This window comes from Mauremys reevesii, unplaced genomic scaffold (genome assembly GCF_016161935.1).
Source record: "Mauremys reevesii isolate NIE-2019 unplaced genomic scaffold, ASM1616193v1 Contig14, whole genome shotgun sequence".
Classification (NCBI taxonomy): domain Eukaryota; kingdom Metazoa; phylum Chordata; order Testudines; family Geoemydidae; genus Mauremys; species Mauremys reevesii.
Genome location: NW_024100760.1, coordinates 317,594 through 461,772, shown reverse-complemented (window position 1 = coordinate 461,772; position 144,179 = coordinate 317,594). Strand labels below are relative to the sequence as shown.

Here is a 144,179-nt window from a genome sequence, read left to right as displayed (position 1 = left end):
ATTTAATTTTAGTCAAATTATGTTACCTTCTTGATTCACCATCTCTCATCTTTTTAAAATATAATAATAAACAAAAGTCATCTATATTTTGCTATTCTCAGTTTTTGTATTTTTTGTAACAGGATTTTTAATTTATGTAATTAATACAAATTAGTTTGTTAATTAACTAAGTAATTACACAGTCAAGTAGAGGAGGAGAAAACATCTTCATTAATTCCAGTTAAAAAATTCTACTAGGAACAGAAAAAAACATATTTTTTAGCTCTTTTCACTCCGCAAACTACATATAGTTGATAAACACAGATTCGAACTACAATTCAGGTGAACTCAATCAGAGCTTTTAGAACCCTTAATTACTTCTCACTGTTTTTGAAAACTAACCTGTTTAAATTTAATTTTTATTTTATTTATATTTATACTGAACTAAAATAATATACGTAAATTATAAGATAACCTTCTTACTTAGTAAAACTTAAGCTATTCTTTTTATCATTATAAAATGTTATAAAGTTAATTCTTAAAAAATTAAATTCATTCCTTTTATTCTTTTTAAATTTAACTGTACAAAGGTTAACCCTCGGCAATCCTTGCTGAAAATCCTCAGATAACTAAATTCTTGCTCTCCGCATCCTCTTCTATAAATATTGTGTTAAGCACGAGGAGAGGGGAGGTAAAGCAAACTCTGGCCCACCCCAAACTCTTTGGGGCAGGGGCTGCCATTTGCTCTATGTCTGTCCAGTGCCCAGCACAATGGGGCCCCCACCTGTTCGATGTCTAGGTGCTACCGCAATAGAAATGTTAAATCAGAACAATGCAGAGTGTCTGGAAGAAAGATCCCGTCTACTATTATTTATTTGGGTTTCTGTTATTACTTTCCCTAGTTTTTATTTTCCTATTATTGTATGACTCCGGTCAGGTAACTCACAGGAGAGAATAGCGACTGGGGCTAATCTGTGTGGGGTGCCAGGGCATTTCCCACCACTGGAAGGAAACATGGCCCCTTGGATATCTCACATCTACACAGGGCCAGGGCCTTCAGCATTATGCACTTGGCTGCATTTCACATCTGGGAACATTAATGGTGGCACAAGGGTTACACTGTGGGGTATATAGACAACGTGCAATTCTTAAAATAAGGCAGCAGAGATAACAAGAAATATTTCATCTCTAACCTCTCCACCCTTGCCCAGGTGAAGGCACCTTCTCACCCACTAGATGGGGCTTTGCACCAGTCCCACTGGGAAATTCCATCTTACCTATTGTTTCCGGTCACTCATTAATGCCACCATCTACAAGACAAAAATGATGAGGCCAGGTGTGACTCAGGCTTTCAGTAGAAACGTCACATGGTGAACTGAAATGTAAATCCCAGACCCTGGGGATTCTTGTAACCTTTATGGACCTCTGGGCCCTCTGCTAGTTGGCTCCAGAGATCCTTGGATCACATACACTAAAGTAATGTAATTGTTTCATGCAGTAACTGCTTTCCTGGGAGCTAAATGCTCTCGTGATGTTCTCTTGCAAACACATGGCTGCAGTATTTGACTGAGGGGAACAAACACAGTGTCACAAAACCATGGTTTGTGACAAATCCTTTTTACTTGATATTTAAATTTTATAACTTCCCTACAAGCCAACATGACATTTAACAGACGTGGGTCACAGAAACTGCAAAGTCAAAGGTATCTCTGGGAAGGATGTTTTCCTCTTGGCTGGATGTGTGTCTGTTGGGGGCAGGGTCTGATTGGACAGTCGGACTTGTAGTTCAGTTGCCTCAGGCTGATATTTTCCTCTACAAGCTGGGCTGTGTGGCTGGACTTCATCTCTCATGATGAACTACAGCCCCAGCTCCCATAATGTACTGCCTACCAGAAAGTGGTGCATCATGGGAGAGCCAGAGAGCCTGGGTCAAAGAAGAGAATCATAGAATCTCAGGGTTGGAAGGGACCTGAGGAGGTCATCTAGTCCAACCCCCTGGTCAAAGGCTCCTGTACTACAGCTCCCATGAGGCACTCTTGCACCCTTTTGAATCAATATATTTTTTTTTCAGTTGACATATTTGGTATTTTTATATTTCACTGAAAAGTTGAAATTTCCAAAAGAAAAGTTGGAGAAAAACTAAAACAAATTCATTTTCATTTAAATGTTCCACAGGAAAAAAAAGCCTGTTTTTGAACCAGGTTATGGATTTAATGATCCATTGGTTTAATTTTTATTTAAACATATAAAATTAGCAACCTAGAATCTAAGTGTGGAATAAGCATGACAGGTGGTGATGACAGCACTTCTCAGGAGGTTAAATCTCCCTCTGGGATGTGACACTGCACTGCTCTGGGCATCCAAACACCTTAGCCATTTAGGGGGCTTTTAAACAAATGTTTTCTCTATTTATACTTTGAACCTCACACATCAATAGATAAGACTATCTCCCACATACGTATCTCGGCCTTCAACCTTGGACCTCACAATACAGCCAATGCACGGGCACCAATTGCCCATCAAAGCACAGTCTGTTGGGATTTATTGCTGTGTTGTCACATCCTGATACACATTCACACAGGGTAGGAAGGACTGATCAAACCCAGCTCCCAGTGAAGGCGATGGGACACTTTCCAATGGGAGCTTTCCCCGAGATGTGTCCTTTTCATTAAGGAAGAGAAGTGGTAACTATTTGAATTAGTCCCCTAAGCCATGGCAATGCAGGACTGGATATTATGGGCAAAGGGTGGGACAAAGGAACCTCAGGGACTGAGATGCACAAGAGGGATGGGTTCCCTCAGAGCCCCTGACAGGGTGGAGAGCAGACAGCAAGACAACAGCACTAAGCAGCTCCCCTGGCATTGAGGGCAGCCTGGGGCCCCAGTGAGCTGGTCCCCCTGGGCCATGCTGCAGAGGCGACTGGCTCAGAGCCCCCTCTGCACAGCACGTTGTTCACATGTATGGTGCACACTGAATCCCCAGGCTCTCCCCAGCAGATCGAACGCTGGCCCTGTGCTGGTTGAGACAGTCCCACTCCCTGCAACAGCACGATCCTGTCTGCCACTAAAGGGTTTGCTGACTCCATGGGCCAGTGGCTGCTCTTGGTTCTGTTTCCTCCCAACCTGCTACAAATTAGCAGAGGGTTCTAGGATATTCACTGGGAAGCAAGCAGCAAAGAGACAGGCTCATTAGGGTGATGGGTAGTATAACCCCAGAATTTGACATTACTGAAGTCAGCCATTTTGTGTGTCCAGCCACTGCTAGCTGAAAACCAAATATCACATAGCTCAGAATAATTTTTAGGAGCCCGAGAGGCAAGGCCAAATAGCTTCATATTTGCAGTTTGGCTAATCAGAATGGGAGGGTGGGACAGAGAGTTAATGTACCATGAGACTGGAAGAAAGTAAGTGGATAGTGACCTTGGATTTGGATGCTTCTGACATATAAGTTTATTAGGGGAGGAATGTTTTGTTGATAAGAGATAATGAGCAATTTGCTGAAATTAGGAAAACTAGTGACCCATTAGGGCTTACCAGGAGTTTTGTGAGAGTTAGTTATAAAAGATTAAGTAACAGGAGGAACCAAAAGGGATGCAAATGGCCCAGCTGCTTCTGATGGGGTCAGGAGGGGACAATCCACAGTCACTCCCTACTCTGACGTGCCTCACTGTTCCTTAAGGTGGCTGTGGCCGGATGTCTCCTGAGAAGCTCTCAGCCACCACCTCGGAGCCACACGCTGCTGACTCCAGGGAGGTGGTGAAGTCCAGTCACCATGTGTTTGGAGACCTGGGCTCTGTATCCCTCTGCTGCTCCCTCACAGGGGCACTTGGGGCAGCCAGTCCCACCCTGTACAGCCCCCGGTGACTGGCTTTGAGATGTAGGGCCGACAATGCTATGTTAGAGCTGAGCCCACAGCCCAAGGCTCCAGTGACTTGGAGCTATTCACCCAAAGCTCCTGCCTCCCTGTAGTGAGGCGGCCTGGCTCCCAACCGCACCTGAGAGGGACGAGCCAGAACAGCCTCCTCAGTGGGCGGAGCCACCGCCACCTGTCCCCGCCCCCCAGAAGTCAAGGGGCGGGACAGGAAGTATAAAGGCCCAGGCCCAGCACTCAGTTGGGCCCCGGCCGCTGGAGAGGACAGATGCTGGTGCCCGAGCTCCTGCTGAACCAAGCCTTCCCTGAGCCCGGTACCCAGAGGAGGACTGGCCGAGCCTGCCCCAAGCCCGGTACCCAGAGGAGGACTGGCCGAGCCTGCCCCGAGCCCGGTACCCAGAGGAGGACTGGCCGAGCCTGCCCCGAGCCCGGTACCCAGAGGAGGAGTCGAGCCCACCCTTGAACCCGTCTCCTGAGGAGCCCATGCTGGTGGACCCCCCTGCTGAAGCTCCGACGATACAGGTACCAATGGAGGGGGAGATTGGAAGTGGCCCGGGGATAGCTGACCCCAGTCTGGCTGTAGCTGACACTGAGCCTATGTCAGTGTGTTGCGGCCAGGATCCCCACTGACTGCAGCGGATCCACGCCGCTGCTAGGGTCCCAGGCCGGGACACAGTGGAGTGGGTGAGCCTGTGTCCCCTCTGCCACCCTACTCACGGGTGGCAGTCTCCCCCTCAACCCCAACGCTCAGGCTTAGAAGCCTGGACTTACCTGTTTGCTGCTCAGCCCTGCCTGAGGGTCTGAGCCCTGTATTTGTTGCTGCCCCGCCCTGAGCTAGGGCCTGGGCTTACAAACTGAACTGCTGCTCAGCCCTGCCTGAGGGTCTGAGCCCTGTATTTGTTGCTGCCCCGCCCTGAGCTAGGGCTTGGGCTTACAAACTGAACTGCTGCTCAGTCCTGCCTGAGGGTCTGAGCTCTGTGTTGCTGCCCCGCCCTGAGCTAGGGCTTGGGCTTTATAAACTGAACTGCTGCTCAGCCCTGCCTGAGGGTCTGAGCCCAGAACTACTACCTGTTGCCCCGCCCTGATCTAGCACTGGGGCTTAAAGTACTGTTTGTTTGCTCAGCCCCGTCTGAGGGTCTGAGCCCAGGACTACTACCTGTTGCCACACCCTGATCTAGGGCGTGGACTGTGTGACTGCACTACTACTCAGCCTCCTATAGTGAGGCGGCCTGGTTCCCAGGCGCCCCGAAGTCGAAGAGCGACCCCTCACCTGACAAGGGGACCCGCACATGGACCCTTACACTCCCACAAACCCTCCCCATCACATCCCTCCCCCTTCTAATGCTGGGAACACGCTGAGCCTTGGGGAGCCTGGGCCCAACTGATTCTAGACAAGTCCCAGTGAGAAACAGGCCTCAATTTTCAGTTATCATAGAATATCAGGGGGGCGGAGCTAGGCGGAGGAGGGGGCCTATAAAAGCGGCCGCCCAGCCAGGCAGCGGCACAGCTGATCACAGCGGCCCAGGAGCCGGCCAACAGGGCTGCTAACAGGGGAGTTTGAGTGGGAGTTTACAGGGGAGGCAGAAGGGGGCGGCGCCGTGTCCCCTGAGTTCACCAGGTAGGAACGCCGAGCGAGGCTGAGACAGCAGCAGCCATGAGTCAAGCAGCGGAGGATACAGCGAGGATGGCTTAACGGGAACCACAAGGAATGATAGGAATGGAAGGAGCTTGCAACCAGGGGGGACGGAGGATAGGTTAGAGGACCGCACTCTCCCCAGGCAAAGGCAGGTCTACGTGATTGGGGATTCCATACTGAGAAGGTTGGACAGGCCTGTGACCAGGGCTGATCCAGAGAACAGAAGGGTGTGCTGTCTACCGGGCGCTAAAATACGGGACGTGGACCTGAGGTTGAAAAGGATCCTAAGAGGAGCAGGTAAGAACCCTTTGATCATCCTTCATGTAGGAATGAATGACACGGCTAGATTCTCGCTAGAGAGGATCAAGGGAGACTATGCCAGGTTGAGTAAGATGCTCAAGGAATTTGAGGCTCAGGTGATCTTCAGTGGGATCCTACCTGTCCCTAGGGAAGGGCGCCAAAGGGGTGACAGGATCGTGATGATTAATAGTTGGCTGAGGGAGTGGTGTTACAAGGAGGGCTTTGGGATGTATGGGCACTGGGAGGCTTTTGGGGACAGACAACTGTTCTCACGGGATGGGCTCCACCTAAGTAGGGAAGGAAGTAGACTTCTAGGAGGGAGGCTGGCTCATGTGATTAAAAGAGCTTTAAACTAGACACTGGGGAGAGACGGTTGGGAGAGGTCCAGGTGCTCTCCACGCCAAATTTATACATTGGGAGTGAGAACAACAGGATAACAACAGATATAGCCAGAGGGGGATGGTTAGGTGTAAGGAAGGGGGGGGGAACGGATACTAGATCGACAGGTCATACTGGTAGTACTGTGTCCCTACCAAGTTGGGTGAAAAGGGTGAGAGGAGCCAAACAGCAAAAATTAGGATGTTTGTTCACCAATGCGAGAAGCTTAGGTAACAAAATGGAGGAACTGGAGCTCCTGGTCCGGGAATTGAAACCGGATATCGTAGGAATAACCGAAACATGGTGGAACGGTAGCCATGACTGGAGTACAGGTATGAAAGGGTATGTGCTGTTTAGGAAAGACCGATGCAAAGGTAAAGGTGGGGGAGTAGCATTGTATATCAATAATGAGGTGAAATGTAACGAAATAACTAGCAATGCAATGGATAATACGGAGTCTGTTTGGGCAATGGTCACATTGGAGAAGAAAACTACTAGAACCTCCCCTGGGATAGTGATTGGGATCTAGCCTGGATATGGATAGAGAGCTCTTTAATGTTTTTAAGGAGGTAAATACTAATAGGAACTATTTGATCATGGGGGACTTTAACTTCCCGGATATAGATTGGGAAACAAATGCTAGTAATAATAATAGGGCTCAGTTTTTCTTGACGTGATAGCTGATGAATTCCTTCATCAAGTAGTTGCTGAACCGACGAGGGGGGATGCCATTTTACATCTGATTTTGGTGAGTAATGAGGACCTTGTTGAGGAAATAGTTGTAGGGGACAACCTTGGCTCGAGTGATCATGAGCTAATTCGTTTCAAAATAAATGGGAGGATAATCAAAATTGCATCTGAGACTAAGGTATACAATTTCAAAAGGGCTAACTTTACTAAATTAAGGCGACTAGTTAGGGAAGTGGATTGGACTAACATATTTAGGGATCTAAAGGCAGATGATGCCTTGGGTTACTTCAGGTTGAAGTTGCAGGAGTTGTCAGAGGCATGTATCCCGAGAAAGGGAAAACGGCTCGTAGGTAGCAGTTTTAGACCGAGCTGGATGAGCAAGTGTCTCAGAGGGGTGATTAAGAAAAAACAGAAAGTGTACAAGGAGTGGAAAATGGGAGGGATCAGCAAAGAAACCTACCTTATTGAGGTCAGAGGGTGTAGGGAAGCAGTGAGAAAGGCAAAGAGCTGGGTGGAGATGGACCTAGCGAAGGGGATTAAAACCAATAGCAAAAGGTTTTTTAGCCATATAAATAGGAAGAAAACCAAGAAGGAAGGAGTGGGACCGCTTAAAACTTTAAACGGAGTGGAGATTAGGGATAATCTTGGAATGGCACAATATCTGAACGAATATTTTGCCTCGGTCTTTAATGAGGTTAATGAAGGGCTAAGGAATAGTGATAGAGGGACTGATGGGAATGAAGATATGGGGGTAGACATTACGGTATCTGAGGTAGAAGCCAAACTTGAACAGCTAAACGAAAGTAAATCGGGGGGCCCAGATAATCTACATCGTAGAATATTAAGGGAATTGGTGAGTGAAATTGCAAGCCCGTTAGCGATGATTTTTAATAAATCTCTAAACTCGGGGGTTGTACCGTTTGACTGGAGATTAGCTAATATAGTTCCTATATTCAATAAGGGGAAAAAAAGTGACCCGGGTAACTACAGGCCTGTTAGTTTAACATCTGTAGTATGCAAAGTCATGGAAAAATTTTTAAAGGAGAGAGTGGTTACGGACCTTGAGGCTGATGGCAACTGGGACAAATTTCAGCATGGATTTACGAAAGGTAGATCGTGCCAAACCAACCTGATCTCCTTCTTTGAGAAAGTAACAGATTTTTTAGACAAGGGAAATGCGGTGGATCTAATATATCTTGATTTCAGTAAGGCGTTTGATACGGTACCGCATGAGGAATTACTGGTTAAATTGGAAAAGATGGGGATCGAAATGAAAATCCAGAGGTGGATAAGGAGCTGGTTAAAGTGGAGACTGCAGAGGGTCGTATTGAAGGGGGAACTGTCAGGTTGGAGGGGGGTTACCAGTGGAGTTCCTCAAGGTTCGGTTTTGGGTCCGATTTTATTCAATCTATTTATCGCTGACCTGGGAACCAAGAGTAGGAATGGGCTGATAAAGTTTGCGGATGACACCAAGTTGGGAGGTATTGCAAATTCGGAAAAGGATCGGGATATCCTCCAGGGAGATTTGGATGACCTTATAAACTGGAGTATTAGTAACAGGATGAAATTCAATAGTGAGAAGTGTAAGGTTATGCATTTAGGGATGACTAACAAGAACTTTAGTTATAAGCTGGGGACGCACCAGTTGGAAGTAACGGAGGAGGAGAAGGACCTAGGAGTCCTGGTTGATCGTAGGATGACTATGAGTAGGCAATGTGATGTGGCCGTTAAAAAAGCTAATGCGGTCTTGGGATGCATTAGGCGGGGTATTTCTAGTAGGGATAAGGAGGTGCTAGTCCCGTTATATAAGGCGTTGGTAAGACCTCATTTGGAGTATTGTGTGCAGTTTTGGTCTCCCATGTTTAAGAAGGATGAATTCAAACTGGAACGGGTACAAAGAAGGGCCACTAGAATGATCCGAGGAATGGAAGGCCTGTCGTATGAAAGGAGACTTGAGGAGCTCGGTTTGTTTTCCTTAACCAAAAGAAGGATAAGAGGAGATATGATTGCACTCTTTAAATATATCAGAGGGATAAATACCAGGGAAGGAGAGGAATTATTTCAGCTCAGTGCTAATGTGGACACGAGGACAAACGGATATAAATTGTCAGTCAGGAAATTTAGGCTTGAAATTAGACAAAGGTTTCTAACCATCAGAGGAGTGCAATTCTGGAACAGCCTTCCGAAGGAAACAGTGGGGGCGAAGGACCTCCATGACTTTAAGATTAAGCTAGATAAGTTTATGGAGGAGATAGTATGATAGGATAACGGGCTTAGTCAATAGGTCAATTAAGTGCCACACTGGTAATTAGTACAATGGGTCAATGATAGGATATTGTTAGCCTTTTTCCAGAGGGTATGGCTGGAGAGTCTTGCCCGCATGCTCGGGGTTCAGCTGACCGCCATATTTGGGGTCGGGAAGGAATTTTCCTCCAGGGTAGATTGGCAGTGGCCCTGGAGGTTTTTCGCCTTCCTCCGAAGCATGGGGCAGGGGTCGCTTGCTTAAGGAGTGGGTGGATCGGTTTATGTGGCCTACATCTTGCAGGAGGTCAGACGAGATGATCATAATGGTCCCTTCTGATCTTGAATTCTATGATTCTATGATTCTATGATCAGGGTTGGAAGGGACCTCAAGAGGCTTTATAAAGCCGCGCACAAGCGACCAGGGAGCTTTGCGAACAGGGGCTGCTAACAGGGAGTTTCGCAAGGGAGTTCTCCAGGTGAAGGAGGAGCTAATACAGCATCTGTGGGGTAAGTGACTGTCTGTAGTGTGTGTTTGTTTGTGTTTGGGGGTTACTTGCTGTGTGCTAAGCTTGTGTTTGTCAGTCTGTTTGTTTGGTTGGTTGTTTGAGGGACCGTGTGCTCTGGCTGGCAGTTGGAGGCATGTTTGAAAGCTCGAAGCCTCTGGTAATTGGCTGAGCCTTAATCAGTGGGCGGGGCATTCACTCAGGCCAGGGCTTTATAAAGCCGCGCACAAGCGACCAGGGGCTGCTAACAGGGAGTTTCGCAAGGGAGTTTAGAAGGGGAGTGGGAAGGGAGCGGGAGTCCCTCGCCGGCCATAACCCCTTCCCTGTGGCCCCCCCCCTAAAATCCTAAAACCTATAAACCAAACTACATTCCAAAACTACTTTCCGTAAACTGCCCTTCCACTAACTAGGAGACAATGCAGGCAGAAGCCCAGCAGCAGAGTGGAGGCTATCCAGTTTATTGCACTGACTGTCGCATGTATGATTACCTGCCCTGTGGGCGGGTGGCGTATGTGTGCAGTCGGTGCAAGGAGCTCCTGGCCCTCAGAGACCATGTACGGACTTTGGAGGCCAGGGTGGCGGAACTGGAGGAGCTGAGAGAGGCAGAGAGGTATGCTGATGAGGCTTTCCGGGACACTGTAGAATTGTCCCACCTCCGCTTAGACAGCTCCTGTGATGTTGAGGAGGAAGAAGGGCCCAGGGAAGTAGAGCAGTCAATGGGAGCAGAGGGAAACCTTCCCGTAGTTGGGACCCTCCTTCCAGATGGTGCTGGGGTTGCCTCTCGCACTGAGGTTGCCTCTCTGGGGGAGGGAACTCCAGTTTCTAGGAAAAGGCAGGTGTTAGTAATGGGAGATTTGATTATTAGAAATGTAGATAGCTGGGTCTGTGATGACCGGGAGAACCGTATGGTGACTTGCCTGCCTGGTGCGAAGGTTGCGGATCTCTCGAGGCATCTAGATAGACTTATGTGTAGTGCTGGGGAGGAGCCAGTGGTCGTGGTACATGTAGGTACCAATGACATAGGGAAGGGTAGGAGAGATGTCCTGGAAGCCAAATTTAGGCTGCTAGGGAAGAGACTGAAATCCAGGACCTCTATGGTGGCATTTTCAGAAATGCTCCCAGTTCCACGCGCAGGGCCAGGTAGGAAGGCAGAGCTTCAGAGTCTCAATGCGTGGATGAGACGATGGTGTAGAGAGGAGGGGTTCATGTTCATTAGGAACTGGGGAAACTTCTGGGATGGGAGGGGCCTATACAGGAGAGATGGGCTCCACCTAAACCAAAGTGGAACCAGACTGCTGGCACTAAACATTAAAAAGGTTGTAGAGCAGTTTTTAAACTAGGAGATGGGGGAAAGCCGACTGCTGCAGAGGAGCGTGTGGATCGGACACAGACTTCTCTTAGGGGAGAGTCTGATGATAGAGAATCTCCAGGTTATAGTCAGGAGCAGAGGAATGAGAAGTATAATGTAAGGGCCGTATCAGATGATAAACAGTCACATAAAAAAGAATCTGGCACATCAGAAAAAGGCAGGCTAAAAAACAGGGACAAGTTTTTAAAGTGCTTGTACACAAATGCCAGAAGTCTAAATAATAAGATGGGTGAACTAGAGTGCCTTGTGATAAAGGAGGATATAGATATAATAGGCATCACAGAAACCTGGTGGACTGAGAGCAATCAATGGGACACAACCATTCCGGGGTACAAAATATATCGGAAGGACAGAACAGGCCATGCAGGGGGAGGAGTGGCACTATATGTTAAAGAAAGTGTAGATTCAAATGAAGTAAAAATCTTAAGCGAATCCACAGGTTCCATAGAGTCTCTATGGATAGAAATTTCATGCTCTAGTAAAAATATAACAGTAGGGATCTATTATCGACCACCTGACCAGGACAGTAATAGTGATGATGAAATGCTAAGGGAAATTAGAGAGGCTATCAAAATTAAGAACCCAATAATAGTGGGGGATTTCAATTATCCCCATATTGACTGGGAACATTTCACTTCAGGACGAAATGCAGAGATAAAATTTCTCGATACTTTAAATGACTGCTTCATGGAGCAGCTGGTACGGGAACCCACAAGGGAGAGGCGACTCTAGATTTAATCCTGAGTGGAGCGCAGGAGCTGGTCCAAGAGGTAACTATAGCAGGACCGCTTGGAAATAGTGACCATAATACATTAGCATTCAACATCCCTGTGGTGGGAAGAACATCTCAACTGCCCAACACTGTGGCCTTTAATTTCAAAAGGGGGAACTATACAAAAATGAGGGGGTTAGTTAGACAAAAGTTAAAAGGTACAGTGACTAAAGTGAAATCCTGCAAGTTGTGGGCCCTTTTTAAAGACACCATAATAGAGGCCCAACTTCAATGTATACCCCAAATTAAGAAAAACAGTAAAAGAACTAAAAAAGAGCCACCGTGGCTTAACAACCATGTAAAAGAAGCAGTGAGAGATAAAAAGACTTCCTTTAAAAAGTGGAAGTCAAATCCTAGTGAGGCAAATAGAAAGGAGCACAAACACTGCCAACTTAAATGCAAGAGTGTAATAAGAAAAGCCAAAGAGGAGTTTGAAGAACGGCTAGCCAAAAACTCCAAAGGTAATAACAAAATGTTTTTTAAGTACATCAGAAGCAGGAAGCCTGCTAAACAACCAGTGGGGCCCCTTGATGATCAAAATTCAAAAGGAGCGCTTAAAGATGATAAAGTCATTGCGGAGAAACTAAATGGATTCTTTGCTTCAGTCTTCACGGCTGAGGATGTTAGGGAGATTCCCAAACCTGAGCTGGCTTTTGTAGGTGACAAATCTGAGGAACTGTCACAGACTGAAGTGTCACTAGAGGAGGTTTTGGAATTAATTGATAAACTCAACATTAACAAGTCACCGGGACCAGATGGCATTCACCCAAGAGTTCTGAAAGAACTCAAATGTGAAGTTGCGAACTATTAACTAAGGTTTGTAACCTGTCCTTTAAATCGGCTTCGGTACCCAATGACTGGAAGTTAGCTAATGTAACGCCAATATTTAAAAAGGGCTCTAGGGGTGATCCTGGCAATTACAGACCGGTAAGTCTAACGTCGGTACCGGGCAAATTAGTTGAAACAATAGTAAAGAATAAAATTGTCAGACACATAGAAAAACATAAACTCTTGAGCAATAGTCAACATGGTTTCTGTAAAGGGAAATCATGTCTTACTAATCTATTAGAGTTCTTTGAAGGGGTCAACAAACATGTGGACAAGGGGGATCCGGTGGACATAGTGTACTTAGATTTCCAGAAAGCCTTTGACAAGGTCCCTCACCAAAGGCTCTTATGTAAATTAAGCTGTCATGGGATAAAAGGAAAGGTCCTTTCATGGACTGAGAACTGGTTAAAGGACAGGGAACAAAGGGTAGGAATTAATGGTAAATTCTCAGAATGGAGAGGGGTAACTAGTGGTGTTCCCCAAGGGTCAGTCCTAGGACCAATCCTATTCAATTTATTCATAAATGATCTGGAGAAAGGGGTAAACAGTGAGGTGGCAAAGTTTGCAGATGATACTAAACTACTCAAGATAGTTAAGACCAAAGCAGATTGTGAAGAACTTCAAAAAGATCTCACAAAACTAAGGGATTGGGCAACAAAATGGCAAATGAAATTTAGTGTGGATAAATGTAAAGTAATGCACATTGGAAAAAATAACCCCAACTATACATACAACATGATGGGGGCTAATTTAGCTACAACGAGTCAGGAAAAAGATCTTGGAGTTATCGTGGATAGTTCTCTGAAGATGTCCACTCAGTGTGCAGAGGCGGTCAAAAAAGGAAACAGGATGTTAGGAATCATTAAAAAGGGGATAGAGAATAAGACTGAGAATATATTATTGCCCTTATATAAATCCATGGTACGCCCACATCTCGAATACTGTGTACAGATGTGGTCTCTCACCTCAAAAAGATATTCTAGCACTAGAAAAGGTTCAGAAAAGAGCAACTAAAATGATTAGGGGTTTAGAGAGGGTCCCATATGAGGAAAGATTAAAGAGGCTAGGACTCTTCAGTTTGGAAAAGAGAAGACTAAGGGGGGACATGATAGAGGTATATAAAATCATGAGTGATGTTGAGAAAGTGGATAAGGAAAAGTTATTTACTTATTCCCATAATACAAGAACTAGGGGTCACCAAATGAAATTAATAGGCAGCAGGTTTAAAACAAATAAAAGGAAGTTCTTCTTCACGCAGCGCACAGTCAACTTGTGGAACTCCTTACCTGAGGAGGTTGTGAATGCTAGGACTATAACAATGTTTAAAAGGGGACTGGATAAATTCATGGTGGCTAAGTCCATAAATGGCTATTAGCCAGGATGGGTAAGAATGGTGTCCCTAGCCTCTGTTCGTCAGAGGATGGAGATGGATGGCAGGAGAGAGATCACTTGATCATTGCCTGTTAGGTTCACTCCCTCAGGGGCACCTGGCATTGGCCACTGTCGGTAGACAGATACTGGGCTAGATGGACCTTTGGTCTGACCCGGTACGGCCTTTCTTATGTTCTTATGTAACCCCCTGCTCAAAGCAGGACCAATCCCCAACTAAATCATCCCAGACAGGGCTTTGTCAAGCCTGACCTTAAAAACCTCTAAGGAAGAAGATTCCACCATTTTCCTAGGTAACCCGTTCCAGTTCTTAACCACCCTCCTAGTGAATTTTTTTTTCCTAATATCCAACCTAAACCTTTCCCACTGCAACTTGAGACCATTACTCCTTGTTCTGTCATCTGGTACCACTGAGAACAGTCTAGATCCATCCTCTTTGGAACCCCCTTTCAGGTAGTTGAAAGCTGATATCAAATCCCGCCTCATTCTTCTCTTCTGCAGACTAAACAATCCCAGTTCCCTCAGCCTCTCCTGACAAGTCATGTGCTCCAGCCCCCTAATCATTTTTGTTGCCCTCCGCTGGACTCTCCAATTTTTTCACATCCTTCTTGTAGTGTGGGGCCCAAAACTGGACATAGTACTCCAGATGAGGCCTCACCAATGTCGAATAGAGAGGAATGATCACGTCCCTCAATCTGTTGGCAATGCCCCTACTTATACAGCCCAAAATGCTGTTAGCCTTCTTGGCAACAAGGGCACACTGTTGACCCATATCCAGCTTCTCATCCACTGTAATCCCTAGGTCCTTTTCTGCAGAACTGCTGCCTAGCCATTCGGTCCCTGGTCTGTAGCAGTGCATGGGATTCTTCCGTCCTAAGTGTAGGACTCTGCACTTGTCCTTGTTGAACCTCATCAGGTTTCTTTTGGCCCAAGCCTCTAATTTGTCTAGGTCCCTCTGTATCCTGTCCCTACCCTCCAGCGTATCTACCACTCCTCCCAGTTTAGTGTAATCTGCAAACTTGCTGAGGGTGCCGTCAATGCCATCCTCCAGATCATTAATGAAGATATTGAACAAAACTGGCCCCAGGACCAACCCGTGGGGCACTCCGCTTGATACCAGCTGCCAACTAGACATGGAGCCATTGTTCACTACCCATTGAGCCCAACAATCTAGCCAGCTTTCTATCCACCTTATAATCCATTCATGCAGACCATACTTCTTTAACTTGCCAGCAAGAATACTGTGGGAGACCATATCAAAAGCTTTGCTAAAGTCAAGGAATAACACATCCACTGAGCCAGTTATCTCCTCATAGAAGGCAATTACGTTAATCAGGCATGACTTGCTCTTGGTGAATCCATGCTGACTGTTCCTGATCACTTTCCTCTTCTTAAAGCACTTCAGAATTGATTCAATGAGGACCTCCTCCATGATTTTTCCAGGGACTGAGGTGAGACTGACTGGCCTGTAGTTCCCTGGATCTTCCTTCTTCCCTTTTTTAAAGATGGGCAGTACATTAGCCTTTTTCCAGTCATCCGGGACCTCCTCCGATCACCATGAGTTTTCAAAGATAATGGCCAATGGCTCTGCAATCAGATCTGCCAACTCCTTTAGTACCCTCGGATGCAGCGCATCCGGCCCCATGGACTTGTGCTCTTCCAGCTTTTCTAAATAGTCCTGAACGACTTCTTTCTCCACAAAGGGCTGTTCACTTCCTCCTCATATTGTGCTGCCCCATGCAATAGTCTGAGAGCTGACCTTGTTCGTGAAGACAGAAGCAAAAAAAGCATTGAGTACATTAGCTTTTTCCACATCTTCTGTCACTAGGTTGCCTCCCCTGTTCAGTAAGGGCCCACACTTTCCTTGACTTTCTTCTTGTTGCTAACATGCCTGAAGAAACCCTTCCTGTTACTCTTAACATCTCTTGCTAGCTGCAACTCCAAGTGTGATTTGGCATTCCTGATTTCACTCCTGCATGCCTGAGCAATATTTTTATACTCCTCCCTGGTCATTTATCCAGTCTTCCACTTCTTGTAAGCTTCTTTTTTGTGTTTAAGATCAGCAAGGATTTCACTGTTAAGTCAAGCTCTTCGGCTACCATATTTACCATTCTTTCTGCACATTGGGATGGTTTGTTCCTGCAACCTCAATAAGGATTCTTTAAAATACAGCCAACTCTCCTGGACTCCTTTCCTCCTCATGTTATTCTCCCAGGGGATCCTGCCCATCAGTTCTGAGGGAGTCAAAATCTGCTTTTCTGAAGTCCAGGGTCCATATTCTGCTGCCCTCCTTTCTTCCTTGTGTCTGGATCCTGAACTCGACCATCTCATGGTCACTGCCTCCCAGGTTCCCATCCACTTTTGCTTCCCCTACTAATTTTTCCCAGTTTGTGACAAGCAAGTCAAGAAGAACTCTGCCCCTAGTTGGTTCCTCCAGCACTTGCATCAGGAAATTGTCCCCTACACTTTCCAAAAACTTCCTGGATTGTCTGTGCACCACTGTATTGCTCTCCCAGCCGATATCAGGGTGATTGAAGTCTCCCATGAGAACCAGGGCCTGTGATCTAGTAACTTCTGTTAGTTGGCGGAAGAAAGCCTCATCCACCTCATTCTAGTGGCCTATCGCAGACTCCCACCACAACATCACCCTTGTTGCTCACACTTCTAAACTTAATCCAGAGACTCTCAGGTTTTTCTGCAGTTTCATACTGGAGCTCTGAGCAGTCATATTGCTCTCTTACATACAATACAACTCCCCCACCTTTTCTGCCCTGCCTGTCCTTCCTGAACAGTTTATATCCATCCATGACAGTACTCCAGTCATGTGAGTTATCCCACCAAGTCTCTGTTATTCCAGTCACATCATAGTTCCTTGACTGTGCCAGGACTTCCAGTTCTCCCTGCTTGTTTCCCAGGCTTCTTGCATTTGTGTATAGGCACTTAAGATAACTCACTGATTGTCCCGCTTTTTCCGTCTGAGACAGGATCCTCCCCTCTTGCACTCTCCTGCTCGTCCTTCCTCCCGGTATCTCATTTCCCCACTTACCTCAGGGCTTTGGTCTCCTTCCCTCGGTGAAGCTAGTTTAAAACCATCCTCACTAGGTTAGCGAGCCTGCTTGTGATTAACCACTGGTATAAACCACCCAGGGCAGGGGGGATTCTCCATTGCCTGATAGTGTCAGAGCCAGGCTGGAGGCCTTCCTGGGAGAGGCTTGGATCCCACATGAGCTATTGGCTGAATGTAGGGGTCTGGGGGAGTCTCTGGGCTGTCCAGGAGTCAGACTGGCTGAGCGAACGTCCCTTCTGGCCCTAGAAGCCAACACACAGGGGCTGTTTGTGTCCCAATGTGGGGAGACCCTGGCTGGGATGGGCCCGAAAACACAGGGCAAGTGTCAGAGACACAGGCTGGGAAAGAGTCTGCAGAGGTTCCACTGATATCCCACAGCGTCCCGCCACTGCTGCTCCTGAACCTTGGGCAGATTCCTGCCTACCTCCCACCAGCCCAAACCCCCAGGCAGCCAGGGCAGAATTAGACCCATCTCCCCAATCCTGCAGGGGAAATTCATGGAGCCAGATGCTGCAGGACCAGAGAGTGACCGGCTGCTGCTCAGTGACTCTGCGCACACAGTCCAGCTAGTCCATGCAGCTGCACAGAGAGAGACCCGCAGGACGAGTCAACAGTGCCCTGAGTATCTGCAGTCTCCTGTGCAAACACCACTTTCCCCAACCAACAGTGAGCTCTCCTCAGACCTTACCCGCAAGCTAGCAGCCCAGCGGGACCGAGGTGTATCACATTCTTGGATATGGGAATGAAGAACCTCTCACACTGTGATATTTCTTGCCCAGCTGGTGTCTCTGTGGCTCACTCATTCTCTCTGTCTGACATTCTCTCGGGGAGCCTGTCTCTGGAGCCCAAGAGCCGGGGGTCTGAGCAGTGACAGAGGAGCCCTCAAAGTGCGGGAAAGTGAGCGAGTCCCACCCGGCTCAGACCAAAACCCCCAGGTGTCTCCTGTTGAGCAGGAACCTAGAAAAGATAAAACCATGAGGTGTTTTGTGGACTTCAGCAAAGAATATCCATCCCCCAGTCTGACCCATACTCTACACCCTAAATAAAAGTTACCTACCTTTCATAACTATTGTTTGAGATGTTTTGCACATGTCCATTTCACTCTAGATGTGTGAATGTGTTACCCTGAATTTGAGGTGTGTGTGTACCCCAGAATATAATTAAGCTAATTGCAACCATATTATGGGCATTCAGCCACCATGAATTAATAAAATAAAATGCCACATAGTTAAGGGTCAATTTGAAAGCAGACTTTTAGTGACAAGGTCAAAACTAGCTGGCACTTTCTGCTAATCAGAATGGGAGGAAGGGAAGGAAAGTCAACAACCAAACCTGAAGGAAGTTAACTGGATGGAAAGCCTTGAATGTAGGCGCCTTCGATATAGAAGAATTATTATGATTAAGATTGTTAGGAATGTTTATTGATAAATAGTTTATTGAAAGTTAGGAAAAGTGATGATTTAGTAGGGGTCACTATGACCTATATGTTTTCTAGAAGTTGGTTATAAAAGACTAGCTAATATAGTGTACTTGGGAACAGTCCTCTGAAGCCATCTTAAGAGATTTTTTTTCTGACACCTTTGCTCCCTGATGGGTGAGCAACTGGCCATTGTGAACCTGTTGTTAATTACTCAATAACCATTCCAGATTTTAGATAAATATTTGGGATGTTCTAAACCTATTGCATGGTGTCAAGTATCAGAGGGGTAGCCGTGTTAGTCTGGATCTGTAAAAGCAACAAAGAATCCTGTGGCACCTTATAGACTAACAGACGTTTTGCAGCATGAGCTTTCGTGGGTGAATACCCACTTCTTGCATCCGAAGAAGTGGGTATTCACCCACGAAAGCTCATGCTGCAAAATGTCTGTTAGTCTATAAGGTGCCACAGGATTCTTTGTTGCTTAAACCCATTGCTTATGTCTGTATGTGCTTAAATCTAATAAACTGCAGTTTTAGATGGAGCATGCTTATGCATGTATCTTTTATCAGATGGAATTGCTGTGTTCTGGTTGATTTATTGCTGACACCCCAGGAGTGAAACAGTTAAGTTACCACTGCTGTGGATCCTGATACCCCTGGGCAACACATGCCCCCAGCACAGTCGTCAGAAATTTTTCCCTCAGTGGTACCTGGTGGGGCAGGTCAAGTACCCTCTGCTGCCGCGCGCTCAGAGTGCTGGTATAAAGTGCCCACTTTGTGTCCTACTGAATGAGTCTAATTTATCTGAGTCCATTGATTTTGGGGTCACATCCTGATGACTGTGTTTTTCTCTCCTATTGGCAGCGGAGACCACCCTGGCAGGGAGGGTGGAGGAGAGAATGGGTGTAAAGGAATTCATAATCCTGGGCAGGAACAAAGTATTTGAAATTGGGGGAAGGGACACGGGGAGCTCCCTCAAATTCTTAACTGTATCCATAATGGTGTCATTGAGAGACAGGGGAACTTTTGAAGGCCCTGCAGTGGCTCAGATGTCAACTAGGAGAAGGGAAAAAAATATTCTTCTTAACCTGTGAGGATACGACAAGAAGCAATGGGCTTAAATTGCAGCAAGGGCAGTTTAGGTTGGACATTAGGAAAAACTTCTGGAATAAATTGCCTAGGGAGGTTGTGAAATCTCCATCATTTTTAAGAGCAGGTTAGACAAACACCTGGCAGCAGGGGCGGCTCCAGGCACCAGCACACTAAGCGCATGCCTGGGGTGGCAAGCCATGGGGGGCACTCTTCCGGACGCTGCAGGTTGCCTTTGGCGGCATGCCTGTGGAGGGTCTGTTGGTCCTGCGGCATCGGCGGACCTCCCGCAGGTGGGCCGCTGAATCCGCGGGACTGGAAACCTCCCGCAGGCAAGTTGCCGAAGACAGCCTGCCTGCTGTCCTTGGGATGGCAAAATACCTAGAGCTGCCCCTGCCTGGCAGGGAAGGTCTAGATAATACTTAGTCCTGCCATGACTGCAGAGCAATGGACTAGATGACCTCGAGTTCCCTTCTAATCCTACAAGTCTATGGTTCTTTAACAATTCCTGGTGCACCTTATATTCATTCAGGGGAGGTGTAGCGGGGTGGAGGAGGGCTGTGGAAGGGCAAGACATCTGGGCTGACTGGGAGGAAGCAGGCTCAGCTGGGGCCACACCCCAGTCAGGGCCCAGCTGGCCATATAAAGGCTTGAGCCAGGAGCTCAAGCAGACCGTCTCACTCTGTGTTCAGAGAGAGAAGGGCCTGGCTGCAGGGAGCTTAACCAGGTATCTGGAGTGGAGCAGGGCTGGGGAAAGGCCAAGGGAGCTGGAGCGCTCCGGCTTGGGAATGCCCCAGGCTGCAGGCCTGGTAAGGCCTATTAGGTACTGGGCTGCAGGGGGCAGCCCACGGGTAGCTAGAGGCAGCATGTCCAAACCCCTTTGCCTGTGATGAGTGGCTTATACACTGCAGTCTGCTCCAGTGAATGGGGGCTAGATGAGGACTGGCAGTAGCCAAAACTGAGGTGAAGGGGGGATAGTGGGTGGGGGTTCCCCTGGGTGGGAAGACCACAAGACTGAGGGGTTACTGCCAAGGGGGTAGCACCCCAGAGAAAGGGGCACCTGGGAGGGACACATGGCCAGAGGTAAGGTAGATCACCAGCCTGCAGAAGGTGCTCCTGGCTGAAAAATGAGCTAATTCCCAAGGACGACCAACAGGAGGCGCCATAGGGGTGAGTTCACACCCTTACAGTTGGCAACCCTACCCCAAGACTGCCTCATCGGGGAGGAGGAAGAGGAGGCCAGCACCGGCTGTGGATGCTCTTCCTCACTTTCTGCATTAGCAGGATCCCCCAATTCGGTACCAGGTTCAGTACCAGAGTCCAGAGCAGGTGCCGCTTGATAGGACAGTGCTGCCCTTCTTTCCTAGGCCACCAAATAGGAGTGCCTGGAAACAGGGGGGAAAATCCCATGGGTTCCAAAGGGCCACTGCCCCTAGCGGCAAAAAAAAAAAATGCTGATCGCACCGCTCCACTCTTTGGTGGCAATTCAGCGGTTGGTCCTTCGCTCCAAGAAGAACTGAGGGACCCGCAACCGAATTGCTGCCGAAGACCCGGACGTGCCGCCCCAATAGCAGCCGGAGTTCCACCCCTTGGTATTGGCCGCCCAAGCACCTGCTTCTTTAGCTGGTGCCTGGAGCCGGCCCTGGGTCTATGGAAGGGTGGAAACGCCTGGAGCAGCAGCAAAAGCAGCTCCTCGGATGGGAAGAATAGGACCCGATTTCCAACTTGGAAGAGGATGCGTCTCTGTCCGGTGACCACTGGGGTGTCATTCCCGCCAGTGCTGGAGACTAGTGCAATGATGGAGAGGCTCGCACCCGTGGCAGGCATAGCTAGTTCCCTTTCCTTTTTGACAGTACCAAAGGGCGTGATACCAAATGTTGAAATGACCCAGCGGGCTCACTCTGACTCCCATACTGCCGGCGATACCGGTTCCAACAGCAAGAGAAGATCCCTGGCAGCAGAAACACCTCCGGTGTGGTCAGTATCAAGATAGTCTGGTACTACACGGCGTCGCAGATATAGAAGGCTCATCTAGTATCAGAATTGATGGTGCTTGCCTAAGTGTTGAGGTCAAAGGTGATGACTTGTGCAGTACCCAGGCAGAGGAGTGCTTTGGCACTGGGAATGGTGATCAGTGATGGGACTCTGGTATTGTAGCAGCACTCCTTACCAAATCTGAGGCACTCAGTGTTGAGTCTGACTGGCCTGACTCAGATGCAGGTCTCAGTGCCGCCTTCGTGAGCAGGAACTTGAACCTTACCTCCCAGTTCTTCTTTATGCGAGGCTCAAAGTCCTTGCAGGTATGTCAATGGTCTCCAATATGAGCATCTCCCAGGCACCTCAAACAACCTGAGTGCAGGTTGCTCAGAGGCACAGGAGGCGCAGGGCTTAAAGCTAAATCATGATAACTAACTAATTTACTGAACTTTACTCAAATTATCTTACACTCGCTAAAACTAACTATGCCTTTGTACAGTAACAAGGAAGTCCACTGAGAGAACTTGCAAATGAAACGAGAGTAGATCCAGCCCCCGTTATGGGCAGAAAGAAGGAACTGAAGGGTGTGGGGTTGGCTGGGCACTTTATACTGATTTTTAACAGCTTGCAGCAGCAGAGGGTATTCAAGCTGTCCCCACAGGTCTCACTGAGGGACAAATTTCTGGTGACTGTGCTCGGGGTGAGCACATCACTTGAGTGGAATGTGTATGGGCATCACTTGAAGAAGAATCCCCCTATTCCACCAGCCCTAGGTGGACTAATGCACAAACCTCATGTCACAGTTATGGGGTTAGCCACATACACTGCTGATTTGCCCTTCCCAAAAACGCACTAAAAGGGGGGGGCCCTTGGGGTATAACATGAACACCTAGGCAGGGTGACTGCTCCCATGCAGACAAGGTTGGCTCCTGAAGTCATCTTCCCCAGCTCAACACTAGAAGTCAGGGGCGAGCTCATTCAGCCCGTGTTTACATATAAAAACTGCAGAGGAAAACAAGCTGGGAGTGGTTGCAAGCACTTTGGAGACAGGATTAGAATTCAAAATGAACTTGACAAATTGGAGAAATGGTCTGAAGTCAAACAAGAAGAAATTCAAGAAAGACAAGTGCAAAGTACTTCACCCAGGAAGGGAAAAATCAAATGTACAATTACAAAATGGGGAATAACTAGCAAGGTTGCAGTACTGCTGACAAGCATCTGGGGTTTGCAGTGGATCACAAATTGAATATGAGTCAACTGTGTGCTGCAGTAACAAAAAAGGCTAATGTCATTCTGTGATTTATTATCAGGAGAGTCATACATAAGACATGGGAGGTCATTGTTCCACCCTCCTGGTGGGGTCTGAGCTGGAGTACTTTGTCCAGTTTTGTGTGTCACACTTTCAGAAAGATGTGGACAAATTGAAGAGATTCCAGAGGAGAGAAGCAAAAATGATAAAAGGTTTAGAAAACCTGACCTCACAGATAAGGTTAAAAACACTGGGCGTGTTTAGTCTTGAGCAAAGGGTGATGAGGCATGTTACAGACCCAGAGCCCACCTGTCTCTGCAGGGGATGCTGTCACCACAGGAGTGGGAACCACTGGGGGGAGCAAAGACCCCATCAGCTATTCAGGGCACCTCACAGCAGGGGAGATTCTAGCCCAGCACTGAACACACTCACCTTTCTGTCCCCAGCGCTGAGTCCCAGCAGCCAGGAGATCTGTTCAGCTCCTGATGAGTCCGTGTGTCTGTCTGTCTGTGCTAAATCTACCCATGGCATTTACTCCTCCCTCTCCAGGCTGTCCAGCCACCACCCCTTGGGCAGCTCCCTGCTCAGTGCGGTGCCAGTGGCAATGGCACAGGAAGACAGATGGGGCTGTGAGAGATCTGAGCAGGGCATGCAGGTCTCCCGGCAGACCCCTCCCTGCCCCAGTGCCTCCCTCCTGTGACCTTGGGCTAGTGTGAAATGCAGATCCAGAGTCACATGCACGACACATCCCATCCACAGGGCACTGGCCCTGGGCAGCAGAGAACACCACGGCTCGGACCCAAGGGATTTGTCTTCCCATGGCACCAGCTCTCAGCCCCTTGCAGCTGCAGGATTGTCTCTGGAGCGCCCCACCTCCCATCCACCCACACATGGATGCAGCCTGTGCCTTGTCCTTAAATGTCAGTAGAACCATTAATAGTCAGCCTGGCCAGGCAGGGGACATTTGAGAGGGTACAGCCAGAAGGGACCATTAGATTACCCAGGCTGAGCTCCCATATGACCCAGGCCAGGGAGTTGTGCCCAGCGACCCTGTGTCTGGTACTGCAAGGAGCTGGGATGTGGCTTTTAGTCATGGCCACGGTTCTTGCTGGCTGGCTGAGCAGCAGGGGCAGGGGATGCTGCCATCTAAGGCACCAGAAGGGGGTACCACTGGGATGAGGAACGTGGTGGGCAGATATTGACCTACCCAGAGGCAGCAGCAATTGCCTTGCAAGTTCAGAGCTGGGTCCCATTGCTCTGGCGATTCCCGGGAAAGGGGGATTCACTCCCTGCTACTGCTCCAGGACATTCCCTGAGATTGGGCCTGGAATTGCCCCTGATTCACTCTGTGCCAGCTGGGGGTTTGGGGGCAGGAGGGGCACAAGGATGGGGAGGATGTAAGAGTAAATGTCAGAGAGGTTAGGGACTGGATACAGCTCCTTTGCTGTCAGCTGGTGAGCTCCATGATGCAGTGACTGTCCTTCAATACATGGGCTGTGGGTGCAGACCAAGGTGTTGGACAGGTCCTAGACAGTCCCCAAGGGCCAGTGGTTGCCCCCTCTGAGGGGCTGCCTCTCTCCTGGCTGTACTGCCCCAGCTGTGTCAGCAGGGTGCCCATGCCAGGACCCCTTGTTCTAGGAGAGGACACAGTGCCAGACAACAGGAGCCCAGCCTGGCCAAGCCCTTAGGCTTTTCCTCAACCCAAATTATCCTGGGGAATAAAGCTCTAGGGCCCTGGAGAGCACTGGTCCCCCAGTCTGCAAAGCTGGGCTGGAATCAGAGCCTCCATCTGAGACATGGCACAGACCCACCTGCTGTATACCTTCTGCCCCATCAACAATGCTGGGCACCACCAATGCCCCACTGACAGCTGTGATAAATGAAGGGGGGGTAGCTCCCTTTCAGATTAATAGATTATTAGGTTTGGAAGGGACCTCAGGAGATCATCTAGTCCAACCCCCTGCTCAAAACAGGGCCAATCCCCAAATGGCCCCCTCAAGGATTGAACTCATAACCCTGGGTTTAGTAGACCCATATGCAAACCACTGAGCTCTCCCTACCCCACAGGTAGGGGTGGCTCTAGACCCCAGCGTGCCAAGCAGGCGCGTGGGGTGGCCCTTTCCCATGGGGGCGGCATTTGGCTCCGGTTGAGCTCCCGCAGGGATGCCGGCGGTAGGTCCACCGGAGCCCAGGATGAGTGGACCTGCCGCAGGCATGACTGCGGCGGGTCCCTTCTTCCCGCGGCTCCGGTTGAGCTCCCGCAGTCATGCCTGCGGCAGGTCCGCTCGTCCCGGGCTCCGGTGGATCTGCCGCTGGCATGCCGGCGGGAGCTCAACCGGAGCCGCGGGAAGAGGGGACCCGCCGTGGGACCGGGGAAGGGCGGCGCAGCGCACCGCGCTGCTTGGGGCAGCCTGATTTCTAGAGCCGCCCCTGCCCACAAGCAGCTAATTAGTTAACTACAAAATCCCTATTAGTAGCTGTTCTCTACTTGCTTTACCTGTAAAGGGTTAAAAAAAGCCCATAGGTAAAAGGAAGGGAGTGGGCGCCTGACCAAAAGAGCCAATCAGAAGGCTAGAAATTTTTAAAATTGGGAAAAAACTTCCCTTGCCTGTCTGCTGTTGTTCTCTGGAGAGAGGAGATATGGAGCAGCAATGCTGTAAGAAGCTTTAAGCCAGGTATGAAAAACCATCAGATCATACCTAGAAACTACTCTTTGAAACCCCCCAGATATGTAAGTAGATCAGGAAATGTCTAGGAAGACATGATTAGGTTTATCTTATTTCTTTATGGCTTGTGGACTCCTCTGTGCTAACCCCAAGTGCTTTTGTTTTGCTTTTAACCTTTAAGCTGGACCTCAAGAGAGCTATTTTGATGTTTAATTTTGTAATTTTTTTTAATCTAGCAAAAAACCTAAGTTCCAGATGTATTTCCTTTCTTTTTGTTTTTAATAAAATTTACCTTTTTAAAGAACAGGATTGGATTTTTATGTCCTAAGATGTTTGCACATATGTTGTTTAATTAGCTTGTGCCAGCATGCGGAATCAGCCTTGACAACAGCTCTGACCCATTTCCCTTCCCAGGTGCTCTCCTTGCCTCCAGATGTCCACCCAGCCGGGGGACTCGGTGCTGCTCTAGTGCTTCCAGTTCTCCTGGGTCCTGGCCATTCACATCATCTTCTTTAAGGATGGGGAGGAGGTTTCATTCCAGAGGTGCTTACTTGGGAAACGCACCTAAAACTTTGACCATATGATGTCCTGGGGCAACTCTGGGAATTACTCCTGTGGATACGAGATCAAGGACAGCAACAACCAGGTGACCAGATCCCAACGCAGCCCTGCCCAGCACCTCAGCCTCATTGGTAAGAGGGGGTGGGTGGGTGTAGGTGTGTGTCCCACCTCAGCCCTGCCCATCAACTCGAGAAAGGGGGGTGAATGGACAACAATTAAATATCAAACCTCTCAAAATACAAACACTGAAATTCATCAGTTTTCAAAATCTGAAATGAAAAATTTCTAACATAACATCTTTGTCCAGAATTTGCCACAGGGAACCCTCCACCCTCCATTTTCATCCATCTCAGCTCAGACGGCCCAGCCCAGACAGGTCGGGGACAGGGACATCACAGCAAGGTCTCACTAGAAAGGACCTCAAGATGTCATTAAGTCTAACCACCTATGCTGAGGCAAGATCAAGTAAACCTAGACCATCCCTGACAGGGATTTGTCAAATCTGTTCTTAATAAACTCTGCAGATGGGGATTTCACAATCTCCCTTGGAAGCTGTTCCAGTGATTAACTACCTTTATTGCTAGAAAGTTTTTCCCAACATCTAACCTAAATTTTCCTTGCTGTAGATTAAGCTCATTGCTTCTTGTCCTACCTTCAGTGGACATGAAGAACAATGTATCCCTGTCCTCTTTATGGTTCTGGAGTGGGGCCGTGCTCTGGCTGTGGTTTCTTATGTATTTAATAGAACTGTGAAGTGATTAATTGCACTGTTAAACAATAGAATACCATTTATTTAAATATTTTAGGATATTTTCTACATTTTCAAATATATTGATTTCAATTACAACACAGAATACAAAGTGTACAGTGCTCACCTCATATTTATTTTTATTACATATATTTGCACTGTAAAAAAAAACAAAATAAACAGTATATTTCAATTCACCTAATACAAGTACTGTTGTGCAATTTCTTTAGATGAAAGTTGGACTTATAAATGTAGAATTATGTACAAAAAGTAACTGCATTCGAAAATAAAACTTTAGAACCTACAAGTCCACTCAGTCCTACTTCAGCCAATCACTTAGACAAACAAGTTTGGTTTCAATTTGCAGGAGATAAGGCTGCTCACGTCTTGTTTACAAGGGCACCTGGAAGTGAGAACAGGTGTTCACATGGCACTGTTGTAGCCAGTATCACAAAATATTTATGTGCCAGATGCACTAAGGATTCATATGTCCCTTCATGCTTCAACCACCATTCCGGAATGTATGCGTCCATGCTGATGACAGGTTCTGCTTGTTAATGATCCAAAGCAGAGTGGACCAGCCCATGCTCATTTTCATCATCTGAGTGAGATGCCACCAGCAGAAGGTTGATTTTCTTTTTTGGTGGTTCAGGTTCTGTAGTTTCCGCATCGGAGTGTTGCTCTTTTAAGACATCTGAAAGCATTCTCCACACCTCGCCCCTCTCAGATTTTGGAAGGCACTTCAGATTCTTAAACCTTGGTTCGAGTGCTGTGTCTATCCTTAGAAATCTCACATTGGTACCTTCTTTGCATTTTGTCAAATCTGCTGTGAAAGAGTTCTTAAAACGAACATGTGCTGGGTCATCGTCCCATGAAATATATGGCCCAATGCAGATAATACAGAACAGGAGACATACAATTCTCCCCCAAGGACTTCAGTCACAAATTTAATTAACACATTATTTTTTTAACCAGCATCATCAGCATGTCCTCTGGAATGGTGTCCGACGCATAAAAGGGCATATGAATGTTTAGCATATCTGGCATGTAAATACCTTGCAATGCTGGCTACAAAAGTGCCATGTGAACACCTGTTCTCACTTTCAGGTGACATTGTAAAAAAGAGCAGTCAGCAGTATCTCCTGTAAATGTAAACAAACTTGTTTGTCTTAGCAATTGGCTGAACAAGAAGTAGGACTGAGTTGACTTGTAGGCGCTAAAGTTTTACATTGTTTTGTTTTTGAATGCAGTTATGTAACAAAAAGAAATCTACATTTGTAAGTTACGCTTGCATAATAAAGAGATTGCACTACAGTACTTGTATGAGGTGAATTGAAAAATGCTATTTCTTTTGTTTATCATTTTTACAGTGCAAATATTTGTAATAAAATAATAATATAAAGTGAGCACTGTGCACTTTGTATTCTGTATTGTAATAGAAATCAATATATTTAAAAATGTAGAAAAACATCCAAAAATATTTAATATTTTTCAATTAGTATTCTATTGTTTAACAGTGTGATTAATCATGATTAATTTTTAATAGCAGTTAATTTTTTTGAGTTAATCGCGTGAGTTAAATGTGATTAATCAACAGCCCTACTTTTCATTTAAAAAATGAAAACCTGAAAAATGTGAAAAACCTTTCAGCTGAAAGTTTCCACAGGGCTGTCCCCAGTATTGCAGGACTGTGAGTGTCGTCCTTGGTATGGTGGCCCAAGCAGGCAGAGTGCCTGGAATGATGACAAAAGCATGAGCTCAGTAACAGCAGCACTGGTGTTTATTACTGGGCAAGGGCACAGAGGCAGCTCCCCTCCTGCTGCTGACTCCAAAAACACTTTCACTTTCCCTAGGCAGGAAAGGAAGCCCCCTGCCCCCTGCCCATCCTCTCAGGGTTATATCCCAGGTGGCAGGGGCCGTCGCCTCTGGAACCAGCAATACCTTTTACGAGCTGTCTGTGGACTCCCCACCACAGCCCCCCAATCCAGCCAACAAAGTAGCGCAGTTACAGTACTTTGGTGATTCACACCATCGTTTACAGATTATCATACTTTTAAAGTAGAAAACCTGTTTTAAAACAGGCTTTTCACTTCATGAATACCATAATGATAGATTGCTCTTATTTTTTTAAATTGTAGTAGCGTCTAAAACCCCAATCACGGACCAGGACCCCATTCTGCTAGGTGGTGTACAGATCCAGAATGTAAAGACAATCACCACCCGTGTAGATCAGCAGCAGGATTTGAACCCTTAAGTATCCAGTGCCCAATTCAGGCCCCTTTTAATCTAGACCAGCTAATGAAGAAGGACATATTGATAGCCTTCTCAATGGGCTACAGAAATATTCTCTTCTTTGCAGTCGGATATTTTTGATCAGGAATCATGGCTTCTAATCCCTAGATCTGGGAGAGAAGTGTGGCTTATAGTGATTAGAAGCAGGTTAACCCAAACTGGGTTAGTCACTCTGAAAGGCATTGTGACATATTAGTCGCTCAGAGTGGGGTTTGTTATCTTAGGCCTGGTCTACACTGTGAATTTATCTTGAATTTAGCAGCATTAAACCAAATTAACCCTGCACCCATCCACACAACGAAGCCCTTTATTTCGATATAAAGGGCTCTTAATATTGATATCTGTACTCCCCCCTGACGAGAGGAGTAGCGCTGAAATCAGTATTGCCATTTCGAATTAGGGTTAGTGTGGCCACAATTCGAGGGTATTGGCCTCCGGGAGCTATCATAGAATTATAGACTATCAGGGCTGGAAGGGACCTCAGGAGATCATCTATTCCAACCCCCTGCTCAAAGCAGGACCAATTTCCAACTAAATCATCCATTGTGACCACTCCGGACAGCAATCTGAACTCGGATGCACTGGCCGGGTAGACAGGAAAAGCCCCACGAACCTTTGAATTTCATTTCCTGTGTGCCCAGCATGCAGAGCTGATCAGCACAGGTAACCGTGCAGAGCTCATCAGCACAGGTAACCATAACCATGCAGTCTGAGAAACAAAAAAGAGCACCAGCATGGACTGTATGGGAGGTACTGCATCTGATCACTGTATGGGGAGAGGATTCCGTGCTAGCTGAACTACTTTCCAAAAGACAAAATGCCAAAACATTTTAAAAAATCTCCAAGGGCATGATGGAGAGACGCCACAATAGGGACTCACTACAGTGCTGCGTGAACATTAAGGAGCTCAGACAAGCATACCAGAAAAACAAAGAAGCAAACAGAAGGTCTGGGGCAGAGCCACAGACATGACACTTTTATGCTGAGCTGCATGCAATTCTGAGAGGGGCGCCACCACTACCCTACCTCTGACCATGGATTCTGAGGAGAGGGTAATCTCAGCCATGGCTGAGGATTCTGCGGACGGGGAAGATGAGGAGGAGGACAAGCTTATGGAGAGCACACAGCACGCCGTTCTCGCCAACAGCCAGGATATTTTTCTCAGCCTGACTGAAGTACCCTCCCTACCCTCCCAAGGCAGTATCCCAGACCATGAAGCCTTGGAAGGGATATCTGGTGAGTGTACCTTTGTAAATATAAAACATGGTTTAAAAGCATGTGTTTTTTAATGTTTAATTTGCCCTGAAGACTTGTGATGCATTCACGGCCAGTACAGCTACTGGAAAAGTCTGTTAACGTGTCTGGGGATGGAGCGGAAATCCTCCAGGGACATCTCCATGAAGCTCTCCTGGAGGTAATCCAAAAGCCTTTCCAGAAGGTTTCTGGGCAGTGCAGTCTTATTCCGTCCTACATGGTAGGACACTTGACCATGCCATGCTAATAGCAAGTAATCTGGTATCATTGCGATCATCCCAGAGAACTGGATGGGAGCGGGGGTTAGTTTGGTTTCTGCTGCTGCACGTTAACAGGAAAGCCGCAGCACTCAATGAGCTTTGCTTGGTATGTGGGAAAGGAGAGTACTGGATATATGAAGGCTGCAGAAGCCAAAAGACAATGGCTTACCATGGCCACATGCAAGCTGAATTCGGTTGCCTGGACCTGCGTCTATGATCTCTAACACCAAAGCCGCAGACACTCAATATTAAGATGCAAAATGTGACCTTGTAGTGAAATCACATGTGCTATGTAAGGTGAATAGTGTTGTTCACCATGAAAGAGTATAACCATTGTTCTGTAAAATGTATCTTTTTAAATACTTCTCTCCCTTTTTTCCCCCTCCCTCCCTCCTGCAGCTGCAAATTTTTCAAGACTCCCTCCTGCGTCCCGAAGGCTATCTCAGATAAGGCGGCAGAAAAAATGGACGCGAGACTAAATGTTCTCTGAAATCATGGAATCGACCCGCAATGAAAGAGCTCATCTGAATGAATGGAAGGACATGGTATCAAAGTATAGGAAAGATGTCAGTGAATGTGAGGACAGGAGGGACGCTTGAGATGAGAGGTGGTGGCAGGAAGATCAGAGGTGGCAGCAGGAAGATCAGTGGTGTTGGCAGGAAGATCAGCGGTGGCGGGATGCAACGCTGGGGCTGCTGCATGATCAAACTGACATGCTCCGGTATCTGGTGGAACTTCAGGAATGGCAGCAGGATCACAGAGTGCCGCTACAGCCCCTGTATAACCACTCTCCCACCTCATCATGTTCCATAGCCTCCTCACCAAGATGTGTAAGAACGCGAGCTCCGTGCACCCACCCACTCCACCCCAGTGGACAGCCCAAGCCAAAGGCTGTCACTACTTTGAACTTTTTTAGTGGCCTTTTCCTTCCCTCCTATCCTCCTCCCAAACCCCACCCGGGCTACCTTGTCAGTTCTCTCCCTCTTTTTATAATCAATTAATAAAGAATACATGATTTTTAAATGATAGTGACTTTATTTATTTATTATATATATGGGTTGCATTAGGGGCAGGGGTCGCTTGCTAAGGAGTGGGTGGATCGGATTATGTGGCCTGCATCTTGCAGGAGGTCAGACTAGATGATCATAATGGTCCCTTCTGATCTTGAATTCTATGATTCTATGATTCTATTTCCTTAGAAAGCAAGCTGTGATTGAAGGGGGAGGGTGGGTTGCTTACAGGGAATGAGTCAATCAAGGGGGCGAGTTTTCATCAAGGAGAAACAAACAGAACTTTCGCACCGTATCCTGGCCAGTCATGAAACTGGTTTTCAAAGCTTCTGTGATGCACAGCGCATCCTGGTGTGCTCGTCTAATCACCCTGGTGTCTAGCTGCACGTAATCAGCTGCCAGGCGATTTGCCTCAGCCTCCCACCCCGCCATAGAGGTCTCTCCCTTACTCTAAGGGCTGGTCCACACTAAGAAGCGGGGTAAAACTAGGGTACGCAAATTCAGCTATGTGAATAGCGTAGCTGAATTCGAAGTACCCTAGTTCGAACTACTCACCCGTCCAGACGCCGCGGAATCGAATTCCGCGGCTCCAAGGTCGACTCCGCCACCGCCTTTTGCAGTGGTGGAGTACCGGAGTCAACCTTGGTGCTTCCGGAGTTCGAACTATCGCGTCCAGATTAGACGCGATAGTTCGAACTCTGAGAAGTCGAACTCACCACGTCGACCCGGCTGGTAAGTGTAGACTAGCCCTCACAGAGATTGTGGAGAACACAGCAAGCAGCAACAACAATGGGTATATTGGTTTGGCTGAGGTCTGAGCGAGTCAGTAACATGCGCCAGCGTCCCTTTAAACATCCAAATACACATTCTACCACCATTCTGCACTTGCTCAGCATGTAGTTGAACAACTCCTGACTACTGTCCAGGCTGCCTGTATATGGCTTCAGGCGCCATGGCATTAAGGGGTAGGCTGGGTCCCCAAGAATAACAATAGGCATTTCAACATCCCCAACTGTTATTTTCTGGTCTGGGAAGTAAATCCCTTGCTGCAGCCATTTAAACAGAGTATTGTTCCTGAAGACGCGAGCGTCATGAACCCTTCCCGGCCATCCCACGTTGATGTTGGTGAAACATCCCTTGTGATTCACCAGTGCTTGCAACATCGTTGAAAAGTACCCCTTGCGGTTTACATACTGACTGCCCTGGTGCTCCGGTGCCAAGATAGGGATATGGGTTCCATCTATTGCCCCACCACAGTTTGGGAATCCCATTGCAACAAAGCCATCCACTATCACCTGCACATTTCCCAGAGTCACAACCTTTGGTAGCAGCAGTTCAGTGATTGCTTTGGCTACTTGCATCACAACAGCCCCCACAGTAGATTTGCCCACTCCAAATTGATTCCCGACTGACTGGTAGCTGTCTGGCGTTGCAAGCTTCCACGGGGCTATCACCACTCACTTGTGAACTGTGAGGGCTGCTCTCATCTTTGTATTCTTACGCTTCAGGGCAGGGGAAAGCAAGTCACAAAGTTCCATGGAAGTGCCCTTACTCATGCGAAAGTTTCGCAGCCACTGGGAATTGTCCCACACCTGCAACACTATATGGTCCCACCAGTCTGTGCTTGTTTCCTGGGCCCAAAATTGGCGTTCCATAGCTAGAACCTGCCCCATTAACAGCATGATCTCCAAAGCACCGGGGCCTGCGGTTTGAGAGAATTCTGTGTCCATGTCCTCATCATTCTCGTAGCTGTGTTGCCATAGCCGCATCCTCTTTGCCTGTTTTTTCAGGTCCTGGTTCAGCATAAACTGCGCGATAATGTGCAAGGTGTTTACAATGTTCGTGACTGCTGTCTTGAGCTGAGCGGGCTCCATGCTTGCCGTGGTATGGCGTCTGCACAGGTAACCCAGGAAAAAAGGTGTGAGATGGTTGTCTGCCGTTGCTTTCATGGAGGGAGGGGGAGGATGTACCCAGAACCACCAGCAACAATGTTTTTTGCCCCATCAGGCATTGGGATCTCAATCCAGAATTCCAGTGGGTGGGGGAGACTGCGGGAACTATGGGATAGCTATGGGATAGCTACCCACAGTGCAACACTCCGGAAATTGATGCTAGCCTCGGTACATGGATGCACACCGCTGAATTAATGTGCTTAGTGTGGCCACGTGCTCTTGACTTTATACAATCTCTTTCCAAAAATCGGTTTCTGTAAAATCGGAATAATCCCATAGTGTAGACATACCCTTAGAGATCTCAGTCTCTCTCTTTCTCTATTTTTGCCATGCCACATTTTTTGTCATTATAATAAAATTTGGCAGCTTTAGACTGGCATACAAATCTAAAGTTATAATTTTAATGTACTTTTTAAAAACAAATATGCCATGTGTTGACCTAAAACTTGCACTCTTGGAATTCCTATTACAGGAGACGTGATATATATAGATGTGGACCATATCTCTGACTGGATCTTTCCGCTAGAGGAGTATGTAGAAAAGTGAAACATTTCCCAGGCGGAAAAAAATCACCAACACACCTATTTTTCACCAGTTTATCATAAACTTTCCAGAACTACAAACTGAATAATCAATACACCAAACAGTCCATCACCGGCTAAAGATTATGACCCAGGTTTTGTTTTATTAAAACTCACTTAAAAACACACAATACTCACCATCCTTTCCACTGTCAAAACACAAATGTCTTTAACACAACCCTAGCTCTGGTGTAACTACCACTGCACCTTAATCCAGACAGATTCCAGCCCCCAGTCATGTTTTGCTTCCCTGCCCAATGGTGTCATTTCAATCCACTGACAAGATGTTTTTTTATTCCATTACAGGTTGGAAGAAGGATCTTGGGTCTAACTCCCAGGGCTTGGTGGATTCCTGGGTTCTTTTTCCAGCTGTGCTACTGACTCACAGTGTGAGCTTTGGTAAGTCCCCTCTGGTCTGGGTGCCTCAGAGTCCCCCTCTAAAGCCAAAGCAAATTACATTTGTGTGCTTCATACGGGTGTTAATGACCCACACAAATGTGAAAGCAGACATGAAAATGACAACAAACCCAGTGTGTGCACAGAGCCAGTGTCTGACCCTACAATAACCAAGCAGCATATGCAGTCCCTACACAAGTGTACAGAAGAAGCAGCATTATTCGGGGGTGGGGGGGAATTGTAAAATAGCATTGATGTTGCCAAACACACCCAGGATAAAAACTAACAGAAAAAAAATTGAAAATCCAGAGCACTTACCTTGCTGCTTCTGCCTCTGGTGTCTGGGCCACTGCTCACCAGCATTTCCTGACATCTCGGTATTAAGATCCTATACTCTTGCCCCAGGGAACAGACACAGGGATGGGTCGCAGCCTCGTTTTCTCCAGCAGCATGTGTGTGTCCATCACTGTGACTGCCCCCAATCCCCTCAGTCACATGACACAATATGGGGGGTCCTGACCTAAGGGGGGCATCCAGAAGGATTGCCCCCCCCCCAGTTATGGGTGGCTTAATTTGCTCACTCTCTCATCTGGGGAAACAGAGGGACCCATGGGGGGCAGGGTTCAAACCCACAGACCTGCCCTTATCCCAGCCATGGGGTTTTAAAAAGAAACCAACCCTGGCAAGGGATGACTTTGGGGGTAGAAGGAGTTTCTGCTCTGGGCACAGTTGGAGACACAAAGAATAGAAATACAGGGAGGTCCCCCCCAACAGTGAAGTCACCTCCCCTGCCCCAAAGAACAGCCTCACCCCATATGAAGATTTCTCTCTCACCAGGATGGTAATAAACAATTGGGGATTCTCATTCCAATTCCCTGTTGTTATTAGCAACAACCCAGCATTTCACAAGGAACCCTACAATAACAATCCAGTGCAACTCCAGCCCCAGCAATCACAAGCAACCCTAAACCAACAAGCCAGCAGGAGTGGTCCCCAGAGCTGATAAAAAGACCTTTGATACAAACCAGTATGCATGCAGACCCAACATATGAGTAGCCTCAGTACTTATGGACAGCCCTACAATAACAATCCCACATGGAAAGTGTCTCATTGCTCATAGATGAACCTATAAAAATAAATCAAAATGCAACCCCAGGAGCTATAAATCTTCAAACAAATTACTTTGTGTGCAGTCCTGGCACTCACCATTGACCCTACAGCAACAAACCAATTTGTGTTATCACAGGTAGAGCTGGGTGAAAATTTCTGGATGAAACTCACTGAACAATACAGTTCTGGCCAATACAAAACTATTCATGAATTTAACTTGATTAGTTTTGTCTGGGCAAAGCCTGGGAAACATAGAAAAATAGAAGCCCGGTAAACAAGCAGGGAGAACTGAAAGTCCTGGCACAGTGAAGGAATTATGATGTGATTGGAATAATAGTGACTTTTTGGTATAACTCGCATGACTGGAGTACTGTTATGGATGGATATAAAATGTTCAGGAAGGACAGGCAGGGCAGAAAAGGTGGGGGAGTTGCATTGTATGTAAGAGAGCAGTATGACTGCTCAGAGCTCCGGTATGAAACTGCAGAAAAACCTGAGACTCTCTGGATTAAGTTTAGAAGTGTGAGCAACAAGGGTGATGTTGTGGTGGGAGTCAGGGGGATGAGGTGGATGAGGCTTTCTTCAGCCAGCTAATAGAAATTACTAAATTACAGGCCCTGGTTCTCATAGAGGACTTCACTCACCCCAGTATCTGCTAGGAGAGCAACACAGCGGTGCACAGACAATCCAGGAAGTTTTTGGAAAGGGTAGGGGACAATTTCCTGGTGCAAGTGCTGGAGGAACTAACTAGGGGCAGAGATCTTCTTGACCTGCTGCTCACAAACAGGGAAGAATTAGTAGGAGAAGCAAAAGTGGATGGGAACCTGGGAGGCAGTGACCATGAGATGGTCGAGTTCAGGAGCCTGACAAAAGGAAGAAAGGAGAGCAGCAGAATACAGACACTGGACTTCAGAAAAGCAGACTTTGACTCCCTCAGGGAATGGATGGGCAGGATCTCCTCAGAGAATAACATGAGGGGGAAAGAAGCAGCAAAGAATCCTGTTTCACCTTATAGACTAAGAGACGCTTTGCAGCATGAGCTTTCGTGGGTGAATACCCACTTCTTCGGATGCAAGTAGTGGAAATTTCCTGGGGCAGGTTTATATATGCAAGCAAGAAGCAAGCTAGAGATAACGAGGTTAGTTCAATCAGGGATGATGAGGCCCTGTTCTGGCAGTTGAGTGAAAACCAACTGGTTCTGTAGTTGGCAAGCCATTCACAGTCTTTGTTTAATCCTGAGCTGATGGTGTCAAATTTGCAGATGAACTGGAGCTCAGCAGTTTCTCTTTGAAGTCTGGTCCTGAAGTTTTTTTGCTGCAGGATGGCCACCTTAAGATCTGCTATTGTGTGGCCAGGGAGGTTGAAGTGTTCTCCTACAGGTTTTTGAATATTGCCATTCCTAATATCTGATTTGTGTCCATTTATCCTTTTCCTTAGAGACTGTCCAGTTTGGCCGATGTACATAGCAGAGGGGCATTGCTGGCATATGATGGCATATATTACATTGGTGGACGTGCAGGTGAATGAACCGGTGATGGTGTGGCTGATCTGGTTAGGTCCTGTGATGGTGTCGCTGGTGTAGATATGTGGGCAGAGTTGGCATCGAGGTTTGTTGCATGGATTGGTTCCTGAGTTAGAGTAACTATGGTGTGGTGTGCAGTTACTGGTGAGAATATGCTTCAGGTTGGCAGGTTGTCTGTTGGTCTCTGTCTGTGGCGTTAGAGCAGATGCGGTTGTACCTCAGTGCTTGGCTGTAGACAATGGATCTTGTGGTGTGCCCGGGATGGAAGCTGGAGGCCACAGACAGAGACCAACACCTACAAAATCTCCACCAAACATTCTCAAAACTACAGTACCCGCACGAGGAAATAAGGAAACAGATCAACAGAGCCAGACGTTTACCCAGAAGCCTCCTACTGCAAGACAAACCCAAGAAAGAAACCAACAGGACTCCACTGGCCATCACATACAGTCCCCAGCTACAACCCCTCCAGCACATCATCAGGGATCTACAACCCATCCTGGACAATGATCCCACACTTTCACAGGCCTTGGGTGGCAGGCCAGTCCTCGCCCACAGACAACCTGCCAACTACCTGAAAGCGGGTTCCAAAGAAGATGGCTCTAGATTGTTCTCAGTGGTACCTGATGACAGAACAAGGAGCAATGGTCTCAAGTTGCAATGGGGGAGGTTTAGGTCGGATATTAGGAAAAACCTTTTCACTAGAAGGGTGTACTGGAGTACTGGAATGGGTTACCTAGGGACGTGGTGGAATCTCCTTCCTTAGAGGTTTTTAAGGTCAGGCTTGACAAAGCCCTGGCTGGAATGATTTAGTTGGGGATTGGTCCATCTTTGAGCAGGGGGTAGGACTAGATGACCTCCTGAGGTCCCTTCCAATCCTGATATTCTATGATTCTATCATTCTAATATGGCTTTCAGGCCAGCTTTAGAAATGTATGTATAACCCCTAATTCCCTCTTTGGGCTGTCACCTACACACACACCCACAGACACCTGCTCTGTTCCTATCCTGCTCCTCTCTCCTCCCATCATCCTGTTTCCATCCTCTGTTCTCCTCCAACCTCCACCCCCTACCCTTCTCCCAACCCCCATCCCCTCCCTTCATCCCACTGTCCCCCTCTTATCTGAGGGCTTTTCCTGACCCCACCCCCAGCCTATTGAGATCCTCCCTCAGGTGACAGCTGGGCTTCCCCCATCTCTCCCAGGTGACAATTGGGCTCCTTCCCAGGTGGTAGTTGGCCGTTTCCCCCCCTTGATGGTCCCGTTGCTGACTCTGCTCGCCAGGTCCCTCCCCTCACAGGCATTTTCCAAGTAGCTGCAGGTGGCTCCGGCCCATCCCCCAAGCTCGCTGCACCCAGGGCTGGAGGCTTCAGCCCATCCCAGCAGGGCCCCACCAGGCTACAGCAAGTCTCCAGCCCACAGACCAAAGGACCATGTAGCCCCTGACTGTTTTCTCCCCTAGTGATGTCACAGCACCCTGAAATGCAAACACGGGGGTTACGCTGGCATTGCTCAGCCGCGGCCAGACGCCCGAGCGAGCGTGGGGAAGAGACGGGCTCTGCCTGCTGAGGCACCAGCGCTGGAGAGGCACCAGGCAAAATTCTCACCTTTGTGAGCTGGCCTGGAGTCCAGCTGGCCCAGGGACTTCCACAAATAAACAAATAAGTAAAATAAAAAAAATCTAGTTTTCTATTGAGAAAGGTCTTGATGTACATTTATCAGCTGACACTGGGGCAGTCGTCACTGTGATTGTGTTGTTTCCTCAGTGCCACTGGTGTGCTTGGTCCTGTACTGTCAGGTATTATACAGCACGGTCCCTGCCCTGACAACCTACTGTGGGTTATACACTTAACTAAAGCGTTAAACTTCCCAGCATCCTTTGCTAAAGTCTTGGGTATGTCTGTGGCCTGAACTAGCTGCTCAGTCAGTCTCTCAGTGTCAGGACTTTAGTACGTAGCAGATCTGGACTCTCCATTAGGCTTCTTGAAATCTATGCCAAGACCAATGCTTGTCCCATTTCCCCATTCAGCATTAGGTGGTTCCGTCACCCTAGATCTTGCATCTTCTTCCACTCCTCAGCCAGGCACTGAATTATCATCTCTGTTATCTACTCTGCCAGACTTTGGGGCTGTCTCAACCCAAGATGGAACCCCACCCCAAACACTGGGGAAGGTCAGATTAGGACCCACAGCTGAAGCTAAACCTCATGGCACATCTCCAGTTGCTCTGTCCCAGTCCAGCATCTCCCCTCTTTCACTGATCAGCCACAGCCATCTTAGTGTTTAAAAATGTGACCCGGCTTGGAGTCTTTGAACTGAGAAGGGACATCTCTTTCTACAAGACATGCTCTAGCTCAGCCAGAAGTTAGCAGTTCAATGTAGGAATCCCTGGGGGTGGCTCTCTGGCCTGTGTTGTGCAGCTGCTCAGACTACATGGTCACATTGGTCCCATCTGGCCTTTAAATGTACAACTATTAAAAATAAACTGTCCTGGAAACCTCATGAGGAGAGACTAAATGGAGAGGCAGAGAGAGAAAGAATGAGGCAGGTTAACGCGTGAGGACAAAAATAACATTGTATGAGCGTGTTATTCAATCCCACTTCACAGCGTGTGTGTGACATGCCCCTGCTGTGCTGGGCTGCTAGCTCGGTGTCAGGCCCAGGGAGAGCTCACTGCTGGGCGGAGGAAGAGATATCTATACAGGAGACTTCATCCCAGTGGTGAAATGTGCACAGCCACCATCCCAAGACAATGCACTTGTGTGTCAAGTATTCTGCAAAATTGCTCTGCCTTGTACTTCTGACAGATTTCCTTTGAGGCCTTCAGCTCTTTGACTTCCCACAGAGGTGTTCACATCTATTCACAAGAGTTTCTTTCTTTCCCACATGTTTCTTCGACCTTTTGCCCTGGTTCCCCACTTGCTTAGTCACACTGATTCCAGCTCCCTACCTGCTCAGAGGTCACTTCTGGATGCTCTTTCTCAACTGCCTTGTGTTCTTCCCCATCCAACAATGCCCTAGTACCTGTCTCAGGGACTGGAAAATGAGCAGGGATGCAAAGGGGACCAGGATAGGGGGAAGGAGCTGGAACTGGAGACCAGGGTGGAGGCAAAAGGTTCAGGCTCATCCAACATCCCAGGTCTTCCAGTGACCTTTCACCCTGGCTCAGCTGTGATGCTGGAGTAGTTACCAGCCTTTTCATGAGGCAGAGAGAAGGGAACCAGAATGGAAATGAGATGGGAGAGGGAATAATCTCCTCCTACCTTTGATCTATTGGTAGTGATACTACTGAAAGGCAGTGAGACAATGTGATCAGAGACATGGACGCGTTCCCTCTTGAGCAGAGAGACAGAGACAAAAACTGCACGACACGGGCCAATTCCCCATTGTATTGGTAGAGAGCCCTGTCCCCATGGCCCAGCACAGTGCTATCCTCCACCAGCCCCACTGGCTGCCCTTTGGAGCGGTGCCACCAACTCTCATTATTCTAGTGCCCATCTCGTGGCATTTTATATTCCATGTAAATCCCCAGGTCTGAGAGTCAGGGGATTCAGTGCAACTCTCATTTTTATTTTTGTTTTAATGCATTTATTACCCTCTCCTTTGGGAAGAAAAGCTTGAAAATGTGATCTGAGAGACCCCACAAAGATCAAATCCCCCAGCAAATACAAAGACCCCACACTGGGGACTTATTGGAACTCCAGTGAGTTTTAGGCCAGTCTCGAGATTGTTGGGGTGACTCGAGTGCTGTGAAAGCTTGGGGCTGGGGGCGCTGTGTGAGGAAAGGTTGGCAGGTTTCCTTACAGAAAATGACCCAGGGAGCTGGAGCTGAGAGGATGTGCAGCTCTAGAGCTGCATGGAGACCCCCCAGCCAGGCAGACGTCTGGCTCAGGTAATGGGTTGGGGGCAGGGAGAGCACCTGGGAAGGAAAATGAGTCACAGCTGTCAATGGGGCTATCAGTGGAACAGGAGGTAAATGGCGGGTGGATCTGTGCCATCTCAAGTATGGAAGCTCTGATTCCAGCCTGGCTTGGGCAGTACGGCTGGCAGAGAGGAGACCCCTCAGTGAGGCCAGCCACTGGCTATTGAGGGCTGTCTAGGGCATGGCCAACAACTTGTCCTGCCCCCACAGCCCATTCAGTGAAGGACAGTCGCTGCCCCATGGAGTTCACCAGGGAACAGCCAAGGAGCTGTGTCCAGTGCCTCGTCCCTCCAGTGTCTGCTCTACCATCCCCCCCAGTCCTTGTGCCCTCCTACCCCTAGTATTGCCAACTTTGTGATATTTTAAAAACAGCACACTCCAGCAGGAGTTCTGGAACCCCCTATGCTGCCCCCCTCTTCTCTCTGATGTACTGCCCCTGCCCCACCTTTTCCCCCAAGGCCCCATTCTCCATTCATGGTTCCTCCCCACTCCCCGTGTTGCTCGTTGCTCTTCCCCTGCCTACCCACTCACCCTGGTCAGGAGAGACTTGCCTGCAGAGCCAGGGCTGGGAGCTGCAGCTACCCAACAGAGGTAGGAATTGGCCCCAGCTGAGTAGAAGCTGGCGTGGGTGATGACCTGGTGCCTCTCCTGCCCACAGTAACTGGACTTTTGGTGTCCGGTCAGTAGATCTTACCAGACACTGTAGAGTCCCCTTTTTGACTAGACTTTCCTCTTCAAAACCAGGCACCGGGCCGCCCTAATGATAGGATGAGAGTGGGGTGTGGATCCAGGGCAGGGGTGTAACAGCACTCAGAACTGACCTCCAATGGGCATCCCCCGGAATGGAAACAAGAACCCATTGGCATATAAACGCCTCACTTTTCCTCATGTCTCTGCAGGTAACTGAACACCTGCCCTGGATCCTGGCCAGATCATACCTGTTCCAGGTTAATGTGTGACAAGTGCCCAGGTACTTTCACTTTCCCCTGGTCAGAGTTCACACCAGCTCCGGGACCCATTTCCCTTTCAACACCAGCACATAATTTCAGTTCCTTGGGTGCTCTGTGTGGGATTAGGACTCTGCCTTGCTGCATGGCGACTCCTGGGACATGCTGAATCCTTAAGGTAAGTTCTGCCCCATTTTACCCCCATTCCTTTGCTCTTGGGAGCTGCCTACACTCCTGCCTCCTGGGAGCATGTCCCCGCTGCCATGGCCTGTTCCCACCCCACATCAGTCCTGGGCAAACCCCAATGGTGGGGGTCATTCACTGCTCAGCCCCATTATCCCCTCACTGCAGGGTGTGGCCATTTGGGGTTCCTTGTGGCCTTTCCCTGGAGGGTGTGATGGGGCTCACAGGTGACTTGGTGCCTCTTCAAAAGGTCCTCACAGCCCTGCCCCACTGATGCCCCAGGAGGAGGGGCTGCCAGGCCAGAACGTGTGTGTGTGAGGGGGTGTCCTTTGGGTCAGAGATCTAAATGGAAGGCACCCCATGGTTGTTATTATTATGTGTATTACAGAACTACAGCTAATATCAGGGTTCCCATTGGGTCAGCTGCTGCAGAGACCCCACATGAGATTAGGCTCCACTATTCTGGGCAATGCACAGACCCAGACACCTCCCTCCACTTGGGATTCTCAACAGTAAACCCTCACCTGGAGTTAGGCACCTAAACCAGGTTCAGCCCTTCCTTGTGCAGAGACAGAGTGATAAACTCCTCCCCCTGCATTTCAGCCAATAGTCCAGGGGTCAGCGCACTCAGCTGGGATGTGAGGGACCCAGAGTTAAAGCCCTTGTGACATTCCCAAGAGTACAATCTGGACTTATCGACAGCTGTGTCTCCTGAATTCTACAGCCTCAGGGTGCCTTTTATGCTGTTTTACAGTGAAAGCAACCATCCTTGGTCATCTCTCACACAGCCTCCAGCATGTCAGTCTCTCCCAGCTATAGTGTATGAGTGCTATGGCCACCCACCAAAGAATTACACTGCAGGGCAACACCCCCACCTCCAAGTCCCAGACTTTCTCCCCAGCAATGTGTATCTTGTACTGCACGGCACCCTCCTGGACAATACAAACTCATATAAAGTCCGTCATTTTATTAATAGAAAATGAAATGCACAAATTCTGTTATCTCCAGTGGAGTTTCCCAGACACTTCAATCCAAACACACATTGGTTTAGATAAAACACTAAAAAATGGAGAACATTGGGATACAGACAATAAAAGCCCTACTCCAATAATTATTTAATTACTTATCCAAAGTGGGCCAGCTCCAACAGGATAGATTCACCCCACAGCCTATTACTAGGAAACTCACCTGCGATGGGAAAGACCTGAGGTCAAATATCTACCCCAAATAGGACGGTGGGGGAAAATTACACCTGGTTCTCCAACACCCAGGTGGGTGCTCCAGCCAAAGAGTCTTAGGTATTCTGGCTACATGTCCACTCTCTCTCTCTCTCGCTCCCTTTGACTCCAGATGTCCTTAAAGCAGAGCCAGAACTGGTAGGCACTGTCAGAGCATTTAGACCTGTAACTGTATAAGTCCCATTGTGGATCTGGCCCTTAACGCCTATTGAAATCCAATGGGACTTAGGTGCTTTTTCAGTGTTTTATCCTGTGTTATTAGGCTGAACAGGAGCCCTGTAAATAAGCTGGAAACTAGAGCTGGTCAAGAATGTTTCATCAATAATGTTTGTAATGAAAAAATTGCATTCAATAGTGTATGAATATTTTCACCAAAATTTTTCATTTTATTTGAAAATTTTCAATAAAATGAGTCACAACAAAAATGTTATTTTTTATTCCAGTCTAAGGGAATAAAAGTGAAAAATGTTTGTCTTTTAAGAAGGAAAAAACTAATAACTGAAATAAGAAAAAATATTATGATTTCATTTCAACTGAATTTCCAACCTATTTCAAACCATTATTGTTTTGGTTCGAGTCATTTTGTCAGAATATTGGAAGATTTCAGGAAAACTTTTCATTTAAAAAAAAATCCTCAAAAACCCCCCAACCAACCATTGTTACCAGCCTCCCAGAATGCCCAGCGCCTGCTGTGTCCCAGCTCTGCGGCTCTCAGAGAACCACTTTGCACAAGGGCATACAGATAATAAAATGGCCAAGAAACCTATGTTCACCCTTTGCTCTGAGGCTGGGCCAGAGATGCATTGATAACAGAGAGCACTTGGATGGGGTACAGACTCCAATCCCTCTTCCCTGGGCTACCTGGGAGCTCTGCAGACAGTGGGGCTGGATTGAGGCAATGCAGGGCCCTATGCTCTCCCTGAAATGGGGCTCAACATAGACCTATCCACTACTAGTTGGAGTGGCAGGGTCCCTCCTTCCCCTTGCAGAGAGATAGGGCCAGCACATGGGTCCCCTCCCCCACCCCAAGAAAGGTTGTGGCATTAACAAGGATTTTCCCCCTAGTCCCAACTGCTTCCCTTAGCAATGGGGTGCCAGTTGTAGAGATACATTTGTGCAAGAGTATAATTTAGATAGGCTCCTTCAAAAGGGTGGTATTATGAATATAGGAATTTTGAGCTGCACCTTGGAAACAAAGTTGGATAATACCATGTAGCTGTGCATGACTGTTCGCCACAGATACGCTCTAGTTTGTTTTTAATGAAGGTTTGATTCCTTTCTCATTCACTGAGTTGTTGTTTAATGAACCCTGAAATCATTCCATGGTGTCAGAAGGGCTGAATGAGAAAGAGACTGACAAAGTCATTTTGAGGTTAATTCCTGTATTTGAAACTGAAAGCAGAGGAAAAGGGAGCAGGCGGAGCAGCAACCAGAGAACAAACAAAAGCTTTTGTATGTATTTTATGAGCACAATAGCAGCTTGACTAGCTGAAGAAGGGAAGAAAGCCAAACATGGATGTGTTGCAAGTGCCGTCCAGTCTGCCATTGTCACACAATATTGCAGAGAACTAGAAGAAATTCCAACAGAGATTTGAATTGTATTTAGCAGCTACAGGGAAGAAGAGAAAAATGAGAAAGTGAAATCATCAGTCTTTTTGCATGTTGTTGGGGAGGAAGCGTTGGATCATTATGACAACTTTAAGTTTGAAGAAGGTGAAAACATGAAGTTAAAATTTGAGGAATATTGCATACCAAAAAGGAATGAGACCATTGAGAGATACATTTTTTATGCATGCAAAAAAACTGATGACACCATGGATCAATATGTTAGAGGATTAAGGAGAGTCAGTAAAACCTGTGACTTTGGTGAGCTGACTGTGACTGTGTGGCTGGGATGAGTCACATTGAAAATACCACACTGAGGGCAGACAGCAAGAAGAAGGGAGACAATCCCCCAACTGGTGTTTATTCTACAATTAGCTTCACCAAACCAGTAACAAAATAGCTTCTGCAGTACCACGCTGGTTAACCAGAAGCCACACACAGTCTCCCTTAAGCATTCCAGCCCTTGGCTCCCATCCAGATAAACAGGTTAATATGGTGAGAGGTTATTGAAAACCTAATTCACCATATGTGAGGTTGTGGCAGGCCTGGCACCTCAGCACCCCTTTGTGGCAGGGGTGAGATGTGATGTTGTCACCTTGCCACTCTTATGTTCCCACGCCTGTCTCTCTGTGGGCGGCCAGTCACAGCCTAATGGCCTCCTTCCACCCAATCACTCCTGGCCGGTGAGGTAGTGCGGCCTATTGGCCGGAGTCCTTGTACCTTGCCCCAAGAACCCAGGTAGTGTGGCCAAATGGCCAGGGTGCATATAAATCGCTCTCCATGTGGGAGTGGTGCCACTTAATGGCTGCAGTCTAAAAAGTCCCTGTCATAAGTAGGGTGGGGTGTCCCAGTGGCCAGAGTCTATACAATCCTCCTAGCAAGCGGGGGTAGTGTGGCCAATGGCCGGAGTCTATACAATCCCCCTCGCCAGTGGGGTAGTGTGGCCTAGTGGCCGGAGTCTATACAGTCCCCCTCGCAAGCGGGGTAGCACGGCCAAGCACCTGGAGTCCATGCCACTTGCTCCCCCACATGGGAGCAGTGCTGCCTAATGGCCAGAGTCCATGCAAACCCCCTCACAAGCAGGGTAGTGCAGCCTAGCAGCCGGAGTCCATACAACTCGCTCCTCCCACACACGTGGGAGCAGTGTTACCTAATGGCAGGAGTCTCTAGGATTCCTCTCAGTTTGGGGGTGAAGTAGTAGAGGGACTTGGGCCCACCCACTCCACCGGGTCCCAACCCAGGGCCCTGGTAGTGGCAAGCTCCCCTTGCCACTCGCTCGGTGAGGATCTGCCTGCAACGCACTGAGCGGCTATGCAGCTCTAATGCTGTTTCCCCCTAAAGTTCCCCTGGGTCACTTCCTACCATGAATGCCAGCTTCTCTGCTGCAGGGGGTCTTCCATTCTGTTCTCCTGTGACGTCCTCCGTCAGGGTCTCAGGGAGTGTCCCAGCTTGGCTGGCCTCCGAATCCTGGCACGCAGGCTCTCCCGCCTCAGGAGCTAGCAGCATGCCTCCTTCTCCGGCAGTCAGCCCAGACTGAGCTGTTCTGCAGGCTTTTATACCTGTCCTCCAGTTGGAGCATGCCCAGCAGAGCTTCTGGGGCATGGCTTCCTCTGCTAGGAAAGAAGGGTTAACCCCTGAGGTCACTCTGCCCTGTCACACAGATGCTTACTAATTCCAGAGGATCAGACACATACACTCGGGTCAATACATATTATAGATCTTACCCAAATATCACTAAGGTCTGTCAATCCTTAGTAAACCAACTAAAGATTTATTAATAAAAGACAAGAAGAGAGTTATAAATGGTCACTAGATCATACACATACAAATGATTGCAGAGTCCTTAGATCAGGCTAGTAGCAATGCTGGAATAGACTGCTGGCTTGTAATGTTCCTCTGGTAACTTCCAAAAGATTGGAAGGTCCCCAGTCCTTAGTTCAAGATGCTCCTTTTAGTTGTAAATCTACAGTCCAGAGAATGAGTGCAGGAAAGAAGCAAAATGGAAATGTCTTAGGTGTCTTTTATATTCTCTGCCATGTGCATGGAAAATTATTGTCCCAAACAAGTCCCAGAGTCCCTGTCTGTGGAAAGTTACTGGCCCAAGATGGAGTCCAAGGTCACATGAGCACATCTCATGTCTTTACATGGTTTGCTGATCCACAGGGGTGACCACTGGCTCCTCGCTCTCTGAGGCATCCTCAGGAAGAGCTATCTGGATCAGATGAGTTTTTTCTATGGTCCATTGTGAGAGTGGAGAGTCCCTGATGGCCGTCAACACAGAGCTGTCTAGCCCTGATGCAAATCCATCTGGAGGGTGTCACCCCAAGAACAGATTTGAGATACAAATACATGGCCAATATTCACATCTTCAGATAGAAAGACGATACATGAATAAAAACAGGATAATCATAGTTAGCGAACCATAACTTTTTCAATGACACCTTCCATGATATACTCTGTATAAGAGTTAAGGAAATTATGTGATAGTGGTAATAACAGTGATATAAATGGTCACCTTTCTTAACCACAGCATCACACTGACAGAATTTCTGGTCAGAGATAGAATCATTTGTGGTATTTAAAGACAATGTATTAAGAGAGATCCTGCTTCGTGAAGCTGATTTAACTTTAGAGAAAGCTCTCCAGATCCGCAGGGCAGCAGAAACTGTGAAAGCACAAGCCAGATATAGCTGAATTCACCAGAAGGGGCTATCTATGTACTAAGCACAAAAGAATACAGCCAGAATAGGTCAAATCAAAGAGTGCAACCACTCACTATGAAAACCTCTGCTAGTGGGAGATAGGGTACAGACTGTTATGTCCAAGGTGTGGATCACAGCATGGCCTCAAACAGTGTTTGACTTTGGGAAACTCTGACACATATGGGGGGTGGGGGGAATCATTTTGCAAAATACTGCAGATCCCAAAGGCAGAAAAGTCAGGTGCCTGCAGCTGAAGACAACCTTGTTGAAGAGATGTGCTGGGATCAAGCAAACTTGATGAGAGAGACTGGATACTGCTTATGAAAGTGAATGAAACAGTTATTCCACCCAGACTGGACACAGGAGCTCAGGTTAATATTCTGACTGAACAAGTTTATGAGAGACTGAAAAAAGACCAAAACTGGGATCAATAAAAATAAAATTAACCATTTTTTCTGGAACAAATGTACCAGTGAAGGGGAGGTGCACTGCTAGTATCAACTATAAAAACACCACATAAAGGTTCCCATTCACTGTGGTGCCAAAGGAGATGACACCAATTTTAGGCCTGGCTGCCTGTGAAAAACTCAAGCTCGTACAACAGATGCTCTCACTAAAAGTTCATACTGAATGTGGCTATGAGGCACTCATTCAGGAATATCATGATCTGTTGGGTTGATTATAGGGTGAACATACAATCTGGATAAACAAGCAGGTCCCTTCATTTATCCATCCATGTAGAAAGGTGCCGTTTGCACTCTGTGATTAACTGAAGGTTGAGCTCACAAGGATGGAAGCAATGCAAGTAAAACAAAAAATTGAGACACCAATGGAATGGGTGAACTGTCTAGTCATTTAAAAAAAAAAACAATGGCCAGCTACGCATATGATTAGATCCTAGAGACCACAGCACGGCTATAAGAAAAGAACATTTCAGACTGCCAGCTGGAGAAGAGATTATGGCTCAACTTGTGAATGCACAATATTTCATGCATCCTCAGTATTTTGGAAGCTAAAATTATTCAAGAAACCTCAAAGCTATTATATTTAATACTTCCTTTGGAAGATACAGATTTGTACACTTACTCTTTGGCATAGCTCCAGCATCAGAAGTTTAAACACTAAATAGGGAGAAATGTGATTTAGGGGTCACAGAATTGACTTTTGTTGGAGATATTATTTTGTTGGAGATATTATTTTGAAGGAAGGTGTAAGACCTGATGAGACAAAGGTTTCAGCTATTGAAATGATGCAACGTCGCCAGGCAAAGAAAGATGTGCAAGGTGTAGCAGGGCGGACCCTGCTCCTGCCCAGAGGGGCTTGAAAAGCTGCCTGCCAGGGCTTGAGAGGCGTGGCTCTGGAAGCTGGGCTGAGTAAGGAAGTGGCCGCAGCTGGGGCCACGCCCCAAACTGAAGCCCTGGGGCTTATAAGAAGGCAGGGAAGCCAGAGCCCAGACAGTCTCTCTCTGCCTTCAGAGAGGGATGGGCCTGGCTGCTTATGAGCGGAGGTAAAGTACCTGGGTGAAGCAGGACTGGGAACAGGCTAAGGAGCTGGGGAGCTCCAGCCTGGAAAACCCCAGGCTGCAGCCTAGCGGTAGGCCACAGGTACTGGGGGTTGCAAGGGGCGACCCAGGGGTAGGAAGAGCACCAGGTCCAAACCCCTTTGCCTGTGACGAGAAGGCGGATACTGCAGTCTGCCCCCGGAGCTGGGGCTAGAGCACGACTGGGCAGTAGCCATTCTGAGGCGAAGCGGGGAAAGCAGGGTGGGGGACCCCCGGGGAGGGGGAAACCCAGTTAAAGGGGCACCGGGGTCCTGGGAGGGACACGGGGCCGATAGGAAAACAGGCGGATCACCGGCCAGGAGAGGGCGCTCCGGGCTGAAAAAGAGCTAATTCCCCGGAAAAACCAGCAGGAGGCGCCGGGGCGGTGAGTAGCCCGTTTACACAAGGGTTCCTGGAAATGGTTAATTGTCTTGGAAAATTCATACCTAATCTACCTACAAAAGCAGCATCTTTGAAGCAATTGCTAGAGAATAAAAGTGAATGGTACTGGGTACAGGAGGAATCATGGGACAATTTGAAACAACAACTGATACAAGAGCCAGTGCTGCAATTCCACGCACCAGGCAGGCCTTTAAAATTTCATCAGATGTTTCACAGTCTGTGTTGGGTGCAGTGATTCTACAGACAAATGAGAACTTTTAGCAACCAGTAACATCCAAATCACTGACTGAGGCAGAAACCAGATACACACAGAGAAAGAACTTTTAGGAATATTGTTTGCCTGTGAAACATTCAATTAATATATTTATGGCCAGACTGTGGAACTTGAAATGGACCATGTACCCCAGATAGCATTATTTAGAAAATCGTTAAATGATTGTACCTTAACGATTCATAGAATCATAGAATCTCAGGGTTGGAAGGGACCTCAGGAGGTCATTTAGTCCAACCCCCTGCTCAAAGCAGGACCAAACCCAACTAAGTCATCCCAGCCAGGGCTTTGTCAAGCCTGACCTTAAAAACCTCTAAGGAAGGAGATTCCACTACCTCCCTAGGTAACCCATTCCAGTTCTTCACCACCCTACTAGTGAAAAAGTTTTTCCTAATATCCAACCTAAACCTCCCCCTCTGCAACTTGAGACCATTACTCCTTGTTCTGTCATCTTCTACCACTGAGAACAGTCTAGATCCATCCTCTTTGGAACCCCCTTTCAGGTAGTTGAAAGCAGCTATCATATCCCCCCTCATTCTTCTCTTCTGCAGACTAAACAATCCCAGTTCCCTCAGCCTCTCCTCATAAGTCATGTGCTCCAGCCCCCTAATCATTTTTGTTGCCCTCCGCTGGACTCTCTCCAATTTATCCACATCCTTCTTGTACTGTGGGGCCCAAAACTGGACACAGTACTCCAAATGAGGCCTCACCAGTGCTGAGTAGAGGGGAATGATCACATCCCTCGATCTGCTGGAAATGCCCCTACTTATACAACCCAAAATGCCATTAGCCTTCTTGGCAACAAGGGCACACTGTTGACTCATATTCAGCTTTTCGTCCACCGTAACCCCTAGGTCCTTTTCTGCAGAACTGCTGCCCAGCCATTCGGTCCCTAGTCTGTAGCAGTACATGGGATTCTTCCGTCCTAAGTTCAGGACTCTGCACTTGTCCTTGTTTAACCTCATCATATTTCTTTTGGCCCAATCCTCTAATTTGTCTAGGTCCCTCTGTATCCTAGCCCTACCCTCCAGCATATCAACCACTCCTCCCAGTTTAGTGTCATCTGCAAACTTGCTAAGGGTGCAGTCCACACCATCCTCCAGATCGTTAATGAAGATATTGAATAAAACCGGCCCCAGCACCGACCCTTGGGGCACTCCACTTGATACCAGCTGCCAACTAGACATGGAACCATTGATCACTACCCGTTGAGCCCGACCATCTAGCCAGTTTTCTATCCACCTTACCGTCCATTCATCCAGCCCATACTTCTTTAACTTGCTGGCAAGAATACTGTGGGAGACTGTATCAAAAGCTTTGCTAAAGTCCAGAAATAGTACATCCACTGCTTTCCCCTCATCCACAGAGCCGGTTATCTTGTCATAGAAGGCAATTATGATATTAAGAATGATGATAAAGCAGCAGCAATATGGTTTGGTTGTGACCTACATGCCCAGTAAATTCATGTTCACTGAAGATGCACTTTCTAGAATAGTGACTCCCACTACAAAATCAGAGAAGACGTTGATGATAAAGATGCAAGTCTATTTAGATCTGACTGTAAAGTCAGTTCCCGTAGTAATTAACAGGAAATTGCAACAAGTAAGAGAAGAATGGAGGCTATGGCTACACTTGCAGCTGTTCAGCGCTGGGAGTTAAACCTGTCTTCGTACAGCTGAGTAGGGAAAGTACTGCAGTCTGGCCACACTGACAGCTACCAGCGCACTGTCATAGCCTCATTTGGAGCATTTGCAGTGGTGTTCGGAGTGGTGCATTATGGGCAGCTGTCCCACAGAGCATCGCTTCCCATTCTGGCACCGTGGGTTGTGGGAAAGGGGAGGAGGGTGCTGGGCATTCTGGTTCCTCTCCCAACGCCCCACGATGCATCACTTCACATCTCAGCAATCCCCGTGTTTCCGTCCACATTTGGCGGCATCTTTCAACAGTTTCTGTGCAGCGTGATCTGTGTTCTGCTTCGGTCTGTGGGAAATGGAGCCCAAGCTGCTGAGGAATATGCTGACGAGTCTCGCCAGCACATCACGTTTGGCAGTTGAGCTATTCCTTAAGATCCAAAGTGACGGTGAGGAGTCCAATGATGATAGCGAGTCACGTAACGCGTATGACACAAAATTGCTTGTGGCATTCACAGACATGCTCAGCACCGTGGAACACCACTTTTGGGCTCGGGAAACAAGCACTGAGTGGTGGGATCACATCGTCATGCAAGTCTGGGATGACGAGCAGTGGCTGCAGAACTTTCAGATGAGAAAAGCCACTTTCATGGGACTGTGTGCTGAGCTCGCCCCCACACTGAGGCTCAAGGAAACGAGATTGAGAGCTGCCCTGCCGGTGGAGAAGTGGGTGGCTATTGCAATCTGGAAGCTGGCAACTCCAGACAGCTACTGATCGGTCGGGAACCAGCTTGGAGTGGGAAAGTCGACTGTTGGAATCATGTTGATGGAAGTTTGCAGGGCCATTAACCGCATCCTGCGAAGAAGAACTGTGACTCTGGGGAACACGCAGGATGCTGTGGATGGCTTTGCACAAATGGGTTTCCCTAACTGTGGAGGGGCGATAGATGGGACGCATATTCCTATTCTGGCACAACCCCACCTAGCATCCGAGTACATTAATCGGAAGGGGTATTTCTCTATGGTTCTCCAGGCGCTTGTGGATCACTGTGGGCGTTTCATTGACATTAACGCAGGCTGGCCCAGAAAAGTGCATGACGCACGCATCTTTCGGAACAATGGCCTGTTCAGGAAGCTGCAGGACGGGACTTTTTTCCCAGAGCGGAAGATCACAGTAGGGGACGTCAAAATGCCCATTGTGATCCTTGGAGACTCCGCTTACCCGTTAATGCCATGGCTCATGAAACCCTGCACAGGAAGCCTTGACAGCAGTAAGGAACGGTTCAACTACAGGCAGAGCTGGTGCCGAATGACTGTGGAGTGTGCTTTTGGCCATTTAAAGGGCTGCTGGCGATTTCTGTATGGGAAGCTGGACTTGGGCAAAAACAGCATCCCTGCGGTTATATCCACGTGCTGTACCCTCCATAATATTTGTGAAGAGAAGAGTGAAAGATTCAGTCAGGCATGGAACTCCGAGATTCAACGCCTGGAGGCTGAATTTGCACAGCCAGAGAGCAGGGCTATTAGAGAGGCCCAGCACATGGCTGCAAGGATTAGGGATGCCTTGAGGGAGGAACTTGAGGCTGAAAACCAACAGTAATGTTTGGTGTCTTGCACAGGAGTGAAGTGCAGTAGTTATAATGTTAGTAGGAATCTGTGCTTGCGAAGCTGATTTGCCATGCCTGTTTCTTTCCTGAGCTAAGGTATTTTTTACTTTATGCAATAATAAAGACTGTTTTCATAGCCAAAAAATTCATTTATTGAAAAGAAAATTAATGTATTGAAAGAAACACAACTTTTTGGGAATCAGAAAGGGCAAGGGGGTGGAGTGAGGAACAGTGCAATCACAGATTTGCATATGCCCTGTCTGGAGTGCAATGCAAAGAGTGCTGCACTTCAGGATGGCTATGCTGCATGGTGATGGGGGTTGAGTGCAGATGGTAAGGGTTGCAGTTCTCAGGGCTGGTTGGTGAATGTACAGGTGTTGGAGTCAGCTGGTGGCGGTAAGAACCCAGCTTAGTTGGGAAGGGGGGTTAGAGCTGACATGAGGGCACAAGGGAAAGAGCTTTGGGACAAGGGCTGCTGGGGGGAGCAGGGGCAGTTGTGCTCTGCCTGCATGGCTACGAGCGCCTGGAGAGAGTCTGCTTGGCGCTCCAGGATGCTTATCAGCTGCTCCATGCTTTGCTTCCGGTGCACTGCGTTTTCCTTGCAGATCCTGCTTTCCCTCTCCCTCCACTCCTGCGGTTTTTGATTCTCTGTGAGAGATTGGTGCATCACTTTTGTGCAGCATGTCGTCTTTGCTTTTTCGTGGTCTCTTCCGGAGTTTTTGCAGTCTCTCAGCCATTGATAACACGGACAGCCTAGATCTCAAGGTTGCATCTGTAAAGGCAAAATGCAACATTAAACAGAGGCAGTATTGTTTATACCAGACAGCGTAATGATTCCCCCGCACTTAAGGAGGGCATACACAGTCTGCACAATACCATAATTTTCCCATCCCAAGGAGAGTGCACATAACCCATGGGAGCCCTGAAATGGTGAATAAAGGGGATTGATTGTTTCAGGGCTGTACTGTCTTCTGGGTTTCTGTGCCTTGGGGAGAGCCAACAGCTGCAGGGGGCACCTACACTGAACACTGTCCCAATATTTTCCACAGGAGTTTATCCTGCAAGATATCTCACTGCTGAGGGTGACCTGGGAAGCAAGATAGAGTCTTTTACTGCAATGCGGCTTCCGCCCTGGCCCCTATGCAGCTTACCTGTGTGCAGCAATGGTCCCCCCACCCCTTGCAGCACAGTGGCATGGACACATTAGCCTGACTGGGACAAGGACCACAGTGGCTCTCCCAATAAACCTGAGCAAGCGTATTGCCCACCTTCTGGATGAGATATTCGAAGAGATTACTGAGGCCGATTACCGCGAAGTGATAGACCACATCAATGCTCTATTCTGCATCTAGGCATGCATGCATGCAGCCCTAACCCTCCTCTCCCAAAAAATTTCCATCCTGAAAATAAAAGCCACTTACCGGGAACCTGCTCCTCTGTTTGACCTCCACCAAGTACCGGCTGCTGCGACTGGCTACCTTCCTCCTGGCTTGAGAAGAGCTCCTGGCTGCATGCCTCCAGTGACTCCGGGGTGTCCCTCCCCGCCCCAGTACCCTCACTCTTGCTTTCCTCCTCCCCCCGTTCTGAAGTGTCCATGGTAGTGCTCGGAGTGGAGGGGGGTCACCCCCAAGTATCGCGTCCAGCTCTTTGTAGAAATGGCAGGTCATGGGTGCAGCACTGGAGCAGCGGTTTCCCTCGTGGGCTTTGCAGTAGGCACTCCACAGCTCCTTCATTTTAACCCTGCACTGCAGTGAGTCCCGGTCATGGCCCCTTTCCATCATGGCCCTTGATATCTGTCCAAAGGTATCACAATTTGTATGGCTGGAGCACAGCTGTGACTGGACAGCTTCCTCCCCCCAAACACTGATGAAGTCCAGCAAACTCGCCATTGCTCCATGCTGGGGCTTGTTTGGCGCGTAGAGGCATAGTCACCTGGAAAGATTCACTGATTGCACTCCACACCTGGCTGAGCAAACAGGAAGGGGCATTTAAAGGCCGGGTCTAATGGTTGGTCACCTGAGGCCAGGGCAGTAGAGTTTGAACTGATGAGCAGATTGGCTAGAACAGAGATTCTGGGATGCTGCCGAAAACTTCTGGAGGCCAATCAGAGCGCTTTGGGTGGCCACACTGGCACTCCAGTGCTGCAGCAGCAGCGCTATTCTCTTTATTCCTCTCGTTGAGGTGGAGTACAAGCAGGGCTGTAGCCAGGGAGATACAGCGTTGTATGAGCCTTGCCAGTGTAGACGGGGAGTGAGTTACAGAGCTGTAAAGCCACCACCAGCACTGCAACTCTCAAGTGTAGACAAGGCCAGAGAAAGATGAATTGTTGTGAATCCTTTAAAAAGTGATAATCAAAGCGTGGCCTGAAGAAATAAGCAGTTGCTGGTCAAGAATAACAGGCTATTGGAACCGCAGACATGAACTTGCTGTGATAGGGTAATTTTCAAGGGCAGCAAGGTTGTAATGCGAATATGAATCTGGAAAGAAATCATAGAATCATAGAATATCAAGGTTGGAAGGGACCTCAGGAGGTCATCTAGTCCAACCCCCTGCTCAAAGCAGGACCAATTCACAACTAAATCATTCCAGCCAGGGCTTTGTCAAGCCTGACCTTAAAAACCTCTAAGGAAGGAGATTCTATCACCTCCCTAGGTAACTCATTCCAGTGCTTCACCACCCTGCTAGTGAAAAAGTGTTTTCTAATATCCAACCTAAACCTTCTCCACGGCAACTTGAGATCATTACTCCTTGTTCTGTCATCAGGTGCCACTGAGAACAGTCTAGAGCCATCCTCTTTGGAACCCCCTTTCACGTAGTTGAAAGTAGATATCAAATCCCCCCTCATTCTTCTCTTCTGCAGACTAAACAATCCCAGTTCCCTCAGCCTCTCCTCATAAGTCATGTGTTTCAGTCCCCTAATCATTTTTGTTGCCCTCTGCTGGACTCTTTCCAATTTTTCCACATCCTCCTTGTAGTGTGGGGCCCAAAACTGGACACAGTACTCCAGATGAGGCCTCAGCAAAGTCGAATAGAGGGGAATGATCACATCCCTCAATCTGCAGGCAATGCCCCTACTTATACAGCCCAAAATGCCATTGGCCTTCTTGGCAACAAAGGCACACTGTTGACTCATATCCAGCTTCACATCCACTGTAACCCCTAGGTCCTTTTCTGCGGAAATGCTGCCTAGCCATTCGGTCCCTCGTCTGAAAGAGTGAATGGGATTCTTCTGTCCTAAGTGCAGGATTCTGAACTTCTCCTTGTTGAACCTCATCAGGTTTCTTTTGACCCTATCCTCTAATTTGTTTAGGTCCCTCTGTATCCTATTCCTACCCTCCAATGTATCTACCACTCCTCCTAGTTTAGTGTCATGTGCAAACTTGCTGAGAGTGCAGTCCACACTATCCTTCAGATCATTAATGAAGATATTGAACAAAACTGGCTCCAGGACCAACCTTTGGGACACTCCACTTGAAACTGGTTGCCAGCTAGACATGGAGCCATTGATCATTACCCGTTGAGCCCGATGATCTAGCCAGCTTTCTATCCACCTTATAGTCCATTCATCCAGCCCATACTTCTTTAACTTGCTGGCAAGAATACAGTGGGAGACCATATCAAAAGCTTTGCTAAAGTAATGGAATAACACATCCACTGCTTTCCCCTCATCCACAGACCCAGTTATCTCCTCATAGAAGGAAATTAGGTTAGTCAGGCATGACTTGCCCTTGGTAAATCCATGCTGACTGTTTCTGATCACTTTCCCTTCCTTTAAGTGGTTCAGGATTGATTCCTTGAGCACCTGTTCCATGATTTTTCCAGGGACTGAGGTGAGACTGACTGGCCTGTAGTTCCCTGGATCTTCCTTCTTCCCTTTTTTAAAGATGGGCACTACATTAGCTTTTTTCCAGTCATCCGGGACCTCCCCTGATTGCCTTGATTTTTCAAAGCTAATGGCCAATGGCTCTGCAATCTCATCGGCCAACTCCTTTAGCACCCTCGGATGCAGCGCATCCGGCCCCATGGACTTGTGCTCATCCAGCTTTCCTAAATAGCCCCGAACTACTTCTTTCTCCACAGAGAGCTGGTCACCTCCTCCCCATACCATGCTGCAGAGTGCAGCTGTCTGGGAGCTGACCTTGTCTGTGAAGACAGAGGCAAAAAAAGCATTGAGTACACTAGCTTTCTCCACATCCTCTGTCACTAGGTTCCCTCCCTCATTCAGCAAGGGGCCCACACTTTCCTTGACTTTCTTCCTGTTGCTAACATACCTAAAGAAACCCTTCTTGTTACTCCTAACATCTCCGGCTAGCTGCAACTCCAAGTGTGATTTGGCCTTCCTGATTTCACACCTGCATGCCTGAACAATACTTTTATACTCCTCCCTGCTTATTTGTCCAATCTTCCACTTCTTGTAAGCTGTTCTTTTGTGTTTAAGACGAGCAAGGATTTCACTGTTAAGCCAAGCTGGTCGCCTGCCATATTTACTTTTCTTCCTACACATTGGGATGGTTTGTTCCTGCAACCTCAATAAGGTTTCTTTGAAATACAGCCAGCTTTCCTCGACTCCTTTCCCCGTCATGTTATTCTCCCAGGGGACCTTGCCCATCAGTTCCCTGAGGGAGTCGAAGTCTGCTTTTCTGAAGTCCAGGGTCTCTGTTCTACTGCTCTCCTTTCTTCCTTGTGTCAGGATCCTGAACTTGACCATCTCATGGTCACTGCCTCCCAGGTTCCCATCCACTATTGCTTCCTCTACTATTTCTTCCCTGTTTGTGAGCAGCAGGTCAAGAAGAGCTTTTCCCCTAGTTGGTTCCTCCAGCACTTGCACCAGGAAATTGTCCCCTACACTTTCCAGAAACTTCCTAGATTGTCTGTTCACTGCTGTATTGCTCTCCCAGCAGATATTGGGGTGATTAAAGTCACCCATGAGAACCAGGCCCTGTGATCTAGCAACTTCTGTTAGTTGCTGAAAGAAAGCCTCGTCGACCTCATCCCCCTGGTCCGGTGGTCTGTAGCAGACTCCCACCATGACATTACCCTTGTTGTTCATACTTCTAAATTTAATCCAGAGACACTCAGGTTTTTCTGCAGTTTCATACTGGAGCTCTGAGCAGTCTTACTGCTCTCTTACATACAACACAACTCCCCCACCTTTTCTGCTCTGCCTGTCCTTCCTGAACAGTTTATATCCATCCATGATAGTACACCAATCATGTGAGTTATCCCACCAAGTCTCAGTTATTCCAATTACATCATAATTCCCTGACTGTGCCAGGACTTCTAGTTCTCCCTGCTTGTTCCCCAGGCTTCTTGCATTTGTGTATAGGCACTTAAGATAACTCGCTGATTGTCCTGCTTTCTCGGTCTGAGACAGGAGTCCTCCCCTCTTGCAGTTTCCTGCTTGTGTTTCCTCCCGGAATCCCACTTCCCCACTTACCTCAGGGCTTTGGTCTCCTTCCCCCGGTGAACCTAGCCTGAGAACTAATCAGGGAAGAGATTTTGAAACTCCTAGGAGGGAACTTTTTCTCTCTGTTTGGGGGGGTCTTTGTCTTTGGCCGTTTGGAGTTCAAGAGACCAGACGAGTTAATCAAGTCCCTACAAGTTCCACCTTTCTGAACTAATTTCTTCTAGTCAAGATAGTGAGTATTAGAAAGATACTTTGTGTCCTTATCTAATAATCCTATGTTTGCAATTCTGTGTGTTTGTTATTGATTATTCTTAATTCTGCTTGTACTGGTTGTACTGAGAAAGAGAGAGAATTCGCTCCAGAACTTAGCAAGGTTATACCCTATGAGTGCCCAGCTTGGATTCATAGAGATTCTGTATTTTCTTTTGTTCTCTTAATAAATTCTTTCCTTTTCTTTGGACTTGGTTAATTCCTTCTCTTGGGGAAATTCAGGGGAAGGGGAGGGGGAAGTGGGCTGCTTCCCTGTGTGTAGAGATTCAAGGCGTTTGAATCCAGGCTTCTCTGTCTCCGGAGCAGGCTGGAGAGAGGGAAGAGGGGGGAGGGGGAAGGTTCCTCCTCTGTAAATTGATCTGTGTTCCCAAGGGGGGAAACAGGGGTGTCCCGGCCCACGGAATTGACCGGGTGGTGGCAGCCGAAGGGGAGACCTACCCTAGGATTTTGGGGTGGGGGGAAGACATGCTGGTCCTCACTTTGAAACCGCCCAGTTTCAAGTGAGGGTGCAGACCAGGACACCTCCTCACTAGGTTAGCCTATTCTGTTGCTCTTCCTTCTTCCTTGTGTCAGGATCCTGAACTCAACCATCTCATGGTCACTGCCTTCCAGGTTCCCATCCACTTTTGCTTCCCCTACTAATTCTTCCCAGTTTGTGAGCAGCAGGTCTAGAAGAGCTTTGCCTCTAGTTGGTTCCTCCAGCACTTACACCAGGAAATTGTCCCCTACCCTTTCCAAAAACTTCCTGGATTGTCTGTGCACCTCTGTATTGCTCTCCCAGCAAATATCAGAGTGATTAACATCTCCCATGAGAACCAGGGCCCGTGATATAGTAAATTATGTTAGTTGCCGGAAGAAAGCCTCATCCACCTCATCCCCCGGGTCTGGTGGTCTATAGCAGACTCCCACCATGACATCACCATTGTTGCTCACACTTCTAAACTTAATCCAGAGACTCTCAGGTTTTTCTGAAGTTTCATACCAGAGTTCTGAGCAGTCATACTGCTCTCTTACGTATAATGCAACTCCCCCACCTTTTCTGCCCTGCTATAGAAGATCCAGGAGGGTCACGGAGGAATTGAGAAATGCAAACAGTGAGCATGATAGGTGATATATTGGCTGCAGATCAATCACATAAGAACATAAGAATAGCCATACTGCATCAGACCAAGGATCCATCTAGCCCAGTAGCCTGTCTTCCAACAATGGTCAATACACAGCATTACTAGTGAAGTAGGAAACTGCTTTTCATGATTCAAATACAATCCATGCCAACAGGCAGAGCCACTGAGACCTCATCTAGTTCCACAAAGGCCTTATGAGAAGGTCGGCAGTGACTGATTTACCTGGCAATCAAAAGACTATTTAATAATCACATTCTATTATTCTCTGTATCCAAAAATTTGCACACTGCATAGTGCTAATAGTAAGTCATTGATAGCTGGCAAGAAGGGAATCTTTTCCAGATATGGAATTCCAGATGAAGTCATTAGTGATAATCAGCTGCAATTTTCCAGTGCACATTTTAGTCAATTTTCTTTAGACTGGGATTTTAATCACAAAACATCGAATCCAAATTATGCCCAATTGAATCAATCCATGGAAAGGTCTGTACAGACAGTAAAGAACCTTATGAAAAAGATATTTGACTGTGGGAGTGATTTTCATAAAGCTTTTTTGATTTACCAAAGTACAGCTCTGGAGAATGGCTCTTCTCCAGCTCAGCTGTTAATGGGAAGAAGCAGCAGATCTAATTTGCCAGTCACTGATAACTTGCTGAAATCTCATGACAATGAAACCATATGGATGATGAAAGAAAATGAGAAGTGGAAGCAGAAATATTATTTTGAGAAAAGGCCCATGTTCTCCCATCTCTTCATCCAGTTGATGGAGTGTGCCTGAGGAATCACATCTCTTATACTTGGTACCATTAGAGAACAGCTGCATCCTAACCTGGAGGCGGGGTGGAGTGTGGGGAGTGGCCATTTAACTAGGTGATGGTCCACTTGATCTTGTTGTCATCTAGTTGAAGTGTTGTTTAACCTTTTGTCTCTGAGGAACTGGTTTGTGGCTGCTTCCCCAGACTTGGAACATGTTTTATATGGTAGAAGCGAAAAAATTTACATACAATGTTGCCACACATTTTACCAGGACAATAATGATCAGCAAACCTTGAGTTTTTAAATGATAGCTCAGAAGGCATAGTTTGTACAAGATTTATCATGGTCTTATGAAAGGGATGCATATAGGGATACAGACTGTCACACCATTAAATCCAGAGCATGATTCTGAGCTTTTCTCCTCACACACACAACTGATAAACTTATGTTTTCTTCTAAATGCAAGACAAGAGTCTCCTGGGGCCCTAAGCACAAGTCCATAGTGCTTAGGCCTTAACCCTGCCCAGGTCATGGGCCTATAGTACTTAGGCTTTAACATTGCACTGGGCATGGGCCAACAGTGCCTAAGCCTCAATCCTGCCCTCCAGCTGTTCATGTCATTCCCCCACTCAGAAGGGAGGTCTCTTTTGGGGGAGGGTGCCCATTCTTATGCTCCTGGCACACATAGAAGAGTTAGATATAAGCATAAATCCTTTGGCTGGAAGGTTGCAGCTTAACACAGCTTTAATGCTTAGAATCTAGAACAATAACACACAAGGACCCAAAACAGAGAGAGACAAAGCAGGCTGCTCCCTAAGGCAGAGATGCCCAGGTCAACCCACTTTGCTCTAGGCTGCTCTCTGTACATCTGCCTACTGCTGGACCCAGATCACACACTTCCCTACAGAGCCCCTGCCTGCCTGCAGGACCAGGACAACCCTCATTTACAGTGACAGCTTACAATTCCAATACAGTTTTCAATGCACCACACACATGATGGATTGTTTTGGAGGGAGCTGAAAGTGAAACAGAAATAGATTCACAGATGTTACGGTCAGAACAGCCAATTGTGTCCATCCAGTCTGACACTGTATATGGACTGGAGAATTGGGGGCAGGATGATACCTGACACTCTGTGCAGAGCTGAGATGGTGCTTCCTGACCTCTCACTGTGTATTTTGCTGTAATGTCTACTGATGTGATAGTCTCCAATTGATGTCAGGGGAGGGGGCAGCAGGTATCTGACAGCTCCCCCTGGTATCTGTCACAGTCACTGCCAACTCCTTCCCTGTCACTTGGTAACGTCACTTACAGAGGTGGGTGACTTCCAGCCAAGCTGATCCTGTAGAAAGGTGCCCAGATGTCACCCACTGGCCAGGATGTGAGACAGGACCCTTTGGCCCTTTGGACCTGATCCACACAACACATGAGTCTGTCACAGCCCCAGCTGCCCAGCCTGGCTCTTTAGCTCATGCTGTAGAGCCTCATGCAGTTAGTTGTGGAGAGCCCCGGGTCACGCATTGGCTGTGTTTTCCAAGGTAGTGGCAGGCACAAAACCAAGGCCTCTTCTGCAGTGGGGAAAGCAATGTGGATACCACTGGGGTTACCTGAGAAGTGGTCCTGCTGTGCTGCAGACTCACCCTGCACTGGTATCGGGGGCACCTGCACCAATGTATGGTCAGAGACAGGGGCAGCGCTAGGATTTGCGCCGCCCCAAGCAGGGCGGCACGCCACGGGGGGCGCTCTGGCGGTCGCCGGTCCCACGGCTCCGGTAGACCTCCTGCAGACGTGCCTGCGGAGGGTCCGCTGGTCCCGCGGCTACAGTGGACCTCCCGCAGGCACGCCTGCGGATGCTCCACCGAAGCCACGGGACCAGCGGAACCTCCGCAGGCACATCTGCGGGAGGTCCACCGGACCTGCGGACCCTCTGCAGGCATACCTGCGGCAGGTCCACCAGAGCCGCCTGCCGCCCTCCCGCGGGACGCCGCCCCAAGCGCGCGCTTGGCGCGCTGTGGTCTGGAGCCGGCCCTGGTCAGAGAACCAACAAGGGGAGGAAATGAGGGTGGATACATGTCATATCAAAATGATAGAAATTCCTAGTGCCAGACCTGGCAGGCGGCAGAGCAGCCTGGGTGGGGTGAAATCCTCTCCTGTCACTGGGGAGCTTCTCTGCCTGAGAGTAGAGTGGGTTAGGTCAGACGATGGATGGAGCATGTTCCCTGCACTGCCGGACCCTCACGCAGTCTGGGGAGTATTAACCATACCTGCTCTCTCCTTACAGGTCCCTGCCCGAAGTGTCCCCATGGTGACGTGGTGGCAGCTCTGTGTGTGCAGCCTGGGGATCCTCCTCCTGACGCCATGTTCTCTCGCTGGTAAAAATGTTTGAATCCCAATTATTTCCCTCCCTGTCCCCCATGTATGCTGCCCCCTGCAGGGCTGAGGTAGGGGCATCTGAGGACCAATGACCTTTCCCCCATCCTGAGTCCTGCAGAGTAAAATAGTCAGGCCCAAGAGGCTGTGGGGAGGGGATGACATTAGGGTGACCGGGGTTTGTCCTAGCTCTGGGTGGCAGGATTGTCAGAACTTACAGCAAGTCACCCAGCTCCTGCTGCCCCTGGGAAAGGATCCCAGAGCCCCTGACACTGATCCTTTCCTGTCCTGCCATGGGACCTGAAGGCACTGTGCTGCTACACTTTTCCCACTGGGAACCTATAGTCTCATGGCCTGCAAGGCTGAGACCTTCACAGCTGTCTGAGGGATTGGAGTGCCCAAATCCCACTAGGATGAATGGGAGCTGTAATGTCACCAACCCCAAGTCTTTAACCACCATGAGTCAGGCCTCAAAAATCAGGAGATTGGCTAAAAAAATCATCAGATTTTAAAACCAAGCCAAACCAACATCACCTTTCAGGGTGTTCTTGTTTCCCTTGTTTTTGAGGCTTTGGTCACACTCGGGTCAGATTTGCAAGCTTTTCTCTACAACCGCTAGAGCTAGATGCTGACTTTTTTCTTTTTAAATGAAGCTGACATTCTCACAGGATCATGTGGCTCCAGGAGCTGGAGCTTTATGAATAACACATGGTTGCCCAAGAGCTGGCTACACTGGTATCAAAAATCTCCTTTGTAACTTTGAAAATCTGACTTTTATCCCTCCTCACCAGTAGCCACACAGTGAGTGTCAGATGCTGCAGCTCGGCAGTAATTACTCTACAGGCCCCATGGTGGGATGGACGAGCCTGGAGACCCTTCAGACACAGCTATTCCGCAGACATAAATCACCTTCAGATGCTTAATTTCCTAGAGACGCAGATTACTGGAATGGTGAATCCCCATCTGAGTCAGTTTCTGTTTGAGATATTGAATCCATAGAAGGGACGTGCATTGGCCCAAAGGTCCATCAAAGATTTGATACCTCAGGCCAGGTAGAAGCCCTCTGAGGTAGCCCCTCAGCAACCATTGTGGGTCGACGTGGATCTGAAACTTGGTCATCAAAGAATTGCTTGCAGTGGAAAGAACTTGTAACTGGGTGCCATGGGGCTGTGCACTGGAGGACTAGCTTGTGTCAACTGTGGTATGAGTGCACTGCATCCATACTGAGAGTAACTCAGTTGAGCTACACATGACTCAGCCTCAGGAACCTTCTGCTATGAGCTATGTATGACTGAGGGAATTTTGTTTAGCTCAGTGATGCCCTCTCTTCTTTCCTGTCACTCACTGCATGTCTGTAGCAGCTGAGCCCTGACTCAGTGATGCTTTGGAGGGGCAGATATGCCCCATCACACATTATTGGTGGCATTATGGCCCTGCGGCCAAGTCCAATGGACCGCACCTCCTCTTGGGGCAGTATAGCCTAATGGTGAGGGTCAGGGAGGGGCCGTCCTTAGGTTCAGAACCATCTGGCCTAGTGGCTGGAGTCAATAGGATTGTCCTTCAGCGCAGGGCAGTATGATCTAATGGCTAGAGTCAATGGTACAGCGTCAATAGGGCTGCCCTCCTGTGCAGGTCACTGTGGCCTATTGGCCAGAGTCACAAGAATTCCAGTGCAGGGCAGCATGGTCTATGGGACTAAATAAATAGGAACACCGTTCTGAGTGGGGCAGTGTGTCCTTGTGGCCAGGCAGGGGATAAATCTTTCTAACTGGTTGCTTGACCTTGGCTTGAGAGAGGACCCAGGCAGCCTCCCAGTGTATGTTTATATATTATACTCCCACCATACACTGTAGCACTTTAGCTCTGCTCTGTTTCTTATCCCTTTCTCATTGTACTAACAAACCCATCTGACTGGGCAGAAGCAACACACAGTGTCTTTAACCTTTATCCTCACACATTAGTATAAGATATAAGAATATATAGTTCTTCTTAGAGTGCTGTCCCTGTGGGTGCTCCACTGTAGGTGACAGTGTGTCCCGGCCGTTGATCGGAAATTTTCGGTAGCAGTGCCTGGTCGGGACGCACGCACTCAGTTGATATCTCCCGTCTCGTTGGAATCTTCCTGAGCGCTTGTGGCCCACACTCTCCTCAGTTCCTTCTCAACCATCCTCAGCAGAAGACGGGACTCGGAGCAGTGCTGATCCTCTTCCCTGGTTTTTGAAGGAAACAATTACAAAGAACATAGAAATAGTTAGTTAGTAACATCCCAGTTGTTTCCTTTCCTTTAGAATAGTTACTTAGTTTAAAAAAAAAATCCCCTCAAGTTTGTCTCCCACTGAGACACTGTCCCCTGACATTACTAGTGCAATAATGCCAGGGGCTTCAGGATTCAAGGAATGTGCTTCTTGTCAGGACTTTATGCCAATGTCTGATGGATACTCACGCTGTGTGAAGTGCCTTGGCGAGACACATGTCCCTGCCAAGTGTGTCCACTGCACAAGCCTCAAAACCAGGGCTTGTCCTGACAGGGACCTGCAGTTGAAACTACTTCTCATGCAGAAATTCCTGCAGCCGCCTCTGGAGATGGGCAATGGCAAACCCTCTCCCTCATGCTCCCCAGCCAGGTCTGAACTGACTGGGAACATGGCTTCACCCTCTCTGGAGCAGAGGCAAGAAGCGCTGCAGCTGCCTATGGAGCAGGGCAGTAAACCCACTCCCTTGCCAGGTCAGAACCGACTGGGAGCCCGGCTTCACCCTCTCATGTGAAGAGGCCGGAAGCCCTAATGTCTCCTCTCACAGACACTCAAGAGGGTAAAGGATCTCCTGCAGGGTCCTTACCCTTGATACTGTCAGCGCTGAGAGCAGGCAACTCTGACCACCCCTGCACTTTACAAGCAACTCTCAGAGGTTCAAATGCAGGGACCCGACTTCTGGCAGCGGGAAGCTCTCCTCAATCCCGGTTCCCCTGGCACCGACAATGGACCCAGTACTCACAACGCATTCCGGACCCAGTGCTGACAACACATTCCACTCCTGGCACGGAGTCTGCCTGCTACCTCCGAGCAGATTCAGACCCACTGCGGCAGGGGCAGCTCCAGGCACCAGCGCTCCAAGTGCGTGCCTGGGGCGGCAAGCCACTGGGGGTGCTCTGCTGGTCGCCGCTAGGGTGGCAGGCAGGCTGCCTTCGACGTCTTGCCTGCAGTGGGTCCTCTGGTCCCGTGGCTTCAGTGGACCTCCCGCAGGCATGCCTGAGGAGCGTCCTCCAAAGCCGCGGGACCGGAGGGTCTGCCAAAGCCACGGGACCAGCGGACCCTCCGCAGGGACGCCTATGGGAGGTCCGCCGAAGCCGCGAGACCAGCAGACACTCCATGCCTGGGGCGGCAAAATGTCTAGAGCCACCTCTGCCCTGCAGGGCTCTCACAAACGGCTCTCATCTCCTGCAAAAGTGAAACTAAAATCACTCCGGGCTGCCGCTCAGACTTCACACTCTGCAGCACACCAGCCTAGGGAGCAGCAACAATTCCTGCATCAGCAGGATATCTCTGTGGCCCCTAAGCCTGACTCTCTGCTGCGGGACAGGGAGCACTCATTGTCTGAACAGCAGCTCTCCACACATGACCTGGATGCTTTCACTGACAGTGAGAATGGCACACAGCAGCAGGCAGAGTTCTCCCTACCTGAGTCTTCCCTCCACACCGGAGCCATACATACCCCAAGACATAGGGCATCATAGGAACCAGCCTCAGTTTCCCTACTTTGTCCCCCAGTGGTCGGGACCCATTTTTTTCCTACCCGGTGCCCTGGCCTCAGTGGTACCCGTGGTCGGCTCCTGCCACCGCTTCTGCTTGAGCCCCTTCTCCCGGACTGCAAGCTTGTCCTATGCCTGTATCCCCAGCTCTATCAACATCTAGAGCTCCTGAACCCCCTCCTGAAGATGTGGGCTATGAACCCTTCCCTGTTTTACTGGCTCCTGCCTCGCCATCAGCCACAGAACTCGCCCTTATGCCTCCACCTCCACAAAACATGGACGACTTTATGCAATTCCAGGAACTTTTTAAGAGAATGGCACTCAGCCAGATCATCCCTTTGGAGGAAGTCCAGAAGACACAACATAGGCTTCTCAAAATCCTCCAACCCTCTGCACCTTCAAAGATAGTACTACCCATAGAGAAAGCTCTCCTAGAACCAGCTGGTGCTCTCTCATAGACCCCTGCCTCCATTCCACCAACATGCAAGAAAGCTCAACATAAATACTACGTGCCTGCGAGGGACATCAATTTCTTATTTTCCCACCCACAACCCAATTTTATTGTGGTTGATGCAGCGACGCACAGAACAAAGCAGCCACACTACCGACTCACTCTGCAGGACAAGGACCTCAAATATCTTGACCTCCTGGACCGCAAGGTTTATACTCTTCTACTTTGCAAATTAGAACTGCAAATTTATTTCACCCTCCTTGCAAGCTATGACCATGACAACTACAACAAGCTCTTTGATTTGCCTCCCATATACCGGAGGACAGGAGAGCGGACTTCCAGTTAGTCTTTGTCAAAGGTCAGTTGGCATCTAGGATGGTACTACAAGCATCCATGGACATGGCTGATCCAGCAGCTTGCACCATTGCAGTGATGATGCGCTGGTCTTCTCGGCTCTTGGCATCCAGTATCCCCAAAGATTTGCAGTCCAAAGTCGAGAGTCTCTCCTTTGACAAAGATAACCTCTTTTCAAAAAAAAAAATCTTTCCCACTATGAAAGACTCTAGAGCCACTTTGCTCACATTGGGCACATACTCATTCCTCCCCAGGAGACAAGGGTATCAACCTTACCAAAGCCCCAGCACACAACAATATCACCGACCCCAGTCCAGACCACATGACACTGGGAAAAACCGCAACAGACCTCCTAGACGCAGGCAAAACCAGGCACAACCAACTACTTCCCACCATCAGGTAACAAACAGTTTTGAAGTGCTGGTCGAGGGTATATGCAACCACCCCTTGACTCTGCCGCCTATTTGCCCATTTGGCTACCGTCTCCAGACTTTCCACCATGTCTGGCAACAGATCACGCAGGACCGCTGGGTCCTGGAAATAGCTCAGTCAGGTTACTCCATCCCTTTCCTATTTTACCCGCCCACCCTTTCCTCTCCCCTTTCCCTCTTAGGGACCCCTCTCACAATCACCTTCTCTGCATAGAGGTGGCTCATCTTCTCCACCTAGATGCAGTCAAACATCTGCTGATGCAACGTCGGGGAAAAGGATTCTACTCCCAAAAGAAAGGTGAGGGATAGATACCTATATTGAACCTACGCCAACTGAACATGCTTGTACAGGTACAAAAATTCAACATGGTCACATTGGGCACAATAATACCTGCATTGCACAAGGGGACTGGTTCACAGCCCTCACCCTACAAGATGCCTATTTCCATATATAAATTCATCCAACCCAGCAGACATAGTTTCTGCATAACACTGACTCCGCACTGCACGTATTGGCCTCCCTACATTGGTAGACAAAATCAGAGAACCTATCCACCAACGTTCCCTTCCATCCACACTCCCCAGTACTCATGCTGACCACAGTCGCTTCCCAGATAGATCGCGGAGCACACTTGGGTGACCACAGGGCACGGGGCCACTAGTCCCTATCAGAGACGTGTCTGCACATCAATCTCCTAGAACACTGTGCTCCTCCTTGCCTGACAGCTCGATCTCACTCCCTATGCCCAACGGCCATTAAACTATGGAATTGGTGCATACATCATCACATAAAAGTCACCGATTCCTACCTGCCTACGTGTCACAACACTACCGCCGACACACTCAGCAGACACTTCTCTGAGAAACACAAATGGGAATTACATCCCTCGATACTCTGACAGCTGTCCTCCCACTGGAGCACTCCATCGATAGACCTGTTTGTCACTCCTCAAAACTGCAAATGCCATCTATTTTGCTCCAGAGCAGGACTCGGAAATGCACCTCATTCCTTGGAACTACTCCCTCATGTACACTTTTCCACTGATTCCACTCATACACAGGGTTCTATGCAACATCACAGAGGACAAGGCCTGGGTCATACTTATTGCCCCAGCTTGGCCCAAGCAGACATGGTATCCTTACATGGTACGCATGTCCATCCGTCCTCCCCGTCCTCTCCCTGACAGACCACATCTCCTCTCCCAGAACTGCAGTCGGCTTCTTCATCCGCAGCTCTGGAAACTCCATTTGATGGTGTTCTTTCATGGTTTCAATCCCACAAATTAGCCTGCTCAGAACAGGTCTGACATGTCCTCCTGCACAGTAGAAGGGACTCCACTCCTAAGACTTACCTGCAAAAGTGGAAATGCTTCTCCATCTGGTGCTTCCACAGATGCCTAATACCCCAGACTGCAACCCTCCCTGACATCTTAGACTATCTTTTCAAACTAAAACAGGACAGGTTTTTTACTCAGTTTTATCAGAGTATGCCTCACAGCCCTTACCACCTTCCATGACACTCTGGATGGCTATTCATTTTTGCACACCCCACCATGAAAGGCTTCCTCATGGGCCTGCAAAATCTCTACCCTGAGATTCATTCACCAGTAGTCTCCTGGAGTCTCAACCTAGTTCTCTGTGCTCTTATGAAAACCCTTTGTGAGCCCCTGGCCACCTCATCCCTGCTCTACATGTCCAGGAAAGTGGTTTTCATGGTTGCCATAACATCAACAAGAAGGGTTGGTGAAATAAGTGCCCTGATGGCCTACCCTCCCAACACCATTTTCTCTAAACACAAGCTTACCATACAGACCCGCCCCAAATTCTTCCCCTAGGTGGTGTCCACCTTAGACCTTAACCAGTCAATACATTTACCTGTATTCCATCCCAACCCTTCACGACTCCACAGGAAGCGGCATCACATACCCTCGACATCCGACGGACTCGTGCATTCTATCTTGACAGAACTAAACCATTTTGTGAATCCCCTAGGCTTTTGTTTCTACTACCAAGAGATCAAAGGGTGATGTTATCTCTAAGCAAAGACTCTCCAAGTGGATCTTCACCTGCATCAGATCCTGCTATCAGACCCAGAATGTTCAACCACCAGAGGGTGTTAGGACTCATTTTACTAGAGCATTTTACTAGAGCTGTCAATCCATTGCCTTCCTCCACAGTGTACCTGTTACAGACATATGCAAGGTAGCCATGTGGACATTTGACCACACATTTGCCAAACATCATGCTATCCCATGGAATACCACGGCAGACACCATAGTCGGCCATACGGTACTGTCTACCTTTGTTCCTCACATAACTCCAAAATCCCACCAACCATAGTGGGTACTCCTTCACATTCACCTACAGTGGAGCACCCACAGGGACAGCACTCGAAGAAGAGAAAGTTACTCACCTTGCAGTAACTGAAGTTCTTTGAGATGTGTGTCCCTGTGAGTGATCCACTCCCACCCTTCCCCCCTCTACTTTGGAGTACTAGTATGATTTCTCCGCGGTAGAGAAGGAACTGAGGAGGGTGTGGGGTGCACACGCTCAGGAAGATTCCAACGAGACAGGAGATACCAACTGAGTGCGTGCATCCCAAACAGGCATTGCTACCGAAAATCTCCAATAAGTGGCGCCGGGACGCACCGTCACCTGCAGTGGAGCACCCACAGGGACACACATCTAGAAGAACTTCAGTTACTGCAAGGTGAGTAACTTTCTCATATGAGAGTATCAAAAATCAAATGGGAAAACAAGACACAAAATTCTGTATCAGGCAAAAATAAAGGCCTGAATCCTACATTGTCACTAACGCTCCTAACAGAGGTGTGGAGGTGGTCTTCCAAACTTGCACTGTGTATCACAATATCTTCAATGTATGCTTCTGTGTACTGATTGTGTGGCTGCAGGATCTGGTTCATCAGCCACTGGAATATGGTGACTGCCCTGTGCAGCCCAAACAGCATTGCCACAAATTGGAAAAGGTCAAATGGCGTAAGGAAGGTTGTCTTTGCCCACGAGTCTGGCATCAGGGGTATTTGCCAATAACTTTTTGTGAGGTCCAGGGTGGAAAGGAACTTGGCCACCCCTGCTGCTCCAGGAGCTCTTATACCTGGGGTATTGAGTAGGCATCAAATCAGGAGATGGCGTTGAGTTTCTGAAATACAATACAGAATTGGATGGCCTCATCTGGTATTGGGACCAAGCCTATCATGTTCCGTCATTCAATTCATGATTACTTCATGACCCCCAGGGCCAGTATTGTCTCTAGACTTTTCTGGACAGCTCCCCATATTTTCTTATGGAGTGCCTGGTAGTTGTCACATACCTTCTGACCTGGGATAGTGGCAATATGGTGGCTCGTTGCATTCATCCATCCCAGGTGGGATGACAAGCCTTCTGGGAAGGCCTTCACTAGATGTCACAACTCCTTCTGCTGCTCAGGGCTGTGTTCTTGGCCAATTGTCACAGGCCTCATATCCAGAGTTCATAGAACCATAGAAGATTAGGGTTGGAAGAGACCTCAGGAGGCCATCTAGTCCAACCCTCTTCTCAAAGCAGGACCAATCCCAACTAAATCATCCCAGCCTGTCAAGCCTGACCTTAAAAACCTTAAAAACCTCTAAGGATGGAGATTCTACCACCTCTCTAGGTAATCCATTCCAGTGCTTCACCACCCTCCTAGTGAAATAGTTTTCCCTAATATCCAACCTAGACCTCTTCCACTGAAACTTGAGACCATTGCGCCTTGTTCTGTCATCTGCCGCCATTGAGAACAGCTGAGCTCTATCCTCTTTGGAGCCCCACTTCAGGTAGTTGAAGGTTGCTGTCAGATCCCCCCTCACTTTTCTCCTCTGCAGACTAAATAAGCCCAGTTCCCTCAGCCTCTCCTTGTAAGTCATGTGCCGCAGTCCCCAATCATTTTTGTTGCTCTCCATTGGACTCTCTCCAATTTGTTGACATCCTTCCTGTAGTGGTGGGCCCAAAACTGGACGCAATACTCCAGATGTTGCCTCACCAGTGCCGAATAGAGGGGAATAATCACATCCCTTGATCTGCTGGCAATGCTCCTACTAATGCAGCCCAATATGCCATTACCCTTCTTGGCAACAAGAGTACACTGTTGACTCATATCCAGCTTCTCGTCCACTGTAATCCTCCAGTCCTTTTCTGCAGAATGGCTGCTTATCCAGTCGGTCCCCAGACTGTAGCAGTGCACGGGATTCTTCCATCCTCAGTGCAGGACTCTGCACTTGTCCTTGTTGAACCTCACCAGATTTCTTTTGGCCCAATCCTCCAGTTTGTCTAGATCTCTCTGGACCCTATCTCTATGCTCCAGCATATCCAGCATATCCCCACATCTTACTGTCATCCTCAAACTTGCTGAGGGTGCAATCCATCCCATCATCCAGATCATTAATAAAGATGTTGAACAAAACTGGACACAAGACTGACCACTGAGTCACTCCGCTTGATATCAGCTGCCAACTAGACATGGAGCTGTTGATCACTACCTGTTGAGCCTGATTATCTATCCAGCTTTCTATCCACCTTATAGTCCATTCATCCAATCCAAAATGTTTTAACTTGCTGGCAAGAATACTGTGGGAGACCATAACAAAAGCTTTGCTAAAGTCAAGATATATCATGTCCACCACTTTCCTCATATCCACAGCACTATTTATCTCATCATATAAGGCAATCAGGTTGGACAGGCATGACTTGCCCTTGGTGAATCCATGCTGACTGTTCCTGATCACTTTCCTCTCCTCGAAGTGCTTCAGAATTGATTCCTTGAGGACCTGCTCCATGATTTTTCCAGGGTCTGAGGCGAGGAAAGAGAGCTACCAAGAAGAAATAGTGCTATTTTGGAACTGCAACAGACTACTTTGGAAATTTCAGAGAAAAAGCAACCCTATCCCTTTCTTCCCAGCCAGGGATGGATTTGCATGCAGCTGAGTTCATGGCTGCAGTTGGGATTGGGTGTAAGCAGTCTGTCAGATATTAAACTCTGTAGTTCCCCAGATTCTCCTACTTCCCTTTTTAAAAGATGGGCACTATATTTGCCTTTTTCCAGTCATCCCCCGATCGCCACAAGTTTTCAAAGATAATGGCCAATGGCTCTGCAATCACTTCAGCCAACTCCCCCAGCACACTCAATTAGATCCGGATCCATGGACTTGTGCATGTCCAGCTTTTCTAAATAGTCCTTATCCTGTTCTTTCACCACTGAGGGCTGCTCACCTCCTCCCATACTGTGCTGCCCAGTGCAGCAGTATGGGAGCTGACCTTGTCTGTGAAGACCGAGGCAAAAAAAGCTTTTTCCACATCCTCTGTCAATAGGTTGCCTCCCCCATTCAGTAAGGGTCCTACACTTTCCCTGACATTCTTCTTGTTACTAACATACCTGTAGAAACCCTTCTTGTTACCCTTCATGTCCCTTGCTAGCTGTAACTCCAATTTTGCTTTAGCCTTCCTGATTACAACCCTGCACACTCTAGCAATGTTTTTATACTCTTCCCTAGTCATCTGTCCAAGTTTCCACTTCTTGTAAGCTTCCTTTTTGTGTTTAAGCTGACCAAAGATTTCTCTGTTAAGCCGAGCTGGTCGCCTGCCATATTTGCTATTCTTTCTGTACATTGGGCCTCAACTAGGGACCTCAGTTCTGTTTCCAGGGGATAAGTGGCAATCAGTAGGCCTTCTCTGGCCTTCCAGGTTTTCCAGGTTTACATGTTGTGTCTGACTAAGTGGGTGTTCACCCATGAAAGCTTATGCTCCAATACGTCTATTAGTCTATAGGGTGCCACAGGACTCTTTGTTGCTTTTTTAAGGAGGTTTACATGGTATGTGTGTACCTCTTTTCACTGTCCAGGTAACCAGATTTCAGAATCCACCATCCTTACCTACCACATCACCTCAAACAGACCTTGCCTGGTTTGGATTCAGTGAATGGTAACAAGAGTAACAGCTGGTCTCAAGGTTCAAAGTTCAAAGTCTAGGTTCAAAGTACCTCTGTTGTGCTGTTGCTCTTGTTAATGTTGTGCTGGTAGTAGGTTCTCTTGGGTGTAGATCCCCAGTGTTTGGAGTTGTTTGTGCAGTTGTAATACATAGTGGACTGACCCCATGACCCAAGTTTCTTGTTCCTCCCAGTTCTCCCTCATGAGGTCGGGGTTGCCACTGGGTTGCATCCTGTAGAGGAGCTCAAAGTTGGAGAAGCCTGTGAATGCTTGGGGGACTTCCCACACTGAGAACAACTAGCCAGTGCTAATGTCTCCCATAGGTTGTCCTCCACAAATTTGCATAGCATCGCCTTCTGGATTCTGTTGAACTTCTCCACCAGCCCATCCATCTGGGGGTGGTACACTGAAATCTTGAGGGTCTGAATAAGAACTTAAGAACATAAAAATGGCCATACAGGGTCAGACCAATGGTCAATCAAGACAAGTATCCTGTCCTCTGACAGTGGCCAATGGCAGGTTCCCCAAAGGGAATGAACAGACAGGTTATCCTCAAGTGATCTATGCCCTGTCACCCAATCCCAGCTTCTGGAAAACAGAGGCTAGGGACACCATTCCTGTCCATCCTGCCTAATAGCCATTGATGGACCTCTCTTCCATGAATCTATCTAACTCCCTTTTGAACCCCATTATAATATTGGCCTTCACAACACCCTCTGGCAAGGAGTTCGAGAGGTTGACAGTGCATTGCATGAAAAAAATACTTTCTTGTGTTTGTTTTAAACCTGCTACCTATTAATTTCATTTGGTGGGCCCTTGTTCTTGTATTATGAGAAGTAAATAACACTTCCTTATTTACTTTCTCTATACCTCTATCATATCCCCCCCTTAGTCGCCTCTTTTCCAAGCTGAAAAGTCACAGACTTATTAATCTCACCTCATATAGAAGCCGTTCCATACCCCTAATCATTTTTGTTTCCCTTTTATGAACATTTTCCAAATTCTAATATATCTATTTTGAGATGGGGCGACCACATCTGCATGCAGTGTTCAAGATGTGGGTGTACCATGGATTTATAGAGAGGCAATATGATATTTTCTGTCTTATTACCTATCCCTTTCTTGATGATTCCCACCATTCTGTTCACTTTTTTGACTGCTGCTGCAAATTGAGTGAATGATTTCAGAGAACTATCCACAATGACTCCAATATCTCTTTCTTCCATGGTAACAGGTAATTTAGACCCCAACATTGTATATGTATAGTTAGGATTATGTTTTCCAATGTGCATTACTTTGCATTACTCAACATTAAATTTCATCTGCCATTTTGTTGCCCAGTTACCCAGTTTTGTGAGATCCTTTTGTAGCTCTTCACCTGGGACTTAATTATCTTGAGTAGTTTTGTATCATCTGCAAATTTGGCCACCTCACTGTTTACCTGTTTTTCCAGATTGTTTATGAATATGTTAAATAGGACTGGGCCCAGTACAGATCCCTGAAGGACACTACTATTTACCTCTCTCCATTCTGAAAACTGACCATTTATTCCTACCCTTTGTTTCCTATCTTTTAACCAGTTACCAATGCATGAGAGAATCTTCCCTCTTATCCCATGACTGCTTATTTTGCTAAAGAACCTTTGGTGAGGGACCTTGTCAAAGGCTTTCTGAAAATCTAAATACACTATATCCACTGCATGTCCTTTGTCTGCATGCTTGTTGACACCCTCAAAGAATTCTAGTAGATTGGTGAGGCATAATTTCCCTTTACAAAAACCATGTTAACTAATTCCCAACAAATGACGTTAATCTATGTGTCTGACAATTTTGTTCTTTACAATAGTTTCAAACCATTTTCCCGATACTGAAGTGAGGCTTACTGGCCTGTAGTTGCCTGGGTCACCTCTGGAATCCTTTTTAAAAATTGGCATCACATTAGCTATCCTCCAGTTATTTGGTACAGAAGCTGATTTAAATGATAGGTTACAGGTGACAGTTAGTAGTCCTGCAATGTCACATTTGAGGTACTTCAGAATTCTTGGGTGAATACCATCAGGTCCTGGAGACTTATTACTGTTTAGTTCAGGGGTAGGCAACCTATGGCACGCGTGTCGAAGGCGGCATGTGAGCTGATTTTCAGTGGCATTCACACTGCCCGGGTCCTGGCCACCAGTCCAGAGGGTTCTGTGTTTTAATTTAATTGTAAATGGAGCTTCTTAAACATTTAAAAAACCTTATTTACTTTACATACAACAATAGTTTAGTTATATATTACAGACTTATAGAAAGAGACCTTCTAAAAATGTTAAAATGTTTTACTGGCACACAAAACCTTAAATTAGAGTGAATAAATGAAGACTCGGCACAGCACTTCTGAAAGGTGGCTGACCCCTGGTTTAGTTTATCAATTTGTTCCAAAACCTCTTCTAATAACACCTCAATTTGGGACAGTTCCTCAGATCTGTCACCCAAAAAGAATGGTTCAGGTTTGGGAGTCTCCCTCACATCCTCAGCCATGAAGACTGATGCAAAGAATTCATTTAGTTTCTCTGCAATGAATCTTTGAGTGCTCCTTTAGCATTTCGATCGTCCAGTGGCCCCAATGGTTGATTAGCAGGCTTTCTGCTTCTGATGTATTTTTTAAAAAATTGCTATTACTTTTGGAGTCTTTAGCTACCTGGTCTTCAAATTCTTTTTTGGTCTTTCTAATTATATTTTTACACTTAATTTGCCAAAGTTTATGCTCTTTTCTATTTTCCTCATTAGGATTTATCTTCCACTATTTAAAGGATGCCTTTTTGGCTCTCACTGCTTCTTTTACTTTGTTGTTCAACCACGGTGACTCTTTTTTGGTTCTCTTACTATGTTTTTTAGTTTGAGGTATACATTTAAGTTGAGCCTCTATTATGGTGTCTTTGAAAAGTTTCCACAGAGCTTGCAGGGATTTTACTTTTGGTGCTGTACCTTTTAATTTCTGTTTCATTAACCTCCACATTTTTGTGTAGTTCCCCTTTCTGAAATTAAATGCTACAGTGTTGGGCCACTGTGGAGTTTTCCCCACCACAGGGATTTAAATTTAATTATATTATGGTCACTATTACCAATCGGTCCAGCTATATTCACCTCTAGGACCTGATCCTGTGTTCCACTTAGGACTAAATCAAGAATTGCCTCTCCTGATGTGGGTTCCAGGACCAGCTGCTCCAAGAAGCAGTCATTTTAAGGTATCAAGAAACTTTATCTCAGCATCCCTTCATGAGGTGATATGTACCCAGTCAATATGGGGATAATTGAAATCCATCATTATTATTATTTATTATTTAGTTTTTTATTTTCTAATCTCCCTGAACATTTCAGAGTCACTAAAACCATCCTGGTCAGGTGGTCTGTATAATATGCCTTCTGCTATATTCTCATTTTTCAAGCATGGAATTTCTATCCGTAGAGATTCTATAGTACAATTTAGTTCATTTAAGATTTTGACTTCATTCGATTCTACGCTTTCTTTCACATATAGTGCCACTCTCCCATCAGCACAACCTGTTCTGTCCTTCTGGTATATTTTGTATCCTGATATTACTGTGTCCCATTGATTATCCTCATTCCACCAGGTTTCTGTGATGCCTATTATATCAATATCCATATTTAATACTAGACACTCTAGTTCACCCATCTTATTATTTAGATTTCTAGCATTGGTATATAAGCGTTTTAAAAACTTGTCATTTTTTGGCTATCCCCTATTGAATGGCATATTTGAATTAGATTTTTTTTATTTGACTGTTTCTCATTAGATCCTCTCGTATTTTATCATTTTCCATCCTCTCTCCTTATTAGGACATAGGGAATCTCCATTTGTAGCTCCTCCCCTACGGGATGTCCGAACCACATGCTCCTCCACACCTGTCAGCTTTCCCCCAGCCTTAGTTTAAAAACTATGACCTTTTTAATTTTAAGCACCAGCAATCTGGTTACATTTTGGTTTAGGTGTAGCCCATCCTTCCTGTATAGGCTCCCCCTCTCTCAAAAGCTTCCCCAGTTCCTAATAAATCTAAACCCCTCCTCCCTATACCATCGTCTCATCCACACATTGAGACCCTGAAGTTCTGCCTGTCTAACTGGACCTGCATGTGGACCCAGAAGCATTTCACAGAATGCTCCCATGGAGGTTCTGGACTTCAATCTATTACCTAGGAGCCTAAATTTGGTCTCCAGGACCTCTCTCCTATCTTTCTCTCTGTCATTGGTACCTGCATGTACCACGACCACTGGCTCCTCCCCAACATACACATAAGACTGTTCAATAGGCAGCATAATTCAGCCATTAACCATGATGCCACACTGGTGCCCTGGTCTGTCAGTATTTCCTGTGGTATTCCCATCCTGCCAAAGATCTTCATGAGTTCTGTGGGGATTGTTGGGTGCCCTAATTGTGAGTAAGGGGACAGCCTCGGGATACCAAGTCATGTAGTCGACAACCACGCATATGTAATGATATCCTATGCCACTTTTTTTCCAACGGTCACACTAGGTCCATGTCAGTGTGTTGAAAGGGCACCCTAAAGACATGGAGTGGGATTGCGGTACCTTTGGTATCCTCTTTGGCCCAACTCATTAGCACTCGGAGCAGGAGGTGCAGTAGTACTTTATCTCATGATGTATGCCTGGCCAAAATAATCTTCACACCACCCACTGAAGAGTCTTCTCCATTCCCAGGTGCCCTGCCCAGGGAAACGAGTGCTCTAGGTGAAAGAGGCCCCACCGCAACCTCTGTGGAACTAGCAAAGGCCTGAAGTCTTCCTGGGTCTATGGGTCTTTAACCACTTGGTAGAGGCAGACATTCCAGATCTCGAATCAGGGTCCATGTGGCAGCCGAGGGGCCTCACCTCCCTCCTGGTTTGGGGTCATCACCTGCTCCCAGGTCCGGTTTAGGGTCAGGTCCATCCTCTGCTCCTGGAGGAAATTCCTGTCACATTCCAGTTCTGCCTGGGCTTCCCACAAGGGTGTCTCTATAGCGTGTCATTGGTAGTCTGGCACCTTGGGCAGTTTAAAAGGCCCTTCCCCCGATCAGTGTTTGGGTAGTGCCCTAGTAACCCCCTCTTCACTGGCCCTCCCTTCCTCCCATTTGGGGATTGACTGCCACATTCCTATAAGATTTTGCAGAACCATGGCCAGTTGCACCCTAGCACCATGGGGCATGACAACTTGGTACCTGGAGCCCAGGCCAACCTGGCAGACCTCTTCATGTCTGACAGTCTCCAGCCATACCTGGATTCACTCCAGGTGGAACTCTGTTCCCACTGTTTCAAGGTTTTCGATAAGGCCAGCTCAGATAAGGGTCTGACTACACCCGAGTTGACTAGGGCTGTCACAGAAGTTCCATTCACCCTTACGGGACCTCTGAGTTTCTCCAAGCCCCACTTGTGGGCCAGAGAACCTGCCACCCACACCTGCCCATAGTTACAATCCATGTATGGGCATGCCCATTGGAAGCACTCCTTTTGCCCACACTCATAACAGCAGTCTCGGCTCCCTCTGGCCTGCGGGTCTGCTTTTGTTGGTGTGAGTCCTCTCAGGTTGGGGGCTGGTTGCCTCTGGTTGGGGTTTGGGATGAAGGCTGGTGGTCTGGGCAGGTGTCACAGACCTCCTGCGTCAGTTTGGCAGGGGCACAGTTTGGTCTGTCTCTCTTAGCTGCCTGAGATTTACAGTTTATGAGGTCACAGTTCTGACCCTTCGGCAGCCAAGTAATTCTCCATCAACTCTAGGGTCTCAGTGGGTTGCTGTACCCATTTCTCTCTCGCCCCCGCCTCCCCCATTTATGGGAGGACTTGGGTGAAATGTTCTAGGGTAGGGGTTCTCACAAAAAAAATGTTGGTTGCCTCACAGTGTGACCACCAAACTCTTGCCAGTAGCCGCACTGACACTTTTTTCTAAAATTATTTATTTTTCCTAAAGTTAATAAAGTAATATGCAGAGATATACATCCAAACCATTGTAATTTATTTATGTAGGGTTTTTTTTCTCCAGACATAGTAATAAAAACAATGCACAGTTATCTCTATTCTTTACTGGATCTAACAGAATAGAAATCTGGTTCTTGGCATGTTCTTGTCATTTTTGTTGTTTGTTTTGTTTTTTTGGTAAAAAGTGGTTGTCTGTACAACAATTCGGAAGTAAATTTAAAAATGCTTTGACATAATAGAAGTCCAAATAGCAATGAAAAAATATATTTGCAAATATGCCTAATTTTTTTCTTTCAGAAACAGACAAAAAATAAATCTAATCCAATAATAATGATGATAATAGTTATAACAAACATAATCCTATTATATTGTACTTTAGTAATACAGTGTGATAATGAAATTAAAGTTCTGGGTTTTAACACATCCACTATGTGCATCAGACTACTTGCAAAAGTTCAGGAGCTCTTTGAATGGGAAGGCTGCAGGTTAGCATCAGTGAGACAGTTTTGGTACTTGTTCTTCAGACAATGCAGTGTACTGAATGCCCTCTCACACAGCACAGTAGTAGAAAACAGGGCCAGGAAAAGCAAAGCAACTTTAGAGAGAGGCTTGTAGGTGTCCTCAAACAGATAGACGTTACTCCAGAATTCGTCTACTGTAAGACTGGGCTGACTGAAGTATGTTTTCATTCTTGAATCATTGCACATTTTCAGGATGAGGAAATTGAGATTGCTTAAATCAAAAGAGTCAAAGGAAGCTAATCGGTCTTTCAAGCCAGTTAATTTGTCACTGACCCATTCAACAATTCTGGTTCAGATTTTTTGGCTGAAAACAAAGGTGTACTGACGGAAAAAATTTCCTTTACTGAAATGATTTTCAAGATCCTCCAAGGGGATATTCAGGTATTTGGTTACAGCTAAACTGACTTTTTGCTGTACATTCTCATCCTGACAGCTGAGAAACTCACTAAGCTCATATCAAAATTAAAAGTCCCATTCCTTTTGTAGATTCTGGATGATGTTGGTGATGTTCATTCTAAATGTATTAATTAGTTCAATGCTATCAAATATTGTTAGCTAAGGTTGCTGAAGCTCCAGGTTCAAGGAAGCAAGCTTCAGTAAAAAACCCTTTAAAAAAGAGCAGGCATCCATGTACTTCTGGATCTTGTAGCTTTTGAAACAGTTATAGTGAAACTTTATTCAAAACCTCAGCGAGTTCTTCCCAGAGCTCAAACACCTCTGTACACTCTTTAAAACTAACCCAGCAGACTGGGTTGTAATTCAGCAGCATCTTGTATGTCTCACAGTCCATTTCACACAGAGTTGCGAATCTCCCTTTATTGACACTGCTGGTGTTGACAGCACTGATGCATTTTTTCGCTATGGATTCAACCTTATCCATACTTTTCATTGAAGTGTTGCTGGCAAGTACCTCTTGGTGGGCAGAACAGTGAAACAGAAAAAGTATCTGACTGTACCTTTCTTGGAATCAGTTCAGCATCCCTACTCATGCACTTTGCATAGCTGCTGCCCCATCAGCTGTCAAACCCCAGAGATTGTCAAAGCTAACACTGCACTCCTGCATTCTCGCCTTTACATATTCAAAACATGTGTTTGCCAGTAGACCAATCTCTGAGGCTCACCTGACATAAAACACCTTCAGAAAAACAATGGCAATCACAGTCCAAAAAGCAAACGCATAGGATTATCTTGGATTCCTCATGACATCAAAAATAACAGGAGTACTTGTGGCACCTTAGAGACTAACACATTTATTTCAGCATGAGCTTTCGTGAGCTACAGCTCACTTCTTCGGATGCATAGAATTGAATTAGTCTGTATCTTTTTGCGGATACAGACTAACACAGCTGCTACTCTGAAACCTGTCATCTCATCCATGCACAGACTGTAGAAAGGGCTTGCTGAAATTTTTCCAGCTATTTCATTTTGTAGAAAATTTGCCAGTTCTCTTTTGCTCCTCTGTAAAGTGTCATTGCTCAGTGGTATCTCTCTGAAAAGCTTACTTGCCAGTTCTATGGCCAGAAACATTTTCTTCAGGAGTTCTCCATTGCTGAGAGTCTTTGCTTTCCCCCAGCGTAGTGCAACTTTAAAAGTAGCCACTTGAGTCTCATCTGCTTTATTAAAAAAATCTTTGTGCCGCTTCTATTGTCTTTTGAACTCAGTGTTTGCATTATGTGACAGCTTGCACCTCTGAAATTTATCATGGTAATTCTGTTCAAGTATCCCTGTATGGAGATTTGATGAATTTCTCTCTTACAAACAGCACACACTGCAACTTGCTTGGAAACCGAAGCAGATGGCTTCAGAAAAACAAGAAACTGCCTTTCCCACTGGTCTTGAAATGTTTGTTTTTCTTCCTTCCATGTTCTGCTTTTCTTAGCAGGAGGTGGCTCCTTTAGGACCATCTTTGTAACACATTTAGGACACTTTCTTGCACAGATTTTTTTTTGTAAAACTTTCTGATATCCATTCATGTCTTTAACTCTTTTGCCTTCTGAAACGAACAATCTCAGCCTACTCAACACCATGCAGTGATCTTGCCAGTGATGACATTGACCAATAGCTGCTTACAGAGCTACAGTAGTGGGAGATGTAAACACTGTGAATATGTTTTGTGACTTGAAAGGAAACTACATCTACATAATTTAGCTCTGCCTGCACTGTAATAATATTTAGAAGGGAATGAAAGTGCATTATGGTCTATGGTGTTTACAAGGCAACTTTAAAACTTTACATCACAGTGATTGTTGGAGTGCTCTGGTGCATAGGAATATTTTGACTTCTATATTGTGGATTTAACCAGGGCCTTATGGGTGGCAATGTGGGCAACCACCCATGGTGCTGTGGTGGGAGGAATGCCATGGTCAAGAGGCAAGGAGCGGGGCAGACCTGGGTGTGAGGCCGCAGAAGGGACCTTGGGACAATGAAGGGGAGGCAGCAGGGCTCATGTGTGATGGGGCAGATGGTGGGGAGCCTGGGGAAGCAGAGGTAACTAGGGGCAATGGGCACAGTGCTTCATTTGTAATGAAAAAGGTGTCAGGGGTCAAGATGAGCAGCTGGAGATTGGCAGCTGATGGCAGGCACCCAGCTCTGAAGGATGGCATTGGGTGCTAAGTGTCCTGTGGAAAGTGCAGAGCAGCATTGCCTAGGGGCCAAAGTCAATAGGACAACCCTTCTGAGTAGGTCAGCAGCCAGGCAGGGGTTAGACTGCCACCCGGGGTGGATTTGCAGATGGGGTAGGGGGACCCAAGCCCCTACTCCACCAGGTCCTAGTCAGAATCCTGTCAGCAGCAAGTGTATCCACCACTGAATCAGCAGGAATCCCTCTGAAACATGCTGACTTTGTTCCTAGCTCCACAACCAGATCAATATCTGGTTCCTCAGGGCTATTTCCTATCCGGTCTTCTTGCTCCGTAATCTATGGGTGCTCTGGAGTAGTTGTCAGGTGAAGTTCCCAATGACTCCTTCCTCTCATGTGCTGCTACAGTCAGCCAGGTATTAGCCTGGGTCTCGGTGGCCTGACCTCTGTGCCCCAGGGCTCTGGCACATCCTCTCTCCTCCTCAGTCATGGCAGATTGAGCTGTGCTGCTCCCTTTTATACTGTGGTTCAAGTTGGAGCATGCCCACCAGGGGTGGGGGTGTGTGGCTTCCTCAGCTCACAGTATGGAGTTAACTTCTTCCTGCCAATTGCAGGGCAGGTATACCCCATGACAGATGCACTCTCCTCTTTGCTCACACTGAATCTGCCCCTGTCTTTGTCTCTTCCAGAGAAGTTCTCCCTGGCTGGCTCCCCAAGCCCTGTGGTGGGGGTAATTGGCCAGGATGTGGTGTTACCCTGCCAGCTGTCACCCCCAGCCCGGCTGCCCAGCATGGATGTGCTGTGGAGGAAAATTGGAACAGGATTTATTCCTGTTCATGAGTACATGGATGAGGGATCCCAGAACCTGCCAGGGGAGAGTTACCAGAACCGGACGGAGCTGTTTCCACAGGAGTTCAGCCGTGGGAATGTCTCCCTGAAGCTGAAACGGCTCCAAGAGGCAGATGCTGGGACATACCATTGTTTTGTGAAGAACCCAGAATGGAGCCAGGAAGCCATCACTGAGCTAGGGATTGCAGGTGAGATGCAGCACTAGGGAGCGCTATGCCTGGGCAGCCAGAGCCTCCTGTACACTGAGAAATGCCCCAAGTCTGAGCCCAGCATAGCACTAGGGTCCTGTGCTGCAGGGACTGTTGTGCAGGACTCAGTAGGGGGCTCTCTCCACTCACATTCAGCACTGACCACACTGTGGTGCTAGCAGGGTCAGTGCTGCATTAAACATCCTCTTTTCAATTAGATGTAAAGCTACAGTCCTCAGCACTCATGCTCATGGTGGTGCTGTTTGAGGAGTGGGACCTTTAATCCTATGTTCTGCCCAAATCCCAGCTCAAGTGACAATTATATTTGGCCTCCCTGAAACTCCCCCTGCAGTTTCCAATATTGTTTGTTATTCTCTGGGCACCGACCATGTCTTCAGTGCTGCAAAAGGGCAGTGGAAGGGAGGGTCTCTGCCCATTTGCCTCACTGAGTAACCTAGCCCCAGACAATTCAGTTCAGAAACATCGAGCCCCAGGTGAGAGGTTGCCATGGGATAATGCTTTAAATATTTTAAATCATCTCCCATCTTCAGTGGCTCCCAATCCAAGGGCTCCACAGGAGACGTGTGCTTTTAGGGAGAGATTGAAATGAGGGGAAGGTGGTTGTGTGCAGCACTGGGAGAGGGAAATCCAAGCATGGGTGATGGTATGGTTTGGGGCACCATTACCAGTGCGGGAGAAGGACTCCAGAGAGGATAGTATTTAGAAGGGTGGCACAGGGTGGCACAGTGCTCTATGGAAATTCAATGTAGTATTATTTAATTTCCCCAATAGTCAGGATGATGGATCCTAGGGAGGCTTTGCACACAGGAGAATGGAGATTTCCAGTCACAGCTCTCCATACCCAGCAATAGCTGGGGAATCACATGGTGCTACCAAAAACACAATTTCCTGATACACACACTCCCTGTCTCTCCCGTAGCTGTGGCTCCAGTGTTCATTGATGTGCTGGGCCCCCGGGGCCAGGGGATCGGTCTGGCCTGTAGATCTGCAGGCTGGTTCCCCAAACCCGAACTCCAGTGGGTTGGAAAACACCTGCAGAACCTGGCTATGGAGATTGTGAGCAACGTGACTCAGGACAGGGAGAACCTGTACAGTGTTGTGAGTCACATCACTGTCACAGAAGGAGAAGACAATGGAGACATCAGCTGCATAGTGTGGAATGGCCTGCCAGGGACCGAGCAACGATCTGCCATTCACCTCTCAGGTGAGTCCCCCCCTGAACAAAGAGTCACCACGGGAGTGAGGAGATGGGTCACTTCGGAGTTTCACTCAGCTAGGATCTGTTTCTGGTACTGAGACAAGAAATGTCCTTCTTATTTGACTGTGGGGCCATTAGTGATGGAGGTTTCTGTGATCTGGAAAAATTGGCTGTCAGGAGCTGGCCTGAGTCTTGTGAAATGAACTCAATATCATTCTTTGAGGAGATGATGCATTTAGTTGATAAAGGTAATTAGGCTGAAGTAATAGACTCAGGGTGTGTCTACACTAGAAACACTACGGCAGCAACACTGTGGTTTAAACACTTGCTACAGTGACAGAAGGAGTTATTCCATGGTTGTAGTAAATTCACCTCTCTGGGAGGCGGTAGCTAGAGTGACAGAAGAATTCTTCCATCAACCTAGCGGTGTCTACATTGGGGTTAGTTTGGCTTAAATACATTTCAGAGGATGTGATTTTTTCCCCAGCTCTGAGTGAAACAATTAAACCAACCTAACTCTGTACTGTAGACCAGATCTCAGACTCTGAAAGGGTTTTGATTTTGTCCTGCATGCAACTCTGATAAAAAATTAACACTGTACAAAATCAATGTAGTCCATGTTATATGGATTAAAAACTAGTTAACTGATAACTCTCAAAGTAAATGTAATGGGGAGTCATCCTCCAATGGGGATGTTTCTAATGAGGACCCACTGGGATCTGTTCTGGGCCAATAATGGGAGAATAACATGACGGGGAAAGGAGTCGAGGAAAGCTGGCTGTATTTTAAAGAATCCTTATTGAGGTTGCAGGAACAAACAATCCCGATGTGTAGGAAGAAAAGTAAATATGGCAGGCGACCAGCCTGGCTTAACAGTGAAATCCTTGCTCGTCTTAAACACAAAAAAACAGCTTACAAGAAGTGAAAGACTGGACAAATAACCAGGGAGGAGTATAAAAGTATTGCTCAGGCATGCAGGAGTGAAATTAGGAAGGCCAAATCACACTTCGAGTTGCAGCTAGCCGGAGATGTTAGGAGTAACAAGAAGGGTTTCTTCAGGTATGTTAGCAACAAGAAGAAAGTCAAGGAAAGTGTGGGGCCCTTGCTGAATGAGGGAGGGAAACTAGTGACAGAGGATGTGGAGAAAGCTAGTGTACTCAATGCTTTTTTTGCCTCTGTCTTCACAGACAAGGTCAGCTCCCAGACAGCTGCACTCTGCAGCACGGTAAGGGGAGGAGGTGACTAGCTCTCTGTGGAGAAAGAAGTAGTTTGGGACTATTTAGAAAAGCTGGATGAGCACAAGTCCATGGGGCCGGATGCACTGCATCCGAGGGTGCTAAAGGAGTTGGCTGATGAGATTGCAGAGCCATTGGCCATTATCTCTGAAAAATCATGGCGATCGGGGGAGGTCCCGGATGACTGGAAAAAAGCTAATGTAGTGCCCATCTTTAAAAAAGGGAAGAAGGAAGATCCAGGGAACTACAGGCCAGTCAGTCTCACCTCAGTCCCTGGAAAAATCATGGAGCAGGTCCTCAAGGAATCAATTTTGAACCACTTAAAGGAGGGGAAAGTGATCAGGAACAGTCAGCATGGATTCACCAAGGGCAAGTCATGTCTGACTAACCTAATTGCCTTCTATGATGAGATAACCGGCTCTGTGGATGAGGGGGAAGCAGTGGATGTGCTAATTCTGGACTTTAGCAAAGCTTTTGATACAGTCTCCCACAGTATTCTTGCCAGCAAGTTAAAGAAGTATGGGCTGGATGAATGGACGGTAAGGTGAATAGAAAACTGGCTAGATGGTCAGGCTCAACGGGTAGTGATAAATGGTTCCATGTCTAGTTGGCAACCGGTATCAAGTGGAGTGCCCCAAGGGTCAGTGCTGGGGCTGGTTTTGTTCAATATCTTCATTAACGATCTGGATGATGGTTTGGACTGCACCCTCAGCAAGTTTGCAGATGACACTAAACTGGGAGGAGTGGTTGATACGCTGGAGGGTAGGGCTAGGATACAGAGGGACTTGGAAAAATTATTGGATTGGGCCAAAAAAATCTGATGAGGTTCAACAAGGACAAGTGCAGAGTCCTGCACTTAGGACGGAAGAATCCCATGCACTGCTACAGACTAGGGACCGAATGGCTGGGCAGCAGTTCTGCAGAAAGGGACCTAGGGGTTACGGTGGACGAAAACCTGAATATAAGTCTACAGTGTGCCCTTGTTGCCAAGAAGGCTAATGGCATTTTGGGTTGTATAAGTAGGGGTATTTCCAGCAGATCAAGGGATGTGATCATTCCCCTCTATTCAGCACTGGTGAGGCCTCATTTGGAGTACTGTGTCCAGTTTTGGGCCCCACACTACAAGAAGGATGTGGATAAATTGGAGAGAATCCAGCGGAGGGCAACAAAAATGATTAGGGGGCTGGAGCACGTGACTTATGAGGAACGGCTGAGGGAACTGGGATTGTTTAGTCTGCAGAAGAGAAGAATGAGGGGAGATTTGATAGCTGCTTTCAACTACCTGAAAGGGGGTTCCAAGGAGGATGGATCTAGACTGTTCTCAGTGGTAGAAGATGACAGAACAATGAGTAATGGTCTCAAGTTGCAGAGGGGGAGGTTTAGATTGGACATTAGGAAAAACTTTTTCACTAGTAGGGTGGTGAGGAACTGGAATGGGTTACCTAGAGAGGTGGTGGAATCTCCTTCCTTAGAGGTTTTTAAGGTCAGGCTTGACAAAGCCCTGGCTGGGATGATTTAGTTGGGTTTGGTCCTGCTTTGAGCAGGGGGTTGGACTAGATGACCTCCTCAAGTCCCTTCCAAGCCTGATATTCTATGAATGCTATTCAATAGCTTTATCAATGAGTTAGACCTCTGACTTCTCTGTTCCAGTTCAGGTGGGCCCCAGCTGCTTCCTGCAGCCTACACTTAACTTCCACCTCACACACCCCAGTCCTTTGTTCCCTGGTGGGTCAAACACTGCTTGGCTTCCTGCTGAGATGTGGGTCATCCCTGGTCATTGGTTGCTGAGTATCAAAGTCCCGGTGACTGGATTTGCCATTGTCTTCTAGATGCATCATGGTTATCAGACCTAGGGCCACAGACAGCTATGCACCATTCACACCTGTGTTTTAGCCTGCCCAGAGAGCAGACCTTTCCCCACAATAAGTAACAATACAGCATGTAGGGGGAAACTGAGGCACATAAAATATTACAAACATTCCCACATTGTCACACATGAATTTCAACACAGCCAAATGCAAGATCACACCTCTACAAACAAAGAGTGTAGGTCACAGTTACAGGATGGGAGACTATCCTGGGAAGCAGTGAATCTGAAAAGGACTTGAACATGAGCTCCCAGAGTGATGCTGCTGTTAAGACGCAACCATTTAGCATAGGCACTGACTCTATGGGTGCTCTGGGGCTGAAGCACCCAGGTAAAAAAATACTGGATGCTCAGCACCCGCTGGAAGCCCCATGGAACAGCTCCTCCCGCTACCCCTCCATGCCTCCCACCCACCAGTGGTCAGCTGTTCAGCAGCATGCAGGAGCCACTTGAGGTGGAGCGGGAGGAGCAGTGGCAGGAAGAGGTAGAGGGAAGGAGCAGAACAGGGCAGAAAGAGGTGGGACAAGGGCGGGCGCGGGAGTGGGAAATTAGAAGAAGGGGTGGAATGGGGGCAGGGCCTAGGGCAGAGTGAGGTTGAGCAACCCCTGGGAACTCAGAAAGTCGGTGCCTCTGCTTGAATGTGTCAATGAGAATATCGAGCAGCAGAAAGGAGGTGACATTGATATTTCCTCCGTATACGGTGTTAGACCACTACGGTATACTGTGTCCAGTTCCCATGTCTACAGTTTCATGTGGGATGTTGACATATTGGAAAGTGCTCAGAAATAGGTACAGGAACAATTAGAGGTCTGGAAACCTGCCTTAGAGTCAGAAACGTAGGGAGCTCAATTTATTTAGCTTATTCAAGGGAAGGGTAAAAGGTGACTTAATCATGATCTGTAAGTACCTGCAAAGGGAGGAGATTTCTAAAGCCTGGTCTACACTACGATTTTAGGTCAAATTTAGCAGCGTTACCTCGATTTAACCCTGCACACATCCATACGACAAAGCCCTTTTTTCGACTTAAAGGGCTCTTTAAATCAATTTCTTTACTCCACCTCCGACAAGGGGATTAGTGCTGAAATCAGCCTTGCTGGGTCAAATTTGGGGTAGTGTGGATGCAATTCGATGGTATTGGCCTCCGGGAGCTATCCCAGAGTGCTCCATTGTGACCGCTCTGGACAGCGCTCTCAACTCAGATGCTTTGGCCAGGTATACAGGAAAAGGCCTGTGAACTTTTGAATTTCATTTCCTGTTTGGCCAGTGTGGTGAGCTGATCTGCACAGATGACCATGCAGAGCTCATGCAGAGTTCATCAGCATGATGAGCACATTGCCAGGGCACATTGCCCGGCCGGTACATTGTGAGAAGTCTATGACCACGTCTATGTCCTCATCACTCTCATCACCACGCTGCCATCGCCTCCTCGCCTGTTTTTGCTTTGGCAGGTTCTGGTTCTGCATATACTCCAGGATACTGTGCGTGGTGTTTACAGTGCTCATAATTTCCACGGTGATCTGAGCAGGCTCCATGATCTCAGTGCTATGGCATCTGCACTGAAAAAGGGCGTGAAACAATTGTTTGCCGTTTCTCTGACGGAGAGAGGGGCGACTGAAGACATGGCTTACAGGGAATTAAAATCAACAAAAGGGGTGGCTTTGCATCAAGGAGAAACACAAACAACTGTCACACAGAATGGCCCCCTCAAAGATTGAACTCAAAACCCTGGGTTTAGCAGGCCATTGATTTCACAAAACAAATTGGGTCAATTTCCTGTTTTGATCCAATCCATCTATCTTTTCCATCTTAGGCTGGCAGCAGATGGTGCAATACAACTGCTAGCCATTTTCAACTCCTGGGTGCTCAGCAGAAGATGGGAATGACCTGGCTGATGTCTGCCCAGGCACCCCTAACTGACCTCACTGAGGTCAGCTAAAAGAGCACCCAGGAGTATGACAATGATGGCTACTAATCATAATGCACCATCTGCTGCCAAAAGGCAATGAGCTGCTTCTGTGTAGCAAAGCAGTCCCACATCTGCCAGCACCCAGGAAGGTACGGTGACGGTGAGCTGAGCGGGTTCCATGCTTGCCGTGGTATGGCGTCTGCTCAGGTAACCCAGAAAAAAAAGGCGTGAAACCATTGTCTGCTGTTGCTTTCACAGAGGAAGGGAGGGAGAGGAGGGCTTGATGACATGTACCCAGAACTACCCGTGACACTGTTTTTGTCCCATCAGGCATTGGGATCTCAACCCAGAATTCCAATGGGCAGCAGAGACTGCGAGAACTGTGGGATAGCTACCCACAGCTACCCACAGTTCAACGCTCCGGAAGTTGATGCTAGCCTCAGTACTGTGGACGCAGTCTGCCGACTTAATGCACTTAGTGCATTTTGTGTGGGGACACAAACAATCAACTGTATAAAAATGATTTCTAAAAAAACGACTTCTATAAATTCGACCTGATTTCATAGTGTAGACATACCCTAACAGTTGATAGGTCTCTAATCTGGCAAATAAAGGCAGAACAATATCTGATGGCTGAAAGTTGAAGCTAGACAAATTCAGACTAGAAATAAGGTGCAGATTTTAACAGTGAGGGGAGTTGTCTATTGGAACAACTGATCTAGAGATGTGGTGGATTCTCCAGCACTTGGAAGCTTTAAGCCCAAATTGGACATTTCTTTCTATAAGATTTGCTCTGGCTGGAACAGAAGTTCTGGGCTGGATGCAGGGATCAATGGATGAGGGTCTCTAGCCCATGTTATATAGGAATTCTGGCCAGTTGGTCATAATGGCTCTTTCTGGCCTTGACATTTATGAATCCATGAACTCATAACACACTGAGGCCAGCTAGGAAAACAGTTGTTCTCTGCTGAACTTATCTGGACTGGACGTGATGACTGAGAACTGGGAGCTGTGTGACAGTGACCATCCGAACAGCCAGCTGGTGCAGGCAGGGTTGGGCAGGCTGGGCATGGAGTCATCGGCTGATGGCTTGTAGCAGTGGGAGAGATTTGGAAAGAGCAGAGTCCTGATTCTTGGAAGTGACATTGTGCTGGCTTTTCCAGTTTCAATGGCTCCCATTTGTGGCTGTGATTTGAGTGTGGAGGGACATTCCCTTCATTCCCATGATTTTCTGGGGTCCCTGGGCCAGACTCAGCTGTCAAGCCAACTGGCAAACCCCATTCTCCAGCTCCAGGATGGGATCGTGCTCCTCACACTCTATGCTCTCTGTTTGCCAGGTGACGTCTTCCCCCGTGTTTCTCCCTGGCGGGCTGCATTCTGGGTGATGTTCACTCTGTTTCTCATTGCTGCTGGAGCTTGTGTATATCGTGGACACACAGGTAATGGGAATGTGTTATTTGCATGTTTAAAGCCTGGCCCTAGAGGGCACTGAGGTGGGGCATGGGAGAGTCTTTTGTTCAGATATTTATCCTGTGTTGGTTTTAGGATATAAACCAAACAATCACACCTGGGTCCCCGGCCCCACCTGCATTAGCATATTGCTCAGTGTTTCCCCTTCCTTCCCTGTCTCACTGCAATGTCTGATTCTTTGTCTCACAGCGAAGCGAAACGCCTCTCAGAAGAAACCCTCTACAGAAGAGACTCTATTAAATCTTGGTAGGTCTCCTGCAGTTTCTCTTGCCCTGTCTGTTGAGTTGTGTGAGCTCTGTGACTGGTTGGTGTTATCTGTGGGCTCAGTGCAATGAAAGAGATGGAGCCAGGAGGTTTCTGCCTAATGGTTGCTCACATCCCCCACATTCTCACACACGCTGATGATAACAGGTTGCCAAACACGTATTTTGCAGTGGAAACCCAGCAGTCATTGCTTGTGAGATTCCCTGCACATGAGTGCGGCAGAGAGACAGGTTTGCCATGACAAATCTGGGTCAGATTCTGCCACCTTGGGCAATTATTAAGTGGCTTATTCTCCTTAAAGGAAAAAATAGAGCAAGGTCAACGACGCTCCGTGAGACTGTCGAATGCGCAGGACACAGGGAGGGTGATTAACCACTGGCACAAACTCCCAAGGGCAGTGGTGAATTCTCTATTTCTTGATGGCTTCAGCTCCAGACTGAGCACCTTTCTGGAAGCTTCTGTAGCCAAATCCAAGTTATTGGGCTCAGTGGAGGGGGACCTCTGTGAGATTCTCTGGCCTGTGATCCACAATAGGTCAAACTAGATGATCTGATCATCCCTTCTGTCCTGAAACTCTATGAATCTGTGATATTCACTCTCTTGAGCTATGCTAATAGACACAGCAGCACAGTTTGTAACTCCACACGTCTCATTTATTCCACTGTGACCTTTTCAATATTTAGTAGCAATATTGGTTTGCATTATGATGGTGCTGAGTGGTGCTGACCCGTTCTGCTGGGCACTCCACTAACATGCAGGGAAATACAGGTGACAGGTGGAGAGAATGGATACAACATGCAAGCACAGTGACTGGGGTTCTCACAGCAATCACAGCCTGGAAGAGCCCTGAGGATCTCCCTCTTTCATCTCCTTTGCTCTCTGCCAGGCCCCATTGTGGCCAACATTCTTCCAGCTGGGGAGGCCTGCATGGAGCTCCCCCAGCCAATCAGTGCTGTTCTATAACTAGCCAGAGGGGTCGCTGTGGAGTAACTGACCATGCTCCATGGTTCTACTGGCCCTGCTGCACCAGCCCAAGGCCTGCGCTATACACAAACCTGCATCAGTTTACTCAAAGTGTATTTTGAAACCTAATTAAATAAACTGGTTCATGTGAGTAGACAAGGGTTAAGGAGTGAGAAACTCTCCCAGGTCTCCTGTACATTGGTGCAAATCACTGACTGCCAGCCCTGCTCCTGTCAAACCTGCTGACTCCTGCACTGGGGCTGGGGGTGTGGGTGGGGGATGTCTGTGACTAACCCCAGTGATAAGGGAGTGTATAGCACCACACACAGTGTGTGTCTCTGGGTCTGACTCTTTTCTTTTCTCCATTTCAGAGACTGAGAAGACGACCTTGGACACAGGTACTTGGCTAAACCTCTAGTAAATGTGTGTCTCTGTTTTCGCACTATGAGATAGAAAAATCACCACACGTCCTGGAGCTCAAATGAACAGAGACTCCAAACTCTACTATGCTCTGGCTTTGTGAGGACCCATCACTTGCACTATTCTCACAAGAACCAGGACAGGAACTTACCCCATGTCTCTAGGGATGGACAGTAAATCCAGTGCCCAACAGCCCCATGGAGCCCTTCTACAGTGGGAGGGAGAGCTAGGTGGTTTGAGCATTGGCATGCTAAACCTAGGGTTGGGAGTTCAGTCCTTGAGGGGGCCACTTAGGGATCTGGGGCAAAAATCTGTCAAGGAGTCGGACTAGATGACTCATGGACTTTAAGGTCAGAAGGGACCATTATGATAATCTAGTCTGACCTCCTGCAGAACACAGGACACAGAATCTCACCCACCCACTCCTGTAACAAACCCCTAGCTCATGTCTGAGTTATTGAAGTCCTCAAATTGTGGTTTGAAGACCTCAAGCTGCAGAGACTCTTTCAGCAAGTGACTCATGCTGCAGAGGAAGGCAAAAAACCCCCAGGGCCTCTGCCAATCTGCCCTGGAGGAAAATTCCTTCCCAACCCCAAATATGGGGATCAGTTAAACTCTGAGCATGTGGACAAGACTCACCAGACAGCACCCAGGAAAGAATTCTCTGTAGTAACTCAGATCCCATCCCATCACAGACCACTAGGCATACTTGCCTGCTGATAATCAAAGATTAATTGCCAAAATTAGGCTATCCCATCATACCATCCCCTCCATAAACTTATCAAGCTTAGTCTTGAAGCCAGATATGTCTTTTGCCCCCACTGCTTCCCTTGGAAGGCTGTTCCAGAACTTCACTCCTCTAATGGTTAGAAGCCTTCATCTAATTTCAAGTCTAAACTTCCTAGTGTCCAGTTTATATCCATTTGTTCTTATGTCCACATTGGTACTCAGTTTAAATAATTCCTCTCCCTTCCTAATATTTATCCCTCTGATATATTTATAAAGAGCAATCATATCCCCCCTGAGCCTTCTTTTGGTTAGTCTGAACAAGTCAAGCTCTTTGAGTCTCCTTTCATAAGATAGGGTTTCCAGTCTTCGGATCATCCTAGTAGCCCTTCTCTGTACCTGTTCCAGTTTGAATTCATCTTTCTTAAACATGGGAGACCAGAACTGCACACAGTATTCCAGATGAGGTCTCACCAGTGCCTGGTATAATGGTACTAACACCTCCTTGTCTTTGCTGGAAATACCTCGCCTGATGCATCCTAAAACTGCATTAGCTTTTCTAACGGCCATATCACATTGGCGGCTCACAGTCATCCTGTGATCAACCAATACGCCGAGGTCATAGAATCATAGAATCACAGAATCTCAGGGTTGGAAGGGACCTCAGGAGGTCATCTAGTCCAACCCCCTGCTCAAAGCAGGACCAACCCAACTAAATCATCCCAGCCAGGGCTTTGTCAAGCCTGACCTTAAAAACCTCTAAGGAAGGAGATTCCACCACCTCCCTAGGTAACCCATTCCAGTTCTTCACCACCCTACTAGTGAAAAAGTTTTTCCTAATGTCCAACTTAAACCTCCCCCTCTGCAACTTGAGACCATTACTCCTTGTTCTGTCATCTTCTACCACTGAGAACAGTCTAGATCCATCCTCTTTGGAACCCCCTTTCAGGTAGTTGAAAGCAGCTATCAAATCCCCCCTCATTCTTCTCTTCTGCAGACTAAACAATCCCAGTTCCCTCAGCCTCTCCTCATAAGTCATGTGCTCCAGCCCCCTAATCATTTTTGTTGCCCTCCGCTGGATTCTCTCCAATTTATCCACATCCTTCTTGTAGTGTGGGGCCCAAAACTGGACACATTACTCCAAATGTGGCCTCACCAGTGCTGAGTAGAGGGGAAAGATCACATCCATCGATCTGCTGGAAATGCTCCTACTTATACAACCCTAAATGCCATTAGCCTTCTTGGCAACAAGGACACACTGTTGACTCATATTCAGCTTTTCGTCCACCGTAACCCCCAGGTCCTTTTCTGCAGAACAGCTGCCCAGCCACTCGGTCCCTAGTCTGTAGCAGTGCATGGGATTCTTCCGTCCTAAGTGCAGGACTCTGCACTTGTCCTTGTTGAACCTCATCATATTTCTTTTGGCCCAGTCCTCTAATTTGTCTAGGTCCCTCTGTATCCTATCCCTACCCTCCAGTGTATCAACCACTCCTCCCAGTCTAGTGTCATCTGCAAACTTGCTAAGGGTGCAGTCCACACCATCCTCCAGATCGTTAATCTAGATATTGAACAAAACCGGCCCCAGCACAGATCCTTCTCCTCCTCTGTTGCTGCCAACTGATGTGTCCCCAATTTATAACTAAAATTCTTGTTATTAATCCCTAAATGCATGACCTTGCACTTTTCACTATTAAATTTCATCCTATTACTATTACTCCAGTTTACAAGGTCATCCAGATCTTCCTGTATGATATCCCACTCCTTCTCTGTGTTAGCAATACCTCCCAGTTTTGTGTCATCTGCAAACTTTATTAGCACATTCCCACTTTTTGTGCTAAGGTCAGTATTAAAAAGGTTAAATAAGATTGGTCCCAAAACTAATCCCTGAGGAACTCCACTAGTAACCTCCTTCCAGCCTGACAGTTCACCTTTCAGTACGACCCATTGTAGTCTCCCCTTTAACCAGTTCCTTATCCACCTTTCAATTTTCATATTGATCCCCATATTTTCCAATTCAACTAATAATTCCTCATGTGGAACCATATAAAATGTCTTACTGAAATCGAGGTAAATTAGATCCACTGCGCAGGGGTGGCTCCAGGCCCCAGCATGCCAACCGTGTGCTTGGGGCGGCATGCCGCAGGGGGCACTCTGCCGGTTGCCGGGAGGGCAGCAGGCGGCTCCGGTGGACCTCCCGCAGGCGTGCCTGCGGAGGATCTGCTGGTCCCGTGGCTCCGGTGGACTGTGGGAGGTCCACCGGAGCTGCCTGCTGCCCTTCTGGCAACCGACAGAGCGCCCCCTGTGGCATGGTGGCGAAATGTCTAGAGTCGCCCCTGCCACTGCGTTTCCTTCGTCTAAAAACTCTGTTACTTTCTCAAAGAAGGAGCTCAGGTTGGTTTGGTAAGATCTACCTTTTGTAAAACAATGTTGTCCCAATTACCATTGACCTCAATGTTCTTAAATACTTTCTCCTTCAATTTTTTTTCCAAGACCTTACATGCTACAGATGTCAAACTAACAGGCCTATAGTTACTCGGATCACTCTTTTTCCCTTTCTAAAAAGAAGAACTATGTTAGCAATTCTCCAGTCATATGATACAACCCCTGAGTTTACTGATTCTTTAAAAATTCTTGCTAATGGGCTTGCATTTTCATGTGCCAGTTCCTTTAATATTCTTGGATGAAGATTATCTGGGCCCTCCGATTTTGTCCCATTAAGCTGTTCGAGTTTGGCTTCTACCTCGGATGTGGTAATATCTACCTCCATATCCTCATTCCCATTTGTCATCCTACCATTATCCCTAAGTTCCTCATTAGCCTTATTAAAGACTGAGGCAAAATATTTATTTAGATATTGGGCCATGCCTAGATTATCCTTAGCCTCCATTCCATCCTCAGTGTTTAGTGGTCCCACTTCTTCTTTCTTTGTTTTCTTCTTAATTATATGACTATAGAACCTTTTTCTATTGGTTTTAATTCCCTTTGCAAGGTCCAACTGTACATGGCTTTTGGCCTTTCTCACTTCATCCCTACATGGTCTCACCTCAATAAGGTAGCTTTCATTGCTAATCCCTCCCTTCGTCCACTCCTTGTAGGCTTTCTGCTTTTTCTTAATCACTTCACTGAGATGTTTGCTCATCCAGCTTGGTCTACAACTCCTGCCTATGATTTTTTTCCCCTTTCTTGGTATGCAGGCTTCTTATGGTTTCTGCAACTTTGACTTGAAGTAATTCCAGGCCTCCTCCGCCTTTAGATCCACAAGTTCTTTAGTCCAATCCACTTCCCTAACTAGTTTCCTTAATTCTTTAAAGTTAGCCTTTTTGAAATCAAAAACCCTAGTCCCAGATCTATTTTTGTTTATCCTTCCATCTAGTTTGAACTGAATTAGTTCATGATCACTGGAGCCAAGGTTGTCCCCTACAACCATTTCTTCTATGAGGTCCTCACTACTCATCAAAACCAAGCCTAAAATGGCATCCCCTCTTGTTGGTTCTTCAACTACTTGGTGAAAGAATCCATCAGCTATCACATCCAGAAAACTCTGAGCCCTATTATTACTACTAGCACTTGTCCTTAAGTCTATATCTGGGAAGTTAAAGTCTCCCATGATCATACAATTCCCATTAGTGTTTACTTCATTAAAAACATTAAAGAGGTCTCTATCCATATCAAAATCAGATCTGGTGGCCTGTAGCACACCCCAAGCACTACCTCAGGGGCGGCTCTAGATAGACTTTGTTGCCAGCACTTGCATCCGACGAAGTGCTCATGCTGCAAAAAGTCTGGGATGAAGATTAGCTTCATCCCACGAAAGCTCATGCTGCAAAAAGTCTGTTAGTCTATAAGGTGCCACAGGATTCTTTGCTGCTTTTACAGAACCAGACTAACATGGCTACCCCTCTGATACTTGCCAGTATTGTTATTCACCAGCCTGCTGAATTACTAGTATACTCTCTTCTTAAAGGGGGGGGGGGAAATAAAAAAAGGGAGAGAGGGAGGGATAGCTCAGTGGTTTGAGCATTGGCTTGCTATTCCCCAGATTGTGAGTTCAATCCTTAAAGGGGCCGTTTAGGGATCTGGGGCAAAAACCAGTACTTGGTCCTGCTAGTGAAGGCAGGGGGCTGGACTCAACAACCTTTTGGGGTCCCTTCCAGTTCTGTGAGATAGGCATATCTCCATATATTTAAAGATTTAAGCTCCTGCCCACCACTGATGCTAGAGTTACACACTTTTGCAGATCAGCAGCACAAAGTGATTCCCAGCACAGAAATAGGAGGTCTGAGGCCAGGTGACAGGCTACAGCAGTGCAGGCCTCTTTCCACCTGATACATGTTCTGCTATGACACTGCCTCCCCTCATTCCCTGCAGGGCCATCAACTGGAGATGCTCCCCCAGGGCAATTTGTGGGCTCTGTCTAGGGATTGCTCTGGGACCATGTTTGTTGTTCATTAACAACAGTTTTGTCTGACGTGTCCTGTCAGTTCAGAGACCCTTGGCTCACCGGGTACATCTACACTACAGCTGGAAGCGAGCTTCCCAGCTCAGATAGCCAGGCACATACTAGCTCTGCTTGAGTCAATGCACTGACAATAGCAGTGTGGCTGGGAGCAGCAGGGGCAGCAGCTCAGGGAAGCTGCCCAAATACGTACCCAGAGGGTCTAGGCCAGTTTTTATTTGAGTAACTAGACTAAGCTGCTGCATATGCTACCCCCAGCTACCTGGCTACTTTTAGCACACTGGCTTGAGCAGAGTTAACAGTTGTCTGCCTGCCTGAGCTGGGACACTCACTCCCAGCTGCAGTGTAGATGTACCTAGAGTTTGGAACAACCCCACAATACTGTGCTTAAAATGACGACGCTGAACTCATGCTGGTCTTTTCTTCTCTCCCCAGATTGCCAGGAGCTGTATGAGACACTTGGTAAGAACATCCACCCCGATTAGAGCCCCTGGGCAGAGGCTCTCAGCCACACACAGTGCTGAGCAGATATAGAAGCAACGACACCACAGGGCAGGGCTGAGTAAAGAGTTTGGGCCAATATCGGAGTTACCCCAGTCTCAGAGCAGTACTGTGAGCTCTATGCTCTCATGTCTGAATAGACAGACAGGTGTCACCTGGACTTTGAAAATCCAATGTCAATCACATTGTTCTGATGCAGGAGAAGGGGGGATGTCGCTTTCTATAGATGACTGCTGCAGTGAAAAGTCTGGGCCATTTCTGAGAATGTGGAAATGAGTAAGAGACCAGACTCAGACTCACATTTCCATGCTTTGTAGCCAAGGCCAAGTCCCAGATTTGAGTCCCAATCATTTATATGTCCAACTCCTGGAGTGCATAACTTTGATGCTCCAAAGGGCTGTTAGTTACACAGAAAAGGAATTCTCCTTAGACAGAAGGACTGAGAATGTCAGAGCTGAGTCCGGATCCAGACACACATCTTCCATCAAGGTTAGATGCTTTGCAAATCCCAGGGCTAATGCATGTTGATGCGAATCACTAACTGCCAGCCCCGCTTCTATCCAAGCTGCTGGTTCCTGCACTTGGGCTGGGATTGTGGCTGTGGGGTGTCTTTAACTAACCCCAGTCGTTATGGGTCACACAGCATCACACAGCTCTTGTCTCATGTCTAACTCTTCTATCCTTCCCCCTATTTCAGAGGTGCAGAGCAAGGCTTATGAATCAGGTTCTTGTCTAATCCTGTAATAAAGGTGTGTCTGTGCTTTCATACTGTAACAAGATAGAAAAATCCTCACATACAATTAAGTACTTGAGTCTCCTTCATGACCATCTCCCCCTGCCCTAGAAATAAGGAAATATGGCAGCGTTTGCAGATCACTATTTCACTATTTGCAGTTCTCTATTTCATTATTGTCCTTAACAAGATAGAGTGAATTTAATGCACATGGAATGGCAAGACTCAGGCTAGGTTTAAATTGCCCAGTGGTTCAGATTTCAGGGTGTGAGTAGCAGCACACACCAAAGTGCTGAACTGTAACAATCCCATGTGGATGTGCAATTCTGGGTTGAGATCCCAATGCCTGATGGGGCAAAAACAGTGTCACGGGTAGTTCTGGGTACATGTCATCAAGCCCTCCTCTCCCTCCCTTCCTCTGTGAAAGCAACAGCAGACAATGGTTTCACGTCTTTTTTTTCTGAGCAAGAGACCAGACTCAGACTCATGTTTCCATGCCTTGTTGCTCACCCAGATCTGAGCCCCAATCATATGCACGACCATCCCCTAGGTACAGGTGGAGTGCGTACCTTTGATGTTGCAAAGGGCTGTTAGTAACACAGAAAAGGAATTACTCTTTGACAGAAGGGCTGAGAATGTCAGAACTGTACTGGGATCCACACCCAAGTCTTCCATTAAGGTTAGATGCTCTGCAAATCCCAGGGCTCCTGCGTGTTGGTGAAAATCACTAACTGCAGCCCTGCTGCTATCCAAGCTGCTGGTTCGTGCACTGGGGCTATGGGGAGTCTGTAAGTAACCCCATTCATTATGGGGCACACAGCATCACACGGCACTGTGTCTAAATCTGTATAGCAGAAAATGTGTAAATGGCAGGATTGCTGAATTAATTTTTTGTTTCAGTTTTCACCAGAAAGATTAGTAGCAGATTGCACCAAGGGCATTTTAGGTTGGACATTAGGAAAATCTTTCTAAATGACAGGGTAGTTAAGCATGAGAATAAATTGCCTGGGGAGGTTTGTGAAATCTTTATCACTGGAGACTTTTAAGAACAGGTTAGACAAACACCTATCAGGGATGGTCTAGATAATACTTAGTTCCGGCTTGAGTGCAGGGGACTGAACTAGATGACCTCTCAAGGTCCCTTCCAGTCCTGCGACTTTTTGATTCTATTATTCTTTTCTCTTCCCCATTTCAGACACTGAGGAGAAAGAGAAGCAGGCCCTGAAGTCAGGTAATTGGACAATTGATAGTAAACTGTGTCTGTTCTTCCAGACTATAACAAGATAGGAAAATTACATTGCAGAATATATGGACTTGAGTCAACTTCATGAATATCTCCTCTTCCCCTAAAAATCTACAAACACTGCAGGGTTTTTAGCTAACATTCCAGTATCATCCTTACTAATGGAGAGTGAATTTAGTGCATATGGATTTGTTGAACTTAATCAGGAGCTGGGCAAACTTCCTCTGTATAATTCTGTGGCTATATCTCAATTCTGACCTTCAAAATCCCTGCTAGCCCAGTGCTGGGCCTCTACATGCACACAGGTCTGCTGGGCCCCTTTGGTGTCACATCAATCCACTGCAGGTCTAGATACCAATGAGCCTTCCCCTCAAGAAGACTCCAGAGACATCCTGGTACCATCAGTTCTGGAGTAGGATCTGGCTCTGGCACAGTTAACTGCTTCATCTTCATTCCCAGAAGATTCTGAGGTTTTGGGCTTACTCCTCTTTGGTACCGGAGGATTTCAAGGCATTCCAGGACCTTTTACAGCATATGGCTGCTTCCCTAGGTGTTTAAGAAGAGTTTCTTCAGCAGAACACCCACAAGTTAGTGGAAATCCAGCAGCTCTCTCCCCTAGAAGGGTCACCCTCCCTATTAAAGATGGGCTCCTTGAGCCTGCTAAGGTTCTTTGGAGCATGCCAGCTTCGGTGCTGCCTGCAGATAAGTGCATGGAAAAGTGCTTCATTCCGATGCAGGGGTTTGGGTTTTTTTACTCCCATCCAGCTTCAAAGTTTCTGGTCATAATTGTGATGGATGATAAAGCCCTGTAGGACAGATTTAAGTCCACTCCAGTGAGAAGGACTCTATGCATACGGACCTGAGGGGTGTGGCCAGGTGCCTGGGATGTATCACACTGAGAATGCCACACTCAGGGTAGACTGCAAGAATGAATCAGGACAGAAAAATCCTCCCAAACTGATGGTTAATTCTATAATTAGACTCACCAAGCCAGTATCAAAAGAGCTTCTGCGGTACCACTGTAGAAGCAGCAACACCGCAGGGCAGGGCTGAGTGAACAGTTTGGGCCAAAATCGGAGTCACCCCAGTCCCACAGAAGCACTGTGAGCTCTCTTCTCCATGTCTGGATAGACAGACATGTGTCACCTGGCCTTTGACAATCCAATGGCAATCATATTGTGCTGATGGAGGAGAAAGGGACCAGACACTTTCTATAGATGACTGCTGGAGTGCAGGCTCTTTTCGACCATTTCTGAGAATGTGTAGATCAGCAAGAGACCAGACTCAGACTCATGTTTCCATGCTTTGTTGCCAAGGCCACATCCCAGCTTTGAGCCCCAATCATCAATTTGTCCATCCCCTAGGTACACCTGGAGTGCGCAGCTATGATGATGAAAAGGGTTGTTAGTAACACAGAAAATGAATTCCCCTTAGACAGAGAATGTTTAGAATGTCAGAGCTGTATCGGGATCCAGACCCACGTCTTCCATCAAGGTTAGATGCTTTGCAAATCCCAGGGCTCCTGCGTGTTTCTACATATCACTAACCACCAGCCCCACTTCTATCCAAGTTGCTGGTTCCTGCACTGGGATTGGAAGTGTGGCTGTGGGGGAGTCTGTAACTAACCCCAGCCATTTTGAGGCACACAGCATCATTCAGCGCATCTCTCTGTCTAATTATGAATAACAGAACATGTGGAAATGGCAGAAGTGCTGAGTGAATTTTTTGTTTGGGTTTTCACCTAAAAAGATAGTTGCGATTGGTCGTCTATCATAGTGAATGCCAGTGAAAATGAGATAGGACCAGAGGCTAAAATAGGGGGGAAAGAAATTAAAATTGACTTAGAGAAGTTAGATGTTTTCATGTCACCAGGGCCTGATGAAAGACATCCTAGAAGACTCAGAAAGCTGACTGAGGAGATATCTGAGCCTTTAGCGATTATCTTAGAAAAGTCATGGAATATGGGAGAGATTCCAGAGTACTGGAAAAGGGCAAATATTGGGCCAATCTATAAAAATGGGAATAAGAACAACCCAGGGCATTACAGAGCAGTCATCCTAACTTCAGTACCTGGAAAGATAATGGAGCAAAGAATTAAACAATCAATCTGCAAACACCTAGAAGATAATAAAGTGATAAATTACAGTAATCATGGATTTGTCAAGAACAAATTATTTGAAACCAACCTGATAGCTTTCTTTGACATGGTAACAAGCCTTGTGGATGGGGCTAAGTAGTAAATGTGGTGAATCAACTTTAATAAGGATTTTGACACTGTCTCGCATGAACTTCTAACAAAAACAAACGTGAATTCCAACCTAGATGGAGCTTCCTTAGAGGTTTTTAAGGTCAGGCTTGACAAAGCCCTGGCTGGGATGATTTAGTTGGGTTTGGTCCTGCTTTGAGCAGGGGGTTGGACTAGATGACCTCCTGAGGTCCCTTCCAACCCTGAGATTCTATGATTCCATGATACTATAAGGTGGGTGCATAACTGGTTGGAAAACTGTTCTAAGAGAGTAGTTATCAGCTGTTCACAGTCAAACTGGAAGAGCAGATCCAGTAGGGGTTCTGGGGATCAGTTCTGGGTCCTGTTCTGTTCAATATCTTCATCAGTGATTTAGATAATGCCATAGATAGTACACTTATAACGTTTGGAGACATAACTAATCTAGGAGGCATTGCAAGGGCTTTGGAGGATAGGATTAAATTCAAAATGAATTTTACAAGCTGGAGAAATAGTCTGAAGTAAATAGGATGAAATTCAATAAGGACAAATGCAAAGTACTCCACTAAGGAAGGAACAATTTGGTTGCACACAACAAAATGGGAAATCAATGCTTAGGAAGGAATACTGCAAAAAGAGATCTTGTCATAGTGGATCATAAGCTAAATATGAGTCAACAGTGTAACACTGTTCCAAAAAAACCAAACATCATTCTGGGATGTATTAGCAGGAGTGTTGTAAGCAAGACACAAGAAGAAAATCTTACGCTCTACTCCATGCTGATTAGGCCTCAAACAGGGGCGGCTCTAGGAATTTGGCCACCCCAAGCATGGTGGCACGCCGCAGGGGGCGCGCTGCCTGTCGCCGGTCCCGCAGCTCCGGGGGACCTCTTGCAGACGTGCCTGCGGAGGGTCTGCTGCTCCCGTGGCTCCAGTGGAGCATCCGCAGGCATGCCTGCGGGAGGTCCACACGAGCCGCGGGACCAGCGGACCCTCCGCAGTCATGCCTGCGGGAGTTCCACGGAGCTGTGAGACCAGCGGACCCTCCGCAGTCATGCCTGCGGGAGGTCTGCTGGTCCTGCGGCTCCGGTGGACCTCCCGCAGGCATGACTGCGGAAGGTCTGCCGGAGCCGCCTGCCGCCCTCCCAGTAAAAGGCCGCCTCAAGTGCGCGCTTGGCGCGCTGGGGTCTGGAACCGGCCCTGGCCTCAAATGGAGTATTGTGTCCAGTTCTGGGTGCCACATTTCAGGAAAGAGGTGGACAAATTGGAGAAAGTCTAGAGAAGAGCAACTAAAATAATTAAAGATCTAGAAAACATAACCTATGCAGGAAGATTGAAAAACATGGGTTTATTTAATGTGGAGAAGAGAAAACTGAGAGGGGACATGACAACAGTTTTCAAATAAATATAAGTGTTTACAAGGAGGAGGGAGCAGAATTGTTCTCAGTAACCTCTGACATTAATGTCATTCCTAGTGACATTCCCAAGTGTCAGGGTGGTTAAGAACTGGAATAACTTGCCTAGGGAGGCTGTGGAATCTCCGTCATTGGAGACTTTTAAGAGCAGACTAGAGAAACACCAGTCAGGATGGTCTAGATAATACTTAGTTCCGCCTTGAGTACAGGGGACTGGACTAGATGACCTCTCGAGGTCCCTTCCAGTCCTGTGACTCTTTGATTCTATTATTCTTTTCTCTTCCCCATTTCAGACACTGCGGAGAAAGAGAAGCAGGCCCTGAAGTCAGGTAATTGGACAATTGACAGTAAACTGTGTCTGTTCTTCCACACTATAAAAAGAGAGGAAAATTACCATGCAGAATATATGGACTTCAGTCACTTTCATGAGTTGCTCCTCTTCCCCTAGAAATGTACAAACACTGCAGTGTTTTTAGCTAACATTTCAGTATCATCCTTACTAAGAGAGAGTGAATTTAGTCCATATGGATTAGTTGGACTAATAGAGCCTATGAGTTTGAGAGCATTTCTGCCGACCAACCACCTTCAGGCGATTTGCCACCTTTGCCTCAGTCTGCAATCTCAGCCTTCCATGACAGCTCAGATCTGCATGAGGCTCTTGGGCCACATGTCTGCTTGCATGCAGGTGGTCCAATTCACAAGGATGCAGATTCTCCCCCTTCACGCGTGGCTCAGCACAGTTTATTGTCCAATTCTTCACACCTTACACAGATTGTTCCATCTCCCTCCACTGGCCTTGGACTCGTTGCAGTGATGGATGCATTTCAAGAATGTTTTTCAGGGTGTTCCCTTTGTCTGGCCCTTACCAACCAGAACTGTTTTCACCAACACCTATCTTATGGGTTGGGGAGCACATCTGGTGTTGCTGAAAGTCCAAGGTTTACAGTCAGAGCAGAAGTCATCTCTGCATATCGATGTGTTGGAGCTTTGGGCTATCTACAATGCATGTGATGCTTTTCAGGACCATATCAGTGATTCAGTGGTTCACATACTTATTGACAATACCACTGTGAGGTATTATGTGAAAAGGCAAGGGTGAGCACACGTCCCTGAATCATACCCTCCAGGGGAGTGTTTTCCTCGCTTACTGGACCAGAATACAAAGGAAAACCATCAATATTCTCTATGAGATTGGAAGTGGCCTTGGATTGAAGGGGATCCTGCAAGACCTAGGCATAGACAGCTGCAGCGGCACAGCAGCCAGCAAACAGAGCTGTAAACAGGGGAGTTTCACTGGGAGTTCTGTTGGAGGAGCAGGTATTTGTATTTTTGTATTTTGAGTAGTTTGTATGTGTGGAGGCTGCTAGGGGCAGGGTGCTGGGAGAGAAGCTGAGCCCTGCTTAGGGGGCGGGGCTTATCTGCCTAGGGGTCCTATAAAGGTAGCCAGCCAGGCAGGCAGCGGCATAGACAGCTACAGCGGCACAGCAGCCAGCAAACAGAGCTGTAAACAGGGGAGTTTCACTGGGAGTTGACAGGGGGAGGTTGCGGGGGAGACTTCAACCTAGGCAGAAGAACTGACAGGCTAGTGAACGGAGGGGGTGGTGGTCTGCCAGTGTTCTGGTGTCTGTTGGGGGGTTGTTTTGGTGTGGTTTTTTTTTTGACTGGTTTTCAGTGGGAAGGCAATGACTGATACAGAGGCAGCAGTGAAAGACACAATGAGGATGACCGGGTGTGGAAGTTGCGGCATGTACCTGATCCTGGAGGGGGTACCTGAAAAGAGTTTCGTGTGCATGAAGTGCCGCCTGATAGAGCTGATGGAAGAAAAGATCCGAGGACTGGAGTTGCAGGTGGAAACTCTGGTGGAGTTTAGAAGGGGGTTCGAGCAGATGATGGAGCAAAGAAATGAGGTGACTGAAGGGACAATCTCAGACTTGCAGTTGGAAGCAGGACCACAGAATTCTGAGGGGAGACTGCTGAGTGAGGAAAGTGGACGGTGGAAGCATGTAACTAAGAGAACAAGGCAGAGGAAAAGACAGGCCAGTGAAGGAGAAATAGAGCTCAAGAACAGGTTTGCAGAGTTGGAAAATGAAGGGACACGGCTGGTGATCACTGAAGGTGAGAGGGCAAGGAAAAATAGAAGAGCTGCTAGCCCTACAGGAAGAGGGGAAGAGTCAATGGAGACAACACCAAATATGAGCCCCAGGAGAACACAGGATGGGTTGCGGAGGATTGCAAGGGCGAACAGAAATCGAGAGGACTTGCAGCCAGTGGGAGCAGGGGATAGACCAGAGAATCATACTGTCACCAGGAAAAGGCAGGTCTACGTGATTGGGGACTCTCTACTGAGAAGATTAGACAGGCCTGTAACCAGAGCTGATCCAGAGAACAGAAGGGTGTGCTGTCTGCCGGGTGCTAAGATACGGGATGTGGACCTGAGGCTGAAAAGGATCTTAATGGGAGCGGTAAAGAATCCGTTGATTATCCTTCATGTGGGAATGAATGATACAGCTAGGTTCTCGCTGGAACATATCAAGGGAGACTATGCCAGGCTGGGAAAGACGCTTAAGGAAATCGAGGCTCAGGTGATCTTCAGTGGGATTCTGCCTGTTCCTAGAGAAGGGAAACAAAGGTGTGACAAGATCATGGCGATCAATAGATGGCTCAGGCAGTAATGCTATAAGGAGGGCTTTGGGATGTACGGCCACTGGGAAGCATTCATGGACAGAGGACTGTTCTCTCCGGATGGACTTCACCTGAGTAAGGAGGGAAATAGACTTCTAGGATGGAGGCTCACCCAACTGATTAAGAGAGCTTTAAACTAGGAATTTGGGGGAGATGGTTGGGAGATGTCCAAGTAATCTCCACGCCGGAATTTTACACCGAGAGGGAAAAAAAACAAAGTAAGAGAGGATACAGCCATGAGCAGAAGAATGGACATAAGGAGGAAGGGTAGTGTATATACCAGTCTAATAGGTGATACTGGTGGTAGAATGTCTGTGCCTAACCAGATAAAGAATGCCAGTGAAGCCAAACGGCAAAAATTAAACTGTCTGTACACTAATGCAAGGAGCCTAGGAAACAAAATGGAGGAACTAGAGCAGGGGTCGGCAACCTGCGGCTCCCGGCTCGCCCGGGGAAGCACCCTGGCGGGCCGGCCCGGTTTGTTTATCCGCCGCGTCGGCAACTTTGGCCGATCGCGGATCCCACTGGCCGCGGTTCGCGGTCCCAGGCCAATGCGGGAGGCAGGAAGCAGCGTGAGCCGAGGGATGTTCTGGCCGCGGCTTCCTGCCTCCCGCAGTGGCCTGGAACCACGAACCGCGGCCAGTGGGAGCCGCGATCGGCCGAAGTTGCCGACGTGGCAGATAAACAAACTGGGCCGGCCCACCAGGGTGCTTCCCCGGGCGAGCCGGGAGCCGCAGGTTGCCGACCCCTGAACTAGAGCTACTGGTGCAGCAAGTGAAACCAGATATTATAGGGATAACAGAAACATGGTGGAATAGTAGTCATGACTGGAGTACAGGTATTGAAGGCTATGTGCTGTTTAGGAAAGATAGAAATAAAGGCAAAGGTGGTGGAGTAGCATTGTATATCAATGATGAGGTTAACTGTAAAGAAATAAGAAGGGATGGAATGGACAAGACAGAGTCTGTCTGGGCAAAAATCACATTGGGAAAGAAAGCTACTAGAGCCTCCCCTGAGGTAGTGCTTGGGGTGTGCTACAGACCGCCGGGATATGATTTGGAGATGGATAGAGACCTCTTTAATGTTTTTAATGAAGTAAACACTAATGGGAACTGTGTGATCATGGGAGACTTTAACTTCCCAGATATAGATTGGAGGACAAGTGCTAGTAGTAGTAATAGGGCTCAGATTTTTCTGGATGTGATAGCTGATGGATTTCTTCATCAAGTAGTTGAAGAGCCAACAAGGGGGGATGCCATTTTAGATTTGGTTTTGGTGAGTAGTGAGGACCTCATAGAAGAAATGGTTGTAGGGGACAACCTTGGTTCGAGTGATCATGAGTTAATTCAGTTCAAACTAGATGGAAGGACATCTGGGACTAGGGTTTTTTATTTCAAAAGGGCTAACTTTAAAGAATTAAAGAAATTAGTTAGGGAAGTGGATTGGACTGAAGAACTTGTGGATCTAAAGGCAGAGGAGGCCTGGAATTACTTCGTTAAAGTTGCAGACACTATCAGAAGCCTGCATCCCAAGAAAGGGGAAAAAAATCATAAGCAGGAGGTGTAGACCAAGCTGGATGAGCAAGCATCTCAGAGAGGTGATTAAGAAAAAGCAGAAAGCCTACAAGGAGTGGAAGATGGGCGGGATTAGCAAGGAAAGCTACCTTATTGATGTCGAAGAAAAACTCAGTTCTCACTTTTTGTTTGGATGCAGCAAAATCAAATACTTTATTATTTCTCCAGTAATTACCATGGAGGGAGAGAGTGCCATAGGACACAGGGTCCTGGACAGGTCTCTCAACTGGTAAAACAATCACAGCAAGCCTTTATACCTTTTACAGACAATTTCTAGCAATAATACAGACAGTAATAAACAACAACTACATTTTGTTTATACATAGCAAAAAGGCTTATCTTATTTGTCTCAATCCTAAGAAAAGCAAGCCTGCATTTTGGTTAGTGATTGCAAGGTCATAATAACTTTGTACACAGTTCCTGTCCTGTCGCCTCGCACTATCTTTGCTCCTACAAGTCTTACGTCATTAAGGTTACAGTATGGCCTGACTCTTGCTAACTAACATTCATTAAGATCTCTTCAAATCCTTGTTAATTATTTACTGGCTTCCACACTCCCCCCTTTTGTACTTCTAGTACAACAAACATTTCAAATCCCAATTTGCATCAAACCATGGATATCAGATTCTACAGCAAATATGTCAATCTTAGGGTTTCCATGGGATGTAATGACAATGCATGATCAGCACGAACATGAAAGGTATTGCTATTCTTACGTTATTTACAACAACAATATATCCCTAAATTAACTAACAACATTACAAATAATAACAATCCTATAGGAATAATATAATGGGGCTGTTGTACAATCGTGAACACAAAGCACAAAACATCATACCTAGTACATAAAGTAAACACTCTATAAGCTGTATGAAAGGTATTCCTTCCAGCTTGATATACATTCTAAAACACGGGAATTTGCCCTTGCAATTCAGAGATTCTTTGAACCTTTGGTAACAATGAAAGCAAATTTTGAAACTGATCAGGCACCATTCTAGTCCAATCAAAATATACCTAAAATCTAAGAGCTACTTGTAACATTCTATCTGCAGGCCAGGAAATGATAGGATTGCCTGCAGCAGTGGTAAGATCAATATGTATATCTTGTAAAGTGGTGGCATTAACGCATACACAGCTATCATTAGGTTGAAAAAAAATGGGTGTCCCGTCAGGGTAGTTCCTTGACCTCCACCCTCTCAACAAATATTGTCATAAACAGCGACAACTTCCCCTAGCTTCAGTTTATAGATACACTGAGCTGTGGTGGTTCTAACGGCCAAAATGTCCATTGACTCTCTATTCTCATCCAAAATGTCAGGTGTCATTCTAGGGGTACTGTCTAGAAATCAGTTGGAGATACCAGGTGGTCTAATTTCCCAGATGTCTCGGTAAACAATTACAGTCCCACAGGCATCCTCCCATGGACCCAGCAGGATTCGGTATGTGGGAGCCCACACCCACCCTAACCGGTCCATATGCTTGGAAGGAGCACTGTGAATGTCCACACTTCCATCCAGAAAGTGTCCAAGTATGTCTTCATGACCACAGATCAGATGGTACTCCTGACGTCTGTAAGGGCAGTGGGCCAAGTCTAGTCCAGATCCCACTGCAATGCCTTCCCAGCCTCAGTGATATTCAATACCATCTCTGTCAGTAACTTCTGGGTCATAGAACTAAGGGTGGAAATTACATGTAACTCAGCAACTCCAGCCTGTACTGAAGATAGCTGAGCTTCAAAAATAAGACTAGTGGCCTTTTGTAGTTGCCCCAATTTCTTATCACGTTCTTGGCGTGGAAGAATAGTCCAAATGGCTACTACACTATTGGCCAGATGAAATAACCCAGCCCACAGGGATCTGGTCAATTCCCTTTTTTGTCCAGAGGAAATAACCCAGGCCTTTTTGTTGTGCTAATCTAATGGTAGCCCCTTGTGAGCAATCTGGGTATGTAGAAAACTGGATAAGGGCAATGTCAGGTAAAATCCAATTAGGAGGGCAATACATACTGAAGGATTTATCCAGAACACAGGGCGCAGCCTGTAGAATAAACCCCAAAATCCAATTAATACCACAGTCCCAAGCATGGGTCCCACAAATTTCTTCCTGCCAGTATGTAATTCTTTGTTTCTTCACCAGGGTCAGTTCTCAGTGTCCTTTTCAGTCAGGAATTCCTGGACTTTGGCAATGTCAGTGGAGTGAGTGTGTCTTCTGCAGTCCCAAAACAATCGAGGTTTAGCATCCTACAGGAGAGGTTTCCAGCACATATCACCCTGTAATAGCTGTGCTCTTTTCTAGAAAAGTCTAAAGGCACAGTTGGTCTGTCAGTGGTCAAGGGAGCTCTTTCCTGCTGTCCAGAAGCACAGTAGAACTAGAAGAAAGAATAGGCTAATCATCAATAGGAAAATTCTTCTGATGTGGAGGGTCTTTTGCAGTGAGAATCCTGGGTCCAAGCAGTCAGTTTGTGGCACTTCACAGCGGTGTCGGTAGTCAGCAGGACTGGGAAAGGGCCTTTCCAGCATGGAGCCAAGGCAGTCTTTCGCTGATGGATCTTTATGTAGACCCAGGCTCCTGGTTCCAACGAGTGGCAAGGTTGCACAGGATCCTTTGGTAGTGCTTTCATCACCTGTGTATAAAAGACTTAACACATTTCATTAGTGCCTGACAATATTTAAGCATTATGTTATCCAGCAAATGAATGTCCATCTGAGCTGGGGTCAGTGGGGGTGCAGTTGGTAGTCAGCATTGGGTGTCCTGTCAAATTTCATGAGGGCTGAGTCCAGTCGTTCGATTGGGAATGGTTCTCATACACATTAGTGCCAAAGGAAGGGCATCTGGCCACCTTAAGTTCGTTTCAGCACAAATCTGGGCCAGTTCATTCTGTAAAATCCCGTTATGGCGTTCCACTGTCCCAACTGTGGGTGGTGAGGGCAGTGAGTTGCACATAACTCCTTCACAATCGGTCCAGTAAAAATGAATTCCACGATCACTGTTGATACCCACAGGGATGGCAAAACGTGGCACAAAATCTTTAAGCAAAATGTCACAACAGTCCTGACACCTGCTTTCCTGCAGGGAAAAGCTTTAACCCAATTGGTAAATACATCAACTAAAACAAATACATATCCATAACCACAACATGAAGACATTGAAATAAAATCAATCTGAATATCTACAAAGGTCCCCAAGGAGGAGAGTGGGCTGGCTGCACACCAATCTCGTGTAATTGCTGAAACCATTTCCACCCCCCCCCTTCCCTTGGTAGGCAGCCAAGCGGTGTCCTTGACTGGGGCCAGCGCATGTTAGCCATTCTCTACTTGGCTTTTTTTTTTTTCTTCATTTAACCTACAAAGGAAACTTTTACTCTTCAATTATACACCTTTTCATACCATGAACACATAAACAGTACTGTTATACAGTACAGAAGTATTATCATTCAATGTATGCCACATATACCCTTTCACTAAAATAATCTTATTACAGAACTTTGGAAGAACAAGCCAGGACAAGCACACCCACTTTGAGAAGTTCACTTAATATAACTTCTAGTCCAATAGCTATCCACCATCCCCAGCCCTCTGGCTAAAAGTCTGAGGTAGCCAGAAGGATCCTCGTACAATATGGGGAGTGGGTTAACTTTTCATGTCCTTGTGTCCAAAGACTGTCAGTATGCAAATTTTAACAACAATTCTCAATTAAAAGATTTGGCCAATGTAGTTTCTTTCCCTTACTGAAGAAAATGTATTAGACTTTAGTATATCACATTTTTCTGATATAACTAAACACTTTGTACTCTAAGTTGAACAAAACAAGTATCTGCATTGCAATGCAACATTTTCGCTTGATGTCAAATCAGACCATCTCATGAAAATATTAAACACAACAATTTTTTGGCAAAACACCACAAAACAGAACACAGAACACAGAACATAATTGTGACTGCCAGTAAATCATAGTATGTTGAATGCTGTGTAGCTGGCATTAATGTTCTTTGATTATCTGAAAGACAAAAACAGAGGTCCACACATTAGGGTCAGTTAAATACTTAAAATATACAAATACTCTTGTTGATTCTAGGCAAAACAGAGGAATTACCCCATATTTTCTCGTATGTGCTTCTTAGACAGCCCTGGTTCAGCGGCCTCTACCTTATCAGTTAGTTAATTTGCATTAACACAGATGCTCTCCGGCTTGCTTTTTATTTCTTTTAACTCCTGCTTTTAAACACTGAAAGAAAACATCACCACTTATAGTGCCTGTAGGGCCTAATACAATGTCATTACATAGCACTGTATACATTCTTCAACTGATTTAACAAAATTGTTCATAGCCAAATGAGTGCAATCTAATAATTTCTTTGCCTGAATTCATTCACAAACATGTCAAAGATACCAAAAAACTGTTCTCTTCAGCTTTTTCACAAAGTTAAAGTGCTGTTCCCCCCAGCAAACACAGAGTCAATTTTTCATTTTCCCTTAAAAATCAATTGCTTTCTCCTTCCAACAGCCACTTTACCAATGCAAATCACCATTCCAAATATCTTTCTGAGTATTTGAAATCCTCATGCTTATATTCACTTACTCCTTCTTTCCACTACACCGTCAAAAGTTTCCAAATCTCTCTGTCTGTTACCCGCCTGCCTGGGCCCGATCCTTGTTTCCTCACTGAATCGTCCCGTCCATGGACACTAGCTTGTTCCACAACCAGTTCTTAGCTAGGAGGGTGGGCTACGCAACTAGCCCCCACCCTTCTGGTCTTGTCCCCAAAACATTTCTACTCACAAGACTACCTGAGTCCTTCCTAGTAAGGCTTGCCACCTGGGCAAAAATACATGGCCATTCACTTAACACATAATCCAAACCCCTTTGGGGGTCTATCCAGAGACCCACCCATTTGTCTGCTGACACTTAAACAGAAAAGAAAATTACACAAAAAGCAAAGAAAATTACAGTCTAAGCCAAATTTTTCTACTTCTATTATATTGTCCGCTACGGGGGGGGCGGGACTGTAAAATTTCAGGACAACCTCAGAGCTTCATCGCACACATGGCTTCCACCCTGAGGAATTACTTAACGAGAAGTTCAGTTCCGCTCACACACCTAACGCCCAAATGAACAGAGCAGAAAAACATCAGTAACCGGTTAAACAAAACAGAGCCAAAGCTAAATAGTGCACCAAAACCAAATAGTGTTTCCTTGTTCTATTAGAGCTCACCTATAATCATGCTATTCTTAACACAAAACACCAACAGTACCAAACAAAGCAAACATAAACTAACAAGGGTAAAACAGATAGATGGTGTAAATTCTGCAATTGCTCACCAAACTGTGACAAATTCCTATTACTAATTTATCCCTCATGTCAGGTGATCAAACTGACAGAGCATATAATCAAATTTTAAAGCTTCATTAAAATAATAAAACAACAATGGAGAGCGTTGGGAATGCTCCCACATCACTCGGGAAAAATATGAATGCCCCAAGCCTTAAGCCACTTTAATACTTACACATATCCAGACTGGCATGTCTGTGTATAATGTTCAGAGAAGGGAAATAGGTGGACGGGAGATTATCCTGTATACAGCTTGTCCAGCATTTCCAACATGCTGCCACTCTTGGGATGGCTGTTCTTTTACACTCTGGAATCTCCTGCGGCGTCTCTTTCAGTTCAGGTCAGCTGCCTGTCCGGCTTCAGGGTTGCAAAAACTGTTGGATCTCACTGAACCGTTAAGCTTTGCAAATGCAATCTCAGTTTTGTAACTTATACTGCTTTTTTTTTTTATTTTCCTCAACCAGTTGGAGCTGAAGCATTTTTACTTAGCACTTAGCATAGTCCACACTAATTCATGACCTTGAAGACAAAACAACTTCTCCCTTATCTCAGGGCTAAGCCGAATTTCAAATTAACCCGTTCCTAGACAAATTGCTCACACTGTAACAGAGGTTTTTCCTTATGATTAAAGCTCCACTGAGATATATGATCTTATCTAGATTGAAGGTACCTTCTAATGGGCATTGTTTAAATGAATTTTCACGCGTATACAGATTCCAATCATTTAAATACCTGCAGGTTTTAGGACCATAATGTACGTACATGTAATATGCTGGGGTACCCTTAGGGGGTAAGGTGGAATATTTAGACTGTCCCTTACCCATTTTCCACTCACACAGGAGAGACTCACAAGGAAAGGGGAGGGAAGATGGGTTCACACACTCCTAGACCCAGGCAGCTTCCTCGCCGGACTATGCCAGGCTGAGTCAGCCCACCGTGGGTCGGATCTCCTAAAGATCCACTAATTACTGGGCTAGCCCGGTAACAGCCACTCACACTGGTGTACACACACACACACCAAGGCCTCTTTTTCTTCCTTTTTCTTTTTCTTTTTCTTTCTTTTCTTTTTTTTTTTTTTTTTTTTAACCCTTTTTCAACCTTTTTATCTCTCTTTTTTTCTTTTTTTTTAAACCATGATGCATCTTTACCTGGTCCGGACCAATACCATGAGGCGGTATGACAACCCCTCTTGAGGCGGTAAAAACCCCTCAGCACCGGTGCATTCTAATGCATTTACCTATGCATTACCTTATGCATTACCTTATGCATTTCCTTGGCCAACTCAGCAGTTCCCAGTACTGCAATAAACTAACCTTATTGGGGCCTCTCCCCAATACCACTTTGCATCTGATCCTGCTGCACAGTCAATAAGTTCAGATGGCGTGAGCCCAACAGAGAGACAGACGTCCTCACGGACAGTCCTCCTCCGATACCCCAATAGAGATTTCAAAAGGTCTCATACCTCTCATGTGGCGCCATGGGGTTCGAGGGGAATGATCCGTAGTAGTTGTCTGTGGGTCCGTGGGCGTTGCCATCCCGGACGAGCCCCCAAATTGTCGAAGAAAAACTCAGTTCTCACTTTTTGTTTGGATGCAGCAAAATCAAATACTTTATTATTTCTCCAGTAATTACCATGGAGGGAGAGAGTGCCATAGGACACAGGGTCCTGGACAGGTCTCTCAACTGGTAAAACAATCACAGCAAGCCTTTATACCTTTTACAGACAATTTCTAGCAATAATACAGACAGTAAAAAACAACAACTACATTTTGTTTATACATAGCAAAAAGGCTTATCTTATTTGTCTCAATCCTAAGAAAAGCAAGCCTGCATTTTGGTTAGTGATTGCAAGGTCATAATAACTTTGTACACAGTTCCTGTCCTGTCGCCTCGCACTATCTTTGCTCCTACAAGTCTTACGTCATTAAGGTTACAGTATGGCCTGACTCTTGCTAACTAACATTCATTAAGATCTCTTCAAATCCTTGTTAATTATTTACTGGCTTCCACATTGAGGTCAGAACATGTAGGGAAGAAGTGAGAAAGGCTAAAAGTCATGTAGAGTTGGACCTTGCAAAGGGAATTAAAACCAATAGTAAAAGGTTCTATAGCCATATAAATAAGAAGAAAACAAAGAAAGAAGAAGTGGGACCACTAAACACTGAGGATGGAGTGGAGGTTAAAGATAATCTAGGCATGGCCCAATATCAAAATAAATATTTTGCCTCAGTCTTTAATAAGGCTAATGAGGAGCTTAGGGATAATGGAAGGATGACAATTGGGAATGAGGATATGAAGGTAGATATTACCACATCAGAGGTAGAAGCCAAACTTGAACAGCTTAATGGGACTAAATCGGAGGGCCCAGATAATCTTCATCCAAGAATATTAAAGGAACTGGCACACGAAATTGCAAGCCCATTAGCAAGAATTTTTAATGAATCGGTAAACTCAGGGGTTGTACCGTACGACTGGAGAATTGCTAACATAGTTCCTATTTTTAAGAAAGGAAAAAAAAGTGATCCGAGTAACTATAGGCCTGTTAGTTTGACATCTGTAGTATGTAAGGTCTTGGAAAAATTTTTGAAGGAGAGGGTAGTTAAGGACATTGAGGTCAATGGTAATTCGGACAAAATACAACATGGTTTCACAAAAGGTAGATCGTGCCAAACCAACCTGATCTCCTTATTTGAGAAAGTATCAGATTTTTTTAGACAAAGGAAATGCAGTGGATCTAATTTACCTCGATTTCAGTATGGCATTTGACACGGTTCCACATGGGGAATTATTAGTTAAATTGGAAAAGATGGGGATAAATATGAAAATTGAAAGGTGGATAAGGAACTGGTTAAAGGGGAGACTACAACGGGTCATACTGAAAGGTGAACTGTCAGGCTGGAAGGAGGTTACTAGTGGAGTTCCTCAGGGATCAGTTTTGGGACCAATTTTATTTAACATTTTTATTAGTGACCTTGGCACAAAAAGCGGGAATGTGCTAATAAAGTTTGCTGATGACACAAAGCTGGGAGGTATTGTTACCACAGAGAAGGACCAGGATATCATACAGGAAGATCTGGATGACCTTGTAAACTGGAGTAACAGTAATAGAATGAAATTTAATAGTGAAAAGTGCAAGGTCATGCATTTAGGGATTAATAACAAGAATTTTAGTTATAAATTGGGGACGCATCAGTTGGAAGTAACAGAGGAGGAGAAGGACCTCGGAGTATTGGTTGATCACAGGATGACTATGAGCCGCCAATGTGATATGGCCGTTAAAAAAGCTAATGCAGTTTTAGGATGCATCAGGCGAGGTATTTCCAGCAAAGATAAGGAGGTGTTAGTACCGTTATATAAGGCACTGGTGAGACCTCATCTGGAATACTGTGTGCAGTTCTGGTCTCCCATGTTTAAGAAGGATGAATTCAAACTGGAACAGGTTCAGAGACGGGCTACTAGGATGATCCGAGGAATGGAAAACCTGTCTTATGAAAGGAGACTGAAAGAGTTTGGCTTGTTTAGCCTAACCAAAAGAAGGTTGAGGGGGGATATGATTGCCCTTTATAAATATATCAGAGGGATTAATATTGAGGAGGGAGAGGAATTATTTAAGCTTAGTAACAATGTGGACACAAGAACAAATGGATATAAACTGGACACTAGGAAGTTTAGACTTGAAATTAGAGGAAGGTTTCTAACCATTAGAGGAGTGAAGTTCTGGAACAGCCTTCCAAGGGGAGTAGTGGGGGCAAAAGACATATCTGGCTTTAAGACTAAGCTTGATAAATTTATGGAGGGGATGGTATGATGGGATAGCCTAATTTTGGCATTTAATTTGGCAATTGATCTTTGATTATCAGCAGGTTAGTATGCCCAGTGGTATGTGATGGGATGTTAAATGGGTTGGGTTCTGAGTTACTACAGAGAATTCTTTCCTGGGTGCTGGCTGGTGAGTCTTGCCCACATGCTCAGGGTTTAACTGATCGCCATATTTGGGGTCGGGAAGGAATTTTCCTCCAGGGCAGATTGGCAGAGGCCCTGGAGGTTTTTTGCCTTCCTCTGCAGCATGGGGCATGGGTCATTTGCTGGAGGATTCTCTGCAGCTTGAGGTCTTCAAACCGCAATTTGGGGACTTCAATAACTCAGACATAGGCTAGGGGTTTGTTATAGAAGTGGATGGGTGAGTTTCTGTGGCCTGCATTGTGCAGGAGGTCAGACTAGATGATCATAATGGTCCCTTCTGACCTTAAAGTCTATGAGTCTATGGTGCTGGGTTTATGATGCAGTTAGCTGTGCATGAGTCAATGAGGGCCAGCGTGACAGATATTGCTGGGGCTTCTGGGGTATGTGCAACTGGACTGGAACCTGCAAGTGGGATGCCCTCAGGCTGAGCTCAAAATGTGTTCCAGTCAAGACTGAGGTGTGGGGGAGCTGTTTTCTCTGAGGTCAGCTGTATGACCTGGGCCTGCAAGGCTTGGTTTTCTGCCTGAAGGCAGGTGGCCCACTCAGGTGAGTTATTGCTCTAAAGGGCAGCAGCTGATTAGGTGGATCCATTCTGGCACCACCGGGCCCACTTCTGTGGCCTACATGGTCTATCCAAACTGTTACAATCAGAACATGTGTGGTCAGTGCTAGTGGTGAGAACAGAGGTCGGAAGCCAGGAGCCAGGCCAGGTCAGGCTACCAGGAGATCAGAGTCTGAGACAGTGCCTAAGGGGAGATGGAGAGTCTGAAGGCAGCAAAGTCAGCTTACATGGAGATTGGATCAGGCAGCAGGAGCAGGTAGCACAGGGGAGGCAGCCCTGATCTGGGGAAACCCAGCTGTACAGATGACTTCCTGGTTCCATGATTGGTTTAAATAGAGGCAGGCAACCAAACAGGAGTTCCACCAATCAGATCCCAGGACTGGAGTTCTCAGTCAGAGTTGAGCTTTGCATTCAGGTGATTATTAACAGGTCACTGGGTGGGAGATTGGAACATATTGGTTCCCAGGAGCCCTGTGGACCAGAGTTTACTTCCCAAAGCCCCTGCTGCTGAGTCGGTGGACTAATAATAGCACCATATCTGGGGGGTAGCATGGGGACTAGCTCACGATAGCTGTCTGAGTATGTATCCACAAGGTCTGGATGGGTTTGTAATTGTGAAGCTAGCCCATGCTACCCCTTGGCCATCCTGCTGCTTTTAGTACAATAGCTAAAGCAAAATTAGCACATGTATGTGTACCTGAGCTGGGAAGCATCCTCCTATCTGCAGTGTAGAATATCCTCAAAGTTTGGAACAACCCCAGACTTTGCAGAGTGATCTACACTGAAGCTATGATGGTTCCTTTTTTTCTCACCAGAATGCCAGGAGCTGAGGAAGAAAATTGGTACATTCATCCACCTACCATAAGAGCCTCTAGACAGAATCTCCCAGACACATGTGGAGCTGAGCAGATCCAGAAAAAAGTGACACCACAGGGCAGGGCAGACTGAATCTGAGGCCAAAATCTCATATTAAAGTCCATTTAACTCACCCCAGTCCCAGTGCAGAACTGTGAGTTGTCTGCAACAGACACAGGGTCACTTGCTCTCATGTCTGGCTAGACAAACAGGTGTCACTTTGCCTTTGACAATCTAATGCCAGTCACATTGTTCTGATGTGGTAGAAGGGGCCCAGCCACTTTCTTAGATGACTACTGGAGCGCAGGCTCTTCTAGATCATTTTGCAGAATGTAGACATGAGCAAGAGACTGGATTCTGGCTTCCATTTTCATGGTTTGTTTCAAGGTCAGATACCAGATCTGAGCTCCAATAATCGACATATGCCTCATCTAGTTAAGCCTGGAGTGCATAGCTTTGTTGCTACGAAGGGCTGTTAGTAACACAGAAAAAGAATTGTCCTTAGACGGAAGGGTTGAAAATGGGCTGTCGCCTTCAGGAAGGGGAGTCTCAGTTTCGGGCTTCCCCTGACAGCAAGCTGATAACCAGCCTCACCTTTGTACAATCACTAGGATAAGACTGAGGTAGGGTGACCTGATAGGAAGTGTGAAAAATCGGGATGGAGGTGGAAGGTAATAAGTGCCTGTATAAGATAAAGTACCAAATATCAGGAATGACCCTATAAAATTGGGACATCTGGTCACACGAGACTGAGGACAATGTATCAGAGAATAGGGCTCCGTGGGCAGTGTCTGGAGTGTGGCATTTTCTGCATGTAATTGTCTGCCTGAAGGTGGGTGGTCACTCATGTGTGTCTGGTGCTCTAGAGGGCAGCAGTTGGGAAGCTGGATCCATTCTGCCAGCACAGGGCCCACTCCTGTGGCATATGTGGTCTGTGCAGGTCATCACAACTGGGACATGGGCAGTCATGCCTAATGGTAAGAACAGGGGTCAGAGGCCAGGAGCCAGGCCACAGCAGGCTACCAAGAGGTCAGAGTCGGGCAGTAGGATCAGCTAGTACAGGGGAGGCAGCACTAAGCAGGGGAACCCAGTTGTACAAGCAACTTCCTGGTCCTGTGCTTGGTTTAAATAGAAGCAGGGAACAAATCAGGGCTCTTGGAGTTCCACCAATCAGCACCCAGGACTGGAATGCTGGATAAGACTAGCTGGGAGAAAATGCAGAAAATGCCACACTCCAGACACTGCCCACGGAGCCCTATTCTCTGATACATTGGCCTGAATAGTTAGATGGTAACCACCAGCGATTTCAAGGGTTTATAACCAATGTTACCTTCTGTTCTTGAAGTGTCCTCAGTCTCGTGTGACCAGATGTCCCAATTTTATAGGGTCATTCCTGATATTTGGTACTTTATCTTATACAGGCACTTATTACCTTCCACCTCCATCCCGATTTTTCACACTTCCTATCAGGTCACCCTACCTCAGTCTTATCCTAGTCTTATCCCAGAGCCGAGCTTCACAATCTGGGGACTGTTCACAAGTCACAGGGAGCGGGTTGGAAGATACTGGCTCCTACGAGTCATGTAGATGAGCATTCGATACTCATGGCCCCTGTTGTTGACATAGTGTGCCAATAATAGCAGTGTAGTTGTGGGTAGCATGGGCAGCAGACCAGGCTAGCCGCCTGACTAAGTACCCAGGAGGTCCCAACAGTTTGGTACTTGGGTAGTTTGCCCAAGATATTCCACTTGCTACCCCCAGCCACTCTACTACTTTTAGCACACTAGTTGAGCAGAACTAGCACATGTCTGTCTGCCCAAACTGGGAAGCTCACTCCCAGCTGTAATGGTGATGTCCCCAATGTTTGGAACAGCCTCATGTCACTTTGCTTGGAATGACCATGCTGATCTCCTTTTCTTCTCTTCCTAGAATGCCAGGACCTGCCCCAAAAGAATGGTGAGATCATCCACTTCCTCATTACAGCCTCTGACTGGAGTGCTGAGCAGAAACAAAAGCACAGCAAGGCAGGGCTGAGTGAACAGATAACCGGAGTCAATTAAAGTCACCGCAGTCCCACTGCAGCACTGAGCTCTCGGCAGCAGAAGCAGAGTTACCTGCTCTTATATCTACATGGACAGACAATCTTTTGACAATCCAATGCCAATCACATTGTTCTGATGCTGCAGAGGGGGTCAGCCACTTTCTATAGATGACTGCTGGAGTGCAGGCTCTTCTGGGCCATTTCTGAGAAAGTGGCTCATGGTCCCATGCTTTGTTGGCAAGGTCAGATCCCATATGTGATCCCCAATCATCTGCACATCCATCCCCTAGTTGTAGCTGGAGGGTGTAGCTTGGATGCTCCAAAGGGCTGTTAGTAACACAGAAAATAAATTCTCCTTAGATGGAAGGGTTGAGAATGTCTGAGCTGTATCAGGATCCAAACCCACGTCTTCTATCAAGGTTAGATGCTTTGCAAATCCCAGGGCCCCTGTGTGTTGGTGCGAATCACTAACTGCCAGCCCAGCTCCGATCAAAGCTGCTGGCTCCTGCTCTGGGGCTAGAAGTGTGGCTGTGGGGTGTCTATAACTAACCCCAGTAGTTATAGGGCACACAGCATCACACAGTGCATATCTGTGTCTAATTCTGTTTTCTTCTCCATTTCAGTGACAAATGAAAAGAGATTGAAATCAGGTAATTGGAGAATCCCTAGTAAACGTATGACTGCACTTTCACACTATGATGAGAGAGGAAAATCACCACAAACAATATATGGACTTCAGTCACATTTATGATCATTTCCCCCTCTCCTATAATGTAGTGTGAGCTCTGTGACTGGTTGATGTTATCTGTGGGCTCAGTGCAATGAAAGGGATGGAGCCGGGCGGGGGTGTCTCTGTCTAGTGGTTCCTCATCTCCCCCAAATTCTCACACACACTGATGATAACAGGTTGGCAAATGTGTATTTTGCAGTGGAAACCCAACAGTAATTGCTTGTGAGATTCCCTGCACATGGGTGCGGCAGAGAGATGGGTTTGCCGTGACAATTCTGGGTCAGATTCTGCCATGCTGTGCAATTGCTCAGTGACTCTTTCTCCATAAAGTAAAAAAAAAAAAAAAAAGCAAGGTCAATGACACTATGTGAGACAATTCCATCCCTGTGACTGTCGAATGCACAGGACACACGGAGAGTGATTAACCACTGAAACCAGCTCCCCAGGGCTGTGGGGAATTCTCCATCTCTTGATGGCATCAGATCCAGACTGGGCACTTTTCTGGAAGGTGCTGTAGCCAAACCTGAGTTATTGGGCTGAGTGCAGGGGAAACTGGGTGTGATTCTCTGGCCTGTGATGCACAGCAGGTCAAACTAGATGATCTGATGGTCCCTTTGTGATGCAGTAGGGAGGGGAGTGGGGCGGACTGACCTAGGAATGTTGTCTAGCTTTACTGAGACTGTCTGCATGGGGGATGGGAGAGCAGGGGATGACTTTATTTGAGGTATGATATCTGAGCCTGTAACCCGAGCCAGGAGGTGGGTTGGGCCAGGCAACACCTTTGCCCGGGAAGATGGACGAAGGCTAGAGGAGGAGCCGGGGGAAAGGGAAAGTGAGAGAGGGGGAGGTTTTTTTTTTTTTCCAGTTGTGGGCTGGCTGGGGAATGGTAGGGAACCCAGAGGTTGGGGTCTAAGTTCCCTACTACCCAGAAGGACCTGACTAAGGGGTCCTGTTTATGCCTACAAGCTCTGGTGTGGACTTTGTTCCTGTTGTCTAATAAACCTTCTGTTCTACTGCCTGGCTCAGAGTCACGGTGAATTGCAGGGAGCCAGGGGTGCAGAGCCTTGTCTTCCCGAAACTCTGAGGCCAGGTGACAGATTGCAGCAGGGCAGGCCTCTCTCTACAGGATACATGGTTTGGTGTGATACTCCCTCCCCTCATTCCTGGCAGTGGCATCAGCTGTGGGTACTGGCCCCAGGGCAATTTGTGGGCTCTGTTTAAGGGCTGATCTGGGACCTTGTCTTTGTTCATTAATAACAGTTTTGTCTGACACATCTTGTCAGTTCTGAGACCCTTGGCTCATTGGGTACATCTACACTGCAGCTGGGAGGAGCTTCCCAACTGTGGTAGCCAGAAACATGTTAGATTGAGCTTGTGCACTAACAATAACAGTTTGGCCGAAGGAGCAGAGGCAGTGGATCAGGGAAGCTGCCCAACTATGTACTCAGGTGGTCTGAATGATACGTGAGTATCTAGCCCAGGCCACTGCACATGCGACCCCCAGCTACCCAACTAATTTTAGAGCACTGGCTAAAGCACCGCTAGCACTTGTCTCCCTGTGCAAACTGGGATGCTCACTCCCAGCTGCACTGTAGATGTACCCAGAGTTTGGAATAATGCTACGTCACAGTGCTTAGAATGACAACACTGAACCCACGATGGTCTCCTTTTCTTCTCTCCCCAGAAGGCCAGGAGCTGCATGAGAAGCTTGGTAAGAACATCCACCCCCAGTTGAGCCCCTGGGCAGAGGCTCCCAGCCACACATGATGCTGAGCAGGTCCAGAGGCACCAACAGCGCAGGGCAGGGCTGAGTGAACAGTTTGGGCTGAAATCGGAATCACATTAGTTACCCAAGTCCCATCGCAGCGCTGTGCACTCTCTGCAGCAACACAGGGTTCTTCTTCAAAGGCTTGCACATGTGCATTCCACTCCTGGTGTATGCATGCCTCACTGACAGTTTACAGAAATTTTCTCCTCACTGGTACCCTTTGGGGCAACTCAAGCGCCATCTGCTACCACACACTGACAGTGCTGGTATAAAGAGCCCCGCTGACCCCACTCCCCCTCAGTTCCTTCTTACCACCTGTGACGGTCATTGGAACTGCTCTCCTTGCTTTCGCAAGTTCTCTCAGTGGAATTAGTTCTTTATATATTGTAAATAGTTAGTATTAGTAAAATTACTAGTGTTTCGTTCGTTAGTTTGATTTTCTGTGTTTATCTGTTTTTCCATCCCTCCCTGATGCTAAGGGATGCCTTGGTCATTGGTCTTCAAGCCTTGAATTTCTAGTAATAAAGCTATGCTCCTGAGCTACCCTCACTCAAGTTGCTTGGAGTGCCTTGGGGAAGCTCATATCAGGGACCGCTGACAAATTTTCAAGGACTTTAAGTGTTGCACGAATAAAGATCAGGCAGCCCAGCTACAGTTTCAGCTCATGGAGGTGGCACTGATACCTCCATATGAGCCAGGTCCGTCAGACTCGGTACCGAGTGCCCTGCTATCAATAAAGAGTGCTTCTCTTACTGTATTAGAGTTCCAGCACTCCAATCCCCATCCCCTGTGTCTAGGAAGGGGCATAAAAAGCAGACTGCCAAACAGGGATGAACCCCAGCACTGAAGTCTGCCAGCCTAAACTCAAGAACATCTCTGCCTCAGTACTACAGAAGCTGGTACCGACTCTGGCAGCTACCACTGAGTCTGGAGACAGAAGAGTCTACACCAGAGGCATTTGTGGCTGCCAGACATCTCCCCTTGATGTCATTACCAGTGTTTCCAGCAGTACAAGACTCGTTACTATCGGTGCCGGTGGGGATGGGAAAAGCGGCTGGATGGTTACAGTGCTTGGTACCAGATCAGCCTCACATACCCATGTTGGCTCGCCCTTCTGTACTGTCAAGGGAAAACCCACAATGCTTGCCTTGTGGAAGACCTCTCCATCTCAGCAGCGATCTCTGGCACCCTCAGGAACTGGACCCTGGTGATCAGCAGAAGAAGAGTCATCCTCTTCTGCGTCGGAGATTGGGTCCTACTCTTTCCATCCTCTAAGCCACTCTCGTTACTCCTCTAGACGTTTCCACCCTTCCATGGATCCAGTCACAGGAGTACCACTGAGTGGTTGGCCAGGAGGTCATTGGGATCCTATGCCGGTCCAATGGCCCTTTTGGAATCTATGGGTTTTTCTCCTAATGTCCAAGGTGTATTCCAGGTGCTTCCAACTCTGGTACAAAGCCTAAATTGGGCTCCAAGAGCAGGCTCAACAGCACCCTGTAAATCAAGTTGGGGAGAAAGGGAATCCTCATCCTCCTCTCTTGTGAAGGCCCTTTCAGGAGCAGGCATTGTCACCTCACCCAGATGACTATAAGGCTCACCACGAGTTGTTAAAGGGGGTGGACTTAAATCTGGATGAATGAATGGAGGCAGTAAAAGAGTTCTCCTACAGCCTGGTCAATATTTACCTGCTGCAGGTCCTTCTAAAGTAACCCTGCCATTCAATGAGGCCATTATGGACCCAGTTAAGAGGTTGTGGAAGACCCTGCATCCCTTCCCACCACTTCATAAAGGGCTGAGTGAATGTACTATGTACCCGCCCAAGATTCTGAGTTCCTTTACACCTATTCCTCCTCCCCATCTCCCTCAGGTTTCCAGTAGTATCTGCTGCCAATGAGAGAGAAAGGTAGGAACATTAGGACACAACCCTAAAATCAATGGATTCAAAAAAATTAGATCTCCTTGTTAGGAAAGTTTATTCTGTTGAGGGGTTACAATTCAAGATTGCAAAGCAGCAGGCATTGTTGGGCTTCTGTGACTTTAACATGTGGGACTCCATGCAGAAATGTAAAGACTTGCTGCCACAAGATGATAGGCAAGAGTTCTCCTCACAAGTGGCTGAGGGAAAATCAGTGGTGAAGGCCTCATTTGAAGCTGCTCTGGATATGGCTGATCTGGCTGCCAGGTCCATGGCTTCAGCAGTGACCATCCATAGGAGTTCCTGGTTGCAGTCCTCTGGGCTTCTGCATGAGGTCCAACAGACAGTTCAGGACCTGCCCTTTGAGGAATCCTTGCACATTTTGGAGCTTATGGATACAAAGCGCCATGGTCTAAAGGACTCAAGTGCAACCCTAAAGTCTCTTCTCTTGTACATTCCAGCCTCTTCCAGGAAGCACTACGGGCCCCAATGACCCCTCTGGTATTCTGCCCGGTCTGTCTATCAGGATCTGCAGAGAAAAAGGAATACAGGTTATAGGCATAGACCACCTCCACCTTCTACCTGTACATCAATGCCCACCCCACCTGACATTCAGGGAGTTCAAATAAAGTATTTTTATTGGACTGTCGAGGATGCTGTACACTTGTTCCCACGATGGGAGACCCCATTTTCCCCTTGCTTTCAAACTGCCTTTCCCACTTCCTCAGTGCTTGGTCCCATATAACCATGGACCTTTGGGTGCTGAGAACTATAGAAGTCGGATACACCCACCAGGTTATTTCTACCCCCCGCCCTTTCCACCTTCCCTCCCTGTCTCTCTTCAGGGACCCCTCTCATGAAGAACTTCTGGTCCAGGAGGTTCAATCTCTCCTTCAGGTGGGAGCCATAGACGAGGTTCACAGAACTGAAGAGGGAAGGCTTTCTACTCCCCTTATGTCCTATTCCAAAAAGCCAAGGGAGGTCTCATATCTATTTTAGACCTGTGTCATCTCAACAGATATCTCAAAAAGATAAAGTTCTGCATGATCACCCTGGCATCCTTCATTCCCACTCTGGATCCCAGGGAGTGGTATGCCACCCTCAATTAAAGGATGCCTACTTCCATGAGTCAATATGCGAGGGCACAGAAGGTTCTTCAGGTTCATAGTGAAGGATTCACATAAGCAGTTCATGGTGCTTCCATCTGGCCTGTCTGCAGGTCCTCAGGTGTTCACAAAATGTATGACTGTTGTAGCAGCATTCCTGAGGAGATTAGGAGTGCAGGTCTACCATTACCTGGATGACTGGCTAGTCAAGGGCAAGTTCAGAACTCAGGTTGTGTCCAGTGTTTGACTAATTGAGTGAACATTCAAGGCCCTAGGCCTACAGATCAATGCAGACAAGTCTACCCTTTCCTCTATAAAGGGCCACCTGGCAGCAATATCAGCTTTCCACCCTCGCATGGATAACCATTCTGTTTTTTCAAATGACATGAAAACCAGATTCCTTAAAAGCCTGGAAAGGTTGTACCCTCAGTTAAGAGAAAACCTGCTCGTCTACATTTATGTATTCACTGTTTGAGCCTTTACAAATGTACTCCTTCCTATACCTCTCTCCTGGAAGGTGACTTTTCTAATTGCCATCACTTCTGCCATAAGAGGCTCTGAACTCCATGCCCTTACATCGGAGCCACTATATACAGACTTCTTTAAGGATAAGGAATACTTATGCCCCCATTCAAATTTCCTACCTGAAGGAGATTCAAATTTTTATAGCAATGAAACAGTTTACTTACCCATGAACCCAAAACTTCATGCAAATAGGAATGAAGAACGACTATTCACATTGGACGTTAGATGAGCCTGGCGTTCTATATAGACAGGGCTAAAACAAAATACAAAATTTTGGTCCACCAAAATACTTGTTTCTATAGCAGACAGAATGAAAGGTCTCCCAATCGCTTCACAGAGAATTTCATCTTAGGTAACTTCATGTATCCATGCTTGTTATGATCAGGCAGGTATTTTTCCACCAAGGAACCTGATGGCTCATTCCACAAGATACCAAACATCCTAAATGGTGTTTTTAACACAAATCCCTATCCAGGGCATTTGTAAAGCAGCAACCTGGTCATTGGGGCACACTTTCTCCTCCCACTAAGTAATCACTCATTATTCTAGGGACAATGCCAGATGTGGTTGAGCTGTACTATAGTCTATATTTACGTGAAGTCCAATCGCTCCACCTTTATTACCACTGGGGAGTCACCAAAAGTGCAATTCAAATGTGCAAGCAATCATAGAAGAAACAAAGGACACTAATCTTTCGTAACTGTTGTTCTTTGAGATGCGTTGCACATTGCCATTCAATGACCCGCCCTCAGAGCCCTGTACCTCAGAGTCTGTAGTAAGAGGAACTGAGAGGGTCTGAGGTTGGATGGATGCTTTATACTAGAGCTACCAGCATGTGGCAGTAGAGGGTGCTCGAGTCTCCCCAATGGATATTACTGAGGGAAAATTTTCCAGAAACTCTGTGCAAGGCATGCATGTACCAAGCGTGGAATGCAAGGCATGCATGTACCAAGCGTGGCATGCATGTACCAAGCGTGGAAGAACAACAGTTATGAAAGGTCAGTAACTTTATCAGCTCTTATGTCTGTATAGACAAACAGGTGTCACCTGGCCTTTGACAATCGAGGAGGGAGAAGAGTTCTTTAAAGTTAATCACCTGTATGGACACAAGGAAAAATGGGTATAAAATGGCCATCAACAAGTTAAGATGTGTAATTAGATGAAGGTTTCTAACTATCAGAGGTGTGAAGCTCTGGAGCAGCCTTCCAAAGGGAGGAGTGGGTGTAAAAAAAAATAAACTGACTTTAATACAGAGCTTCATAAGTTTATGGAGGGGATGGTATGATGAGACTATCTTTGATAACATGCAGCCAATCTTTACCTGGTAATAGCAAATATCTCACAGCCTGTTATCACTAGATGCGGAGGGCTCTGATTTACTACACAGAATTCTTTCCCAGGTGTTTGGCTGGTGGGTCTTGCCCACATGCTCAGGATCAAACTGATTGACATATTTGGGGTTGGGAAGCAATTTACCCTGGGTCAGATTGGCAGAGACCCTCTTTTTTGTTTTCTTGGGCCTCCCACCCTCCCCCACTTACTATTCAGTATGGGGCCTGGGCATGGGGTCACTTGCCATTTTAAACTAATGTAAATGGTGGATCTCTATAACTTGAATAATTTAAACCATGATTTGAGGACTTCCGTGATTCAGCCAGAGGTTAGGGGTCTGTTACAGGAGTGACTGGGTGAGGTTCTGTGGCCTGCAATGTGCAGGAGGTCAGACTAGATGATCACAATGGTCCCTTCTGATCATAAAGTCTATGAGTCACACCCAAAAAATAGTTGGTTACATGATGAGATGAGCCATTGGCTTGAGGTGCAAGAGAGACAAAGCTGTTCTTAGGCAGACCAAGAGCCTTGTTCAGGTTCTAATCATAGGAGTTCAGCAAAGCCCCCATGTATGTATGATGTGCTACATCTGTCTGTGTGTGCATTCTAAGGAGATTTTTTTATGTACATTTTAATATCATATTTCCAGATTCACAAAAATCTTTAGTATGGATTTCTTTTAATACAATGTCTGTTTTCTCACTCTGATTCCAGAATGGAGAAAGTCTCGCAATATAAAAGGTAACAAACTCCACTTTTCTTCCAAGAACTAATGTTGTCCATACACCAATTTCACACCAATGTAAGTTCATAGATCTATGTAGTGTCTTTCCTAATTTACACAGATGTGAGAGCAGAGTCAGCGCTCATCTACTGGATTAGGCCACAGAGGCAGTTTAGGCAGGGGAGCCCCCTTGTCTGTGAATCCTGCTGCGGTGTGAGCATGAATTAGGTACCAAACTGCTGGACAATGCAGGACTTAGCTGGCTGAGTACATGGCCAGCTGACAAAGTTTAGACACCTTGAGCACTTCAATGATGGAAACCTAGATTCCTAGGTAATTTATATACATGCAGAGTTAGGCAGCATTCTGTGAATTTCAATGTCATCTAAATATTGAACTTATTTGCTTATATCTCCCCTTTTGAATGCCACCCAAATAATTCAGAATCGCTTTCAGTTTTGTGTGAACCTCACACAACTTTCATACATCTGAAATATTTCCATACAAAAAAAACATTGTCAAGCAGGCTTCAATCAGGAAAAACTCCCACCTTGAAGGAAGTGCAGGATGAAGTCCACGTTGTAAACATCCCCTTATCCCCACTCAGACTGACATTAGACCAGTGCATTTAAAAACCCAATCTCTCTTTTCAGAAAACTTCACTCTTGATGCAGGAACAGCCCACCCCAACCTCTCCATTTCTGATGACAAGAAGAGTTTGAAACATGAAGCCCAACCTCAGAATGTTCCACCAAACCCAGAGAGGTTCGATTTGACTGTCTGTGTGCTGGGCTCTGAAGGATTCTCCTCTGGAGAGCACTCCTGGGTGGTGGATGTCAGTAGCAGCACTGACTGGGATCTGGGAGTGGCCATAAAATCCATACAGAGAAAAGGAAACCTTTCCCTGTCCCCTAAAGAGGGATTCTGGGTTCTGGGTCTGAGTGGGAGAGATTACTCGGCAAAAACAGACCCATGGACCTCCGTCACAGTGCAGAAAAAGCCCAAGAAAATTAGAGTTTACATTAGTTACGAAGACAAGCGGGTGACATTTTTCAATGAAACTGACAAATCTGTGTTATTCATATTTAACGAATGTTTATTTTCAGATGCTGTTTATCCATTCTTTAAAAATTCCCACAAAGGAACATCAATGAAAATTTTGTTCAATTAAAGAAGAGGAATAAATGTATAATGGCAGTGAGGTTCAGTTTTGTTGTCCAGTCTAATTTAAAGCCCCCGAATACATTATAGCACTGTTCATAGAATCATAGAATCATAGAATTTCAGGGTTGGAAGGGACCTCAGGAGGTCATCTAGTCCAACCCCCTGCTCAAAGCAGGACCAAACCCAACTAAATCATCCCAGCCAGGGCTTTGTCAAGCCTGACCTTAAAAACCTCTAAGGAAGGAGATTCCACCACCTCCCTAGGTAACCCATTCCAGTGCTTCACCACCCTACTAGTGAAAAAGTTTTTCCTAATATCCAACCTAAACCTCCCCCTCTGCAACTTGAGACCATTACTCCTTGTTCTGTCATCTTCTATCACTGAGAACAGTCTAGATCCATCCTCTTTGGAATCCCCTTTCAGGTAGTTGAAAGCAGCTATCAAATCCCCCCTCATTCTTCTCTTCTGCAGGCTAAACAATCCCAGTTCCCTCAGCCTCTCCTCATAAGTCATGTGCTCCAGCCCCCTAATCATTTTTGTTGCCCTCCGCTGGACTCTCTCCAATTTATCCACATCCTTCTTGTAGTGTGGGACCCAAAACTGGAGACAGTACTCCAAATGAGGCCTCACCAGTGCTGAATAGAGGAGTATGATCACATCCCTCGATCTGCTGGAAATACCCCTACTTATACAATCCAAAATGCCATTAGCCTTCTTGGCAACAAGGACACACTGTTGACGCATATTCAGCTTTTCGTCCACCATAACCCCTAGGTCCTTTTCTGCAGAATTGCTGCCCAGCCATTCGGTCCCTAGTCTGTAGCAGTGCATGGGATTCTTCCGTCCTAAGTGTAGGACTCTGCACTTGTCCTTGTTGAACCTCATCATATTTCTTTTGGCCCAATCCTCTAATTTGTCTAGGTCCCTCTGTATCCTATCTCTACCCTCCAGGTAATCAACCACTCCTCCCAGTTTAGTGTCATCTGCAAACTTGCTAAGGGTGCAGTCCACACCATCCTCCAGATCGTTAATGAAGATATTGAATAAAACCAGCCCCAGCACCGACCCTTGGGGCACCCCACTTGACACCGGCTGCCAACTAGACATGGAACCATTGATCACTACCCATTGAGCCTGACCATCTAGCCAGTTTTCTATCCACCTTACCGTCCATTCATCCAGCCCATACTTCTTTAACTTGCTGGCAAGAATACTGTGGGAGACTGTATCAAAAGCTTTGCTAAAGTCCAGAAATAGCACATCCACTGCTTCCCCCTCATTCACAGAGCTGGTTATCTCATCATAGAAGGCAATTAGGTTAGTCAGGCATGACTTGCCCTTGGTGAATCCATGCTGACTGTTCCTGATCACTTTCCCCTCCTTTAAGTGGTTCAGAATTGATTCCTTGAGGACCTGTTCCACGATTTTTCCAGGGACTGAGGTGAGACTGACTGGCCTGTAGTTCCCTGGATCTTCCTTCTTCCCTTTTTTAAAGATGGGCACTACATTAGCCTTCTTCCTGTCATCCGGGACCTCCCCAGATCATCATGATTTTTCAAAGATCATGGCCAATGGCTCTGCAATCTCATGGGCCAACTCCTTTAGCACCCTCGGATGCAGCGCATCCGGCCCCATGGAGTTGTGCTCGTCCAGCTTTTCTAAATAGTCCCCAACTACTTCTTTCCCCACAGAGAGCTGATCACCTCCTCCCCATACCGTGCTGCAGAGTGCAGCTGTCTGGGAGCTGACCTTGTCTGTGAAGACAGAGGCAAAAAAAAGCATTGAGTACACTAGCTTCCTCCACACCCTCTGTCACTAGGTTCCCTCCCTCATTCAGCAAGGGGCCTTGACTTTCTTCTTGTTGCTAACATATCTGAGGAAACCCTTCTCGTTACTCCTAACATCTCCGGCTAGTTGCAACTCCAAGTGTGATTTGGCCTTCCTAATTTCACTCCTGCATGCCTGAGCAATACTTTTATACTCCTCCCTGGTTATTTGTCCAATCTTCCACTTCTTGTAAGCTGTTTTTTTGTGTTTAAGACGAGCAAGGATTTCACTGTTGAGACAAGCTGGTCTCCTGCCATATTTACTTTTCTTCCTACACATCGGGATGGTTTGTTCCTGCAACCTCAATAAGGATTCTTTAAAGTACAGCCAGCTTCCCTCGACTCCTTTCCCCGTCATGTTATTCTCCCAGGGGACCTTGCCCATCAGTTCCCTGAGGGAGTCGAAGTCTGCTTTTCTGAAGTCCAGGGTCTCTGTTCTACTGCTCTCCTTTCTTCCTTGTGTCAGGATCCTGAACTCGACCATCTCATGGTCACTGCCTCCCAGGTTCCCATCCACTATTGCTTCCTCTACTATTTCTTCCCTGTTTGTGAGCAACAGGTCAAGAAGAGCTTTTCCCCTAGTTGGTTCCTCCAGCACTTGCACCAGGAAATTGTCCCCTACACTTTCCAGAAACTTCCTGGATTGCCTATGCACTGCTGTATTGCTCTCCCAGCAGATATCGGGGTGATTAAAGTCACCCATGGGAACCAGGGCCTGTGATCTAGCAACTTCTGTTAGTTGCTGGAAGAAAGCCTCGTCCATGTCATCCCCCTGGTCCGGTGGTCTGTAGCAGACTCCCACCACGACATCACCCTTGTTGTTCATACTTCTAAATTTAATTCAGAGACTCTCAGGTTTTTCTGCAGTTTCATACTGGAGCTCTGAGCAGTCATACTGCTCTCTTACATACAATGCAACTCCCCCACCTTTTCTGCCCTGCCTATCCTTCCTGAACAGTTTATATCCATCCATGACAGTACTCCAATCATGTGAGTTATCCCACCAAGTCTCTGTTATTCCAGTTACATCATAATTCCTTAACTGTGCCAGGACTTCTAGTTCTCCCTGCTTGTTCCCCAGGCTTCTTGCATTTCTGTATAGGCACTTAAGATAACTCACTGATTGTCCCGCTTTCTCGGTCTGAGACAGGAGTCCTCCCCTTTTGCAGTCTCCTGCTTGTGCTTCCTCCCGGAATCGCACTTCTCCACTTACCTCGGGGCTTTGGTGTCCTTCCCCCGGTGAACCTAGTTTAAAGCCCTCCTCACTAGGTTAGCCAGCCTGCTTGCAAAGATGCTCTTCCCTCTCTTCGTGAGGTGGAGCCCGTCTCTGCCTAGCAATCCTTCTTCTTGGAAGACCTTCCCATGGTCAAAGATTCCAAACCCTTCTCTCCGACACCATCTGCATAGCCATTCGTTGATTTCCACAATTCGACGGTCTCTACCCTGGCCTTTTCCTGCCACAGGGAGGATAGAGGAGAACACCACTTGCGCCTCAAACTCCTTTATCCTTCTTCCCAGAGCCACGTAGTCTGCAGTGATGCGCTCAAGGTCATTCTTGGCAGTATCATTGGTGCCCACGTGGAGAAGCAGGAAGGGGTAGCGATCCGAGGGCTTGATGAGTCTCGGCAGTCTCTCTGTCACATCATGAATCCTAGCCCCTGGCAAGCAGCACACCTCTCGGTTTTCCCGGTCAGGGCAGCAGATAGATGACTCAGTCCCCCTGAGGAGAGAGTCCCCGACCACCACCACCCTGCTCCTCCTCCTCTTGGGAGTGGTGGTTGTGGAACCCCTATCCCTAGGACGGTGCATCTCATGCCTTCCAATCCGTGGAGTCTCCTTCTGCTCTGTTCCCTCAGGTGTATCATCCACTCCACTCTCTGCACTAGTACCTGCGGAGAGAACATGAAAATGGTTGCTCTGTTGACCAAACTGAATCAAAGTAACAGAATGCTTTGCAGCTAGAAGAAAGACAAAATGGAAAAACATTGCCTGTGAAATTTTAGTTACATACATTGCTAATGCTGCAGGGGTGGCTCCCCATGTAACAGATGGAGTTGTACTGGAATGTATAACTGATCTCTTGTGAACAGAGCTATAAACTAGGATTTTTTTATTGCTAACTACTAGTTTATCTGGATAAGGCATATTAGCAGCTAAGAATATGAATAATATATTATGCAAATAGACTGGTGCTAAATTGTACAACCAATCTTTGAGTCAGGTATAAATATAGGTGGGGAATGCACACAAACTTGAGAAAATTTGAGCAGCTGCACTGCTGCCTTCAGGATGGGTTGGTAACAAATTGACTTTTCCTTTCTGTATTATGCTGCGTTAATTGTTGATTAATACTTTTTGATTAATAAAATTTCATTAAGCCTAGTTATTTGACATCTCATAATATTAATTTATATTGATCCATACCAATTTATACTGATGCATCTTTGGGAAAGAAAAAAAAAGATGAGCTGTTTACTGTTTGTGATGCCATCTTATCTGTATGTTTTCCATAAAATAAGTGTTCAGCTTCTTGGCAAATACGGATATATGCATAGCCATTAAAGAACATGAAGTTTCTGACACACACTTTAAGGATTTTACTGAGGAAAACCCAGCACTGTCTTATACCATCATTGGTTAGCATTGTCCTTGGAAACAAAATAACATCGTTTATTACTAATTTAATTTCAACATATTTCTGTACAATCAATGGACCAAATTCATGTCTGATTAATAACTATAAGCTGGGTCTATATTCAACTGAATTAATCTCTCTGTGTACACCTCATCCCCTGCCAGCAGGGATAACAGGAGCTCAGCTGCTGCCAGCAGCATTCAGGAGTCTTTGAAAGCAGTTTCACTCTTCACAGGAAAGTGCAGCACAGAGGAGCAGGGGTAGCAGTCTTGTTCCCCTTCTGCTATAGAGAATGTTTGAACTATGGATGTGTCTACACTTCCCCCTTATTTCTCCATTGTCCTAGGACAGGTATAAATAGTAGCTAGTGAGGCATGACTTAGGCACATGAAGTAAAGACACACCTTAAGGGTGAGGGTATATATCCAAGTAAATACCGTATACAGCTCTCTACTTGCCTAAGCCATGCCACCTTATCTACACGGCTATTTTTAGCAGGGAAGGGCTCTGCCAGCTCCCTATTGTTGGAGTACATCTTCACCACATGGAAAGAATCCAAGTTTGGCAGTAGGGAGAGGCTCTGGCAGTCAGAAGGCTGTGGGGAAAGGTGTCTCCGACCCCTTCCCCTGAGCCTTTTCCTGTGGCAATGAAAGTGCCACTGACGCCTTTTCCCACTGCCAGAGCCTTTCTCTGACATAAAGAACAGGAGTACTTGTGGCACCTTAGAGATTAACAAATTTCTGACGTGTAGCTACACAGTGCATTCTGGATCTGGTGTGCATATTTAAATTCCTTTGGAATTCTTGGGTGAATATAATCTCGTCCTGATGATTTATTACTGTTTATCACTTTATTCCAAAATCTCTGATATTGGAACCTCTTGAATACCGTATGTAGTTCTGATTGTTATATCCTTGGGGGCGGCTGGTTTAGGAAGAAATCACTTCAGGCCAGACAGCAGACAGCTAACAAAACTGCCATTTTACTTACACAGAGCTCACCCAACTGGCCGAAACCAGCTGGGCTATCCCCTAATAATCTCACTCAGTAGCCATAGGAACAAAAACCATGACAACCAAATATACAACATATTCCTCCCCCTCTAATAAGAACATCCCCTAAAAAAAACACACACTAGACTAGAGAAGGAGGGTAGACTGCCTCCATTCCCAGCTAAATCCTGGGGATTATTTTGCCCCATAACCGTGGGTTCACCCTAGCTAAAGATCCAGCCGATGAGGAGGCCTTCTGTCTCCAGGTGGATTACGGCAAACTTCTGGTGTTGTTGCACCCGAAATTAGCATGGGCTCAGGGTCCGCAGCACGAACAGGTGAGGAAGTGGTATCAGCTCATGCTGGGCAAAGAGGTATCTCAGCCGCTGGCAATAATGGAGGAGAACAGTCAGGAACAGGTGATTCATGATTCAGTGTCTCACCAGAAGTGGTGAAGTCAGACCCCTCAACTGCAGATGTGTCCTGAAGATTGGCATGACCTGGCAACAGCTGATCTACATGTCGCCGCCAGGTAAGATTCTCTGCAGTCCGGACTGTGTAGGAAACAGGTCCTGTTTGAGTGATGATTGTGGCAGGGACCCATTTAGCTCTGGAATTATAATTCCGAGCCAAAACTGGCTGTCCCGGGCTAAAGGTTTGGTCTTTTGCTCTGGGTGCCTGATAACTTGATTTTGCTGCTGATGTTGCACAATTTGTTGGGGTTCAGAAGGTTTCAGCAGATCAAAGCAAGTGCGCAGCTGTCGTCCCATCATTAGAAAGGCCGGGGATGCCCGGGTCGTAGCATGAGGGGTGTTTTTGTAGGAAAGTAAGAAGGTATCCAGACGCTTTTGAATGGAGTGTTGTCCCCTTGCTGATTTCAAAGCGTGTTTCATTGTCTGCACAAATCTTTCAGCTAATCCATTGGTGGATGGATGATATGGTGCTGATGTGATGTGGTGTATCCCCTTTGCCTTCATAAAATTTTGAAACTCCTGAGAGTCTGTTGTCTCTCACAAGTTGTTCTGGCAGACCAAAACAACTAAAGAGTCCTCGTAGTTTTTGGATAGTACTCTCTGCAGAAGTGGACTGCATTATAGAGATTACTGGCCATTTAGAATGGGCATCTACCGCCACCAAGAACATGCTTCCTTTAAGGGGGCCAGCAAAGTCAACGTGAATACGTTGCCACGGGTTTTCAGGCCAGTCCCATGGGTGTAGGGGTGCCCACTGGGGTGCATTCCTCACACCCTGACATGATATACAAGCTTTTGCCTTCTCTTCAATAGCACTGTCCAATCCAAGCCACCAAAAATAGCTTCGTGCAATTTTCTTCATGCGCACTATTTCACAGTGACCGGAATGTAGCTGTTCTAACATCTGTGATCTCAGTGGTGGTGGAATAATGACACGTCTCCCCCACAACAACCAGATTGGACCGATAACTCTGTCCTCCTGGACATGTAGGTAACAAGGTCGGGTGAGACCGGAGAGGTTTGTCAAGATTTTCCATGCATCACCAGGTCCATAACTTGGGACAATACTGGGTCAACGCGAGTTGCCTTCTTTATCTGAGTAGCAGTGATGGGTGTATTCTCTACCTGTTCAAAGTAGAAGATTTCCTTTTGGGCACTATCTTGATGTTTGACCAGCAAAGGCAACCTTGAGAGGCCATCTGCATTGCTGTGCAGAGTGGATTTCCGATATTTGATTTCATATGTGTGTGCTGAAAGTAACAATGACCAACGTTGCATACGACTAGCAGCTAATGGGGGAATGCCTGTGTAGGGTCCAAAAATTGACGTCAGAGGTCGATGGTCTGTGAGAAGAGTAAACTTTTGCCCAAACAGGTACAGATGAAACTTCTGAATTCCAAAAACAATTCCTAATGCCTCACGTTCGATTTGGGCGTAGTTAGTTTCTGCTTTGCTTAGAGTGCATGAAGCAAAAGCAATAGGTCTCTCTTCTCCCGAAGGCATAATGTGTGAAACGACTGCTCCCACTCCATAAGGGGAGGCATCGCAGGCCAATTGTAGGGGTAAGGATGGATCAAAGTGCGTTAGAACTTCAGAATTTAGCAATGCATCCTTAGCTTTGTTAAATGCAACATCACAGGCTTCAGTCCACTTCCAGGCCTTGTTCTGCCGAAGGGGCTCATGAAGTGGTTTTAGCAGTGTGGCTAACTGTGAGATGAACTTTCCATAATAGTTCAGTAGTCCTAGAAACGAATGCAGCTGGCTTACATTTTGAGGTGGGGGAGCCTCCACAATAGCTTTAACTTTTGCAGGGGCCTTATGAAGACCTGCAGAATCAATAATGTGTCCCATATATTCAACAGAGGGCTTGAAGAATTCACACTTGTCTTTGCGAACTCATAGGCCATACTCTTCCAGTCTTTGTAGGGTAGCTTCTAAATTCTTTAAGTGATCCTCTTCATTTCTTCCAGTGACCAGGATATCATCCAGATAGCACTGAACTCCTGACAAGCCACACAAGATCTGGTCCATAGCCCTCTGAAACAGGGTAGGAGCAGACGTTATTCTGAAGGGTAGGCGACAGTATCGATAAAGCCCCTTATGAGTCACAATAGTCAACAGCTCTTGGGACTTTTCATCGACGTGCATCTGTAAATATGCTTGACTCAGATCAATCTTTTTTGATGGCTTTTTTTCTTCTAACTCCTGCTTTCAAACACTGAAAGAAAAGCACTTCTTATAGTGCCCCTTAGAGCCTAATAGGATTTCAATTACGTAGCACTGTATACATTCTTTAGCTAATTCAACGAAATTGTTCATAGCCAAATGATTGCAATTTAATAATTTCGTTGCCTAAATTTATTTACAAACATTTCAAAGACACCAAGAACCTTCCGCTTTAGCATTTTTACAAAGTTCAACTGCTGTTCCCTCCAGCAACTACAGAGTTAACTCTTCACTCCTTCCTTAAATCACTTGCTTAAATCACTTATCAATTCAAATCACCATTCCAAATATTCTCCTGGGTATTTGAAATCCCCATGCTTATACTTACTTACTTCTTCCTTCCACTACATCCTCAAAATTTTCCAACCTGTTTTCCAATCTCTCTGTTTGTTGCCTGCCCACTTGGGCCCGATCCTGCTTTTCTCGCTGAACTGTCCCTTCCATGGGCACTGGTTTGTTCCAATACCAGTTTAGCTAGGAGGGTGGGCTTCTCAACTGGCCCCCACCCTTCCTGGTCTCTTTTCTTAAACATTCTTACTCACAGGCTATTCGAATCCTCCCTCATGAGGCTTGCCACCTGGGCAAAAATACTTGGCCATTGGCGTTTAACTATTCAATTTCCTCTTGTAGCAAACACACTGCTGTTACAGCATATGCTGAGCACAAATGGTTAAATTTTAACAAGTCCCTGAAGATCCGATACTTGCTTAGCCAGGGCTTCCTTTTCTAACTGGAAGTCCTGTCTCAAGGCCTGCAACTTGCCCTGGGCACAGGTTTGAGTTGCTGGCTGGTTCATGATCTATGCTCTTAATTGCTCAAGTCTAGTTATCAAGTACATATCTCTTCCTTTTCTCCAACTACTCTATTGCCCAGTCCTGCTACGACTGGGGGTAGATCCACCTGCCACCCTTCCTGGTCAACCAGGGTGGAGAGAGGAATGCTAAACCCCTCTCCAGTTCTCAGACTTACTGCGGCTGAGAGTGGGCACACCTTTAATCATGGAATCCTCAACATATAACACCAACAGTACCAAGCAAGGCAAACATAATATAACAAGGGTAAAACAAATAGATGGTGTAAATTCTGCAGGGCTCCCCCATTCTCAATTGCTCACCAAACTGTGACAAATTTCTGTTACCAATCTCTCTCTCATGTCAGGTGATCAGGCTGACATTGCAGGATGTTGGGGGAAGATAAAACACACCATATAACCAAATGTTAAGGCTTCATTAAAAACAATAAAACAACAATGGAGAGTGTTGGGAATGCTCTCACATCACTCAGGAAAAACATGAATGCCCCAAGCCTTAAGCCACTTTAATACTCACACATGTCCAGACTGGCCACGTCTGTGTATAACGTTCAAAGAAGGGGAATAGGTGGACGGGAGATTATCCTGTATACAGCTTGTCCAGAATTTCCAACATTCTTCCACTCTTGGGAGGGCTGTTCTTTTACACCCTGGAATCTCCTGCAGTGTCTCTTTCAGAGATTTCAGTCCAGGTCGGCTGACTGTGGCTTCTCCAGTGTCACCAAGCCACACCGGCTCCGCAAAGGCACACTCTTGGATCTCACTGGACAGTTAAGCTTTGCAAATGTAATCTCAGTTCTGTAACTTGTATTGCCTTTGGTTTGCCTCTGTCTATATTTTTTTCACAGCCAGCTGAGGCCAAAAGCAGTTTTTCTTTGTACTTAGCATAGTCTGTGTTGATTCTTGACCTTGAATGCAGAGCAACTTTCTCTTTATCTCTGGGCCAAGCTAAATTTCAAATTAACCCGTTCCTAGACAAATTACTCACACTGTGTCAGAGGCTTTTTTTTGGTGATTAAAAGCTCCTCTGAGATGTATGATCTTATCTAGATTGAAGGTACCTTCTAATGGGCATTGTTTAGATGGATCTTCACGCGTGTAAAGATTCCAATTCTCTAAATACCTGCAGGTTTTAGGACCATTATGTACATACATGTAATATGCTGGGGTACCCTTAGGGGGTGAGGTGGAATGTTTAGACTGTCCCTCCCCCATTTTCAACTCACACACACACACAGAGGGTGCCCTGTCCACACTAGCGGCTCAGAAACTAAGGATCTCTCCCTACAGGGTACTCACACAGGAGAGACTAACGAGGATGACCACGACTCTCCTACACCTCCCTTCAGCAAAGAGGGTCGGCTAGTCTCTGGGAGACGGCGCCGCTTACTCTGATTGCATCCACTGAGATGATCAGATTGTCAGTAGCCCACATGGAAAGGAAAGGGGAGGGAAGATGCATTCTAATGCATTTACCTATGCATTACCTTGTTGGCCAACTCAGCAGTTCCCAGTACTGCTATAAACTAACCTCGTTGGGGCCTTTCCCCAATACCACTTGCATCTGATCTTGCTGCACAGTCAATAAGTTCAGATGGCGTGAGCCCAACAGAGACAGACATCCTAACAGACAGTCCTCCTCCGATACCCCAACAGAGATTTCAAAAGGTCTCATACCTCTCATGTGGCGCCATGGGGTTCAAAGGGGAATGATCCGTAGTAGCCGTCTGTGAGTCCGTGGGCGTTGCCATCCCGGACGAGCCCCCAAATTGTCGGAGAAAAACTCAGTTCTTGCTTGTCCCTCTCCCTTGTCCATTGACAGATCTACTGTGCCTTTAAACTTTTCTAGAAAAAGCAAAGCCATTACAGGGTGATGTGCTGGCAACCTCTCCCCTGTAGAATGCTGAACCACAACTGTTTTAGGAAAGAAGAAGAAACACTCACTCCACTGACATTGCTAAAGTCCAGGAATTCCTGACCAGAAAGGACATTAATAACTGATCCTGGTGAAGAAACAAAGAATTATACACTGGCAGGAAGAAATTTGTGGGACCCATGCTTGGGAATGTGGTATTGATTGGATTTTGGGGTTTATTCTACAGGCTGCGCCCTGTGTTTTGGATAAATCCTTCAGCATGTATTGCCCTCCCTAATTGGATTTTAAATGACATTACCCTTATCTAGTTTTCAGATCACATCTACATACCCAAATTGCTCACAAGGGGCTGCCATTAGATTAGCACAACAGAGAGCCTGGGTTATTTCCTCTGGAAAAAGAGAGAATTAATCAGATCCCTGTGGGCTAGGGCCAATAGTGCAGCAGCCATTTGGAGTATTCTTAAAAGCCAAGAACATGATGAGAAATTGGGCCAACCAGAAAAGGCCACTAGCCTTATTTCTGGAGTTCAACTAACCCAAGTACAGGCTGGAATTGGTGAGTTACATGTCATTTCCACCCTTAGTTCTATGACCCAGAAGTTACTGACAGAGATGGTATTGAATATAACTGAGGCTGGGAAGGCATTGCAGTGGGATCTAGACCAGACTTGGCCCACTGCCCTTACAGACACATCAGGAGTACCATCTAATCTGTGGCTATGGAGACATACTTGGAGACTTTCTGGATGGAAGTGTGGACATTCACAGTGCTCCTTCCAAGCATTTGGACCGGTTGGGGGGTGTGGGCTCCCACATACTGAATCCTGCTGGGTCCATGGGGAGGATGAATGTGGGACTGAATTATTTACCGAGAGATCTGGGAAATTAGACCACCTAGTATACCTAACTGATTTATAGACAGTACCCCTAGAATAACACCTGACATTTTGGATAAGAATAGAAAGTCAATGGACATTTTGGTTGTTAGAACCACCACAGCTCAGTGTATCTATAAACTGAAGCCAGGGAAGTTGTCACTGTTCATGATAACGTTTGCTGGATGGGTAGAGGACAAGGAACTATCCTGACAGGACACCTACTTTTTCAAGTTAATGATAGCTGTGTGTATGTTAAAACCACCACTTATGTACTAAGTATGATGTATTGTGCTTTGTGACCAAAACTGTATAACAACCCCATTATATTATTGCTATGGAAATGTTATTGCTTGTATTAATATTAGTTAGCTTAAAATTATGTTGTTGTTGTAAAGGATGTACTAAAAGTAATACCTTTTATGTCCATGCTAATCATGCATTGTCATTACATCCAATGAAAACCCCTAAGGTTGAAATGTCTGCTGTAGAATCTGAAATCCATGGTTTAATGCAAATAGAAATTTGAAAATATCTGTTGTACTAGAAGTACAAAAGGGGGGAGTGTGGAAGCAGGGAAAGAATTAACAAGGATTTGAAGGGGATTTTAATGCATGTCAGTCAGTTAGCAAGAGTTAGGCCAGCTGTAACCCTAATGACGTGAGACTTCTAGAAGCGAGGATGGTGTGATGCGAGAGGGAAAGAACTGTGTAAAAAGTTATTACGACCTTGCAACTGATAACCAAATATGCAGAATGGCATTTTCTAGGAGTGAGAAAAATAAGATAGCAGGATGGCTTATGTATAAACAAAATGCAGCTGTTGCTCATTATTGTCTGTATTATTGCTTGTTATTGTCTGTAACAAAGGTATAAATGCTTGCTGTAATTGTTTACCTGTTGAGAGACCTGTCCGGGACTGGGGCGACCCTGTGTCCTAGGACACTCTCTCCCTCCATTGTAATTACTGGAGAAATAATAAAGTATTTGATTTTGCTGCACCCAAAGAAAAAGCGAGAACTGAGTTTTTCTCTGACACCCCTTATGAGTCACAATAGTCAACAGCTCTTGGGACTTTTCATCGACGTGCATCTGTAAATATGCTTGACTCAGATCAATCTTACTGAACTTTCGTCCCCCAGCCAGGCCTGCGAAGAGGTCATCGATGCGGGGAAGCGGGTATTGCTCTGCACGCATCACTGGGTTGACAGTGACCTTAAAATCACCGCAAATCCGGAGACAGCCATCTTTCTTCACTATTGGAACAATAGGAGTGGCCCATGAGCTATGGGTAACTGGTATTAGGACTCCATTGGGGACTAGGCACTCCAGGTCTGCTTCAACTTTTGGCCTGATGGCATCTGTCACAGTTCGGGCTTTCAGATATTTTGGTGGACTGTCAGGTTTAATGTTCAATGTCACAGT

At 46.8% G+C, this 144,179-nt stretch overlaps 1 protein-coding gene across 1 annotated transcript; it reads left to right on the top strand.

The window, feature by feature from the left end:
• The first annotated feature begins 49,179 nt into the window (after positions 1-49,179).
• Positions 49,180-131,048, top strand: LOC120393043 (butyrophilin subfamily 3 member A2-like). The gene is made up of 16 exons (XM_039517676.1): positions 49,180-49,213; positions 62,996-63,086; positions 83,782-84,129; positions 85,070-85,354; positions 91,694-91,795; positions 92,016-92,072; positions 93,425-93,451; positions 99,091-99,117; positions 101,085-101,120; positions 105,064-105,099; positions 121,663-121,689; positions 122,398-122,424; positions 124,189-124,215; positions 129,865-129,891; positions 130,528-130,639; positions 130,981-131,048. The coding sequence occupies exons 2-16, from the start codon at positions 63,017-63,019 to the stop codon at positions 131,000-131,002; spliced, it is 1,230 nt and encodes a 409-aa protein (XP_039373610.1). The 5' UTR covers positions 49,180-49,213; positions 62,996-63,016; the 3' UTR covers positions 131,003-131,048.
• Positions 131,049-144,179: the final 13,131 nt, after the last annotated feature.

Bases quoted from the DNA above. Each gene is read 5' to 3' on its own strand.
- LOC120393043 (XM_039517676.1), top strand. From the start codon at position 63,017: ATGGTGACGTGGTGGCAGCTCTGTGTGTGCAGCCTGGGGATCCTCCTC. The intron at 101,121-105,063 runs GTAATTGGACAA...TCCCCATTTCAG, and splicing joins GAAGCAGGCCCTGAAGTCAG to ACACTGCGGAGAAAGAGAAG. The intron at 122,425-124,188 runs GTAATTGGAGAA...TTCTCTCCCCAG, and splicing joins TGAAAAGAGATTGAAATCAG to AAGGCCAGGAGCTGCATGAG.